Source organism: Lontra canadensis, unplaced genomic scaffold (assembly GCF_010015895.1).
Source record: "Lontra canadensis isolate GAN:19392208 unplaced genomic scaffold, GSC_riverotter_1.0 scaffold29, whole genome shotgun sequence".
NCBI lineage: Eukaryota > Metazoa > Chordata > Mammalia > Carnivora > Mustelidae > Lontra > Lontra canadensis.
This window is the reverse complement of record NW_022631023.1, coordinates 11,899,643-12,043,821: the sequence shown is the minus strand read 5'-3', so window position 1 is coordinate 12,043,821 and position 144,179 is coordinate 11,899,643. Positions and strand designations below refer to the sequence as shown.

Sequence of the window (144,179 nt, the reverse complement as noted above, 5' to 3'; positions counted from 1 at the left end):
GAACACAGGGATTGGCGGAATGGATGTGAGAATGTCCAGGGGTCCCTGATGAACGGTTTCTTTTTTGGCCATTTAACCGATATATGAACCCATCCCCAACAGTGAGGTTGGGACATCGTTTTAGGCATGTTTGGACTTTACTCTTCTCCTAACCGTGTAGACCTTGATCATTCTAGAATCTAGATCATGGGTTTGAAGAAGCCCATAGAAAAATTCTGAAATTAGAGAAACAGAAAGGTGTGTGTGTGTGTGTGTGTGTGTGTGTGTGTGTTGGAGGTTTTAAGAAAGCAGTTTATTAGCTGGCTTAGCCATTGGGCCCCAGCAGACTGTGCCCAAGGAGCCTCATCTAGACAACCTTGCTCAGAAGCTGACTCTCGCTTCACCTAACTAGTATTTCCCCAACATCTGCTTGTGAGTACCACACATCTGCTGACAGGCATGCCTTTGGTGCCCTAATATTTTCATCACTTGCCTCTACTTCTGTCTTCAGCCCTCTGGAAGAGCTTGCTGTGGTCTGTCCGGGGCACAGGGTATCAGAGGTAACTGGGGTAGCTGGGGTCACGTGTCAGGAAGCAGAGCTTCTCCTGAGATATGGAGGCATCATTGTTCTCTACGAAAGGAATCCTAGGCGACCAGACGAACCCACACTGAAATAGAAGGATACTAACACATTCCAAAGTCAGAGTTACATGATCCCTTCAGGGAGGACAACTGGAAATCAGCACCACCTTGTCACATAGGTGTGGATTCTGCTGTGTTCCCACGGTCTCTAATCTTTGGTTCTGTCGGAAAGTTATTATTGCACCCATAAGTGCTGTCGGACCAGGGCCCGGTCTCCTTTGTGCTTTCACCCAACAGCAGCAAGGCCCCAGGTGGTGGAACCCTGGCCCTGGCCTCTTGGTGTCTTATTTGGATCCAGTAAGCTGGAGCTGGAGCTTGTGCTGGCTCTAGACCAGAGATCTGAGGGTCAGGGGGCCTTAAAGGCCTTAGGCCACCATGGAGAGACTCTTGTGGGCTTTTGTGCTAAAAGGCAGAGCAGAATTGTTGCCACACACACTGTATGGCCCACAGAGCCCAAGGCACTCTGTACCTGGCCCTTTCCAGAGAAAGTCTGCCAGCTCCTGTTTTATATTTTGAGGGAGTTTGCTGGATTATTATTTCCCAAAGAGGGAATGTTAACCCCTCAAGGGTACATAACTAAAAAACGGGGAGAGTGATAGTCCTTTCTATGTAGGGTTAATGTAAGGATTAAACCAATTAAAGATTTAGACAAGAATATGTAGTACAAATTAGCATCATTTTTATTTATATTATTATAATCCTACGATCATTTGGATATTGGAAAATCTACCAGAACTTTTATTCATATTTAGTTTTTAATCTGAAGAAATTAAGTTTTGTTAACATCTACTGTTATTAGTACTTACATTTGTATGTGCATATATATTTTTATATATGTTAATTTTTCATAATTTACTCCCAATAGTAAACAGCTTTATTGAGCATTTACTATGTGTCAGCGAAAGTTCCAAGAGCATTACTGGAATTAACTGTATAGCAGGAAGGTGCTACCAGCCCCATTTTACAGGGGGGAAACTGGAGCACAGAGGGGTTATGTAACTTGCCAAAAATCACATGGCTAATGAGTAGCAGATCAGAGTTTGCACTCAGGGGTCCAGCTTCTGAGTCTCCCTGCTATGTGTCCTCTCATGTGCATACCTATATTAACTATATATGCTCAAAACCTTTTTTTTTCCTTAACCAAGGAGAGCACAGGATCAGTTAGGTGAGGATGGTCTCCAAGATCCCGTCTGGCACTGGCATTCTGCATTAGCTGCCAGTTTGGGCAGACATCTGCTTCTGTGGGACTTTGGATTGGTGAAGACTGACAGCTCTTCCTGGGTCCTGACTTGTCCTTTCCCCCACAGCCCACCCAGAGAGAGCTGCGCTGCTGTTCGTGTCCAGCATCTGCATCGGTCTGGCACTCACATTGTGTGCCTTGGTCGTCAAAGTGTCCTGCACCAAGGACTTCAGGGAGCTGCAGCTGGCGAGGGAGCATCTGGTGCCGGAAAGTGACAAGGCTGAGGAAGACAGCGAGGATGAGGACAGGGAGGAGGACTCCTCTGACTCCGATTTTCCAGGAGAACGGTCTGGGTTCTGTAGGACTTCGTATCCTGTCTACAGTTCCATAGAGGCTGCAGAGCTGGCAGAAAGGATTGAGCGCAGGGAACAAATCATCCAGGAAATATGGATGAACAGTGGTTTGGACACGTCGCTCCCAAGAAACATGGGCCAGTTCTACTGAGAAAGAGACACGTCTTCATGTGACCACACTTTCTGAAGAGGGAAGGATCCAAAATGCCCCTCCAGTTCTGTTTCACTTGTACCTTCTATGAAGGAGTATTTGTCATGTCATCCAATACTGGTGAAGCCAGAAGCCATTAAAGGGACATTTCAAACAGTTTACAGCACATTTCAAAATAAAATAGGAGGGAAGTCTCTGTTTTCTGTATTTATTTAAATTCATCTTTATACATTAACATACAGTGCACATCTACTGAGTGCTTAAAATGCCACAGGCTGCTCTAGCTGCTTTTTCGTGTATTAAGTTATTTAATCCCCACAACAGCTTCATGAGATAGCGCTGTCATCCCCATTTTACAGATGAGTAAACAGGAGGTCCCCTACACCCATAAAAAAATGTGTACTGACATACAGAACAGCAAGCCTGAGTCTGGTGGTGGATTTTAACCACTCACATTATTTGTTTAGAACAGGGGTCAGCAAAGTTTTTCTTTAGGGGCAAGATAATATTTTAGGCATTGTGGTTCATGCCGTGACTGCTCGACTCTGCCACTGCAGCTCACAGGTCGCCATCCATAGCTAATCCATCATGAACGAACGGAGCTGTGTTTCAATAAAGCTTTATTGATAGACACCAGAATTTTGAATTTGAATTTCATTTTCATGTGGCGCATATTATTCTTTGTTTTTTATCCATCACTTTAAAATATAAAAACCTTTCTTGGCTCACAAAAACGGGGAGCAGGCATTTGCCTGATTTTGTAAATAATGTATGGTCCACAAGGCCTAAAATACTTACTCTCTTGCCCTTTAGAGAAAAAGTTTGCCAACTCCTGATTTAGAATTGAAAGCTGCAGAGCTTCTAGTGGTAAAAGTGATGAACCAGATCACCCAGCAATCCTTTGATCCAATGGAGTTACTTTCCTTTCAAACCACTGCAGGGGAGAAGGAAAAGAAAAAAAAAAGGTAAGGAAACAGATTCCTAATGGGAAGACTGGTGAGGGGGTCCTTTGGACAGCTCCCCCTGGTGGACAGGAGGCTTATAGCTGTGGAGTGGAATAAGATTTTTTTCTTTTTCGTCCCAGTCGGACTCAGAGCATAAAAATGATGGTGTTATATCCATCTCATATGTCCGCTGTGAACAAACTCTTTGCCTTCTCTTATTTCTCCTGAAGGCCCCATCTCTAAGCACCATCCCATTAGGCATTAGGGTTTGACATACAGGATTGGGAGAATACAAACATTAAGCATATAGCAGAGTTGAAATTCCCATAAAGTAAAACTAACCATCTCAAAGTGTACCATACAATGACATACGGCATATTCACCATGCTGTGCAACCACAGATTCTAGTTCCAAACAGTTTCAGCTCCTGAAAATAAAAGTCCCTACCCTAAGGTGTCACTCCTCATCCTTCCCTCCCTCCAGCACCCCCCAGCAAATACCAATATGCATTTTGTCTGGATTTACCTATTCTGGAAAGTACATATAAATGGAATCACATACTATGTAGCCTTTCGTGGCTGGCTTCTTTCACTTAGCATCATGTCTTCAAGATTTGTGCACGTTGTACCGTGTATCAGGACTCCATGACTTCTCATGGCGGAGTAATACTCCATTGTATGAAGAGACCACATTCTGTTCATTCATGCATCTGGGTTATGTCCACTCTTGGCTGTTGTGGCTATGCAGCTATAAACATCCGTGTGCCATATTTTATTTTATTTTATTTAAAGATTTTATTTGTTTATTTGACAGACAGAGATCACAAGCAGGCAGAGAGGCAGGCAGAGAGATGGGGGGGGACGCAGGCTCACTGCCGAGCAGAGAACCCACTGTGGGGCTCAATCCCAGGGCCCTGGGATCATGACCTGAGCTGAAGGCAGAGGCTTTAACCCACTGAGCCACCCAGGCACCCCAGTGTGCTGTATTTTAACTGCAGTGAGTCTGCAAACAAATTGACCACCACAAACTTGTCAAGAAATCCCATAGTTTCCACCCAACAGAGGGAAGGGAGGGGGAGGGGAGTCAGAGTGACATCCCCTCTCTTACCCCGTACTTCTGCTGATTTCAAAATGAACCTCCCTGGGCCACCTGGGTGGCTCATGGGTTAAGCCTCTGCCTTCGGCTCAGGTCATGATCCCAGGGTCCTGGGGTTCAGCCCCGCATTGGGCTCTCTGCTCAGCAAGAAGCCTGCTTTCTTATCTCTTTCTCTGCCTGCCTCTCTGCCTACTTGTGATCTCTGTCAAATAAATAAATAAATAAAATCTTTAAAAAAAAAAAAAGGGAGGTCCCACAGCTGACCTCCCTTACACTGACCCCCAAGAAGGTGGGAGAGTAGGGATTTCGGTCAAGAGAGGTATCTATATACAGGCTGGGATGGTTTGGGCAGAGGCTGAAACTCCTCAGGATTTCCAGGTAACTGAGTCTTCTGTAATGTAGTGTCCTGGGAGAGGTTGACAGGGCTGGGAATGACATGTCTTAAATCTGTCATTAGAGAGAAATCTCTTCTAGGTCATGGCGGAGAATGAAATGAACACACGGCCTCATTGTCTAACTTTTTCACGAGGATTTTGTTCTGATCAGAGAGAACCCTTGTCCTTTCATTTCGCTGAGCCCAGCAAGGAGCACTTTGGTATTGTCCCAGCTCTTGGAGCAGCCTGTCCCCATTATCTCCGTATCTAGCTTTCAAGCAACACATCTTCTCTGGCTCCCTGAATGTAAACACTGTCCCTCTGATGATGGTCTTCTTGGGACTGTAGAGAAATGGCCACTGATGGTTTTCACTTTGCAGTTGGCGAAAGAGTTTTGCCCACATGGACCTCAGTCGTAAAGCTTGTGTTGAATGTCACAGTGGGTTTTCCCTTATCTGAGTCTTCCCCAACTCCCAGCCCCCACACATGTGCACACTCCTCCCAGGACCCCTGAGGAGGCATTAGAGGTCAGGCCCACAAAGGCGAGGGCCAGTCTTTGGCCTGTACAAATGTGGTGAGCTGTTTATTTGAATTTTCTGAGCCTCACAGAAGAATGCCATGTTCTTCTCATGGACAGAGCCTGAAGGATCCTGCTGAGAAAGTGTTTGGATGGGCACTGAGCCCAGGAGGAAGAGGACCAGACCAGATTTGGATGAAGGGTTGCTGATGGAGCATGGTGGCAGAGAAAGCTCCAGATTGGAAGTCCACCCAGTGAGTGTGGGACGCACACGGCTGCCCGTCCTCGGCTTTGTGCATCTCTGGGCAACAGACATTCCTCTGTTTCCAAGCTGTGGGGTCCCGGAAGTCCCATGACAAGAAGCCAGCCCTCTGTGGGAGGTTTGCCCACGTCACTACCTCAGTTACTTGCTGCAAACACCGACTCTCCAGACATGAGCTGCCTGCTGGAAAATTTGGCCCTCCTGGATTCAGGGAGCTTGTTAGCAGGACTGCTGGTACTTTGTAGGTGCCAAGCATTTGGGGACGCTTCGGGGAGAAGCAGCACACACCCTGGCCCCAAGCAAGTACAGGGAAGCCCCGAAATCTGTCCCACAGCCGAGTCCACAAATGTGCGGTGCACAACGCTGTGCCTACCCAGATCCCTGCACCAGGCAGCCCACAGTCGCCCTTTTCTGCAGAGAACTGGCCCTCATCATTTTTGTCTTAGTCCACTCAGGCTGCTATAACAAAATGCCAGAAGTGGGCAGCATAGAAACAACAGAAATTTCTTTCTCACAGTGCTGGAGGCTGGAGGTCCAGGCTCTGGGAGCCAGCATGGTTGGGTGGGGCCCCCTTCCTGGCTCAGGGCCAGCATCTTCTCACACGGGGGAAGGTCCAGGGGAACTCTCTGGAGCCCCTTTCATAAGGGCACAGATCCCATTTTTGAGAGCTGTATCCTCATGGCCTAATCACCACCCAAAGGCCTCCCCTCCTAATTCCACTATATCTGGGGGTTAGGATTTCTGCATATGAATTATGGTTGTGGGGGAGACACATTCATTCTGGACGGAGTGATTTCTTACAAGAATTTCTCCTGAGAGCACGCCTTTAACAAATCACTCACGCAAGTATCTCCATCTCAGGAAACTGAGCCCACCGCCCAGGGGTGCGTGGGGTACATGGGGCTCCTGTCGGCCCACACCAGGGGCACAGCATCACCTGCAGTGTCAGTGGGAGCCAGCCCCAAAGGAGCATCAGGAACCCTTCCCACAATCAGGTGGTGCCAGGAAAAGAGCCAGCATCATATCTGGTAAGTCTTGGAAGGGGATGCCCACGGGAGCTCCTTCTCACTCTGCCCCTGGCCTTCTCTGTGGGCCCCAGAGACCAGCTTTGGCTCCAGGTTACCTGGGGAACCAAGGCCTGAGGCCGAGTCCTCCCTGGAGGGTGGGGGAGTGGAATGAGTGCTCTTGCCCACACTACTCACTGGGGACCTCCTGGAAAGCTCAGCGGCCCTGATGCTTTCCCCCTACTCCCTGCCCTCACCTGGACACCGAAATACAGAGGCCAACCATAGTGGGCATGACTCTGTCCCAGACTCAGGGGTCCCCTCCTGCCCTCTTGCCTCCCAGTTTCTACTTTGATTTGGTCCTAGTTTGATCTCGGGTGCCTCAGTTTCTTTATCCATAAAATGGCCATAATAACAACACCTCCTTCCTAGTGGTGTTGAGGGCAATCATGCTTCACATCCAGTAAGAAGAACCGTGAAGCTAAGTTTTTATCGTCAATTACTCTTCCTCCTGAGCGGCAGCATCCAGTCCAGCCAAGGCCGTGTTACTTAGCACATAGGGGATCTGAGAGAATTCAAGGGCAAAGTAAGATCAAGCTGCTGAGGGAGAGGACCAGGCAGCCCCCTTCAACCCTGCTACCGAGAAGACTTTCTAGAGGAGGAACAACTATCTGCAGGATTTGGAGGAAAGTGTCCAGGCCAGAGCTTCCTTGGGTTCTTTGCCCAAGCCCATGGTGAAGGCTCCCACGCATGGACTTAAAAGGCCATGTCTGGTTCTGGCAGGGTAGTTATGAACCCGGAACTATGGTCATTGGGTTTTAAGAAGCCCATTGTAAGCCTGACCACCAGTGCAGAGTTGGCCAAACTCCATCCCAAGACTGGACGGTAGCCCAGGAGATTAAATCCTAAATAAATATTCCAACTAAATGCCTTGCTGACTGGAAGCCATACTGGTGTATAGTTAGAAATAAGGCAAGAAAGATCCATGATAACATCAACCACACAAGGGAGAATTCAGGAAGCCCACTAATAACCTGAGGTCACCACATCCTTTTTAGAAATTTCAAATCATCAGGCACCTCCTGGGAAAGGGAGTGAACGAGCTGGTGTCTAATTGCATCGCAGGTGTGGACCATCCAAGGCAATGCTGTCCTGTATGGAGCCACTGGCCACACGTGGTTACATAAGTTTAAATTTGAACCAGTTGATGAAATATAAAAGTCAGCTTTTCAGTTACGCCAGTCACATTCTCAAGTGCTCAGGAGCCACGTGGCCCGTGGCTACTGTCTTGGACAGTGTGGACAGTTCTGTCGGGCGATGCTGAACTAGTAGGTCATTCAGACACAGACACGAGCCCAACTCACCGCAAGGAATGGAAAATGTGTTTCCCTGAGCCTCACTGACCACGGGTGTCATCAGATCAAAATCCCAAGCACAGACTTGTGGGATCCGGGGACCACTTACCGCACCCCTGCTCACCTTCTGGAGATGACCCTACACGTCCCTGGTCTCCAGGCCTGAAACCTCTGTTGCCCTGGTGTGCCTTAATGCACAAGCCCACAGCTGGAGCTCCAGCCCAACCTTTGTGAGCTCCCACCACTGCAGAGCCACAGCCTCAGGCACACTGGCCACCTCCCCTGCCCTGGCCACTTATTCTGTGACAGCTGCTGCCACCAGCACTTCCTTTGGGAACCATGGCTGCTACTAATTCCCCTTCCTTTGTCCCTTGGAAAGAATGGGGCTTACCTAGCAGAGTGGCCACCCCCGCCCCCATCCAGCAACCTATCAGCACCGCCTAGTAACAGTCCAGAGAAATGTCAGGCCAGGCCTTTTGAACCCTGGGAGCCCTGTCCCCACGCCCCAGACATCCCTGCTGGGCCACCATGACTGAGCCACCTTCTGTCCCTCCTCTTCCTCTTGCCTCAGCATCTCACACCTCCACTGAACCCAGGAACAGAGCCGGCTCTTTCCTTTATCCTTCGGACATCCTGGCTTCTCAAGACAGGGAGTAAGAAGGACAGTAAGGGATCAAAACATGAGGGGTGGGAGCAAAGAGAGGACGGCGGAGGTGCTCAGCCTGGTCCTTAAGGAAGGAGCAGAATTTTGAAAGGTGAGTCAAGGTGGGGAGGAACAGAGATGAACAGCAGTGATTGGGCCAGGAGGTGGGATCCAGAAGGGCATGTTTGGGAAAGAAGAATAACCAGAGAAGGGAGGTGCCGTGGGAAAACAGGCTAAAGATGCAGGACACCAGGGGCTGGGTCTGTGCTCCAGACCATGGGACTTGTTTGACACCTGGCGGTAAGGATGGCATCACCTTCTCTGGGCAGCACCCTTCCCTCCCACCTCCCAGTGCAGAGAAGGGACTTGTCTCTTCAGCCCACCCTCAGCCAGTGGGGCTTGGCCTCAAACCTTGGCCTTCTGACTTTGGGAATTGCAATTGCTCCTGATTTTACCGACCACTATTCAGTTACTTATAATATCATGGAAAATACAAACAGCAGCTTAATTCTCTTGGAGAAATGAAAACCAACACACTTAGAAAGCTAGCCTAGTGACTGACTCACATGGGTGCTTTAAGATGTAATTAGTATCAGGGGCCCCACAGATTATTCTAGCGGAGCCCCTTTTCGAAAGGTTCCCAATCTTTGCTCGAAGACTGCTCACAGCCTAATTGCATTTCAGCGTGGTCCAACAGAAAATCCAACTGGGAATTTATCTTGAGGTGAACAGGCCACCTTCCTGCCTTTAAGCAAACTCTCTGGGATATCATGAGCTCAGCCCACAGGACTCAGCAGAACAAAGAGAGGAAAGTTGGTCACTTCCTATTGGGGGTACATATTCATTCCCCGTACTTTCTCTGTTCCAACTCATGACTCCATGGATTGAGTCCTTTCAAGAAAAGAAAAATAGACCTTGTCATTTCCTATTGTTTCAAAGACAGAATCCAGCCTGGGAAAGATTAAGGCAAGAGGAAGGGGGACTCATGTCCAGATGACTAAACACCAATCTGACCTGGAAAATGCTCGATTAGTTTCTGAGGAAGGGAGGGAGCTGCAATTAGAGGCTTGTGTAAAATTGTGACGTTACTTCAGTAAAAGAGAAAAAGGAAAGCGCTCCCAACTCGCTCACAGTGAACTAGCAAGAGAATGTGTTACTAATCTATGAGGAATGTGCAGATCCAGTGAGTTGCCTCCCAGGTCTGAGCTCCCAAACTTCCTTCCTTAGAACTTGACCTCTGACTGGAAACCTTCTGGACCCTGGGAGCGTAGGTGTGTGCCGTCAGTGGAGGGAGAGTCACGGGAACAAGCCAGGCTTGTCTCCGTGGAGGTTCCTGTTACATCCGTCTTGCCTACATCACGTGCACAGGAGCAAAGCTTCTTTTCTTATTGAAGATGTCTTGGGAAGAATTCCAGCTGTTCTGGGGAAAAAAATAATAAAGATGCTTTGTATTGTGTGTTCAAACGAAGTGGATAGATCTCTATGTACTGACACAAAAAATACTTGAAGTCATATTATTAAGTGAAAAGGGCAAATTGTAAACAACAAAATAAAAAACATACATCATGATTCCATTTACGTAAAAGACTCAAAATAAGACTGGTTTTTCTATGTATGTGTAGAAATCAGTAGGTCTGTCCCTAACATTTGCAGGGTCTGAGAGAAGAAATCACGTACCATAAAGCCAAATATTAAAATCAAGACAAAGAAGAAAAGTTACATAAAATATGTAACTTCTTGGGGCGCCTGGGTGGCTCAGTGGGTTAAGCCTCTGCCTTCAGCTCAGGTCATGATGTCAGGATCCTGGGATCGAGTCCCACATCAGGCTCTCTGCTCAGCGGGGAACCTGCTTTCCTTCCTCTCTCTCTGCCTGCCTCTCTACCTACTTGTGATCTCTCTCTGTCAAATAAATAAATAAAATCTTTTTTAAAAATATGCAACTTTTCCTACTTTGACAAATATACCTTTATAAGAACTTTGAAGACCAGATTCGAACTTAAAGTACTCAAACTCTTCAATGTTTGGCGTAGACAGGTGGCCACACAGCGTCGGGTCGGGGGAGGTAAAGGGAAGCTCAGCCTTTGGCCCCTGGCCCAGCTTTCTCTTCACACCCCACCCCGTTCCTCTCTGTGAAGGGCCTCACACACTTACATGTGCATCCACCCATCCCCCCAAATAGCCACCACCCCTTGACATGGCATGGGACCAGTGACATGCACACCAGCATCAAGGACAGACTCTGAGAGATAGCTTTGTGGGCCCTGGAAGCAATGTTTTGTCCTGGATAGGGGGATAATTGCCTTTCCTGTCCAGCATCAAAGCAATTTTTAAATAATCTTAAATCGTTGGAGTACCTAGGTGGCTCAGTTAAGCGTCTGCCTTTGGCTGAGGTCATGATCCCAGGGTCCTCGGATCATGTCCCATATCAGGCTCCTTGCTCAGCGGGGAGTCTGCTTCTCCCTCTGCCTGCTGCTTCCTTGCTTGTGCTCTCTCCCTCTCTCTGACAAATAAATAAATAAAATATTTTTAAAAAACGCAATTTTTAATATTCTTAAATTGTTGGGGTGCCTAGGTGGCTTAGTCAGTTAAGCATCTGCCATCAGCTCAGGTCATGATCTTGGGGTCCTGGGATCAAGCCCTGTGTCAGGCTCCCTGCTTGGCAGGGAGTCTGCTTCTCCCTCTCCCTCTGCCCTTCTGCCCTGCTCATACTCTCTCTCTCTCCCTTTCAAATAAATAAACATTATTTTCTCTCTACCTCTCTTGGAGCATTAGCCAGGCACCAAGCTGGGCAGTTGGAATATAAAGAATAAGACAGATTCCTTCCCTTGGGAAGCTCACAATACAGCAAGAGATGGTAGGCAAGTGTAACATAACATTTGAAAAATATGTGATAGAAAAATAATAATGATATAGGATGACCTTTCTTGGGTACTTACTCTGTACCAGGCACTGAGCTCAGCATTAAACAGTGTTGTTCACCATTGAACCCTTCTGGGCTTGGGATTTTTTTTTTAAGATTTTATTTATTTATTTGATAGAGATTACAAGTAGGCAGAGAGGCAGGCAGAGAGAGAGGAAGGAAAGCAGGTTCCCCGCTGAGCAGAGAGCCCGCTGCGGGACTCGATCCCAGGACCCTGAGATCATGACCTGAGCAGAAGGCAGAGGCTTTAACCCACTGAGCCACCCAGGCGCCCCTGGGCTTGAGCTTTTTGTGGAATTCTTAAATTACTAACTCAATGTCTTTACCCAAAATCTATTCAGATTTTCTATTTCTTTTTGAGTCAGTTTTAGTAGTTTGTGTCTTCGTTCATTTCACCTAAGTTACCTAATTTGTTATGGTTTTGTTTTGCATGGTATATCTTTTTTCATCTCTTACTTTTAATCTTTGTATCACTAAATAAAAAGTGTCTCCTGCAGACGGTATATAATTAGATCATAGATTTTTTTTTCCAGTCTGTCAGTCTCTGCCTTTTGGTTAAATTGTTTAATCCGTTCCCATTTAATGTTATTAATATGGTTGGATGTCTGCCATTCTGCTTTCCTTTACATTTTCTCTGTAGCTTCTACTTTGTCCCTCTATTCCTCCTTCATACCTCTTGTCTTAAGTGGATATTTTCTACTGTACAGCTTTCATTTCCTTAATGAATTTAACTTTTGTTTTTGTTTTCTAAGTCCATTCCATGCCCGGGATGGAGCCCAATGTGGGCCTTGAACTCATGACCTGAGATCAAGACTTGAGCTGAGATCAAGTGCCAGAGGATTAACTGACTGAGCCATCCAGCTGCCCCGTGCTTTCCCTAATGTTTTACCTGTGTATTTCTCACAATACTCATCTTAACTTACCACAATCCACCTCATATTTACACTGACTTAATTCCACAAAGTTACAGAAAATTAATTCCATTCCCTACTCTCTTTCTGTGCTATCATTGTTACCCATATCATGTCTATATACACCCAACTATATACTGTTAAGTGTAATGTTATAAACCCAACTATACAATATTATGGTCATTGCTTTATATACAATTAAGTCTTTTAAAAGACTAACAGAAAAGGGGCGCCTGGATGGCTCAGTGGGTTGGGCCTCTGCCTTCGGCTCAGGTCGTGATCTCAGACTCCTAGGGTCAAGTCCCGCATCGGGCTTTCTGCTCAGCCGGGAGCCTGCTTCCTCCTCTCTCTCTCTCTTTGCCTGCCTCTCTGCCTACTTGTGATCTCTCTGTCAAATAAATAAATAAAATCTTAAAAAAAAAAAGACTAACGGAATAAAGAATACAAATGCATTCACCAAGTTTTCTTAAGTGTTAACCTTCTTAATTACCATTTTTGATTGTCTTTATTTCTTCCTGTGGATTCAAGTTACAAACTGAGGTCACTTCCTTATTCCAAATATAGCTTCACTCCCACCTCCCTCTTTTATGTTTCTATTTACTTCTTTGCCCAGCATTTGGCCATCAAGGGGCTGAAAACTTGAAGGGCTCTAACCCCACCATGATGAGCTCAAAGACTTAGTAGCTCTTCCCCAGATTTCTACTGGTCTAAGTCAAGACTCAGGTGGAACTCAGCAACTCACCATGTCCAGTCAGCTTAATGGCTGGCACTAGAGGAAAGGAGGAAAGAAAATGGAAATGTCTCTACTCTCTTGCAAAGAGATTTAGAAATCACCAGCCCACTGAATTTTTTTCAGCCCATCATATGCAACATTTATAAGTATGAACTTCCTCTTCGCTCTCTCTCCTCCTCTGCTCAGCCCGTAGCACTTAATTCCAGAAGCGCGTGTCTGTATTTACATTCTATGTTTCTAACATCGTGAGTCCTGAGGAACCTAGCAAGGAGAGAGACCAAAAAGAATGTTGCTGCTTTATTGTAAGAGAGTTGTTGTCCATGGATGACCTGGAGTTATTTCCAGAGAGTTAAATGGAAATCATACAGGGACCCACCATCTGGCTATAATGGTTAATGAAAATATCAAGTTACTTTGCTTTAGGCTAGAATTATCTCAACCTAATGATCTCATACTGATAAGAAAGGCAATCAAAGAGTTACAGATGGCTTTAGTTAATAAAAAACGTGCAAATAGGTAGATTACTCCTAACATTGTTTGTCGAACTAACACTTTCAAAGTGTGGGGTCTATGGACAGGAGGGGAAATTAATAAGAAGGGTCCTAGTGATGAAGAAGTTGGGCACCCCTGACTGGTTTGGGTAAATCCTACCCCTGCACCCCACTTCTCTATCCCTCCATGACTACCTTTCACCTCTAGGCTCTGGGATCAAAGCTTACCTCCATGTTAATTTAAACTGACAAAAGATTTTGTCATGACCAATTTTGGATCAGGAAGCACCTGCCATTCCCAGATTGTATGAAAGCCTCATAGCTCTGCAAAAGGTACTAGGCCCCCTGCTCTCCCAGACCCATGACAGGGTGGCCTCTTTCTCATTCCTTCTTCCTTTGCCTGAGGCTGTGTCCACCCACCCTTCTGTCAGTTCCTTCTTGGTTCATTCATTCTACAAATGTCCTGTACTTGGCGCAGGGCACTGTGGAAAGCCCTGGAAACACAGTGGTGAACAAAGTGTGGTGTCTGCCTTCGGGGAGTCCACGTTCTAGTCAGGGAGACAGACATTACACAAACAGATGCCATAAAAAAAATACAACTCCCAACTGTGAAGAGAAGACACACTAGAAGAGGGTAGTAGGGAGATGGCTCCCCCCCAGGGAAAGCATCCTGAAGAGAACATTTGAACCGGGCTCAATTCCAACCCCTACCCATCCACATGACTCGGTTAAGGGAGTCTGGCCCACCACCAGCTCAGAGAGGAAAGTCACCCTCTGCTCTGAACCTCAGCTCTCCATAGGAGGGAAGGCACAGCTCATGTGGAGGTCAGAGTCTGATCCTGGGGTCCTGGTCTTGGAAGCAGATTCCCTCCTGAAGAGTTGCAGAGTCTACAGCCCCAGCCCAGCACGACAGCACTGATTAACTGATTAATCATTCCAGATCCTCACTGGGAGACCATACACGTGCAGGCTGTGGAGGGGCCCCGCAGTGGGATATAAGCTGGAGACTCAACTGCAACCAGGGAAGGTGGCCCGGGGAGTGAGGTTTAGACCTGGTCTGCTCAGCCTGGGCTCCTTTCAAGCTGGGGCCTCAGGACGTCATGGGCGTGGTGGTGGGGGGACCAGAGCTGTTCCCCTCGCCTGCAGCACGTGGCTCTTCTGTTTCACATCAGATTGACTTAGGAAGGTTGGCGCTGTCCTTCTGGGCCCGTCGGTCATGTTCATCTGTCAGGCCTGGTACCTGCTCCCATTGTTAAAGCCCAGGCAATGCCCTATGCCCTGGGGTCCCCTCCCTCCTTCACACTCCTCTGTAAAGAGGCTCTCCTGAAGGGTTCCAAAGTGAATGTGCCTTCTGCTTCCTGTCGGGGCCCTGTTGTCCCAGTACCTGGGGGTTCATCCTTGTCCCGTGCCCACTTCCCAGTACTGGGATTGTGCTGGGCTCCTCCCTCACGGCCAGGGGGTTTCCCCAGAGAGGAAGGGAACATGTCCTTAAGTTCTGCACCCTAGGTGCCTCTCTTGTCTTCCCTTAGCCTTAGCCTTGTTTTCCCTCCCTGTCCCACCTGCCCGGGGTCCTGTCCCGAGTCCCTGCTGGCCGACAGTCTCCCCTGTGTGATGCCCGGATCTCCCAGCCTCGTCCCTTGCTGCCCCGTCCTGTGCACCAGTGCTTCCAGCCCTTGTGCGTCCATTGTGGCTGGGTGTTTGCGCCGTCAGCCTGATGAAATGTGCTCCTTTCCTGGACTTCTAATCCTGGGGTTTGTGAACTCTTGGGAAAACCATGATGCTCTTCCAGAGGTCCACAAATCCCCTGAAAGTCCAAACAAAGGTTTGTGGATCTGAGAGTGTGCCTCTTTCTGGCTTTCTCCAGGACTGAAATAGGCATCGAAGGAGATCATAGAAATGGCATCTTTGACCGTTGACAATGGCCATGCCGCCTGCTAAGTGCTCCACAAGGACGAGTTATCATCATCACAGCAGGTTGGGAGAAGTTAAAGTGTGTCTCTCTGTGTGAACAGTGTTTGGGAAACTCTTCTTGGGGTGAGCCACGAGGTGGGTCTGGCATGTGTGTGGGCACTGAGCCAGGGCTATAGTCGTTAGAATAAGGGGGGACTCTAGCTTCTGGGAGGTCAAAGGGAACAGGCCATCCTTAGAGGCGTGAGTCTGGTTAGAGAATGGTGTAGTTTCTGGAAGAGAGAGTGTACATGGGTGCAGCCGGGGGAAAAAAAGGAGAGACCCCCAAGGTTGATGATGTGAATATAAGAGAATATTTGCTCTTATCCAGAAAGTAACCATAAAAGCAAAATAGAAACATTTGAAGTGAGGGGCCTTTTTGTTCATTGGTCATGACTGGCGTCAAGCTGTCTTTGAGACTTTTCTTCTCCACATGAGAGGGACAGCACTGCCTGTGGTTCCTACTGTAGGGATTTGGTGGTGGGTTAAACAGTGTCCGTTCGGGGTTCCTGGGTGGCTCTGTCGGTTAAGCATCTGCTTTTGGCTCGGGTCATGATCCCAGGGTCCTGGGATTGAGCCCCATGTCAGGGTCCCTGCTAGGCAGGGAGCCTGCTTCTCCCTCTCCATCTTCTTCTACCATTGCCCCTCCACCTTGTGCTCTCTGGCTTGCTCTGTCTCTGCCAAATAAATAAAAATAAAGTCTTTGAAAAATAAAAATAAACAGTGTCCCTTTCTTCCACTCCTGACCACCTGGAACCTCAGAATGTGACCTTATTTGGAAACAGGGTCTTTGTGGATACAATTAGTTAAGATGAGGTCATACTGGATTACGGTGGGTTCTAGGGTTGGGATGCCAGTGAGTGGGGTCTTTCTGAGAAAAGAAGAAGATGTAGGGAAGTACACAGGGGAAGGAAGGCCATGTGAAGGCAGAGACAGGCCCTGGAGTGCTGTACTTATAAACCAAGAAATGCCAAGGATCGCCGGGAGCCAAGAAGCAAGGAAGGGTTCTCCCCGTCAACCTTTGGAGGGATTTGGCCTGCCAGCACCTTGATTGCAGACTTCTGGCTCCTAGAACAGTGAGAGAATGGATTTGTTGTTTTAAGCCATCCAGTTTGTGTTAATTTGTTACAGCGGCCACTGGAGGCTAATACGGATTGATTCCACAGCAGCTCAAGGGGAACTAACGTAGACCAAGCATGACTAGTCACTGGCAGGAAGCAGATGGGACGTTCAAGCTGGGATAACTCCAGGAAGTTTACTTACAAAGGGTGAGCAGCTGAGCCCTGTTCTGTGCCAGGCACCATGCTGGGCTGGGGTGCACAACCAGGAATCAGGTAGAAAAAGTCCTGATTTGTAGCATTTGTCGATGTCCATGGTATAAATACTCCCTCTATGGCCAACACAAGCTGCTGGTGTGGGATCACTGGCAGAGTGGGGAAGAGAGGCCCCACAGCACCCCGCCATCCTGCTTTCTCCTCCCAGACACAGCAGGGATAAATAACGTCAAGAGTATGGATAATGATAAAGTAAGGTGAAACGATTAGGAAGTGATACATTTTAAGAAGTTACCACCTTTGCATCTAACCTAATCTATTTAACAGTTAGCTGACATGATTTAATCTTTAATAGTGGCTGTGTTTAACAACGAGCTTGCAACATTGCTGAAATGTTTAACGGTTAGCTCTCACAAGCAGGTGTCTGCACGCAGCTGGCTGGAGGGAGTCCAGCTGTGGAAGACACACTCAGTGAACATAACCGCCCCATCGTGGGGCTTGCCATGAGGCAACCTGGCCCCGTTGGACTCGGGAAGATCCTCTTGGAACATCTCCAGCTCTGGTGGCCGCAAAGTGGCCTGAAGGAAGAGAGATAACAGAGTACTCTTGGGATTCAGTTCCAAACTAGACCAGGGTAGCAGGGTCAGTGAAGGATGGTATGTCAGTGACACCCAGCCACACTAGCTTGTGTCTGGGAGCTCTCTGGACACCTGCTGATCCTCGGGTGCCTGGGGCTGGCACAGGAGGCAGGAGAAGGTAAGGGTTGGACAGTCTCCAAAATAACTGTCCAGGAGACACCAGCCAGGACTTACGCATAGAAAAAAGACTGGGGGCGGGGGTTGGGGGTGGAGGGATGAGGAAACACTCTAGGGTGACCACTAGTGGCAGTCAGCATTTACCTGCCCCAAGCTTAGCACTGGGGAAGATTGGGGGGATTGTGGAGGCTGGTTGCACTGGGCCCCAGCCTTGCCTCCTGACATCAGTCTCTCATTCTCCCCCATGCAGGCATACACATGCTCCTCTTCGTGCTTTTGCCATGACAGTTCTGTCCAGTGCAAGAGCCACTGATTCACTGGGTCATTGGGTCAGGAAGGAGGCCATCACTAGTTGAGGTCATTAGTCAGGAAGGAGGCCATCACTAGGAATATTAACATGACGAAGGCAGAGTCCCTGCCGTCCAGCTGCCTATCCTTGTCTAGCATGAGGCCTGCATCCTCTGTCTATTTCTGGGACTCACTGAAGCCTTTGTTGTCACACAGCTCTGCCCTGGTCCCCATTCACTGCTCTATCTGTCCTGAAGGCGACAGGTGATTCTCAGTTAGCTAGAACCAGGCTGGGACATAAGGCCTTATCTCTTGAGGCTTCTAAAATCCCTGCACTTGGCATTGCATACAGTTCTTGATGTCAATGTTGCCTCTTGATACGGGGCATGATGTTATTGAATGGACAGGGACACTGGGTCATCTGGGCTGGGTTGAGTGGGGTTGTATGAGCACTTCTCTTATCTGTAGTAATCTCAACTCGGGGGGACCAAACACCCCGGTTCCTTGCTGGGGATGGAGGGGTTTCTGCAACACAGGACTCTCAGTGCTAAAACCAGGGTTCAGGCTGGCAACCGGGATGGGGGTCACCTGCCTTTGCCCCCCTTCTGACTGTGCGGGGTTGAATCCCGAGGCCAGCAAGGATAGAAATCTCGGATCACAATAAGCAGCCACCGGGTTCTAAATCTCACTTTCCCTAAATCCGTGTCCCTGAGAAATATTAGAGCATTTTATAAGAGATGTTGAAAAATAGCCATTCATTTCTAAATCCTTCTTTTCAGTCACTTTTAATATTCTTTTTTTAAAGAAAGAAAGAGAAAAGGCTTTGGGGGACTAAAACTTCATCTACTTGGATGAAACCCAAAGGTGAATAGTTATTTCAGCAAAATTCATTCAGGGTCTTGAAAGTCAAGTGTGTGAATATAAAATACACCTTTTGAGTCTCAAATAATGCCCTTTTCTGCTCTTGGATGGTTGAACTGCCAAAATGTCAGGTTGACATATTCAGTGCTCCCAGGAATGTGACTCTGGGCGGTGGAGCGGGGGGAGCGTGGTGGTTATAGAGCCAACAGGCTCCTCGGGGTCTGGTCAGCCAAATGGGGGTTCCAAGAGGGTTCAGTCCATTGGCCTCACCTTGTTGAGGCTCCCATATTTTTCCATGGGGCTCTTCCCACTCATGGGGGTCTGCTGAAACTCTCCTGCCCAGGCATGGTTACCCTTGGAGCCTGCCCTGATCCTAACAGGGGGACCTTACAAGGTGCTTCCATGGGGTGGGAGTGGAGGTAGGGAGGGTCTATCAACACCTTCAAATACTGGCCCTGTCAATGCTCAACCAGAGCACCGTGTCCTCCCTCCCACAGATGTTATCCTGCCCAGAGCTGCAGAAACCATGCTGGGGAGTGAGTGAGGGGAAGAGGAGAGCTGGGGAACCAGCCCTGAGCTTCCCGACATTTCCAGATGGGATGGCCAAGCCCAGCAAGGCAGGATCTTGTGCAGGTGACTGACCCCAACGCGGGGCCTCTCTCCTACACTGTGGACAAGAGCCCCACCAGAGCAGGTTCAAGCGAAAACGGGAGGGACGGCCGGTGTGGACAACTCTTTACAGCAGTAAAGGATGGCACTGAAGGGAGGCAATAGTTAGAGAAGGATGGCAAGTCAAGAAAGGATTTCTTAATGCGACATGTATTTATTTATTATGTAAATGAGATCATATTTACATATTTTTGGCAAGCAACTTTCTTTGGGCAATCAAATGCTGCAACTGTCTTCCCATGTTATTTACCATACTACTACAACTGAGTTTTAAACTTTTTTCCTTCTTTTAAAACACACATGGCAGGGAAATTTGCCATTTTAACCATTTTCTAGTGTACAGTTCGGTGGCATAAAGTATATTCCCATTGTTGTGCAAACATCACCACCATCCATCTCCAGGACTCTTTTCATCTTGCAAAACTGAAATTCCGTCCACATCAAACAGTCTCCCTTCCTCAGTCCCTGACAACGACCATCCTGCTTTCTGTCTCTGATTTCAACTACTATAAATACCTCATATGAGTGGAATTGTACAATGTTTGTCCTTCTGTGACTGGCTTATTTCACTGAGCATGATGTGGTTAGGGTCCGTCTGTGTAAATAGCAAGTGTCCAAGTTTCCCCCCTTCCAAGACTGAGCAACATTCCATTGTCTGCATAGACCACATTTTGTTTACCCAGTCATCTGTCAGAGGCCATTTCTGTTGCCTGCCACCTTTTGGCTACATTGTGAATCATGGGTGTATGTGTATCACTGTGTATCATCTGGTTCTGTGTTTTAGGAAGAGGGGACTTCAAAAGGTACAAGAGAGCCTGCAGGGAAAGCAGGACTCCATCTCACCCTGCCTCCCTCTAGTTTGAACCACATGTGGCCACTATTAACAGTGTCTAGTGAACCTTCCACAAACGCTCTTTGATATATAAGCATATGTGTAATTCTTTCTTTTGAAATAAGCAGAAGAGTACAGACACTCTGTTTTATACCTGAGCTTTTCTCTGAGTTGGTAAATAGATTGTGGTCTTTCTCCTCTTAACGGTTGCAGGGAATCTCACTGTGCAAATGGACGGTAGTTCATTCATCCAGTCTTTTTTGATGGACATTCAAGATGTCACCAGTGTCTCATCATTACAGCGTTGCCCAGCATGGCAGATGGAGTGGTGGCCACCCAGGTGTCAAAGAGATCCTGTTTCCTGGAACCTGAGAATATTACACGATATGGTGAAAAGTTCTTGTGGGTGTAATTAGATTGGGCTTCTTGAGACTGGGAGAGAGTGCTGGTTTCTCTGGGTGTGATCACAAATGTACTTAGAAGGACACATACAGAAGAGAAAGCACACACATGGAGAAGGGGATATGGAGATGGAGGCAAGGGCTGGAATGCCAGCAGCCCCCAGAGGCTACAAGAGGTGCAGAAAGATTCCCTCCAGAGCCTTCACATGGCCCTGCCGACCTCTTGCAGCAGGCCCACCGATGCTAATTTTGGACTTCTGGCCTCCAGAACTGTGAGAGAATAAATTTCTGTCGTCAAAGTCAGCAGGTTTGTGGTCATTTGAATCCACAGCCAGGGGAAGTCAATATATGAGATATGTCCTTAAAGTTGTAAATACACGTATTTGTGAATATAACCGTAGTGAAAATTGCTAGAAGTGAGGTTATGAGGTCAAAGGGTACGCAATCTTGTTAAATGGAATAGATTGTTAGTAGGATGTCCGAGATCCCGTTGTCCTACTTCTTGCTCCCGCTGCTACAAACAAGATTGCCTGCCCCTGTTTCCTCCTCTGTGGGGCTGCTGCCCATTCCCCTCCTGGGCTCACATGCATCCTGCAGACAAGTGAAGTCCCAAGTCTAGCTCAGGCCTACAGAATGTGAACAGAAGTGAGGTGTGTCACATTCAGAGTAATTAAGTAAAGGGTGTGTACTTTTTTTTTTTTCCAGCTGGAAGCCAGTTTCAAGGTCCCAGGGAACTCCAGAGACCACAAGAGGGAGGGAAGCTAAGCCCCTGAATCACCAAAAGAAGCAATACTGTCCCCCCACCAGAAACATCCATATAGGATTGTTACACAAGGCAGAAATATCTTCCTACTGTAATAAACCTCTGAAATGTTGGTGTTTGTTACATTACCCTAACTCATACACCAAGATACCATTTTTTACATAAAACACCAGATCTGTTTTTCCTGAGGACACACTTGGCAAGTGTTGCTCACAGACCTCAGACTTGAGTATGACATTAGCTGCTCTTTATTCCTTATCATGCTGAGAAAGTATCCTTCATTTCATGGGTTACCAAGAGCTATTTTTGTTTCTTTTATCAAGAATGGGTATCGATTTATCAAATTCTCTTGTAGTGTTTGTGGAATTAATAAGCTTTTTCCCCTTTGACCTATTAAAACACTATATCCCATTACTATTTCCTAAGGTTGAAATAGCCACACGTTCCTAAAAGCCATGGATATGGCTACGGAAATACCATGGATATGGTAGTTTTTACAGGCTGCTGAATGCAGGAGAATCATCAGAATAAAACAATAGATTGGCGAATTCTTTAAACGTGATTTGTAAATTTGTAAATTTTAAATTTCAGTTGAGGGAGCCAAAAAACAGAGGAGAACTTCTGACAGTCAATTTCATTACGTGAAGCAAGAGGATTTGTTTGAAGAGGGGACGATTACCCCATGTTTATTTATGAATGGGACGATGCTGTGGGAGAGGAAGCTGGAAGCAGTGTGTCCTTGCAGGGGACAGAACTACACGAACAAGGCCCAAGGTGGCCTTGGCTGGAGCCTGGGCAGCTTGTCCCTGAAATGGGGGACAGATGCCCAGTGGTGGGGGGACCACATGCAGCGTCTCTGAGACTGGCCGGTCTCCTGTTTGCTCGGTGAGTCAGGAAGCAAGGGAGCATGGGGGGAGGACTGGAGATCTGGTGACAGTTGGCTTGATGCTGGTGTTGAAGAGAAAAGCTCCAGGACCAGGGGTGTCTGGCCCTCTCCCCATGACCTTGATTGTGGGGTTCTGTCCACCATGCTAAGCTGAAGTGTTGTTCTAACGATGGTTGGGGTTTTGCCAAACACATCTGCCAAACACAATGCAGTGTGAGAGCTGACTGGGCCCATGGGTGGTTTAGAGGTACTCCGAGGTCGATAAGGCAGGATGCAGAAAAGGGGGACAGCAAAAAACTTCACTTCTTGTGAAGTTCCTTATTCGACAACTTTCTACTGAAATTTAACCTTGTGGCAGGAATGCTGAGACCCCAGCCAGACCCAGGTTTCAAGATCGAGGCCATGATATGCCTAGTCCGTCATCTCCCTACATTCAGGAAAGCTTAGCTGTCACTTGGCTTCTGAAGGGTTTGACTATCTTCAAAGGAGGTCTCCGTAAGCTGTGAATAGTAACAGGAATGTTCGGAACTCTTTCTCTGCGCCGCGCTAAATGTTTTTTTAAGATTATTTATTTATTTATTTATTTGACAGACAGAGATCACAAGTAGGCAGAGAGGCAGGCAGAGGGAGAGGGAGAAGCAGTTTCCCCACTGAGCAGAAAGCCTGATGCGGGGCTCAATCCCAGGACCCTGAGATCATGACCAGAGCCAAAGGCAGAGGCTTTAACCCACTGAGCCACCCAGGCGCCCCTACTAAATGCTTTTATAAGGGGTATTTCATTTCGTCTACATAACAACCTCATGAAGGTAAGTACTATCATCATTCCCATTTACAGATGAGGAAACTCAGGCCGACAAAGTTAAATTAACTTTGTTAATTAACTGGCTCAGATCTCACAGCTGTCAGGTGGTTGCATCAGGATTTGAACACGAGTCTATAGTCCACAGTCTTCATCCAAAGCACCAAAAATGCCTAAACTGACTCAGGTTTGGTGCATAAGGGGGGCTGTTCAAGGCCCCAACTCCAGAGCTTAAAAGACTTTTTCTTTGATTCAGGAATTCCTTCCTAACCTCCCCACAGAGGAAGCATTCGGCCATCAGCTCCTCATCGTTTGCTCCTCTCTCAGGGCTAAAGGGTTGGCTGATGCTAGCAGTGACAACGGATCATTTCAAGACTGCCAGCAGAAAATACTCAGTAGAGGAAAAAGAGAAGGTTGCCAGATGAGATGTTGATTCGGGAACAGTAAGTGATTCCCACATTTGTCAATCTGACAGTCTGGCACCATAGCCTCTGGCTCATTTCTCCTTTAAAGAGTGGAACTCAGGAAGACACTCGGAAGTGTTCCCTGGTTTTTCTCTGGCAGGTGGGGGCTCTTCAGGCTGTTGACATCCCTGCTCAAGGCATGGGCTCAGTCCCTCAATCCCCTGTGGATTGTCCACAGCCCGAGGCAACTTTATCAACTCTGGTTTTGCTTTTTCTTCTTTACACTGTTAGGCATTGCAGAAATGGGGCATAATTGCCCTGAGAGAACGTGAGTATCACCACACCAATTACACTGGGTTCATCTCTAAGTAACCCAGGCCCGAAATAGTATCTTAACCAGTAGAATAACATACACAGGCAGTCCTGAGTCGTATGGGGGCCCATGAGCTCACGGACCCAGACTCCTTCTTTTTCTTTTCTTTTCTTTTTTTTTTTTTTTAGATTTATTTATTTATTTTAGCAAGGAGGGGCAGAGGGAGAGGGAGAAAGAGTCTCAGGCAGACTCTGCACTGAGCATGAAGTCCAAGGCAGGGCTCAATCTCACGACCCTGAGATCATGACCTGAACCAAAACCAAGAGCAGGATGCTTAACTGACTGCCCCATCCAGGTGCCCCGACCCAGGCTCCTTCTATCTTGTTGCTCTGCCACATGTAGCTTTCTTTTACAAGGTCATCTCATAGTCCAACATGACTGCTGGAGTCCAGCCATTACATATGCCTTCCAGGTGTCAGAAAGGAGAAAAGAGAAGAGGAAGAAGTCACTTTAAAAGAGATGTCCCAGGGGCGCCTGGGTGACTCAGTTAGTTAAGCGTCTGACTCTTGATTTCAGCACAGGTCATAATCTCAGGGTTGTAAGATTGAGCCCTCTGTCAAGCTCCACACTGGGCTCTGCTCCTTCACTCCCCCTCCAACAGACAGATGGATAGATAGATAGATAGATAGATAGATAGACAGATAACAGAGATGTCCCAGAGTTACTCTCCTCCTTTCACTTTAATGTCCTTGTCTAGGGTTTGATCCTGTGGCTCCCCCTAGCTGTAATAAATGCTAGGAATATGGTGTTTTAGTTAGTAGCCCTGTGTTCAGCTTTTCAACTTAATTAGTGCTCTTTCACTCAGGGAAAGGAAAGAATCACTATTTGGAGGCAGGTAGATGGCTTTGTTATTGTTATTCTGCTGAATTGTAACAAAGAAAGTCCAGAAGCCTCAGGAGTGACGGCCACAGGGAGGACGGGAAGTTCCACGGGGTACAGGAAGGGAAGGATGGAGTTCCCCATGTCACCGAGGTGCGGCACCGAGTAATGGTTAACTGGCCCAGGTCACTCAGCGGATGGGTTTCGAGCACCTGCTGTGACCCAGGTCTGGCCTTTCCCACCAGATGAGGAGCTTGAACCGAACTGTCAAGTCAAGGGAAGCCCGAGAGGTGCCCCCAATGCGTGGGGCTCACGGCGGGATGTAGACAGAACTGCAGTGGAGAGAAATGATGGCAGCTGTCCACTTTGGAGACCACAACATACAATAAGACCCAAGTCGTTCTCGATCACCCAAAACAAATGATATTTAGTACAGTTTTCAGTGACTGATGTGCTTTATTACAATTCTTTAAACATTGGCATTTTAATGACAGCAGATCCAGAGTGAGCATAATATTTGATTACAGGAGCCCTTTGAGGGGTGCCTGGATATCCCAGGTGGTTGAGCATCTGACTCTTGATTTTGGCTCAGGTCATGATCTCAGGATCGTGGGATCAAGCCCCATGTCAGGCTCCGTGCTGGGCGTGGAGCCTGCTTAAGATTCTCTCTCTCCCTCTCCCTCTGTCCTCAGGCACCTGTTTGGGGAATGTCTTTGATTGGGATCCCTAGAAGTAGAACCTCAGAAAACCCCCCGCCTCCGTCCCTCTCCCTCTCTTAAAAAAAGGAGGGGCCCCTTGAGACTTCTACACTTCTACTTCTGGCCCCCTGCCTTGATGCAGCAGAGGGAGGGACACCCAGGGGAGCCCAGCAGATAAGCCGGTGTGAGATGGAAGCCCCGCCTCTGACCCCGGTTTGATCACTTCTGGGAGAGCTACTCCTCTGGAGTAGGTGGTTCTCCAAATCCAAGGACCCCCGGGCTGGCCCAGAACAGGCTTCTGTCCCCTCCGACGTCGCTCAGCTCACACATATTCTTGAGAGTCGGCTGGCCTCCAGGAATCGAATGTCTGTCACTGAGACAAAATCCTGAGATACTGCGTAATGGGGCTGCGTTGGTATCCAAGGAAGTGCTACATTTCCCACAGCTTTATATAAACTTCCTCTCATTAAAACAGCCCAGAACACATCTGCGTTCACAGGCTGTGAGCGCTGCTTTGAGATTCTAAACTTAGCAGCGTCTTTTCTCCTTGGTTCCCCAAATATGGGTTCAGACAGAGGCTGTGCTCTGGGAGGCAGAATGTCTAGTCACGGCACGCCAGCCGCCCCCACCCCCCAGCAATGTGACCAGGAGGGGGTGGGTGTGGGCCAAACCATGGAGCAGGGCTCAGGTCCCGATGTGGGGAATGGCATCCAAGAAGCGCCCCTCAGCCCCACACCGGGGGAGAGACAGGTGTGCAGGCATCCCCCACGCATCCTGTCCTGAGGGAGAGGATGTGCCCTTCAGCACTGGGCAGAGACGGGGAGCAGATTTGAGGCCCAAGATCTCTGCGGGACCCCCCAGAGCGCCACTGTTCTCCAGCGGCCTGCGCCTTTCTATACTTTTCTTCCATCCTCTTGCCTTAAAAGGTAGGCTTTAAGACGACGAGGGGCAGTGAGGCCATTGGATCAGGAGACAACGACCACTGAGGAGCTTGTGACAGGGGCTGGGCAGGAGGCAGAGGAAGTCAGGGGAAAGGCGGGCAAGAGCTTTCACCATGGTTTAGCAGGAAGGTATGGGGGCAAGGGAGGCAAGCAGTCTGCGGGCTGGTTTGGGGAACTTGAGCAGGTACCAGCATATAGGGCTGTCCCTGGGTATGGTTAGGACAGGGGACAAGTGGCCTGGAGTGTCAGAACCCAGTAAAGGAGGCAGTTGGGGCGTGGGCTCTGGACTGGCTGGTTTGCCTAGAAAAGGTGGGCTCCCAGCTGTGTTGTTGGCTATCTCTGGGAATCGGCTCCTCCGGGCAGGGCCCCTCCCTCTGTGGTGGGCAAGGCCCAGATGTCAAAGTGTCAGAAACGCAGGGAGGTGCCAAATTTCCATTTTGGCCAGGTCAGATCTGGATCCAGTGCTCCTTCCATCCACTGATGCAGCCATCACGGTTTCTCACACCTGCTGTCCGTGGACCTCGGGTGTTGGATAAATGACCGTGTTTCATGCTATCACTGCCCCTACTTGTTTGTCTTGCTTCAAGCAAATTATCCCAGCACCCTCGGCGGCCTGGAGGTAGGGGACGGCAAGCGTTAGGATGTCTGATGTCTGTGCTCCCTTTCCTCCTTACCAGCAGAACTCCAGTTTCGTCCAAGGTGGAGATTTTCCCGGCTGAAACACTGACCCCCTCCCTCCACCCTCCTTTGCAGCTGACGTGCATGAAGCAATCAGTCCCCGCCAATGAGACACTAAGGAAAGTCACCCAGGGGTGTGGTAGGAGGGACACACACAAGGGGCGTCCATGCTGTGGCCTCTTGCCTTTTGTCTCTCCTCCGTCCTTCTGCCTGATACACAAATGCGGTCCTTAGAGGCACAACAGCCATTTGCAACACGAAGGAGACAGCTGCAGGCCGATGATGGCGGCGATGGCACGGGAAAGCCAGGAGGAGCCTGAGTGTGCGGTGGCTCACGCTGTCCTAGTGGACAAGGTGGGCAATGCCGTTAGTCCCATTGCACAGAGCAGCAAACTGAGGCTCGTCGAGTTAATAAACTACCCAAGGTCTTGCAGATCTTAGATGACAGAGCTTGCTATGGGCTGAACTGTGCCCTCTCCGAATTCATACATGGAAGCCCTTACCCTTCTAGTACCTTTGACTGTGAGAGCATTTGGAAATAAGATCAAATGAGATCGCTGTGGTGTGCCGGTCTCCTCAGCCCATCAGTAACCCGTGCTGTGGTTGGACAAGCCCTCGTGGCTCAGACTACGATCGCAAGATGTCCTTCGGCAGCACTCATCGGGAAACTTGGAAATAAAGGTTTATTGCTTACAGGACCTGGAATTATCACATCGCACCTGGGGACCACGCAGAGAGGTCTCAGGGATCGAGCAAACAAGCGAGGACGAGCACAGGCCTGGGAATCTGCTTTTAGCAGGGGTGAGGGGAGAGGCTGGGGTTTTGAGAGTTCATTCTCTACTGGTGATTATAAGAGCGGGAATTTAAATATATACATGTATTATATAAATATATATTATGTAAATATATAATATATAAAAATATATTTACATAGAGTATAAATATAAATATAAAATGCAAGAGTGGGAATTTAAAGGGTGGGAAGAGAAAAAAACCAAGAGGTGCAAATGGTCAGTCATCTAAATCAACCCAGATCTCTAAAACAAAGGAGGCCAGCGGGTGGGGAGGGGGCTCTGGAGCTCATCCCGCGGCCCCCCTGTGTGTACGGAGAGGCCCCTTGGAAGTAGGCACCTCCATAACCAAAATGTAAGTCCGGCATTTGCGTTGCAAACTGGAGAAAGCCCTGGTGCTGAGGGTGGGGCTCTAACCCAATGGACCGCGTCCTTGTCAGAACAGGAAGAGACACCAGGGATGTGTTAACACGGAGGGAAGGTGGCCGGGGGCGAGCCAATGACAGAGGCCGCAGAGGGAACCCATCTGCTGACACCTGGATCTCTGACCCTGGGCCTCCAGAACCGTGAGAACATAAATGTTTAAGCCCCTGCATCTGTGCCACTTTGTTATGGAGCCGGTGACTCTGGCATCCCAAATCACGCTCTGATCTGAAGCCGTGCTCAGGTGGTCCCTGCCACCACCCGGCTTCTTGCGTTTCCTGCCATCTGTGTCCAAGGCTCCTCTGCACGCCCCTGGTTGGTGGTGGGAGGGGAGCTGCCCCCTTCCCCGCACCCCTCTGTGGCCATTGGGTGGGGTGGAAACCACCTTGGTCTTTCCTCAAGAGATCTGTGGCGTTTTGACTCCCCTTGAGCTACTCAAGTGAGGCCCCCCCTGCTTCCTTGTCTGAACTTAACTCCTCAACCTCATCCTCCAAATCCAACCTTGCCAAGAATAGAACCGTCCCAGTGGTGTTTCTGGAAGCATATCTAAGAAGCCAGAGAAACGTGGCAGGATGCAAATCCTCTGGATATGGGGGTTTGTGGTTTACAGTGAGCATCAATAGGGAGTTGAATTTTGTCAAATGTCTTCTTAGAGTTTGTGGCCATGATCATGTGATTTCTCTCCCAGTTTCCCATGTCCGGAAATAAAACCCATTTGGCCACGATCTTTGACGTGCTCAGGGATTCTCTTGGCTTCTTTTTTAATCAAAAATGTTTGCATCAGTATTTATGGGTGACAGGGGACTGTCTTTGTCAGTTCTGCTATCATATTATATTAGCTCCACAGAAGTAACTCAGAAGCTCTCCTTCTTTTTCTGTGTTCTGTGGTGGTCCATGCAGTTTTGTGATTCACTGGTCTTTAAAGTTTTCCTAGAGTCCCTGGGTGATTTCTGTGTATGCAGATTTTGAGTTTTCTGTCTTTGCTCTATGAAAGTTCTCTGCATATACATTCTATCTCGGCTTGGGTTGATTTTGGTACACTTTACTTTCCTAGAAGTGTATCCATCCCATCCAAGTTTTTAGATTTATTTGCTTAAACTAGTGCAAAATACTATCTTTTTTGGAGGGAGGGGTACATTCAAAGCAACCTCAATCAGTCCCCTGACTCCATGTGCAAAGCCAAGCACATGCCCCACAGGCGGTGCCCCTTTGCACACCGGATAACTCCTGGCCTCGAGCTCTGGCTCAACCACTCACAAGGCTTCAGTCTAAAGTTTGAGCCTTGACCATTGCGACAAGGGGAGATGCTCGGGGCCCAGGGGCGGGAAATGTGAAGATAAAAGGAAATGTTGTCAGGTCAACATCCAACAGAAGAAACATCCCACAGCCAGGCCTGAACTAGCAGCAAGGGAACCGCCGTGAACACGGAAGCAGGCAGAAGTGACCAGTCATCTCATTTTAAAAAATTCTTCTGTTTCTTTTTCTCTTGTCACTTTCTTACTTTGTGTATGGGAGGGGGGGGTTGTTTTAATTTTTTTTATTTATTTATTTTTATAATGTCAGCTAATAGTTTTCTAGTTTTTTTTTTATTTTTTTAAATTATCAGTTTTAATGTATTAAACATTCTTTTTCAACTCATTACATTTCTGCTTTGACCTCCATTAATTCCTGCCTTCTGCTTTCTTTGTTTACTTTGTTGATCTTCTGGTAGTTCTTTATTTAGATGTTTAATTGATTGAATTTTATGTTTTTGGTTTCTGATATTTAGTGCTAGACATTCTTCTAGATCCTGTTGTAGCACAGTCACAGAAGGTCTCTTCTGTTTCTCTTTCATATCATTATTTTCTAGAAACTGTACAGCTTTGGAATATCTCTTTTCTCCCAAGAGAGTATCTTAATGTATGTGTTTGATTTCCAGAAAGAAGGGCCTATCTGTGGGTGGGATGTTAGTGTGAATTTCTGGTTTGTTTGCACTATGATCAGAGAATATTGTTCGTAGTATTTATATTTTGGGTATTTTTTGATGTTTTGTGATTCTTCTATGTGCAAAGCTGCTAACTTTTTTTAAAAGATTTTATTTATTGATTTGAGAGAGACAGTGCATGAGCAGGGGCAGGAGCAAACAGATTTTGCTGTTTGCAGAGGGAGAGGGACAAACAGACTTTGCACTGAGCACGGAGCCTGACATGGGGCTCAACCCCATGACCCTGAGATCATGACCTGAGCAGAAATCAAGAGTCGGATGCTTAACCAACTGAGCCACCTAGGTGGCCCTGCTAAAACTTTTTTTGATTAAAAAAAAAAAAGTTACAGATGAAGTGAAGGGATGACTGGGAATTTCTTTAGAAGACTTCAGTGTGGGCCACTGGGAGGAGAGAGTGCAAAGCACTGATTAGCAAAGCTCTGAAAGTTTTCAGAGTTGAGTGGGGGGTACTTGATAGTTCACTGTGTTTTTTTTTTTTTTTTTAAAGATTTTATTTATTTATTTGACAGAGAAAGACAGGGCGAGAGAGGGAACACAAGTGGGGGCAGGGAGAGGAAGAAGCAGGCTCTGCGCCAAGCCAGGAGCCTGATGTGGGGCTCGATCCCAAGACCCCGGGATCATGACCCGAGCCAGAGGCAGACGCTTAACCGACTGAGCCATCCAGGCACCCTACACCGTGGGTTTGTTTGTTTATTTGTTTTTGTTTTTTTGTACTTTCCCAATAAATTTCAATTTTCATGATAAAAAAATAAAATATCCTCTCCCTGGAGGATGGTTTTTTTGTAAAGACTTTATTTATTTATTTATTTATTTAGTTGACAGAGAGAGACACATCGAGAGAGGGAACACAAGCAGGGGGAGGGGCAGAGGGAGAAGCAGGCTTCCTGCCAAGCAGGTGCTCAATGTGGGCCTTGATCCCAGGACCCTGAGATCATGACCTAAGCCGAAGGCAGAGGCTTAACCAACTGAGCCACCCAGGAGCCCTGGAGGATGGTATTTTGTTGTGTTTTGTTTTTAAGATTTTATTTTTTTATGTAATCTCTACACCCAACATGGGGCTCGAACTCATGACCCTGAGATCAAGAGTGACATGCTGTATTGGACTGAGTCAGTGAGGTGCTCCTGGAGGACGATAGGACGATATTTGAATTATTTTTAATTTCTTTAATTAGTCTCCCCCCATTTTCTAATTTGAGTCCATATTATTTTTATTGCTGAAAGCCCCCCTCTAAATAGGCATTTTTAAAAGGAATGAAGAACAAACCTGATCATCCGGTTCTGACCCAAAACCCAGCCTGGGCTCCCCGGGGTGCTGGCAGGAGGGAAGGGCTGTGGGGTCTAACAGGCGACTATGCCCAGATGCACGGCTGGCCGGTGAGGGGCCTTAGGAAGACAGGACCAGAACTCAGCAGGAGGGAGGGAAGGTCTAAAGGCACAATTATCATGCAGCACGTTGAGCGTTGCAGGGTCCAAAGGGGGCTCCAGGACCCCAGACTTTCTCAGGGGGAGGGTGCCCCACCCCGCAGTTGGGAGATACATTCCTGGGGTGGGGGTGGGGTGGGGGGCTACACACCCAGCTCCAGACGCCCCACCAGAAGCTTCCCAGGGACACTTCTCTTTTCCTTTTTCCTTTACCTGCCACGTTTGTACAAAGGCTGCTAGCTCTTCTATTGTAGAATTTCTGTGGCCCTTTTGAGACCCACAAAACCGTGTAGAAGCCTCCAAGAACAGGAAGAATGTGCATGCCACACCGGGAGCCGTGGTGGGTAGCGCCGATTCAGTATGATGCTGCTTGTCCTCTTAGAAACTTAGATGATCTCTTAGGGTGTGCTCTGTGTCGGAGCAGAATTTCCCGGATTCTGCCCACGGTTCCCCTCCTAACATGAACTTCGGATCGTGTGACTGCTTCCCCAGTCAAGAAGCCTTTGAGAGTGGCCTTCTCTGAGGAAGTCCTCAGGCCCCAAGTCAGGTTGTAACAGTGGCACACACACCGGGCCGTAAACCAGCCCTCCGTGAGGCCCAGAGCCTGACCCCGATCTCCATCCTGCACCGGGAAATCCCACGTGCAGCCAGAGCGTGTGGAAGCAGGTGCACCCCTCAGGCGAAACCAGCCCCCAACCGGTGCTGACTGTAGAGCCTTGTTGCTGACCGGGAGGCACAAACGTGTGAAGAACTAGCATCCCCGTCCCCTGACTCCCGGCCCAGTGCTCCCTTTATCCATGAGGGTAAAGGCAAAGCAGCGCTCAGATGAAGAGAGAAGGCACTGTCCCTCCGTGTGTCCTCATCGACATCGTCTTTAGGAAGTGTTGCAATACTTGCTTCTGGGGGGTGGGGGGAGGACTAAAATCAGACTAAAACAGTGCCCTGCCTCCCAAGCTCCTGCCCATTCATATAAACAGACTGTGATGAGTAGGAGTCCAAGGGGGGATGGTGTGTCCCGGGCAGAGACATCCGGGAGTAGAGACAGAAGCCATGTCTCAGCCTCACTTGGGCTGGGGAAGTGAGGGGACAATTGGAAAGTTGTGTTATGTAACTGATGCTTCAACTGAGAAAAATATGATACATTATACATATTTAAATCTATCATTTAAAAAAAATATATTTCTATACTGCCTTTGTTAACTGTAGTATGTGAGACATTTAAATTTTGGCTCCCGAGGGAAAACCCAGAGGCTGGCTGTCTGCCTCATGGACATTACCTTCTCAGGTTTCTGTGGGGGCACTGAGGGCCTGGGCTAAATGTGGGGTTCCCCGGAAGAGGTTTTGGTGACAATAACTTTCTTCTTTTGGAAAAAGAGCAGCCTCTCCTTTAAAGTAATGCCCCCTACCTGAAGATTTTTTAAGTAGGCTCCACACCCAATGTGGGACTCGAACTCACGACCCTCAGATCAAGCTTTGCATGTTCTATTGACTGAGCCAGCCAGGACCCCCGCCTTACTTGAAGAGTTTACTTTAAAAAGATATATATATATAAAATTTAAAGTTTTACAAATCCCGAACATGTTAGCATTCTAACAGAGTTTTTTGGTTTTATAAATTATATAAAATCAACCTGATTTAATATTTAAATTTATATTTTAACCATGGCAGTACGTTCTGAGGCATTCTCCGAAATGTAGTCCACTTTGAAAGAAAGAAAAGATGCCTGACACCTCAGTCTAGGTTTCTAAGTGTTTCTGCAGGGACGGGGATGCACACGCTCTGAAATGCTCTGTTTTTTCCAAACACGTTGCTGTAAGCGGGGTAGCTTTCCTATCCTTCTCTTCTATCTCAGCTCAGGGCGAATCTTCCAGTGTAGAGAGCTTAGGTGAAATTTTCACAGGCCAAATCAGCTTTGTTAATTGTCAATTCGTGACATTGCTTTTCTACCTATGTTCGCCAATAGGGGACGGGGGCGTTCCTATAGCTTAAAGCTATTGATATCCTATATTCAATAATGTAAATCTTATTTGCTTCTCCAGGCAAAATCAAGAGCTATCCCACTCAGAAACTCTCATCAGTTCAATGTAAATTGCCTCTAGAAACGCCCAGGGTTTTCCAGCCTGGACACACTTGCCAGAAAAGGTGGACATCTGCTCCTGTGAGCTGAGTTCATTTTGTGAAGGTCTAGTAGTTAAACTCAAAGCAGCCCTCCGGTTTGCGGTTTTGCTTTGCATATCAATGCCTTTGATTGTTTTTATCTTCCTCTCTTTTATTTTACTACGTAAGTGATTTAGTCATACCACAGCATTTGGAGGGAAAGGAGCTGAGGGCATTCTGTATTCTGTAAATTTGTCGCTAAAACCCACAGTTGCTCTGAGCCTGTGGGATCCATTCCAGCACAATGCTAATGGGATGACAAGACATGAGAACCCACAAGAATAATGCCGCTATTGTGTCTGCCCACTGCGTGTGGGGGGCGCGGTGGGGGGTGTGGACGTGGCGGGGGCGCAGGCAGGCAGGGAGGGGGAAAGAGGCCCGTTGGGCGTGTGTCAGACCATAGTTCTGTCATCGGTGTCGCTCATACTTGGCTTGGCCTTATTTCTGAATAACCTTATAGACGAAGGGACAGAAGGAAGGGTCCTGGGGTGTCCTCATGTTCATCAGCCTTGCGATGGTGGCTGCCAGGGTGCCCGGAGTCTGGGGACCTCTCCGTGAGCCAAGGGAAAACAGTAGGACGCGTTAGGGACCGTGGGCTGCTGTGCCATGAGTACTCAGGGAAGGTGTAAGGGGAAAACAGTGCCCCAGCTGTGGGTTTGTGGCCGCCGAGCAGCATCACCACCCAGCGCAGCCAACTATGGGATCAGGGATTTGGGTTGGTTTTTTGGCTCTTTTACATGGTGCATTTCAGGATGATCCTGCCTCGTGGTGGAAACGGGAACACAAACGAGCCTGTTGTTTTCTTGGTCTGAATGTATAGCCTTTCAACTGTTCAAAACAAGGATAGGCCAGGACCCAGCCCGTGGGGCTCTGTTTATCCCCTGGCTTCTGAATCTGTCCGTGCTGCTGTGACCCAGCATCCTGTGCGCTGGCTTCCAGCCGGGGACACAACCCCAGGCTTTCCCTTTCATCGTGTGGGGCAGTGGTTTTCAGAGAGCAGTCAAGCTTCTGCTTTGCTGAAAGCATCTCTGGGGTGGGCTCGGGCACCTGTCCCCTTCAGCGGCAGGTGAACCAGAGCAGTCTCAGGACCCACAGGCCCCTAGCTGTTGTCTGAGGGCATGAAAATAATTGCAGGCTGCCCTGTGCCCGCTCTGGAGGGCACCTCAACGAGGCTTACTAGCCGGTGCTTGAGTAGCCACATCAGGTGTAAATGGACACCTGCCTCTAGAGCTAACGCAGACTCTGGGGCAAGCAGGTGGGGCTTCAGATGATTCATCTTGGGCAAATGAACCTTTCTGGGCCTCGGTTTCCTTATTTGTGAAACGACAACAATCCTAGTTTCTTCCCAACGGGGCTGTCGCGAGGTGTACATGAGAAAACATAAGGAAAGCGCTTAGCGTGGCCCTCTGGGAGATAGTAGGGCACCAAGGCGGGCCACCATCACTACGACATCTCGTGCTGAACTTCTCCTAGGAGTCCCACCGTCTCTCTCCTTGAACGTGGGCCAGGAGGGCGTTCCGCAACAAGGAGTGGCGACACCAGGTCTCGTGGCGGTCAGAGCAGGGAGGGCTGGTCTCTGAGGCTTCCCAGGAGAATTCCACGGTGGGCGGGGCCGCGGCGCTCCAAGCTCGTGGCTGTTCATTTCAGGCTTAATGGCACATTCTTTGCGGGGCAGTTGCCAAGGAACGAGGTAATCCGGTGACAGAAATACTGCCCGGGGTTTCAGTTTGCTAGTCCAAAGGGTTTTAGGTGGTGTCAAATTTTATTACTAGCATTCCTGGTCTCCATGAAATAACCACGTGAGAACACAGGTTCCGTGAAAGAACAAAACTACGGGCCCAGACTAGCGCCGCACAGACAATAGGCACTTCGTTTCCTTTTGATAGCGGTCCAAAGATGGGTTAAAAAAACAAGAAGGTAGCAGCAAGATCATGTTCATAGGCTGGTCTGTAACCTCCCATGGGCCCAGGTGCCTTGGCCATGAACGGATTCCAGAGCAAGTCGGGGGATGGCCCCTTGGCTCCACCCCTATGAGCGATGTGACCAAGGATGACTCAGGTCGCTGCCTCACACCCCCACCAGCCTCCTCAGTGAGTGATGCGCGGGGAGCTCAGCCACAGCCGCACGGTGGGCACAGCGCAGGCACCAGTGACCGCCAGCCCCCTTTCCTCAGGGGCGGCTGCAAAGAGGCAGCTTTGAGCAGAGAAAGCCTGGGGGTCCTGAAGCAGAAAAGGGCAGAGGACTGTTCTTTTTACGTGAGAATCCAGAACAGAGGTGGAGCGTGACGTAGAAATCTAGTGATTTTTCTAAGATTTTATTTTATTTTTTTAAAATTACTTATTTATTCGACAGAGAAAGAGAGAGAAGGAGAAGGAGAACAAGCAGGGAGAGCAGCAGAGGGAGGAGGAGAAGCAGGCTCTGTGCTGAGCAGGGAGCCCAGTGTGGGGCTCGATTCCAGGACCCCGGGATCATGACCCCAGCTGAAGGCAGATGCTTAACCGACTGAGCCACCCAGTTGTCCCAAATCTAGTGATTTCTATACCGAAAAGTGAGCGACCCTCTGGCTCCTAATTTCGGATTATGGAAAGCCACAGAGTAACTCTCATGGCCACTAAAGCATTTATACCCATGCAGTCAATAAGAGTTCCAAAGGAAACAGAAACAGTTGTTCTCAAAAAGCCCTTCTGCGACTGTGTGGCTGATAACACTGTTTGCAAGTCTTGCTCGGATGTGACGCACAGAAACTACGCATCGTCAAAGGCAGGACGCGCCTCGAATAAAATCATGGGATCGTATTGCAAACTTCACATCAAGCACAAACACTCTTCATGGAAACATTTAAAATTATAATCCAAAAGGAAAATAGATGCAGATTTGATTTTACAAAATCTGTCAATCAAGCAGAAGCGTAAGGGGCCCTCGAGGCTGTGGGGGGCCGCAGCCGGCTCTCGGGAACAGCAGGAAGCCAGGGAACCTGCTTGGGGGGGGGGGGGAGGGCAGCCGCTCCATAAAACTGGAGATGGTGGGAAGGAGAGGAGGCGAGGGGCGGAGGCTGAAGGTTTTGGGAGAAGAACCTGCGCGGAATGTTCGAGGTCCTTTCTGCACCGGAGAGGCCCGTCGCTGTCAAGGATGGAGTCCTGCCCTGGGGAAGGGCAGCATCTTGGCAAATCTTGCTGCTGGAGATGGGCAGAGCGGGCAGTGGCCGGCCCTGTGCCCCGGGAAGCCTGCCCCTTGGCCGGTAGAGCGCAGGCACCCCCTGCTTGCCGCCAGAGCGCCATCCCCCATCGCGGCTGCACGGGGAGGAAGAGGTGTGGGGGGCACTGGAGGGCCCGGGCGGGGCGAGCCCCACTCACTCGGCTCCACGTCAGGCCGGCACGCCGCAGGTCCTCCAGCGAGGGGGACGGCACTGCACAGACCAAAAGCCAAGCAGGGCAGGATTTCTAGGCCACGCTGGCTGCCCAGGCGGTCCGGGAGAGGAGCGGAGCTCAGGTGCCAGGGCCTGCGGGGGTGAGGGGACGGGGTTTCAAACCCAAGCTGTCCTAGAAGACCGGTCAGGATGACCGGTGGCCCCCAAGCCCGACGCCGTCGTCAGCCTGGGGGGCAGCCTAGCACCCGGAGAGCTGCAGGCTGAGCCCACAGGGGACAACCGCGTGCTACCAGCGCCTTCCTTCGTTTCCAGGAAGGGCCCAGAAATGACAGGACTGGTTCCCTGGCCAGGCTAGGCGGGCTTGCGCGCCGGCTTCCAACACGGGTGTGGCCTGCACGCCGAGAAAGCAAGGCGGGGCCGGCGTCGGCGCGGAGGCCGACTTTACCTGGGTGGCGGCGGTCACCGGCGCCGGGGAGGGATGGGTGCGCGCGGGGCTGCGGTTCCCCCGCCTCCCGAAGGGCGGTGAGCGGCCTCGAGCGGCCTCTAGCGGCCAAGCTGCGCGGCGCACGCAGGGCTCCCGGGGAGCAAGGGCACTTCCATTCCCTCTGGACCTCAGCCGCGGCCAGAACAGAAAACAAAGAAATCCGGAAGAAACAAATGTCTGTCATTCATTCCATCTTTAGTGCTCAGTCCAAGAAAAATTTCAGATACTAAATACCGTTTTGAAATAGAAATAATTTAGGCCGATTCTTCTGAGGATGTATTTATTAAGTTCTAAGACCCTGAATAATTTTTCTTTTAAACATTCAAACGGAAAGATAAACTAGGAAAACTAGAAATTCAACATCTTTCACAGAAGGCTGCAGGAACCCCTATATTACTATTAGTCTTTTAAATTTCTATTATTTGCGTACTGAAAGACGAGCTAGTACTTCCGACAGTGCTGGCGGCCGGCGAACTTCATCTTGGCCTCCACTTGATGTCTTTTACTCCGTGGAAATGTCTCTTCAAAGCAGTGTTATCTGCCCACGGAGAATTTAAGCAGGAGTCGTCATCATTTTCTTCCAATTTCTGGAAACAAACATGTTTTACTCAGGAAGGCATTTCTGGAAAGTGTTTTGCAACATCAAAAGACCAAAGAAAGAACCCATGTCCAAACTCCCACTCCCCGCCTCCCCAGGAGGATGCTTGCAGAGGCGGATGCAGGTGGACGCCCCGCAGGGTCCCCGCGGCCCAGGAGAGGTGGGAGCTCCAGCAAGACCCCCTCCCCACATCCTACAGAGCTCGCCATCCCCCAGAACTGCCCCATGCACTCGGGGGCCAGGAGGTGAACGCCCCTGGCCCAGCTCTGCGGAAAACCTTCCGTGGACCCGCTACCTTGAGCTCCTCTTGTCTTCTGTGATAGTATAGCATCAGCTGTTTCTGCTCCTCACTGCTGATCACTGGTTCCCGGGCTGGAGCGCCTTGTCCCCTCTGAAAGACGCGGGAGGAGCAGACTGTGGATGACAGCCTCCTTTGCCCACAGCTATGCAGGTGACCCATTCTGATCACCACAGGAAGGCCTGGACTCCAGCAGCCCCTCGCCCAGGGCCCCCACGGGGTCCCGAGACCAGAGGCCGGGCAGTGCCATCTGTCATGGCCGTTCCCCCATCAGCCACTGCAGGTCCAGTGGGGCAAGGGAGGGACACTGTTCCCCCAAATCACAGAGAAATGGCTGTGACAGAGCACGCGACCCAAGCACCTTATGGACATACAGCTCTACACTACCCATACCCGTATAGGCCTCTGACACATCCTCTTCGTTTAGAGTAGCAGTACTTGGAAAACTTGAAATCTGTGCTCTAGGCTGTATTTTTCATTTCAAGAAACATTTTTAGTTACTTGTAGCCCATTTCTAAAGTTGAAATCAACATGGCATATCCACCGCACCCTCCTCCTTAAAACAAACTCCAGATGGTGTCAATCAGTCCACAAACTCTCCCAGGTTTTGCTGGTGCATAAAGCGGACAGTTTTCCTTTAAGCCTGGACCACTGGCATTAAAGTATTGGCAGCAAGGATGTTAGGTCAGGTTTATTCTAAATTTTTATTGGTTGGAAAATAATTAACAAAAACTCGTGACATGTTAAAGCAAAAGTACTTACTTGCTGAATCTTGACGATGATTTTGGTTTTTTCATTTTTGCCCACGTAGTCAGAAAGCTTCTTTGTTCTTCTCAGCTCCTTGGCCGCCCACCACAGTTGTGCCTCTGATTCTGCGATGACACTCAGTCCTGCCTGGGGCCACGGTAAAACCAGCTCTAAGGTTTGCTGGGACACGACCCCCAGTGTGTGATCCCACCCGGGTGTGCGGAGCCTGGCAGGTGCCCATGCCCGCCCCCAACTGTGGGGCAGGTTCAGTGTGGGGCCACCCTCCATCTCCTCTCCCCGCAACAGGAGGAAACCAAACCCTCCAACAAGTCAAAGACCTTGCTCATTTTTTTTTTTTTTTTTTTTTAAGAAACAGAGAGAGAGAGAGGGAGAGAGAATCCCAAGCAGGCTCCATGTGGATCCTGACCTGGGGCTCGATCTGATGACACTGAGGATCGTGACCTGAGCCAAAATCAAGAGTCGGACACTTAACCAATAGCGTCAGCCAGGAGCTCCAGCCTGGCTAACTTGAATGCCTTCCCTGTTAGTTTCAATTCATACCCTGACTCAGTTAACCTCTTGCTCTGGGAAAGCAGAGAGCGTCTGATCTCATCTGCACCTTCTCTAGAAGGTCCTTCGCAGATGGAACTGCAGGACCCTGCCAGCAAAGAACACTGGAATCCTGCTGGGTTTTACATACAGGCATAATGAGGCTGTGTGTTTGCTTCCGCACAGCCCACCGGCTGAAGACGGCTCAGAGCCGTACATGCTGCCCAACAGGATAAGGAATCAGGGAGAAAAACAAGGGAAAATGGAACATAAAGGCAAGAAAATAACATGAAGCAAAAGGTAAAGCTAGAACGCAAAATGCCATGCAAAGGGACCAATACATTTTGGGTAGAAACAGAGACAAACTGGGTTTCTGGCTTCCCAGTGGCCAAAGAAAACGGGAACGTTTTCGGTTGCTCCTGATGGGCAGCCTCACACCCGTCCTGTCTGCCCTCACCCGGGAGCGCTACCTTTGGGGTCCCTCTCTCAGCTCAGGTCTCTGCCCTGAAGCTCGGGAAGCACAGGGCCAACCCACGTATGGAGCAAAATGCTAGGTCTAGAGGTGGAGGGTCAAATCCGACGTGACCCACCTTAAAGAATGCCCAGAGCTGCATACCTGGGTTCCAGACAAGTCTTCCTTATTTTCAAACTCCATCCGGATGGGATCATAGGGCGGCAGCCCCATGGGATAAACAATCATTACGGCCCCTCGAAGCTGGTCCAAGGCATCTTTCACCATCTCCGTGGTAACGCAGACTCCAGCTTCCACCTGTTTCTGAAAAGGCCAACGACAGGCATCACTATTTATAACGGGGCTAAGACTCTCGCCAGCTGCTGCCAGAGCAACAGAAAGGACCCGAACAGGGGCACCTGGTGGCTCTGGGGGGTTAAAGCCTCTGCCTTCGGCTCAGGTCATGATCTCAGGGTCCTGGGATCGAGCCCCGCATCGGGCTCTCTGCTCAGCGGGGAGCCTGTTTCCCCCTCTCTCTCTGCCTGCCTCTCTGCCTGTTTGTGATCTCTGTCTGTCAAATAAATAAAATTAAAAAAAAAAAAAAAAGGACCCGAACAGCGCTTGCTACCAAAGCCACGGTCTACTCCTGGGGCATCTGTGCATCGCCCCCCCCCCCCACGGAAGGCAGACCATGAGCGGGGCTGAGGACACTCGCCAGCACCCACCACGGGGATCAGAAAACACCTGGGGTGGGGGGTGGGAGGTGGCCCGGGTGGGTGAGTGACAGGGTGGAGACAGGGAGGAGCGCAGAGGGAGGAGTGATATTCGGAGGAATACATCTCTTTGTCCTGGTCCTGGCACAGCACTTCAAAATCCCCAGGAATTTCCTGAGCGGTAGGAATGTCTGTTGTTATTCATGAGCCCCTCTGGACTGCACCCGAGTTTATGCTAACGAGGTGACCCACGTGGGACCTCGTGTCCGTGTCCGGGGAGGGGCTGGCCACCCCAGGGAGACCAAACTGGGGTTAGAGGGTTGGAACTTCCAGACCACACTCCCATCGTCACCCCCAGGGCGAGGCAGGGGGCTGGAGAGGAGTTAAATCATGTGACCAATCATCTAATCATTCACGCTCAAGAAATTCTGGGTAGACGTCCGCTGTGGGGAAAGCAAACAGAAGCGGGGTCCTGAGAAACCCAGAGCACCTCGGCTTCGGGAAGGTTCCTGGGAGGGAAAGGCAGACGACAGGGTGCTGAGAGGGTGAAGCTGCAGAGAACTGATTTCCGGGGAAGGAAAGAGGCCTGAGGGCAGCAGCAGGGTGGACGCAGCCCATGGGAGGGGGAGAGACTGGACCACCACCCCCCCGCCCTTCTTGGGTTTCCAGAAGGGGGATCCAGACAAGCTGCGGTGGGGGTAGTAGCAGAAATGCGAGACAGACCGGGGGATGGGAGACGCTGGTCATTCCCAGTCTGCAGGGAAGGACGACCTGTAGGAGGGACTGAGAAGTGAGGGCTCCTGCCCCACAGCCCTGGGTCTCCGCCAGGCAGGAAGTGAAGCTACCCACTGAGAGGGAGGGGGCAGGAAACAGGCCGTTCGGAGCCTCAGAGCTCGGGGCCTGCCCGGGGCCCATGGAGAGCTGACAGGGGCCCAAGGAGGCGAGGAAAGTTGGGTTTGGGGGGCCCCATGGCAGGGCAGGACTAAAGGTCCTGCACTAAAGGGGGGGGACATTGAAGCTCACATCTGAGCTGGGACCGTTCTGGGTAAGAGCGTTACACTGTCACCGAATGGGAGATGAGTAAGATGGAAGGAGAAGATCCTTGCTTCTGAGAAAATCCAGGCGTCCTGTGGCGTGGACGCCCAGGTCCCAGAGAGGGGTGAGAAGGACAGGTGGGATGTGCGGCCTGAGGGAGGAAGGCGGACCGTCCGCCGGGCCCCAGACTGAAACTCTCGAAAGCTAGCTTCTCCTCTGTAAAACGGAGGGGACAGTCCTGCCTCACCTACTCCCTGGGCTCATGGATTGTTTCCTGACCCAAATCCCCATTAAACACATCAGGCCTTCCCATGAGAGACCTATGCCGGAGGAACGGTGAGGAGAGCTCTCAGATACGGGGTCCCGTGAGTGAAGGCTTCTGCTGGCAGCGTGTCACCGCGCCACCAATGCTAACTGGCGGGGTGCCAGAGTCATCTTCTGTAAAAGCGCCTCCGAAGGCCAAGGGCAGTGAACCCCGGCCAGGGAAAATGGAAGGTGACAGAGCAACTTCCATGTGACCAACCTCTTGCCATGGGACTCGAACCCTCCCCCGTGGCCCCGTGGTGTTTGGACCCACAGGGCTAACTGCTCCCACAGGGCAGGGTCTGGTGAGGAGACAGTGACGCGCACTGCAGGTCTGGCGGTGGCGTGGAAAGGGCCCTGGGCGAGAAGTTGGGCCTGCAGCTCGGGGCCTCTGCAACTGGGGCCAGTCGCTGCAGCAGAGGACCGGAAGCCTGCGGACGCGCTCGGTAAGCCTGGAGAGAACTACACAAACTCATGCACAGGCAGAGGGAAGAGGGGGAAAAAACGCCCAGAACACAGTGTGGGAAGGGAAGGGTGCAGGGACGGGCCCAGGCGACTGTTTTCCTAACTCGTCCTGATAGGTGCTAGTTTGACTAGGTGTTAATCGTTATTATCATTAGCAATATTTAAAAAAAAAAAAATTCTGGGGTCAAATGCATTTTGCAAACGTGGGACTGAACCAAAGCGTTCCTTGTAGGACTTCACAGAGCCTTGGCTCTATTAATAGGTACAGAAGGGTAGTCTTTCCTGAAACACTTAAAAAGGATGAGTTAGGGGTGCCTGGGTGGCTCAGTGAGTTAAGCCTCTGCCTTTGGCTCAGGTCACAATCCCGGGGTTCTGGAATTGAGCCCCGCATCGGACTCTCTGCTCAGTGGGGAGCCTGCTTCCCCCTCTCTCTCTGCCTGTCTCTCTGCCTACTTGTGATCTCTGTCTGTCAAATAAATAAATAAAATCTTTAAAAAAAAAAAAAAAGGATGAGTTAGGAGCTTGCAGAATCTGGGACACAGGAGTTCAGAAGCAGTGGTTTTGCCCAGGGACTCAAACCCCGACCCCCCAAACTGCGAACTTCAGCTGTGAAGGCCTGGGGGCGGGGTGGGGGGGACATGGGAGCCAGGACCACTGCCAATGCATGAATAGCACAACTGATCGAAAACCCAACTCTTCCAACAGCCTGAAGTCCTCCTCCTCCAGATTCGCGGTATCTGCCAACAGGAGGATGCCGGCTTCTCCGTCCAGGGAAGTTTTTGTATTGTCACGACCATCCACAGAAAAGTAACTCCTATCAGCACGTACTAGGTCAATCAAACATCCAGAGAGCTAACGCAGGGCCACAGCGTTTCCGTTTCTCTTTGCTAAGCTCCGGAAGCATCCCGCAGGCGCCGGCACCCGGTTGTCCTACACAGACCGCCCTTCACTCGGCGTCTGCCGTCTGCCCAGCGCCAAGCCGGAGGACACTGTCACCTTTACGGAAAGGAAAAGCGAGGGGCCACCCTCAGCCTGCTGCTCTCCCTTGACTCCGGGAGGCTAACAAAGAAGAAAAGGCCCGTCCGCCGAGAACCCTGGAAGCAGACGTGGAGCTGGTATTTCAAACAACAGGCTTTAGGGCCGCATTTCCAAAGCTAACCTTCGATATTATCGCTTTGGCCTCTTCTACGGTCTTCTTTAAAACTTGCTTCATTTTCTCGTTTGGAGCTACGAAAATAAAACAGGGAAGAGGGAGAGAGATGGCCATCTTTAAAACTGTTCTCCTACGTCCCAACCCCTTCCCTGGCTGAGTCAGGGAGCTGGGAGACGAGAGAAGGGCCCGCACGGAACTTGGGCCAGGGGCACCGGAGAGCTGGCTGTGAGAAGTCACGTAAGACTCTCTCACAGCTTAATTTCTTAACGAAGAAAAGTAGGGATTAGACGATGAAAATGCTAGGGGCGCCTGGGTGGCTCAGTGGGTTAAGCCTCTGCCTTCTGCTCGGGTCATGATCCCAGGGTCCTGGGATCGAGCCCCACATGGGGCTCTCTGCGCAGCAGGGAGCCTGCTTCTTCCTCTCTCTCAAAAAAAAAAAAAAAAAAATGCTAGATGCATAAAGCTGTGTCAGAACAGAAAGGGCTAATTTAAGACAATGCTGGTTGAAAGACCAATCATGAACCATGAACCGGTTCTTATGAGATACTATTATTTTTCTCATTGGTGTGGTTCCTTCTAAAAAGCAAAGAATCTCTCCAAACTGACAATGAGTCTATGTACGAAAAGATGTAGAAGACAGTCAGCCATTTTCCAGGCTAAAACTCAATGGAGATAATACTAAAAATTCCTATTATCTTCAGTATTTTTTTACAAAATTGTTTTGAGCCTGTAAAGTCCTCATAGAGAGGGGCGCCTAGGTGGCTCAGTGGGTTAAAGCCTCCGCTTTCAGCTCAGGTCATGATCCCAGGGTCCTGGGATTGAGCCCCGCATCGGGCTCTCTGCTCAGCTGGGAGCCTGCTTCCCTCTCCCCCCCACCCCGCTCTCTGCCTGCCTCTCTGCCTGCTTGTCATCTCTGTCAAATAAATAAATAAAATCTTAAAAAAAAAAAGTCCTCGTAGGGACACTTTTGTATTTCTTTTGCCCCTAACAGTGTTTCAGGGGCACAGTGATACTTAGCTGTTTGTTTAATTAGAGTCTTTTAAATGGAGCTTTCCCTGCAAGTTAACAGGGACAAGCTCTCCGAATGGGTTAGAATCTCTTCTCCTTGAAATTCCACCTGATTGCGCATTCGCTACAGGGGGACACTTTCCGAATGCTCTGACATGCTCTGAGCTGTGGGCTCTGCTCTACGCCACGGAGAGGCACGCCCTCCATGAGAACAGAGACCCGTGGACCGACACCGATTTCCTTCTTTCTCACGGAATCTCAGTACCTGCAAACCATAGCAGAACAGAACCTTCGATGCTTTGCAAAGATTCCCCTGCAAACGATGAGGCTGAACCACATGAAACTGCCAACTGTCCCCATCTGTTACCTACGGCAGCTTCAGGTGGCTCGGCTCCCAGATTTAAGAGCAGCAGCATGGTAGGCAGAAAGAGCAGCCAATGCATCCATCCGCTCGCTGCCCAGCTCACTCCGGATCTGCCCCGCAACGACTGAGGTGTACAATGCAGCATTTCATCGGCTTGTGCAGAAAGCTGAGGCCCGTGTTTTCACGGAAAGAGCCTCTTGCACACTTGCTGCTGTACTCAGGCGTGCACACAGAAGACACAAGCTGGATTACCTTGCCCGTTCCTTCGGCCAAGATCATCCTTTTTAAATACTGAGCCCCCACTGGGTACACACTTCTCGCCCCACTCGTCCCTCAGCTTCAGTTCTTCAATCTGGTCGTCGGTCAGTCCTTGCATATTGGGAGGGAGAAATATGCCATGTTCTGCTAATTCTTCCATTTCTTCAAGATAAGAGAGAGTTAGACAACATGCATCACGATCACCACTACAACGCTTTCTACCCACACTGAAATGTAAGCTCCCTAGAGCTTAGGGATCTTGCCCGTCGGGTCCCTATTTTATTCACCAAACACTTAGATGTCACTTGCTTTGTGCCAGGCCTGCCCTTCACCTTTGACAAATGGTCACGGACATGTCCTACGTCCACAGCAGCACGGAGAATTTAGGGGCTCACTGTGGTCACCGGCAGCAGCGCTGGACTTCCCTGCTCTGACCCTCGGCTGCGCTGTACTTCCTGGCCCTCAGGAGGCACAAATTCAAATTCACCGATACTCTGAACACATATCCACAGGGGGCGCTACAATTTCCAAGTGTGCTCACATGGATTATTTAATTTCACCTTGTGAGGTAGGTCAGAGAAGCAACATCCTCATCTTCCCTCATGTACAGCTAGCTCTAGCATCTGAGGCTTTCGTGGCCCTGCGATTTTAAATACACGCTTCATAAATAATTTAGGTAACGGATAGTGAGGAGGATGTGAGGCAATGCACACCCTTCCAAAGGGACAGAGATGGGAGGAGACTGGTTTTCTAGTATCAAGCTCACTATTCAAAAGCATGGCTTTATATATCTCCTATCCCACATATATTTACTCTGAATAATCCACATTTTAGCCTTGCAAAATTGCTTGCCCTTCCTTCCTTCCTCTAGAAAAGTACACAGATCTGGGTCTTCCCATAGCACTGCAGGAACAAACTAGACGGCCTGTAATAACACGATACTATAAAACAAAGGCTGTAACTTCATGGGGTCTTTGCTGCCTCTCTCCCCACGGGACCCAAAATATCTGGGGGCAGGGGCTGGTCTCAGTCATCCTTGTCTCTTGAAAGCATAGCACCTGGGCCTGCCTGGATCACAGTTCAGTGGGGGCTGGAGAACACACGAATGAGTCACTAACATGACTATTAACATCTGGCACCACGTTTTCAACTGATAATTTTATAGAAAATGAAACTGGGAGTCCCTTTTCTCCCCAAGTGCTTTAATTAAAAAAAAAAAAAAAGTAATATTGACCTTGTTTTAAAATTAATAAATTTTACTAAGAAACTTTACGTCTATCTCATAAAGGTAGAAACCATAACCCTTAAGGAGTTCTCCATGGCACAAAAATCACATATTATAGTTACAGAAACACTCAGTAACATTCTGGACCACATCTGGAGTACGCTCATGTCCTAACGGGGTAGCTACTAGCTGCACTTGACTCTTTACATTTAAATTAACATGAAACACAATTAGGGGCGCCTGGGTGGCTGGGTCGGTTGGGCATCTGCCTTCAGCTCAGGTCATGATCCCAGGAGCCTGGGATCAGGTCCCCATTGGGCTCCCTGCTGAGTGGGGAGTCTGCTTCTCCCTCTCCCTTTGCCCCTCCCTCTGCTCAGGCATGCGCTCTCTCTCCCTCTCTCAGATAAATAAATAAAATATTTTTTTAAATATATATGTAATTAGAAACACAGATCCTGGGTCGTGTTCCACTAGTGGGTGCCTTACTGGACACACAAATAGGGAACACGTCCCTCCCGGCAAAAAGTCCCCAGACAGTGCCGCTCTAGGTCACTGACATAAGTGACCAAACGCCGAAATATGAGAAGAAGGCTTGTGTTTCTTGGCGAAGGGCAGGAACACCAAGACCCTCAGCCGGTCTTCCCAACCCCGGGGCACCGTCGTTAAGTCAGGTGCTTACCCCCTTGAAATGAATTCACCTTTTATTTATTTTAAAGTAGGCTCCACGCCCAGCGTGGAGCCCAAGTGCGGGGCTTGAACTCAAAACCCTGAGATCAAGGCCTGAGCTGAGATCCAGTGGGATGCTGAACCGAGACACCCAGGCTCCCCCGAATTCCCCTTCTGAAAAGGGCCGGGGGCGTCCCGCCCCTCCCACCGCACAACTGCACTGCACCTGCTCCGCGGCCCAGAGTGGCGCGCCCGCGGGTCATCCCTTCTACCGGCCTATTTCACTCCCCGCCCCGCGGCGCCGCGCCCAGCACCCGGTCTCCCCCGCCCGCCGGGTGCCGGCGTCTGCGCCCGCTCCGCTGGCTCTTCAGGCATCTCCGGGGGACCCCGGTGGCCCCCTCCAAGCGCGCCAGCCGCACGCCTTTGCACATCTTAGCAAACCTGCCCCGCACCCCCAGTCCAGCCGGCCGGAGCAAGCGTCGCGGCTCCCGCCGCACTTTCCCATCGCAGAGGACCCGTTCCTCCTCCCCTCCCGGGCCCGCCCCGGCTCGGGCTCCACGGTCCGGGCCGCAGACTCGCGAGCCGCCGGGCCTCACCTGAGCAGACGCGCTGCACCTTGAGCCGCGCGTTGTAGACCCGGGCCACCCGCACCGTGAGCTCCTCCAGCTCCGTGCTCCCCGGCGCCTGGAGCAGGAACTGGCTCTCGTCGCCCCGTTTCACGTGCAGAAGAACCATGGCGGCCGCGGAGACCCCGCCGAGGCGGCGAGGAGACCCGGGAGGCCTTCAGCCGCAGGCGAGCGGCGACCACGCACTAACCGCTGCTAGGAGACGGAACACGCGGCTCGGGCTCCTGCGGTACAGGGACCGGGGTGGGGAGGGCACTCGCTCCCGGAAGTGGATGTTGCCGGGAGCAACAAAGAAACACACGGGCCTCCGGCTCCAGTCAGAAGCGTAAGGTAGTTAAGCCGCAGTGCGCGACTCCAGGCAATGTGTTCCCGGAAGCAGGTGCTGCGGGGCAACGATCCACGCAGTCGGAGAGGGCCGCGGTCCAGGCCGGCACCCCGCGGGCGGGGGCGGGGGAAGAGGGGGGCTAGCCGAGCCCCGCTCCCGGAAGTGCCTGTTGTCTGGGCGACCGCCCCCACACAACCCAAGCCGCCGGAGGGGGGCGCGGAACGCCCCGCGACTCGCCTGGGCCCGGGGTTCCACTCAGGGAGATGGGTGGTAGGAGGAGGCTGCTAGGTCGGGACTGGGTGGGGTGGTGGGCAGGTCCAGGACCGGAGCCGCGCAGCAGGGGCCCACGGCCGCTCCGAGTCTCAGCGGCGTTTCCGCCGCCCGCGGTCACCACCTCCGGAAGTCCTGCCCTGTGTTTCCGGTCTGGAGAAGTTCCGGGCGATGCGCGGGGGTTGCTGGGTGTGAGCGTCGCGGGGCGGGCGAGCGGGGCCGCGGTGCTGTGTGCGGGCTGATTCGGAGTCGGGTATCCGGGGAGGCTCAAGCGGCTGCCGCCGGGGCGACTGTCCCCATACTGTCCAGCGACCCACCCCCCAACAGATGCTTACTTCTGGGCGTCGGTGACGCCGCGGCAAGTCAGGGTCACTGCCGTCGTGGAGCTTACGTTCCAGCGAGAGGACAAAGAGACAAAATACGGGGACAAGACATACAAACAGAAGTCCTAAAGAGAACCAAATAGGGCGATTGGCTTTTTAGATTGGATGGCCAAGGAGTGCCCTGCGGGGAGGGTGACATTTGACCCAATAACAAGGTGCCACCGAAGCTGAGATAGTGCGAGGTCTCTACCCGTTCCCTCTCCTTCGGCCGTGGCCCGATACAAGTTAACTGAATGTTGCAAGCCCCTGCTACTTCGTATTCCTGAAACTTTGGCTCTCACCGTGGAAACTTCATCCCTGGGGTTCGAGGCCGAGCGCATGGTGTGTGACTGCAGGCCTGGAAATGCCCAAAGCCAGTGCAGGGCCTCATCACGAAGACGGTTGGACCGATCCCGGACAGACAGGGTGTGGAGCCCAGGGAGCAGATGTTTTTCATCTCTAGTAGCGGGGCGGGAGCACCCAGACCCTGGAATGGGCAGTACTGGTCAGAGCGGCACATGTCTCTCTCCCCAGAAGGGGAAGGGGGCTTCCTGCGTTCTCGGAGCCCCTCCCTGCTGGCCATAAGCTCATCGACCTCGTTTATCCTGAATACATTCTGTATTCATGGAGCCAACTACTGCTTAAAACTTGGTCAATGTTGCCTTGTGAGAACCATTTATCCAGAGACTCCTGTATTACAGGGTCTCTGGGTATAATTTTTAATATTAAAAGTGGGCAAAACTCATGTGCTGGCCATCCAGTTTTGTTTACATATGTAGTTTGTTAATCATTTGGTGGAAGATCTGCCAAATTTCCACAGATCAAGCCCTTGAAGTAACTTTAATCTTTGTCAGCACTAATTTTTGCCTTTGTAGTCCTGCTAAACTTTATTCTTTTATTATATTCCTTTCAGTGGTTTCTTGTTTTTGTTTTTTTGTTTGTTTGTTTTGTTTTTTTCTGCTCATATAGGCCATGTCTCACAATTTTGTGTGTAGCTTTTTCTCAGTGTGTTTCTGGTGGTCATAAATTGTTCCAAAATCTCGTCTGGCCACCACGGAAGTGGGTTCTGAATTTTCAGACAAAACGTGAGATCTGTGTGCTCTTGTGCAGTTTGGCAACTTTCCTCTGAATATTTTAGGTACTGTTGCCTTTCTAGGGTGAAGGGTATCTTGGACCATTTGTATCTAATGAAGCAATCCATTAATAATGACTGCTGAGGGCTAGATAATTAATAGGTCATTCATGAGTGCTGCTAGATACCAGGCAGCCAGGGAAGAAAAGAACACATTTTTAGTATATTGAAAAAAAGAATTTTTTTAAAAGCCCTAACACATTAAAAATACAGTTAAAGTTCCTACATATCACTCTCTGATTCCATTCTCTTCTTCCCCTTCTCTACAGGTAAATACGACCCTGAGTTTCTCATTCCCATTGGCTGTTTTTCTACCATCAACACATGTATGTCTTACTAAAGAAAAGAGGACGTTGTTTTGAGTTTTATACAAATGGTTCCTACTGTGTTATTTGATAACTTGCCATTGGTTCCATAATGATTTACTATTTTTTTATTCTAACTTCATTAGAGTTACTAATATTGCCTTCACTTGTTTTCACTGCTGTATAGTATTCCACTGCATGAATAGGTCACTCCATTCCCCTGCAGGTGTTTATTGTATTTCTGGTTTGTACCATTACAAACAATGGATGTCCTGCTCCACGTGTACTATAATTTCTCTACAAGTTAAATTTCTTTTTTTTCTTTTTTTTTTTTTCAAATATTTTATTTATTTATTTGTCAGAGACAGAGGGAGAGAGAGAGAGCGAGCACAGGCAGGCAGAGGCAGAGGGAGAAGCAGGCTCCCCGCCGAGCAAGGAGCCCGATGTGGGACTCGATCCCAGGACGCTGGGATCATGACCTGAGCCAAAGGCAGAGGCTTAACCCACTGAGCCACTCAGGCACCCCCCACGATCAGCTTTTAAGGAAACAAAGCCACAATGTTATATCCTCCACTAAAATGGCTAAAACAAAAAACCGCAAATGCTGGCAAGTACGCAGAGAAATTGGCTCACTCATACATTGCTGATGGGAATGTAAAATAGTCCTTTCTGGGAAACAGTTTGGCAGTTTTTTAAAGATACAAGCATGCAATTACACCATGATCCACCAGCTGTACTCCCGGGCATTATCCCAGAGAAGTGAAAACTTATGTTTACCCAAAAATCTGTACAGGAATATTTGTAGCAGCTTTATTTATAATAGCGCCCAACTGGGAACAACCCAGAAGTCTTTCGATGGGCGAGGGAATGGTTAAACCAGCCGTGGTACATCCATACCATGAAATGGCACTTGGTGATGAAAAGGAGTGGACTAGGGGCGCCTGGGTGGCTCCGTCAGCTAAGCGTCTGATGCTGGATTTCGGCTCGGGTCGTGATCTCAGGGTCCTGGGATCAAGCTCTGTGTTGGGCTCTGCCCTCAGCACAGAGTCGGCATGGAATTCTCTCTCTCTCCCTCTTCCTCTGCTCCTCCTCCCGCTCATGCTCTAACATAAATGCTCTCTCTCCAAAAGAAATGAAATCATTAAAAAAAGGACTATTGACACATGCAATTTAGATCAATCTCCAGAGAATTATGCAGAATAAAAAAAGTCAATCCCAAAAGGTCACATACTACTCTTGAAGTGGCAAAATTATAAAAATGGAGAATAGATTTGTTGTTGCAGGGAGTTAAGGACAAGTGAGGGGAGAGGGGATGGGAAGGCAGCGGGGAAAAGGGCAACACAAAGGATCTTCCCGGCGATGGAACTGTTTTGCATCAATGTTAAGGTCCTGGTGGTAGTATTACACTATGGTTTTATAAAATGTTACCACGCAGGGAATTGGGACTGCTTAAAGGGGACATGGGATCTCTCTGTATTATTTCTTACAACTGCATATATATATATATATATATATATATATATATATACACATCTCAATCATCAAAATCAAAAGTTTCTTTTTTAAAAGCTTATCATTCTCGGGGCACCTGTGTGGCTCAGTGGGTTAAAGCCTCTGCCTTCGGCTCAGGTCATGATCTCAGGGTCCTGGGATCGAGCCCCGAGTCGGGCTCTGCTGAGGAGGGAGCCTGCTTCCTCCTCTCACTCTGCCTGCCTCTCTGCCTAAATGTGATCTCTGTCAAATAAATAAATAAAATCTTAAAAAAATAAATAAAAGCCTATCATTCCCTATAACTTTTTAGAGGTTAATGAACATAATTCAGTGATTTAAGAATCAAGGTTAGGGGTGCCTGGGTAGCTCAGTTGGTTAAGCATACGACTCTTGGTTTTGGCTCAGGTCATGATCTCAGAGTTTGTCATCGAGTCCCCCAGTGGACTCTCCGTGCTCAACAGGGAACCTGCCTCACGTTCTCTCTCTCTCCCTCTGCCCCGCCCCCCATGCTCACACTCTCTCTCTTGCTCTAAAATAAATAAAATCTTTAAAAAAAATAAAGAGAATCAAGGCTACTGTCTTGAATAGCCATCATATAGTACTGAAAAAGTCAATACCCAGAAGAACCTTTGCACTTTTTTTGGCCTTGCACTTTGGGTCTTCTTAGGTCAGTCTCTTATGCCTGGCTGTCCTTGGGCCTATCTCCCTTCTCCCCCCCACTTGTTTCTTTTGCTGTGGTGAAAAAATCATCGTTCCTGCTTCAGTGTTATTTTCAAGCCAAGAAGACTTGGAATGAGGGCCTCTCTTACAGAGTAAGCGCATGGACTTCTTAATGATGACTTATAGTCTCAGAGTGTCTTCTTACTTCTAGAGTATTACATGGAGAAGTGAAACAGATGAAACAGGGTCTTGAATTAAAATAACCTGATTTGACAATGCGAGTTAATCCCCAATTGTCATTAAACTTGGATACGAAAAGTTCAAAGAAAGTGGCTGAGAAAAATTCTTCCCTCTTGAGCAAAGCAGTCAGCATGGTAAAGACACGTATATTTATTTCATATGACAGCACATTTCACAGGATATGTACAGAATGTTGGTATACCACTGACTTTAATACTGTATTTCTATAAAGTATATAGTTATAAATATTGTATGCCACATAAGCAATAAAATTCTTACATATAAACAGCAATCTACTATAGAGAACAAAGAATTCACGAAGAGATCCTTAGTGTCTAATGTCTGCTCTGCTTTTAACAGAACTGGTAAATATTTTAATAACACAGAATAATGGCTAGTTATTTGCAGCATACCTTTGACTTTCAGAACTCTGTGCCCTTTCAGCAACGTGCCAAAAATAGTTTTCCTGATAAAGGCTGAGCTGCTGCCTGATATGTATATTGTAGACAGTAGTTTATACTCAATAGGAAACATTGCTCACAGAACCGTGATCTGCACTAGTGAAGTAGATAATGAATTCTGCTAAGGGAGAGCAAATACCATATACACTAATCACATAGATGTTAAAGCCACAGTTTCAACAAGTTAATTCACATTCTGAAGCACACTGCTTATAGTAATACTGCTGTTTAAAATATACTACTGCTGAAATGATTAGAACCCTCAAAAAGCACAATATAAAACTCACAAGAGTTATTTCTAACAGCAAATCTGGGCTGTCAACAGAGGGAGGATTACTTCTATAAATATAGTATTTTGATAACATTTGAGCATTTAGAAAAGTGCTTTTTTCCTACTAGATTTGCTTTACGTATTTGAGTGCAATGCAGTTTGCTGTGCTTTTTCTCCATTTTACACAATCTTAGCCATGAATTCTATTTTCTGATATTCTCCCAATGCACCTCTCTGAAGGTTGAATGTGGACAATGGAATTTAGGTGGACATATACAACTCTTTATATAAAAGGAACGTTAACATAAGTCTTACTGGGTAAAGATGATTTTAACTTAAACAACAAAACAACTATTGTCCAAGGAGTTTTCTTTTTGGGATTACTGAATGGTATCAAAATACTACATTGTGTAAAAATTCTGTGAACCTCATAAAATTAATAAAAGCAGGATCAGTTGCATACTGGCAGTGCAGGAGACAAAACCCACAGCTGACTTGAGGGGTGGCCTCTCACGATGTGAAGCAGCATCATGGAGCCTCCCAAGGGGACAGAGCATACACTCCGATTCCCCAGTTCCAAGCATTCTGAGTAGATCCCCATGCAGGCGTTCTGAGGGCTGCTGCCTTCCTGCCAACAAAGTTCCAGAGCGAAAGCAGCAAAGATGAAGTGTGGGAGGGAAAAGGGCGACATATACCTTAGTGCAGAGAGAGGGGAGTGCGTTTAGCTCTAAAATTTCTCATGAAACTTGGAGGTATGTGCCTTCCTGACAGATAAGGCCACAGTGCTTTTTTGTAAGGGCCGAAATGTCCATCCACAAAATCGACTGCTTCCAGCTGCAAGAACCCCCTCCCAGAGAAAAGCATTTGGGGGTGCTGGAGTGCACAGTAACAAAGGTGTGTGTTCAGGGGAGCGGGATGGAATGGCAGGAAAATCTGGTAGTGAGATTCTAGGTTCGGAAAGAAAATCAATGAAATGTCCAAATTTCATTTATAGCCATCCTTTCAGTAATGAAATACTGAAAAGCGAACTCTGTTAGAACTTTTAGGTAAAATCTGGTCTGAGTTACAGCCTAGAATTTAAGTTATGAGTTTTATAATTATATAAAAGTGTATGTGTCTATATGTGTGTGTGTGTGTGTGTGTGTGTGTGTGTGTGTACACACGCTTTTTTTTAAAGCCACGCCTTTCAAAACTGTTTCAGTATAACTTTGATAGCTCTTTGGTGAATACTTGGAAACACCAATTGTTTCCAAGTACGAAAGAGCTGCCAGAAATGTCAGCTAGAAGTTTGGGGTTTTTGAGTTTCTTCAGAGAAGACTGACAAAGAATTTCTGAATAAGGACTACTTTTTTTCGAAAGTAGTTTTGAGCACTGTTTGTGGCTACTACTCTCTCTTACTTATCCGAACAGAAAACACACCAAAAGTCCAGGTATTAATGAGAAGGACTTTTTTTCCTTATTTCCAATATACACATATTCCAACTCTGTACACATTAAATAGTGGTATTTCATGACAACATCAGTGCACTTAACAATTACTTATTGCACATAATGAATAACTAATGCCCAATTCTTTTGGCTCTAACCTGCCCAAACTAAAAAAACAAAACAAAACAAAAAAACAATTGTTTTCTATTGCATAACCTTATCTTTCTGTAAAATCTAGTGTGGGTGATGCCTTAGATGCCAAGGTTGTGAAAGGAGCTCCAGAAGGGGTGGTGGCAGGTGGGAGCAGAGTGACAGGAGGTGGAGGTGGTCTTCTTGATGGCAACGCACAGAAAGGAACATTTGTATCTTTATTCCAGTCATCATCAAAGGTCGCGCTGGAGCCAGAAAGTGAACTTGGCTGATGATCCAGTAAGTCTGGACACGCTAACTTTGACTTCCCTTTCACACCAAAGTCTTCTTCTTCCTCGAAGGTTACCCATCCTTTTGGGTTGCTGATTTTTGCCGTAGACTGGCCCTGCAGATCAAAACTGTCCTTAAAACCATCCAGTGAAGATGCGGGCTTGCTACTGGTATGACCCAGAGGCTTCAGAGAAGGGAAAGGACTGTTAGCAACAGGCTCTTCTTTGGAGAGCCATGAAGTTGCCTCAGATTCTTGAGACTCGGCTCTAAATGGGTTTCCGGGAGTGGCGGTCCTGTCCGTAAAAGGATTTGTGCTGCTCAAGCTAGTAACAAATGGGTTTGGAGAACATCGCATATTTTCCTGGGATTTACTCCGGGCTGGAATTGGAGGCATGCAACTTACAGAACTCAAAGTAGTCACGTTACTTTGTGTTGCAGAAGGCAACTGAACCAACCCCTTTGGGTTTGGAGTTAGAACAGATGATGTTTGAACAGATAACTGAGGCTTGGATACAGCAAGCACATTAAATGACAGATCTTCAAACGGGTCACTCTTTAAGGGTGATTCCAGTCTGACAGCAGGGACTCCATTTGCTTTTACCTGAAAAGAGAGCACTCAATAATCAGGAAAAAAAAAAAAAAGGTAATATATAGTTTTTAACACCTCCCCTATGCTTCCTGTCTCTATTCTTCATTCTGGAGGGGCAAGTATACAAACTTGAAAGTAAAAACGGCTTTGTGTAGTTTGTTACTCTGGTGGTTTCAGTAAGATGAAACAACTAAAACCTTATTCTTTAAAAACTCTCTACTAAATAAACCCTTTTATTACACACATTTTTTAAACCCTGAAGAAATTAAAAAGAGACTATTCCATTCATGCAAGTCCTAATATGGTAAAATGGAGGTACAGAATTAGCAAATGACTTTTGCTCATGCCCTGTTCTATCAAATGTTAGCACAAACTTCAGAAACCCATATCCAGAACTTATGCTAAATCTATACATTAGACTTCCAACACCGATCTATGATGATGATGTGGTTTCATTGTTCTTTTAAATATATTTTCATTTAAAGTTGATGTTACTACGGAAACTCAACTTTACGAATGAAATGGATTTTATTAGTATATTTGTATTCATAAGCTAAAGACAACGCATCTTTTCCATTTGGAAAAAAGAATTTTCAGAGCATTCTTTGCCTTTTAAGTTCTCCTTCATAGACCGAACAATGTGACAATATTCCTCAGTTGACCCTCTTCATCTTATGATAAAATGTTCCAAAACAGACGTGCTTATTAATAATCATACCCAGTGACCGTTTAAAAGCAGGGGGTAAATCCCATTATCTATTTGGTGTACTCTAAAACCGAGATGAGTGCAACACAGTCCTTTCTACGTGACAGAGTTGGCTGTGAACTGGGAGGAGGAGTGTTCCGAATTACTTCATGGTCGTAGAAAGTGTGCACCCTGTGCCTAGCTCATAAAGAAACCAGTGGAAGTGGAGCGTGGCTATGGGCCTGAGCAAAGGCAACCTTTCTAATGGGAAGGAGAACCCTGGCCTTATCAGCAAATAAGCTCATCAGATGCTTCATTTTAATTTAAAAAAATAGCAACTGTGCATAATTATTGAAACTAAAGAGATGTCTTGGATATGAATGTTGAATTTAAAGAGAAGACAAACTTTAGGTTGGAAAGGACAGGGGAGGGAATTTTAGCTCAAGCCCTGCAAGTAACAAAATGGAGCACTACCCGAAATGAATTCAGATAGTTGTGAAGTCAAAATAACTGAATGTTCGTGAACTGTGTTGAAAAAAAGAACAGCAGTTCTTCCCCTGAAACATAATTGCATATTATGAAACAGTAACTTGCTACTTTAACCCCAGGGAAGGCTGTTCATTTGTACAAAGAAATGATGGATAATTTCATTAAGTGAGTAACTTTCAAGTATATAATTGTTTTATTCAATTGTCCTAGGACATACTTAATAATTGAATGAACAAGTATGTTATCTTCAACTTAATATGATAATAAATTTGTACAAAAGTAAACATTTAACAGATTCAAAACTGTATTCTAAGTGTATTAAAGGTAACCATATTTATATATGAAAATTTGCTTAAGAGAAATCTGTTAGAGACATAAAAAATTATAATTAACTCTACATTATCCATAATCTCTGGATTATTACGATTAATACAACAAAATGGGAGTACCCAATCGGGTCTGGGACCCAATTCTCCCATGGCGGATGAACAGTCCACAACACAGAAAGGAGAATTTTATGCTTTGCACAACTTAGAATAGCAGGCCCTTGGCAAATGAATGCTCTACATTTAAGTATCTTTATTTTCATATATAAAAAAATTTGTTTTCAAAATATATTAAGGGTAATTTGACAGAAGCAGGATGATTTTACCCAATCACACTTGAAATTATAATGAGAGCCACACCACCATTCACTGTATTAGAATTAAGTTATAATTTCAGCAGGATTTGTGAATTAACATTTTTAAAATGATGGTACCTTTACAGAGAAAGGTGTTGGAAGGACCTTAAAATAATCCCATTATAATATTAACTTTTATCTTTCTAAATCATCAGTTCTTCCTTACCAAAAATAATCCTGTTAGTAAAATTCTTTGCAAAAAAAAAAAAATTCCCAAAAGAAACCTAAGAAAAAAGGTTGAATTTTCTATTTATGTACTTATGCCATTATTAAAACCAAGACCCAGTTTGGTCTTGCCAAACAGACTTTCCAATACCTAAAGCTTACCTTCTTGGAGTTATACTTTTTAGTTTTGTTAATTTTCATTAAAAAAAAAAAGCAAAAAAAATGGTAAAGCATTAACAAGAACTAAAATGGTTCTTAAAATTTTGAAATACTAAGAAAAAAAAAGCAGGTTTATGGTATGATAATAGAATTTATTAATGTGGACAGGTGGTTTTAAAAATGGGTGAGACTTTAGATGTATGAAGCAAAAGATTCATACATCTAATGTGCTAAGACAGATGAAAAGCACAGATAAGATTGAGAAAGAGTCCAATACCTGTTACCCTGATGCTTGCTCCTGCTTTGAGAAAGGGAACACAGACATCAAAGGAGAGCGTTAGGAGGACAATCTGAGACCAACCGGCAACCCTAACAATTCAGTCTTCAAAATGCTTTTATGTCTGTATTACACACAGAACCTGAGGGCGGCAAAATGTGCAGGTCACAGCATGCGTTCAAGAGACGACTCTAATTTCTTTTATAATTTTGAATTTTAAAAATGTATAATTAAATTAGGGCTCAAACTTCAGTTCTGTCAGAGGCGGATGACTAGCCACTTCCAAATTTTGTTCCTACAAAAGTAATATTCCAAATAGGTTTTGGGATCTCTAAGAAAAGCAGTCTAATGTCCCCCTGCCTCTGCCAAGTCTTACGGTGAAGCCCTAACTCTCAGTGGGATGGTGTTTGGAGGTGGGGCCTCTGGGGGGGTGACTGGGGTTAGATGAGGCCAGGAGGGTGGGGACTCATGAGGGATCTCTGTGCCCTCATGAAAGGACAAGTCAGAGAGCTGGCTCTCTCCCCCTCTGGAAGGCCCAAGGAAGGGTCACATGAGCACACAGGGAGAAGCAGTCTGCAAGCTGGGAAACGAATCCTCACCAGAACCCAGCTGTGTTGATATTCTGATCTCAGACTTCAAGCCTCCAGAGCTCTAAGAACACACATTTCTGTGGTTTAAGCCACCTCGTTTTTGTTATGGCAGCTCAGGAAGAGGACAACAGCCACAAGATAGCCCATGGGGTTATCATCATGAGAGAAAATGTATAAAATGGCACCACTTTGCAAAGGTACTACCCTATTGAAAAATCAGTATTTATTTTAACAAAATGACCAGGATCCAGGCATATTCTATATTAAGCAAATTTTTAGAAGGATGGTAACACTATCATTAATTCACCTCAGAATTTATTAGTGGTAAGGTACAACAAAATAAAAAACCGGAGCCTATTTTTGTTGTTTAAAAATGAAATCATCTTTCCATAACACAGCAGTATTTTTTTAAATACAGTAGTCTCAAAAACAGTTTTGAGCAAATCTTCCCCAATATCTAAAGCTTACCTTATTTTAAAATATCAAAACTCATTTTTACAATTGAGGAAGTCACCACTCTGAAGTATATTAAATGTGAACAGAGTTTCCTGATTACTAAACACGAAGACTCCTGAATTTAAACAAGTACTTTTTCGATGATGTCAGGGCTACGTGTCTTGGCTTTGGCACTGAGAGAAGAAGGTAGGAGGTATTGAATAGATCCAGAATGCTGAGATCTCCTACATGGTCTCTTACGTGGTCTCTTCCCTCCCTGTCAACTCTCATGACAACAGTATAGCTGCGAGGCTGTTCCTTTATCTCTGGTTGAATTTCCTAACTTCCAGTTCTTAGATGACAATCAGATGACTAAGATGCCAGATGTAAGGCAGAGAAGGAAGGCATGTCTACATTTTGTACATGTTATATAGTCATCTGCATTGGACAAATCTTCTCTGTAGAAAATTATAGAGTCAAAGACCATTTAAATAATAATAAAAAGGAAAGCTGGGCCATGTATGTTTTTATGTTTTAAATACCTTGTAGATTTGGGGCAGAATTAATAACAACGACTTGTAAAAATTACCAAGTGTTCAATTCTTTTTTTTTTTTTTTTAAGATTTTATTTATTTATTTGACAGAGAGAGATCACAAGTAGACAAAGAGGCAGGCAGAGAGAGAGAGAGAGAGGGAAGCAGGCTCCCTGCTGAGCAGAGAGCCCAATGTGGGACTCGATCCCAGGACCCTGAGATCATGACCTGAGCTGAAGGCAGCGGCTTAACCCACTGAGCCACCCAGGCGCCCCAAGTGTTCAATTCTAAGACGATTTCACATATCACCAAAATATCAGATATGTCATATTTTAAATTCTTATCATTTTCAACCTCTAGCTCTGGGAGATTTTTTAATTTTAAGCATTTATTGTTTTTTGAATAGGCATTATTTTTATGGTTCAAAATCCAAGAGGTACGAGAAGGTAAAATGCTTCCCTTCCTTCCATCCCCCCAGCACTCTCCTCTCCTTGGAGGAAATTCTTAACCAACTCTGTGATCCTTTCCAAAGACAAGTCTGCACACAAACAAGACCCTCTGCTCCCCCAAGAGAGAAAAGTGTGTGTGTGTAATGAATGTTTGGAGGAATCTGGTATTAATGACTAAAGTAAAAAGAATATTTAGAATTTAAAACAAACATCTTTGGTAGTTTCAAAGAAGTGGATAATACAAGATTCGAGGAGAATGTTCTCTACCAGGCCACACAGGAAACACATGCTGTCTGCCACCAAATCACCCACCCATTCCAATGAAAAACAGAAATCAAAACAACAGAAAATGACCTAAGAAAATGTTAATGCAGTAGTCATGGGAATATTCGCCCTATGGTACATCCATGTTATTTTCTACTGAAAACTGAAATATTACTGAACAGTTGGCTCTTTCTCAAGTTTTCCAGAGTACTGTATCTATGTTCATACTGGTCTAAGAATACTTAAACCGTTACAGACTTAGGAATTAAGGTTCACTTTTACTGTAAAATAGAGGCTCACTTCCTCCCTTAAAAAAGTAGTAGAAAGCTCTAAGATGGCTAGTTTGAAACTTTTTTGCCCTCCAATTACATCTAAAAAAATTTTATTCAACATTCCTTTGGGTATTCGAATAAAGTTAAAAAAATTGTTCTTTAAGATTTACTTATTTGAGAGAGAAAGACAGGGTGCGTGTGCGCACATGGGGAAGGGGCTGAGGGAGAGGGAGAGAACCTCAAGCAGCCTCCCCATGAGTGCAGAGCCCAACATGGGGCTGGATCTCAAGAACCTGAGGTCATGATCTAAGCCAAAAGCAAGAGTCGGGCACCCAACCGACTGAGTCACCCAGGCACCCTGCCCTCCAATTGCATAAAAACAAAACAAAACAAAAAAGCCAAGAGTACACATTACAAGAAAATGAGAAGAAAAATTCAGAACGCACTAAAAGGGGATTGGCAGAGAGAAAGGAATAGTGGATATTTGTGGTTTGAAGGATTTCTACAGTGTTTTATGTATCACAGACATCCTCAATTTTCTGAACTAAAAATGTAGAATACTTTATGCTATTGATCAGCTTAAGAGAACATTTTATTTCTCTCAATTATATATACTTCTTCAGTTTTTACAAAGGTGACCAATTGTCTGGGAAAGAGGTGAGTGCTAACAATAGTCATTTTAAGACTCATGTTTACTTTAATATCTGTTTTTCACCACATAGAAGCCCAAGAAGCTGTTGACTTCTGCCTACTAGCTGACATCTCCAGATATCTGTAAAAATAGATACAAACTATTATTTATAAATGTGCCTAAGGGGCATTTGCCAATGTGTACTATTTGTGTATTTTAGGTCTTCACATAGTTTAAAAGCAGACTTCTAAAGCTTTACCCATTTCTTTGGTCTTGATGGCATTTTCAAGTTAAAACTTTGGGATAAAATAAATTGTAAGGCTGGACAACAAAAAGTGTTCTTACTAAGCATGAATTTTAACGATTTTACTAGAATGTATATAACAAAGTAAAATCGCATCCAATAAAGTAGAACAATTTAACTTGCATGACAATCCCTGTATAAAAATAACTGTATGTACACACCACAAGTCTGTCCAGTGTGAGGTCAGGCCGGCAGAGCAAAAGTCCTTGTGGTCCTCTGATTTTCACCCACGAAGGCAATGGCAATGCTTTCTGAGCAACACCAATGAGGTGACCTCATTCTCTGGGAGGTTTCTACGTGGTCAAAACATCTAAACTGCTCCAATGACTGACCCGGAAAGACCTGAGGACCCCAGGGCCAGCTCCACCACAGAGAAGGACTACCACTTGCTGCCGGGGGAACGAGAGGATTATTCTCTGCTTGCTGGAAATTCACCACACTGCCAAATGGTAAGGCATCTCTCTCCAGAAAGTGAAAGCCAAAACTAATATATTCGCCGTGAACAACAAGAAAAATACACTCCTGTTGGTCCTAATATATTAACTATCTAAAGTAAAATGTGCATTTAAAAAAATGAAAAAGTCACAAACACTGTAAATGTAACAATATTAAACAGCCCGGGAAACACTTGGAAACGCCCTCAAGACCCCGATTTCAAGCTTGCTCTCTGAGAACCCCCCGTCTCGGCGAAGACTACGCCAGAGGCTTTTTAGGGCGATCTTGTTCATCCGCGGAACTTACTTGTGGTTGTGACGAAGGCTCGGAAGGCAAGCTGTGGGACGACCTGCTGCGAGGGGGTGGCTGAGGCGGCGTTTCCAAGTTGGGCTGGGCGGCAGACTGAGGCGAAGGGGCTGCGACAGGGACAAGAGGCTCCTGCAGCTTCTGAACAGGCGGGGGCGGAGAAGGCTGCACAGGAAGGGCAGCCTGAGGCTTCAGCGGTTCAGGAAGAAGAACGGACCCTACACAATGAATTTTCAGATGTTAGGTATTTTCTAGAAAACCGCATTCTGTTCTTCCTTCTGTGAGGTGTCGGGGTGTTCTAGTCCCCCGCTCCCTCACCGAGCAGCCTCATTTCTTGCTGCAGGGAGAAGGAAGGGTATCCCTACTTGAGTACGTTGTCGAAGGTGAGAGGAGGGGAAAGGACATGTGAAAAAACTCAGAATGAAGCTAGAAGTTCTAATATAGGGTCTACCTTTCGCCACTTCTGGTGGTTTGCTTTGGCCTTCAGGGGTCAGTCTGCCAGCAGATGCCCGAGCATGGCTCTGCGGGGCACTGATCACTCCAGCACGGGGCGGAATAGTCTAAAAATGGGAAAAAAAAACATTTGAGACATTTACTCAACCCAGCCCCCCCCCCCACAGACACTTTAATGCGGGGTGTAATATTATATGCGGTAAAGGACTTTTAGGGTGGGTGTTAACTAGACAGCTACAACAGGAAAGACAAAGTTTTCTGTCTCAGAAATGCTCTGTCCATTTCTTACTAGGAATTAGAAGCGGTTTCATCAGAAGCAGCCCCTGCTCTTCTCCAGAGAGTACCAGCTCCAGGGTCCCACTCCTAAGCAAGGGCTCCCATCCAGTGCAGGCACCACTGGACAAGCCACTGGTTCTGGTTTCCGTCTTCTTTTATTACTTACTTGTTAGATCCCAGAGAAGATGTTCATTTGGGTAAATATTACAGTAATTTCATGTGTACGAGGACAAAGGCTAAACACAGAAAACCCCAGATTTACAGGGAAGGGAAAAGCCCTGTGGCACTATCCACGCCCCTACTCTTCCTACCTTCAGAACCAGTTAGTACATGGACTCCTATCATAAATGTTCTCCCTGCGATCCGGTTATAAAATTCTTCCTCTTGAAGGATGACTTTCTATCCTCATTAATTACTCAGGTAATACCTTAAAAAGCTGCCCAAACACACTGCCATCTCATAAACTTTGAGATTCTAAGTTATTTAGGGACCATAATTACTGAAGGACATCACTTTTGTTCAAATAATAAAGTGTGTGTGTGTGTGTGTGTATTTTTTTTAGGGAAGGAAAATTCTTATGAAACTTTATTCACCATGAATTTTTCTACATTTCTAAAGACTTTTCTGTAAAACACAAAGCTTTGGTTTAGTGTCAGTTAATACTATGGCAATAAAACACATCACCTACTATCCTTGACGGCTACAGTCTTAGTTTCAGAGAATCATTTGCTCTACCTTGTACCTAGCATCTCACTTTTTTTTTAATTAACATATAATGTAATATTTGTTTCAGGGATACAGGTCTGTGAATCATCAGTCTTACACAACTCACAGCACTCACCATAGCTCATACCCTCCCCATTTGTCCATCACCCAGTCACTCCATCCCTCCCCCTCCACCCCCCAGCAACCTTCAGTTTGTTTCCTGAGATTAAGAGTCACTTATGCTTTGTTTCCCTCCGATTCCATCTTATTTCATTTTCCCCTCCCTTCCCCCAACGATCGCCCCACCCTGCCTCTAAAATTTATATCAGAGAGATCATGTGATAATTGTCTTTCTCTGATTGACTTATTTTGCTTAGCATGATACCCTCTAGTTCCAAACACATTGTTGCAAATGGCAAGATTTTTTGCTTTTTGATGGCTGCATAGTATTCCTGTGTGTGTGTGTGTGTGTGTGTGTGTGTGTGTGTGTGTGTGCGCGCGCGCGCGCGCACCACATCTTCTTTATCCATTCATCTGTTGATGGACATCTCGGCTCTTTCCATGGTTTGGCTATTATGACACTGCTGCTCTAAAAACTGGGGTGCACATGCCCCTTCGGATTACTACATTTGTATCTTCTGGGTAAATAGTAGTAGTGCGATTGCTGGGTCATAGGGTAGCTCTATTTTCAACTTTCTGAAGAACCTCCATACTGTTTTCCAGAGTGGCTGCACCAGCTTGCATTCCCACCAACAGTGTAGGAGGGTTCCCCTTCTCTGTATCCTCACCAACTTCTGTCTTTTCTGACTTGTTAATTTTAGCCATTCTGACTGGTGTGAGGTGGTACCTCACTGTGGTTTTGATTTCTATTTCCCTGAGGCCGAGTGATGTTGAGCACTTTTCATGTGTCTGTTGGCCATTCAGATGTCTTCTTTGCAGAAATGTCTGTTCATGGCTTCTGCCCATTTCTTGATTGATTATTTGTTCTTTGGGTGTTTGTTATCTTTGAAGAGTTAATGTTATCCTTAAAGGGTACCCTGGAGGTCATCAAGTGCCATTCCCTTATTTTAGAGTTGAGGAAACTAGGCCTTGACATGTGATTTTCCGAGATAACACACCTGACTGACAGCAAACCGGGACCCAGACCCTAAACCCATGGGCCCCCAGGCTAGGTGTTGCCTACCGGTCTGGCTGCACTGTATCCAGCAGGTCCTGGGCCTGTGAGTCCTGCCTGAGGAGAAGGCTGATTCCGTCCTGAAAAAAAGACATCACACCATGTACTTAAGTTTTGTTTTTGTTTTTTTTTTAAAGAAAGAAATAACCCATGTACTTCTATCCCAAGTGTCTACGTGGTCCAGTTTTAAGGTTAAGTAGCTAAATTCAAGTGTTTTTACCTATATTATCTTTCCGTGTTGTTCCAGGGCTTTTGGGTGCTTTGAAGCAGGAAGGGGAAAAGAAACGAGTCATAAGTAAGCAATCAAGCAACACTGCGTAAAACATCAGTTGGCTGTTCTGTTTCATTACCAGCACAGATGGGGGCATGAGATGGGAACCAAAGGTACACTGCTTTGGATAATGATGAAGGCTACTATCTGTCCTGAAGGAAATGCCCCAAAAGAGAAAAAAATTAGAATACTCAGAGTGACATTCATGCGAGACAACTTAGCCCTCAATCTGATCTCTCACGCACAGGGTGACTTCTAAGGTGACCTTCCCAACAGAGTTCTCTCCTGTGAACCCTGAAAACATAAGGTCAGCTTGTGTGAATGGTGACAAGATGTGACCTTACTACCTCTGCTCCCCAGCATACGGAGCATTTTCCAGGTTATATCAGGGGCTCCTAACAACCCTGTTTTAGAGCTTCGTGCTGTAGCTATCACTATGGATAAAGGAATCTTATGATGAGGAATTTTAGAGTTCTACAACAAAATCCTCTGATTAAAGTAGAAGGCAGGCACATCTCACAACTAAGTATTTGCCTTATGGAAGACAGTGTTAATATGCAGTTCAAATTCACTAGAAAGATACTAGACCTAGACAAACAAAATGAAATAAATCACTCTGGGGGCCAAAAGGAGCATGGGGGACTATAATGGGTGGCATTTCAAATTTAATATTTTTTAAAGGAAATTCAAGTGCAATTGTCATATTAAATACATCAGCCCTTTATAACTATAATCTTAATGAATGGCTTTTAGTCTTAATGGTCTTTTAAGCAAATTTAGTTCAGCATCATTATACATAAAAAATTTATGTTATTTGAAATCACCCACGAAATACTTATTCTTGGACCTGAATTAATAGGGTTTCATGATAATTATTAATTTTTAAAACTGCAGAGTTGGTATAGTACATTTCTAAATGTTTGACTTACTCTGAAAATAATTTTGAAAGGCATTTTTCTTAAAATAACACTGTACAGTAATTCCACATCCTAAGTAGATATGAAATATATACAAAACAGAGTGCAATACAACACAAGAATCACAGGGTAATTAAATGGGTAGCCCGTTAGAAACTATCCACAACACGGAATGAGAAGAGAGAAAGTACGAGGTTACACGGTGTACATGGAAGAAGGGGAAGTTTACGGGCAGACTAAGGACAGATTTAGTGTACTTTTAACACACTGGGGGGGGCTGACATTTAGCAGTGAGATGAGAGGTCCGTTTCTATGATGCAGAAGTCTTGTTACCTTCCATCTCTCGCCTAGCTGCCCCAGGACTGGGAGGGGCTCCAACACCTTTTCAGAGAAAGAACAGAAGCTGTATATTGTTCAGGGCCCACAGCACAGAATGAAAGGCAGGCACACAAAACAATTCCCGCATCCAACTGACTTTTGCTAAAAGGTTCTTTCACTGCTTTAACATCTTCAAAGATACTAATACAAACCAAAGTGACTTCAGAAGCCTAGCCGAAACCCCAGTCCTCCCCTTCCTCAAACAGGATAGAAAGGCTATGACAATTTTTTTTTTACATCAGGTTACGAGCTCTAGGGAATTTTAAAATCTCTTAATGAAAGCCTTGGCTTTATGATCATCTCATTATATTCACAGTTAAATCACTAATAAAAGCTCTAATATTTGACAGTTAAAAAGGAAAAAGAAATCACAGATCAATTTCATTTTAAATTTCTATGGGACTATATTAGTTTCTTAGAAGTTAGTTTTTGATGCATTATTTTAAGAAAACTCTAAAGGTACTGTAATGACTTTCTCTAAGTTACTGCCTTAAAGGAGTTATTAGTTTATAGGTTTCAAAAAGTAAGGTGCAAACATTGCCTACAAAAGAATTATGAAAAGAAGCCATTTTTAAAAACTAAGATTTTAAGTTAAGTTTGATATAACTTTTCACAAATTCATTTAAAAATTTATTTATTTTCTGCCGGTTGCTTTCCTAATTGAAGGAAGAGGATAATTAGGTGTTATCATAAAAATATAAATAAAAGTAGGAGTTTAAAACGGGAAAAATTAAAGTTTTTTTTGTAAGTCGATGGAAAAGTTATCGTCCAGCAGCATTCTGCAGAAGCTGTCAGGCTGAAATAATTGAGCTGTACTTTTTATACAAAGTCCTTAAGATCTGCATATAAGCAGAGACAACCTGGGATAACATGTGAATCGGTCAGCAACGGCATTAGGCAGCCAGAGTGGAAACAGAATGACCACACACGTATAGGGAGTAAGCCTTAACAGTAGTAACAGTGGATCTTTAAAGGCTCTTCTATGGAACTATGATCACTTGGCTCATCCTCTCCTGAGAACTAGATTAAATGAACTTATCAAATACACACATTTAACTGACTTTTGTGAGAAATTTTCATGTAAACCAAAGTACACTTTTTTACAAAAGACCCATTTGTTAATAAAAATTTCCTTATTGAAAAAAATAAAATCATTCTCATGTTAAAAAAAAGTGAAGCATGAGTTTTATGACAAGTTATGATAAAGCCATGCAAAATGAAAGATATATTTCAGAAAATTATAGCCTCAATTTGCATTGCTAGGAAATTTTGCTAATCACTAGATTTGCTAAATTCCTAGAAAAGGAAAGTACTAGAGCATCACTAAGCAAATACTTGGAAAATGTTCTATATTTACTATACCTGAATTCCTTTTGAAATTAAGGTGATTTGGGGGAATTAAATCTGTATAACCAACCTAACTATATTTATTAAGAAAAAGCATTATCAGTCTTTGATTGGTAATTTAACTATGTCCACCTGGAGAATGGAAGCCTGTATCAGCTTGGCTCATTAGTAAAATTAAACTCTGATCTTTTACTTAACAGAAAAATAATGGAAGTTTGGAGCTATTTTTTAACTTGAAGTATAAATATCATTCACTTTGGCTTTTATCAAACAAATCTAAAATGTCTTTCCATTACAGGGATCAAACTCTAAAAGATGAATAAACCAAGATGCATATATTATAACAAATATAAACGGTTACCTCCGAATTCTTTTCTAGCAGGTGCAGGACTCCTAGCCCCTTATAGTTCATAAGAAAATATGCAGCAGAAAGGAAAGGACATTAAATAAAGAAATGAAATGTCAAAGATTTACTACAGTATTCATGATGTTAAATATCACGTAGGATCTACATACTAGTATCTTGGTACTATAAAAAAGCTATTATTTAAGGCAAATACTTTTAATAACTTAAGTAATGGCACTATAGTCACTTAAAAAGAATATTTAAGCAAATATATAAAACTTGATTATAAGTAAGTATATGTATGTTCTTCAGTTCTAATTATATATTTTACAGAAATTCGTACAACTACATCAAATTAGCAAAAGCAAAACAAACATTTTATGCACACCGGTAAGAGGGCAGCTAGAAAAACCCATTACAGAAATCTAGTCGGGAGACACTCTTTCTACCTGTGCCATTGCTCCTACATGTTCCTCAGAGAAAGGCTCAGGCAGTAGCAATAATGATAGGAAAACAGTAAAATCCAGAAGCTCGAAGTCTGAAGACATGCAAAACATTTTAAAATAGAATGGAGGAAGATTTTCAATCTAGCAGAAGTGGAACTTGATTTGTTACCTGAAGGAGGAGGTGGTCTCTGGGGGGGAGCAGGGCGCGCAGGAGGGGCAACCGGGCGGGGAGGAGGAGGCCTCTTGGGCTCTAGGGGCTGAGAATCTCTTTGCTGCTGCTGGGCTGCTGGTAGAGTGTCAAGAGGAGAACCTAAAAAAGTACACGAGGTAAGATCAGGTTCCATGTGGGTGTGAGCACAAGGTATGGTACTTCCCAACACATATGATGAATTCTCGATTTTGCTCATTTTCTCCCTTTGTACTGTTGTGTACTGACAAGCATTTTTATTATCAATAACGTAAGCAGTTCTGCCATTAAATTCCCCTCTGGTATCACGGAAGCAACAGTGCTCGCTCTGCATGAATGCCTTACCTAGACCCCAAGTGCTGGGAGCTGATTTACTGAGTGGCCCGATCAAGAGGGCACAAAGCGTTGGTTGAATAAGGTCATCTGTAGTCTACTGGGCCATACAGAGAAGAAAAAAGGAGTCTCTTCTTTTCTTTACACCTTAGCTTATCTTGAACTAATCTAATGAAGCCAGTCCTCTAAGAGTTGTATGGGAGAACTGGAGAAATTTACGAAATGGAGGACAGCTTCTGGAGATATTGGTAAGCACAGAACAGTGATTTAGTCATGCCGCATAACAACTTCCAGGACGAATCTTCCAATTTTGAAGGATTAATGACTCTTAAATTTGAATTCAAGAAATTTTTTTGTCTCTTTTTGCTTCATACCATAATACAGGTTATGTCTAGGTTATATATAGATATAGCCCAGATGGTTTTGAGTGCTTACTCTAATAGAAAAACAACAATTTTAAGAGCTGGATCGACCTGAACTCATAGAAAAAAAGGTTTAATGAAAACCTCATCTAATGAAAGTGATGATGAGTTTCCTTTCCACCTAGGGCTTACCATCTACAGGTTTCCTCTTTTGTGTGCACAGAAAAAACGGTACAGATCCAAAGGCATCAGAGATTTGACCATCTAAAATCAAACAGATCAGCTAGGGCAAGTCACAGAAAACTTGAAAGAAAATACATACCTTGTGAAGTTGGGTGTCCCGGAGTTCTCGATGGTGCTCGACTTGGTCTTACGGGAAGGGACGGTGCGGGGCCCTCCGATATGGTTGGTGACTGGCAGGGACTGGTCCGGGGCGAAGAGCTCGGTGAAGTGCCAAGGCCAGAACTTGAAGACAGCTGGAGGTGCTGGGGAAGAATTTCCTCAACTTCAGCACTGTAGTCATCGACATCACCTAAGGAAATTAGGTTATTAAAATTAGCACCATTTTCACTTTCTCAGAGGTTTGTTTTCACCAATCTCAGAAGCTCATTTTCAAGGGGTGCATTATAACACTGCAAACACGTAGAGGTTAAGCATGGAGACATGGATAAAACATTTATATGTACAGAACTAGAATTAGTGCAAACACCCTTATAGATCATGTAACTAAAGAGAGCGGCTCCCTCAGAGCACCAGGATGCCAGTGGAGACTAACACCTGGAGTGGCGCTGACACAACAGCTTCCAGTGTTCCAAGGAGCAGTGATCTCAGCATTGGCTGACTCAAAAGTTTACTGCTCTCCTTCCAAACCTTCCTACTTTCTCCATGGACCTGCTCCCTCTCCACTGCCCTCAACTCAGCTCCAGCCCTTACAGCAGACAGGCTCTCGGACAGCTCCATACCCTTCCCCAAGAGTCTCTTCATGCTCCTTCCCCTGTGCTCTCCTGGGGCCGCCCCATGCCCCTCCTTCTCAAGGTTGGAAAGTAGAGTAAGGGTTCCCTCACAACCTGATTCCAATTTCAGAACATTAAACCTCCAATCCTGACCACTAAGGGCTACTTCTTTGAGGCTATGCCTGCAGGAATTTATGTTACTGCTCCCCACACCCCCTTGCTTGCTGCCGCAATCTCCAGCCTCCCTCTGGCGGTGACTTGAAAGCACTCATCGAGGACTAAGCAGAGAGCAGGATGATAGTCGCGTCCTACCATTTCTCTGGGTGACCTCAAAATCCATGTAGAAGACACATCAACACCTGAAAACCCTTGGTCTTGTCTTTACACTCTCTTCCACTCAAACACACACAGCCCTCCCAGGTGCACTAGCTCTGACATATTACTCCAACCCTAGCTCCCAGCCTTTCAGTTCTCTCCCGCAGTGACTCTTCCCTCTCGAGACTTTATCAGGATCCAGGCCTTTGATCCCTCTCCTTTTAGCCCCTGTGCCATTCTGCTTCTCGGAATCTGTCTTCGGCTTCAGTGGCGCTTCAGCTGGGCCACCCCCATGGCACATTCTTCTGTCCCACCCGCATCAGTTCCGTCACGGCACCAGAGCTGCCACTGGAGAGAATCCCATGGTGCTGGCCATTGTGGTCGCATTAAATTTGCAATTTTCAGCCTCCTCTGGGACCCCAAAGCTGCCTGGGAATTTCATGACTGGCTCTCTGCCGCTCCCCCCCACCCCCCAACTCCTTCTAAGGAGCTTTATCTGGAAACTTCTCAACTCTCCTGACGCTGTGGGTTGCCCTACTCCTGCAGATAACCTCAACTTTGAACACGTCTCAAAGGAAAGAGAAGTCTTAAGATGGGACCCCCGTCCCCCCTGCAACAACCTGCAGCCAAGCCGGAGTCTAACCCCACAGCTGCACTCAGGTCTTTGTGGCTCAGCCCACCCTGTTTTCTCAGGGACCTGCTCTATCACCACTTCTGCCCAGCTGGTCCCCAACATCGTCAGCCCTTCCCATGGCACGAAGCACTCCCAAGCCTTTCTCATTTCGAGAACAACGCGGCGCAACCCCCCCCCCCCCCCCCCCAGCCCCAAGCTTAGCTTTTTTAAAGAGTCTGTAGACACTCTCCACTTCTGCACCTTCTAGCCACACCTCAATTTACCACCATCTGGCTTCCTCGCTGCACCGCAAGTCCTCTCATGAGTGTGACCAACAGCCTCCGTCACTGTTATTACACCCAAAGGGCAAGTTGTCCCCATGTCTCCTCATCCGTCTGAGACACAGGACTCCGCTCACTGTGCCTTCCTTGTTACCATTTCTTTCTTTGGTTTTTTAGGCCCACCTCTTGCCTCTTGGACAGTGCTAGTTGTTTCTTTTCAATTTCCTTTTGTGAGCAGCTGCCTTCTGCCTGTCTTTAAAATCTGGGTTTCTCTGTTCATTCCCAGGACCAGTTTTCTCCCATCCCTATACAGTGCTTCTGGCCAAGCCAGTGCAAACCCGTGACTTGAACTGGCATTAGAGCTGTCCTGTGGGCCCAGAGCACTCTGCAGAGTACCCGCCTCACGCACCCGCAGCCTACATGTGAGCCCGGGGGCTCCAAAGATACCTCAGCTAGACATGAGCCAAACCAAATTCATCTTCTACCCCACACGGCTCCCCTGCTTGATTTCTTTCCTCTCTTTTACTCCCTCATGGGCATGCTTACAGAAGAGGTCGGAGCCTTTTCCCTCTTCGGTCCCTGCACCTTCCTTCTTCCTGGCTCACCCTCTCCACCATCCCTTATCTGATTTGCACCCAGCCACTTCAGACTCTCAGTTCAAATTTCAAGTTCTCTGGGAAACTTGCCCTACTTCCCAAATCCGAGGTAGGCCACCGTCCCGTCCCGTGAACTACTGCAGTGCCATTCATAACTGTATCTCTGTCACCTGTCACTGCCAGCTCACTGGTAACACTGCCAAGCTAGGAATTCTGGAAAGACAAGTCAGACATCTGTTGCATTTTCGGCACCCAGTGCGCACCTGGCACATACAAGGTAGGACAGAAATGTATGGACTAAGTCAAGGAATGAACAGAGAAACATGAAAGATGGAGATGTCCTGTAAGACGCTCAACTCTTAAATGTGTTCTGTGGAATGTGCATGGCCTCACAGTATGATATATGCTCATTTTATAAGCTAAGGGATGCACTGTCATGGGAAATATGCCTGAGTAACACAGCACACGGCATAAGAAAGTGCCGGCATGTCTTGATGACATTTAAGGAAATTATTATCCAGATAACTAGGAACTAAATGCGAAATCTGAAATGGCCACATTTATATGGGTCCATTCAAATACATGTGTTCCTAGTGTCCTCGAGAATCTTTTTAAAATTGCTTTGAAATGTATCTTCTTTTGTAGTAAAAACTCTGAATGCCATTCTGTTGTTAGAACACCTACTTTGAACTTCTACTTTTCTACCTTAACCACAACTAGTGGGACCAAACTACACACCAGAATTATCAATTCATGCTCTGAGCACAGAGGGACATAAACTCACACTTGTAAAGCTCTGACTTTAAATGGAAGAATGGCAAACACATTTGCTACCTGAAGTCTAGGTACAGGCAAAACAGACAATGTAATGCAAAACAAAATCTAATTAATTCTGCTCTGTGTGTTACAAGAACACAGAGATGGAAAAACCTGGAGACTAAGGGCTGATGGGAAAGGACATTTATCTAGAAGCACAGAAGTACATGTGTTCCATAAACAAACCTTCCATATCGAAATCTGCTGTGACCTCCGCATCTTCCCCAAGCAGGGTGGAGCTTGTCGATGATGGCAAGGCAACATTTATTTTCTCTAAACTCATTTCTTCCTCCAAATTTTTGATCCAGTCTGGACTTTTTAAGGTAATAGTTATAGTCCGACCCAATAACTAGTTGATTAAAAGAGATGGAAAATAAAAATTCATTAGCATGAAAATTATCTTGGAATGAAGAGACTGCTATGTTACACTATGTTAGTTACACTATGCAATAAGTTTAGGCTTAATTCAGCTAGACTCGATTCAACACGTACTGCCTCACACATACTGAATTTTTAAGTAGCTTAAACATTGCTGATTTTCCCTTTAAAAGCCCATGTTGCTCAGTCTAAGGTCTTCTCTTCTGGAGTGCACACAGATCTCTTCTCTCTTGCTGTAGCCAGTGTCTTTCCCTGGCCAGGTGTAAATTCACTGAAAACTGTGCCACATAATTTGATACTTCCTTTGATTCTGATCCACAGATTAAGTAATTGGCCCTACAAGGAACAATTACAGAAGAGATGACTTGGCATTCTGCCTTTCCTATAAATGTGAGCAGCTTTTAGACCAAAGTATAATCTACAACAGCCAAACACATTATAATTAAGTCACACTGTCCTGTTGACATATTCAAAAAATAGTTTCAAAAAACTTGCAGACAGCCACAAGACTCCTTGGTCAGAGACTGTGCACTAGAAAGACAGTGTCTTTTAAAATCCACGCCATGTAACAAACTTGCTTTCTAAAACCTAAGCTCTCTCCTACACAGTTTCAACTTCCTTCCTTTAAAAAGCTTCTGGAGTATATAAAATAAGTGAACTTTTCTGGTATTTCCAAAGGAGCTGTGTGGCTGTACCCAACATGCTGTGAAGACAGCTGGCCCCTTTGTGGGTACAGATCTTGCTCGGCTCAATGTGCTATCGACATGAGAATTCCTTGAAGGCACGGGATGGATACACTGAAAGCTGCTGGCCAGAACGGTAGAGTCTTTTTTTTTTTTTTTTTTTCAAGATTTTATTTATTTGACATAGAGAGACACAGTGAGAGAGGGAACATAAGCAGGCAGAGTGGAAGAGGCAGAAGCAGGCTTTCCGCTGAGCAGGGAGCCGGATGCAGGCTCAATCCTAGGACCCTGGGATCATGACCTGAGTTGAAGGCAGACGCTTAAGGACTGAGCCACCCAGCAGCCCCAGTACAGTCATTTTTTTTTTTTTTAAGATTTATTTGACAGAGAGAAAGAGATCACAAGCAAGCAGAGAAGCAGGCAGAGAGAGGGGGGGAAGCAGGCTCCCTGCTGAGCAGAGACCAACATGGGGCTCGATCTCAGGACCCTGAGACCATGACCAGAGTTGAAGGCAGAGGTTTAACCCACTGAGGCAACCAGGCGCCCTTACAGTCATTTAGTACCCATGCTGAGCTTTGAAGTCAGTGTCCTAAGACACTAATAATCCTTTGCTTGCTTATCAGACCAAATCAATTCCATTTCAGAACTTGGCAACAGGCTTCATGGGTCTTTAAAGAACACGCTCAAGGGGCGTCTGGGTGGCTCCATCGTTAAATGTCTGCCTTGGCTCAGGTCATGATCCCATGCTCCTGGGATTAAGCCCCACATCGAGAACGATATCAAGCCCCTCATCAAGCCCCACATCGAGCCCCCTGCTCTACGGGAAGCCTGCTTCTCCCTCCCCCACTTCCCCTGCTTGTGTTCTCTCTCTTGAATAAATAAATAATATCTTTAAAAAAAAAAAAAAAAAGAACATGCTCAAGAAGGTCATCCTTTAGGTTTGCCCCACTTCAGCTATCTGCTTTCCCCAGCTCCTTCCCTGGAATGCAAGAGCTCTTAAGGATCTACATCCTAGAAGATTTGGGGCTGAAATAATATTATTAACAAAGGCAACAGAATAGAGGTTTGGAAATGTCTAGCTTTGAGAAGGACAAATTACACATATTATATACTTTCCATAAACATAATTTTTATAGCATTTTCAAAATATTTTTGGGGTGCTAAGAGTGGGTATTTTCTAAGAGCGTAATACAGATAACTAGACTTGAGGGTGAGGGACAAGGCTGAAAAGGAGGGGAAAAACTGTAAACAAGGAAAATTAAACTATCAGAGAAAGACAAAAGAAATTCTCAGCAAGGGCGTAAGCTACTGCCAAGTTGAGAGTTGCTCTTAAATATTTATATCCTCATGGGATGAAGACATGCTTTAAAGAAACTAAAGCTAAAATTAAATTTAAAAATCAGCAATTTCCATACAGTTAAGATACAACGAAGTCACAAGATCGACAGGTAGGAATATCTGCAGCCCAAATGCAAAGGGACTGAACTTCACACCAAGGCTGCTTCAGAAGATGAGTAAATACCCCGGGAAAAATAGGCTGAGGGCATATGCAGCTAATTTAGAAAGTACCAATGACCAATACATTAAGATAACCAGCAATGAAAATCCTAAGGGAAATGACATACCACTTCCGGTTTTTCAGGTTGTCCAAGCTACAAATTACCCAATATCGATTAGGATATCGACATTAGGTAATCTAAGGCATAATACAATTAGACCCATACTTTCTGAAGAGCACTTAGGCAACAAGCATCAAACTGTAATATGCCTACATTCTCTCACACAGCAAATTGACATCTAGGAATTTATCCTAAGGTCAGGAATAAACAGGACAAGCACACAAAATTAGAGCATATAGAGGACTTTCCTGGAATGTTGGTTTTAATAATTAAATTTGGAAGCAATCTAGTTATTAATAAGGGTTTGTTAAATACATTTACGTATCTATCCATGTAATGAAATTCATGCAGACCTTAAAAACATACTTCCTCATACAGAAAAATGTCCATGATACCATCTCAAGTGAAGAGGTAGTGAGAAAATAGCATTTACGACACAATCTTATTTGCATCTGTGCATGTGCATATGTATACATGTATATCCTGCTTGCGTTACTATGTACACAACTGTGTGTATAATCCTATTGGTTTTAATACACATGCATCTATGAAGGTTAAGAGAAATTATTTTGTGATGTTGGATTATTATTATTATATAGTATTATATATTATTATTATTATATAGTATTATTCATTATTTTTCTTTATACTTTTCTGTATTGCAGGATTTGCTTTTACTTGAGTGTATTACTATTTCATTCAGGGAAAACAAGCATATAAAACCTACTTCAAAAGCAATGTATGGGGACGCCTGGGTGGCTCAGTTGGTTGGGCGGCTGCCTTCGTCTCAGGTCATGATCCCGGCGTCCTGGGATCGAGTCCCACATCGGGCTCCTTGCTCGGCAGGGAGCCTGCTTCTCCCTCTGCCTCTGCCTGCCTCTCTGTCTGCCTGTGCTCGCTCGCTCTCCCTCTCTCTCTCTGACAAATAAATAAATAAAATCTTTAAAAAAAAAAAAAAAAAGCAATGTATGTGTGGCAACTGTCCTTTTACTCCAAGGAAACTGAAGTAATGTGACAGAAAAAGCAATCTCAGGGAAGACCTTATGAGGCGCCCACTGTTGGAGAAATTAGGTCTGGATTTTGGTCCTTCCTTCTAGTGACCATACACTTAGAAATTTAGGATCAGTCCAAAGCATTCAGAAAAAAATAGACAGACATAGCACTTTATAGAAGTAAAACTATTCTAGGCCGTTTATGTAAATTTCCTCCATCAATAACGTTGTAAGTCACAGGTTAGGAATACCTCCACTAACTAAAACTTTCTAAAATATTTCAGTGGGATGAATTTGTTATCTTTGGGAATTATTTTATCTATGCCTGAAAGAAGTTTCTGGGTACCATGATCCAAGCCAATAAAAGCAGTTCCTAAGAATAAAGAGTATCTTGCTCCCTTGTTTAGTTGTAAATAAAGCATTTTCTTCCTCTGATATAAATCTCTCCTACCACGAAGGACCCACAATATCTATCCCAATTAATTAAGTTTCCATGTAATAAAAATCTAGTTAGGTGATAAACATGTTTTCTTCTTAGTCTGTTACCAATGGTTAGTATCTTTAGGGAGGACCAAAATAATTCCTAGCTGGTTAGAAACCTAGTCTAAATAATAAATAATAAAGCATACCATATAGTCCTGCACTGGAAATACATTTAGATAATCTTGCAGCCTGTCTATAACAACATAATCTTTGGATACCTTATTTCAAAATGGTTTCGAATCTATAAATGCTGCCTTACCTCTTTACCATTTAGGTTCAGAACACTCAAGGCAGAGCTTCCCTCCAAAAATGTAACCCACATTTTATCTTCTACAAACCTTCAAGAAAGAGGAAAATAAAACATAAAAATTAGTCAATATCTTATATATAACTAGCCCAACGACTAGCCCAATGACTATTAACAAGGGCCTATAGAGGCCAGGAAGTAAAAAACAAAACAAAACAAAACAAAACAAAACAAAACAAAACAAAAAAAACAGGGAGAGCAGTAGGGCCACTGGTGACCTGGAGAGGGCACTCTTCCTCAGAAAGCTTCAAATTCAAATTTCTTTCAAATACTATGCTAAAAAAGCAGTCAGACCTGTGGACCTCCATTTGTGATCCCTGCTAATCTAATCCTTCATTTCACAGACAAGGGAAAAAAGGGCCAGAGGTTGTAAGTGGCTTGTTCAAAGTGACCTTCTAAGGATAATGAGTTTCAGGGCTAGAATCCAAGTTTCCAGGCCCTGCAGTCCAGAACTATGTATTTTCATGGTCTCAAAGACTTCCCTGAAGCAAATTTTCTTTGACCAAGAAATAAGATAGGGAGTTTTCATTAGAATATATATATCTGGTTGGCCCCAAGGTACTTTACTTTATACTTTATTTTCTTTATTACTAACAGCCATCTACTCTCTTGCGACTTCAGTGATTCTAAGTTTGTAATTTTGAAATAAGAAACCCCAAAAGGAAAAAAATTAAAAGGACTTTAGAACAAGTTCTGAATAAGATGATCACTGATACGTAATATTGTTATCATTAAAAAAAGAGGAAAACAAAAACATTACCTGTCTTACTTACAGAACAATTTTACACATTGAACTACTTCCAATTATATAAATCAAGATCAGAAATCCTTGCACATTTTTCAAAGGGGAAAACATGTACATGTACACACACACACACACACACACATTTAACCTAGGATTCAAAAGCATGGCTTATGGATATCAAGAGGAAGAGGCTGTATTCTCTTCCTATCTTTGCCCACTAGGGCAAAAGCTTCTAGATTTTTCCCCTAACTAACAGAAGTATCTATGTTTGTTCCGTTTACATTTCCAGGGAATCTCTTATTTACAAATAAAGTCTACAATTTTTATTTAATAAATGAATTTCATTAATAATAATTTTATAAATCTCTTATTTACAAATAAAGTCTACAAATAGACTTCAGTCACTCCTTAACAGTTATATTATTCTAGACCAAAAGACAGTGGTCAGTTTAGCTTCGCTGGTGACAGCAGTCCTCTCTTTGTTTACTTCCATTGTCTGTCTATTCTAACCTGGCTGTCTGCAGGTATAACAACTAGAATATTCCACGTATGGAGACAACCCGTAGTTTTATAATGTTAGAATAATACCTTGGTTTGTTACCAATACTTTCTTTCTTTTTTTTTTTTTTAAGATTTTATTTATTTGAGAAAGAGAAAGTGAGAGAGAGAGAGACAGCGCACACAAGAGCGGGGTGAGGGGCAGGGGAGAAGCAGATTCCTTGCTGAGCAAAGAGCCTGATATGGGACCTGATCTGAGCCAAAGGCTGTCGCCCAAGCGACTAAGCTACCCAGGCACCTACCAATACTTTTTCAAACGATGTCAAGCAATGTGGGGAACGTTTTTGGCTCCCATTTAATACCAAATTTCTTCAAGACCGGGTCATAAAGATAGGTTGTCTTCCTGTATCAGAGACTTTCATCCCTAATGTACGCTTTGGATTCTCTCTAGTCCAGTGTCATAATCTACATTTGCTCATGAGGACACTTGTCTGCCACTATGCTGCCCACACTGTGCTCCTGGTAGTTTGGCTTTCTGTACTTGGCAAAGCTTACTGTCATCTGTAAACCTGGAGATTTCACTATGTACTTTCTAGTGCCTTAGGAGTTTAGAAATGTTTTATTTGAAAGCTTTGGGGTGGATCTTTGTTAAAAGATTTGAGGGATATATAAATGTAATTTCTTCTCTGGTTGCTCATTTGCTTTCTGAAAGGACTCTAGGTTTCTTGGGCCTGCTTCTCACTCTACAGAGAGCGCACCATCTTCAGTCTGTGGTGTACTGTTTAGGATCTAGGGAAGCCATTACACAATTCTCATCTTCCCAACTAGATGATAAGTAGGAATCGAGTCTTCAATTTTCCTCTGCTCTACCACAGCATCTAGTACAGAGATCTATCTACCAAACAGCTATAAAACGTACCTAAATGAGATGAAAAGCACCGAAAGGAATCAAACCTCTTCCCTATGAAATTCAAACACATACATGTCATTCAGTCTCTCAAAACTGCTGTACACTTGGAAGAGAACATTTTTTTTTTAAACAAGGAAAGAAGCATCTGCTTTTGCAAAAGGCAGATGGTTAAGTCAATGACAAAAACCAAGATTGAAATGGATGACTCCTGGCTGTTCATCTGGTGGTGCTGCTTCTCCATTAGTTGGAAAATTAAATGTACTTAAAACTATTTAAAACATGAAATTTCTTAAACTGAGGGAGGAAAAGTCACTCTAGTCTACTCCGAGCTCTCCTTATAAAAATGAAACAGTGATCGCAGCTTCATTTTGCCATGGGGCTTTGTTATATAGTAGACTGTATGGGAAGTTTAAGTACCACATCTAAATGTGCATGTATCTCTGTCATCAATTGTTCACATAAAGTTTTATTATTCATCTTCAAACTTTCTAACGAGAATTCAGTTTCAAAACCTATGACCTCTTTGAATAACATTTCTATAGTACGATCTTCCTATAGTTTGGCAATAAAACTACAGTTGACCCTTGAACAACACAGATTTGAACTGCAGGTGTCCGCTTACGTGGATTTTTTCCCAATACAGTACGTACATGTCTCTTCTCTTCCTTACAATTTCAGTAACATTTTTTTTCTTCTAGCTTATTTTAAGTACATGAGACATATGATATATTAAATCTGTTAATTGACTGTTGACATCATTGGTAAAGCGTCCAGTCCACAGCAGGCTATTAGTAGTTTTGGGGGAGTCAAAACTTCTAAGTGGATTTTCGACTGTAGGGGATGATCAGTGTCCCTAACTCCCCCATTATTCAAGCACCAACTGTATTCATACGCTATTCAAACAATAACAAGGTAATTTCTAATATAGAAAATATTCAGGAGTCATGAGCTGCTTTTGGACGTGAAATACTCTACTCACCTTATCAGTATAACTTCTCCAAAATTTGTAAACTGTTGCAGAAGCTCATCAATCAAAGCATCATCGAAAAAATTATTTTCTGGGACAGAACTTTTGATTGAGACCAATACTGTACCATCTGGTGGACCCTGAACTGCAATTACTTCTTTATAAATGTTTTGCCTCTCTTCAGCTTCAACTTCAAATATATCTATATCAATCAGGGCAACGACAGGCCTTAAGGCATAAAGGAAGATGGATGTGTTAGAAATGTTTAAGAAGGGGTGTATTTCAAATAAATTTCAAGCACCATTAGAAATACCAAGACTGTTAAAACCTATGGTCAGAGGTCTTCAGCTCGGCTCTTCCGTAGTGCAGCAAAGTGCCCGGAGTCCACGTGTAGAGGATTTTGCTTCCATCTTGAAAACTAGCATTGAGAAGATCTAGATCTTCAGCTGTAGTCAGAATAAAACACACACACACACACACACACACACACACACACAAAGAGAATCCACATGAGCATGACAGATCATGGGCAGCCAGGGGCAAGCTTCTCTGCTTTACTGGCTTCATCTGCCTGAGGCTGGGATGTTGCTACACCTGTACAGCAGCAGGAAGCCTAAATGCCTTTAAGTTAGCGGGGAATTTTGGTTAAATTATCATTTCATGCTTTACTTAGTCAAAATTAAGGCTTTACTTCTGAGGTTACTGAAAGACCTGTGACTACATAGTGTTTCATAAGTATTTCAATGGACAAGTAGCCATTCATAGTATTTCCAAGCCAGATTAGTTATTCAAATTAAAAACCTTCATCAGCACTCCACCTATTTTAACCACTGAAATTCTCATAAAAATTTCATAAAAATGTTTCCTTGCTTCTCTCTATGTGAAATTATGTCACTGAAAGAAAATAGACTAAAAAATTAAATTATTGTAAGCAAATCTGAGAATATTTTTTAAATTGTTTTTTTATTTCTTCTATTCTAGAAAACCTGGGTTGAAAAAAGCAGCCCTCCTCCCTTGATATTTACATCATTCTCTTCTTCCTCATAAAATTTGCATTAGCTCATTTAAATGAAGAAGTCCATGTCCCAACCTGATCTATCAAAAGGCCACTTCCTTCTTCTCCAGAGGACACGGTCTGTCCAGGCAGGGGTGCGGCACTTTTCACTGGTGTCATAGTCATCCGAAAACAAGTCATATTTGTATGTCGGAGCAAAGGTTACTTTTCCTTCTAAAAATCCTCTAAAAATCTAAAACAAACATATATAAAATCAGTTATTCGGAAAAAAAAGAGAAGGTTCTGTTTTCATTCAGACAAGCCATTCATTAAATGTCTACGATATGCTGGAGATTCACACAAAATTTGTGTCCATCAAATGAATACTTTCTACTGAATGGCACAAAGGTTGAGAAAAAATAACCGAGGACTGTTCATGCCGCTTGTTTGACCTTTGACGATACAAAGTGAAAAACATGAAGAAGGGAATTCTGCCAGACCTTTGAGCTTTAAAAGACACTTACAACTATAATGGATTTTAGAAATCCTATAGTCTGACATCTAATTCTCAAATGAGGAAGTAAGACCTAAGTCAGATGATCATGAAGGCAGCATATCAAGCGTCCTCAGTTACCTCTTACTTAAAAAAAAAAAAAAATTTATTTTAACCTTCCAAAATTTTGTGGTTGTAAGTTTTAAAAAGTAAGTTTTAGAAAGGCAGATGATATAAGAAACAAAAGAATAAATAAAGCAGATTACCACAGGGTCTTAAAGCCAAAAAACAGGGGCTCTGAAGACTAAGATTCCAAATTCACTATTTTTGAAAAAGAAAGAACCAAAAATGTATACTCTTTACTTGAAAGTGAATCTTACAGAGAGACCTTAATATATTTTTCCTCCTGGGAATTATTACAAGTCTTCTTTTTCTTTTTTTTTTTTTAATTTTTTTTTAAGAAAAGGTAATTCTGTATATGTTAGAGACATGTATTTTAAGTATAAAGAGACTCCAAGAGCCTGGGTGGCTCAGTTGGTTAAGCACCTGACTCTTGATTTTGGCTCAGGTTATGATCTCAGGGTCGTGAGATCAAGCCCTGCCATAATGCTCCATACTGGGTATGGAGCCTGCTTGGGATTTTCTCTCTCCCTTTCCCTCTGTTCTCCGACCCCCCTCCCCTGCCCCAGCCTTCTGTCCCCATCTCAAAAAAAAAAGAAAGAAAGAAAGAAAGAAAGAAAGAAAGAAAGAAAGAGAGAGACAGACACTCCAAGAGATTCAAGAAAAGAAAAAAAGGAAAGCAGGTCTCATAACAAAAGATTCCCCTTCTCCTCAATGCAAGTATCTTCTTAAATATGTATATACCTGACCAGCATTTTTTTGATTGATAAGCTGATCTCCTGCTATCAGAGAATCCCAATTTTGCTGTCTTATCAGCTCTTTAACTTCTTCATTAGGCAGATCAATGCGGTAGTTGAAATCACCACACCAAAATACGTAGTCATGGGAAAACAGCATCCTTCCCTGAAGGCAAGGAGAAGGGATTTTAGATTCTCAACAGTCAATCTGAAAAATGTTTTACAACTATTTCTTTGCCTCAGATATGCTCACCTTCCCCTGGCCAGGCCCTATTTATGTGACCCAAGACTAATAACACATGAAACTTCAATTTAGGTGAACACTGGTGATGTTCCTAGGAACTACCGTATGTTTTCAAAAACTGACAGAGAATTTGGGGTAAATTAAAGTACACATTTCAAAGCTTCATCTTCAAGGACAAGCAGTAAGAGCTTACCATCGGAAAACTCAACTTCCGTGCTATTTCTACAAAATCTTCGTTTCTTTCTTTGACTTGTGATTGTCCTGCAGCAAAGTGGCTACAGACGAAGCAGAGGCTTGTCGTATGGAATAGCATTCGTATCGCAACTGCTCCCTTATTTCCAGTGGCACCTCCCATTCCAGTCTTCACAGTATCGACTGCGACATCCCTTCAAAACAGAAGACTCTAAATCAAAGAGGGGAGCTATGAAGAGTTCTGTGCATGTCAGAAATTAGGAATGTCTATGACAGAAAGATAAAACTAGTTTGAGGACAAGGCTATGCAACAGTATGGTAAAACTCTTAGTGACTCTTTATCAAAAACACATTGGAAACCAAGATGCAGGAGTAAGTGTTTTCTCTGAAGCAACGAACATGCCAGGTCTTTTCCTTGTCACACGGTAATCGGAAGGAGCCTCTGGAGATGCTGTTTACTGACCTGATGAAAGGAGCATGTTGTGGTCTGATAAAAACAAACAGGCAGACGCCCACCAACTGCTCCGAGGCCAGCAGCACATACTTGTTGTCTCTGCTGATGGTCTTCTGCAGCTCCACGGCCCACAGCTTCTGGTTTGTTGTGCTGGCAGAAAATATGACAAAGGGAATCTTCTAAAAGACATTGACAATACAGCCTACTTTACAAGGCAATTGTCAATGACATCTTTCTATACCCAAATTTCGTAAGACTACCAAACAGTCATGAAATCCACACTGACGGAAATCTTGCTGTAGAGGCTGGTTTTCTGTTGCTTTTAAAAAGAAAACCCTGGGGTGCCTGGGTAGTTCAGTGGGTTAAGCTTCTGCCTTCGGCTTGGGTCATGATCTCAGGGTGCCGGGATCGAGCCTCACATTGGGCTCTCTGCTCAGTGGGGAGCCTGCTTCCCCCCACTTCTCTGCCTGCCTCTCTGCCTACTTGTGATCTCTCTCTCTCTGTCAAATAAATAAATAAAATCTTAAAAAAAAATTTTTGGCCAAAAGAATACCATACTTCAAAGTGCAGAACTCCTTTACGGAGGAAACCTGAGCGTCCTGACTAAACGAGTACCCACCATCTGAGTGAGCTCCAGTTATACTTTAGTACTCATTAGAACAGAGGAGTACGTGCTTCCAGACACTTGTCCCCTCTCTTATTTTTCTGTACCATAATGAATGTCTTTTAAAAACTTCCCATGGAAAATTTTAAACATGCACAAAAAAGAGAGAACCCTAAGAGAAAGCACCATAAACCTATTACCTAAGGTAGCTTCAACAGTTATCAACATTTTGCCAATCTTTTTTCTTTCATCTCTCCTCATTTATGTGTGTGTGTATGAATATATTAAACCAAATATAAAACAAATGCCATTCGCTCATATGTACTTTAGAATGCATCATCTAACGCAATAGACAGTTTTATTTTTATATAATCACAATGCCCTTATCACACAATTCCTTAATACCATCTAATACTCAGTTCACATTTAAATTTTCCTAATTATCTAAAAAATGTCTTCTCACAGTTTTGTTTTGTTTTTTAATTTATTTACTTGACAGAGAGATAGAGAGAGCACAAGTAGGCAGAGGGAGAAGGAGAAGCAGGTTCCCCGCTGAGTAAGGAGTCTGATACAAGGCTCAATCCCAGGACTCTGGGACTGTGACCCAAGCCAAAGGCAGAAGCTTAACGACTGAGCCACCCAGGCGCCCCTCAGAGTTGGTTTCTTTTTTCTTAAGATTTTTATTTATTTATTTGACAGACCGAGATCACAAGTAGGCAGAGAAGCAGGCAGAGAGAGAGGAGGAAGCAGGCTCCCTGCCGAGCAGAGAGCCCAATGCGGGGCTCGATCCCAGGACCCTGGGATCATGACCTGAGCTGAAGGCAGAGGCTTTAACCCACCGAGCCACCTAGGTGCCCCCACAGTTGGTTTCTTTAAAATAAGGTCCCCTGGGTGGCTTAGTTGGTTAAGCAAATGACTCTTGGTTTTGGCTCGGGTCATGATCTCGAGCCCCACATCAGGCTCTATGCTCAGTGTGGAGTCTGCTTGAGATTCTCCGCGCCACCCTCTGCCCCTTTCCCTGCTTGCTCACTCACTCACTCTCAAATCAATAAAATCCAAAAAAGACTAAAATAAAACAGGGTCCAAATAGGGTCCACACACTGCATTTGCTTGTTACAGCTCTTGAATCTTTAATATTCTCTCAACCCTTGCCACTCCATCCCCTTTCTAATGCTATTTTATTTTTTAAGAAGTTGGGCCATTTGTCAGTAAAATGTTTGACAGCCTGGATTTGACTGATGTGTCTTCACAGGATTTTGACTTGTCCCTCTAACTCTTGCATTTGCTTTAAACTGGTTAACGTAGAAGCTTAAGAAACCCATTCAAATTTATTTATTTGTTTTGGCAAAAATAACCTCATGGCTAGTGCGGTCCCCCTTGCATCAAAGCAGGCAGCACCGAACCTCTGTGCTGTTATAGCAGATCTGCTGTGCACACTCTGACAATCAGATCAACTCTTTACAATGAAAAGGTCCCCGTTAATCCCGCTAGAGTCTTCATATCTATTGGCCACTGCCATTACTTCATGAGGGGCTGCACGGCTTTGATTTTGTAACTACAGCATTCCACAGGCACTGTCCTAAGTTAGAACTCTTCTCTAAAGAACTTTTCTCAACTATTCCATTAGTCTGAAACACAGTTCATATAAAGAAGGTAGCATAAATGCCTGGGTCTTTATAGATTTTCAGATTAATAAGCTTGAACCTCCAACGCACCCCCAAGAACCTCTAAAGGGAGCCAAAAAGTGTGTTCTCAGAGTTCCAGGCCACACATGATAAGCGGAAAGCCAGAATATGACCTCACGCCCATTTATCTAATCTAACACCACCATACCACCTCCAAAACACATACCAGCACATGGATTCTCTTCTACTACCTACCATAATCCTACCACTACAACTTGCGTTCTGAGAAAAGAATGACGGCTTTCATCTCTTTATCCAGGTCGCTTCTCAGGCCCAGTGAACCCTACCTGATCATTCTATTTAAACTGCATCCCCCCCAACTCCACGTGCCCAAGCCCCTTTACCTGTCTTTATTTTCCATTCCACTTCTACTACGCTACACAAGCACACCTTGCCTTACTGTGACTTGCTTTATTGTGCTTCCCAGCTATTGTGTTTTCTACAAATTGAAGGTCTGCGGCAACCCTGTGTCAAGCAGGCCCATCAGTGCCATTTTTCCAACAGCGTTTGCTTACTTCCTGTCTCTGTGTCACATTTTGATAATTCTCACAAAATTTCAAACTTTTTCATTTTTATTGTATTTGTTATGGTGCCCTGTGGTCAAAGATTAAGACTAGCGGAAAGCTCAGATGATGATAAGCATTTTTTAGCAAAGTATTTTTTAATTCAGGTGTGTATGTTGTTGGTTACACATAATGCCATCGCACACTTAGAAGAGTACAGTATAGTGTAAACTTAAATGCATCGGGAAGCCAAAAAATTCATTTGACTATGTTTACTGCAGTATTTGCTTTAGTGCAGGTTGAGAACTGAGCCTGCAATATCACTTTAGCTGAGAAAAAAATTGCCTATTTTTATTCTGAAAATCTTAAAAAAAAAAAAAAAAAGTCAGTTTTTAAAAGATTTGCAAGGGGGCACCTGGGTGGCACAGTTGGTTAAGCGATGCCTCTCAGTTTTGGCCCAGGTCATGATCTCAGGGTCGCGAGATGGAGCTCCACATCTGGCTCCGTGCTCAGTGCAGAGTCTGTTTAAGATTCTCTCTCCGTTTCCCTCTGCCCCTCCCTGCCCCTTAAATAAATAAATAAATCTTTTAAAAAACAAACAAACAAAAAAACAACCTTTAGATATATTACCCCAATCTATCTTTGTAAGAACTACTTAGTTATCTGCCTTCCATGTCCCTCAACTAGACAATTACCTCATTGACTTACCTTGCATTCACAATGTTTCCAGCATTCAACTCAACCATTTCTTCAAAACCAATTGCAAATATATCAGTTGGCTTACTTCTTTTATCTACAATTAAGCAACCAAAACGAACTTTTAAAAGGTAGCCTTAATCAAATGGCACCCCCCCAAAAAACCCAGCACAACTAAGACCACGAAACCTCATAAAATTCCATTTTTTGTGCTTTACGTGTAACCAAATTCCAATTAGAGGCAAAAACAACGAATGGGACAAAATTACTTAAAATTTATCTTCTATTCAGGCTTCCTAAGTTTGCTTTTTTAAGACTGTTATTCTTAAAGATCCTTAAATCCTTCCAGAAATCATTTTGAAAGAATATTTGCTAAAATCTGCACTATGGGCACCATAGTATTTCTCTAAACAAGCCACTTCTCAAAGGCTGAAGTGAACAACAAATGGGGAAGTAAAGGGATTCTTCAGAAAAGGCACAAAGAGGCTGAGAAATCAGCTCAAATTAGAGATAATAGGAGGGATTTTCACAATCAAATATGAAAACTAGAGGCTTGATCTTTTTACTATTTCCTTGGTAGAAGAATCCAAGAAAATTAATGGTGATCCGGCTGTTAAGATGCACCCCCTCTGTTTCAGCCATTAGCGCTCTCCCAACAGACAAGGAAGACGAGAGAACAGGAGCTACCTGAGATAAGCAGCCCAGGGGTACTTGGGTGGCCCAAATATTCAGAAATGGAGGTAAGTAGCTAGAAAGGGCCTATAAATAGTATGAACTGGGAAAGGAAACAAATAAAACTCTTCATTGACTGCTATTATGTGCAAGGATTATACATGCCTCATCTCATTTACCACATACTTTATAAGACAAGATTATTTTTGTCCTTTAGTTGCAGACAAGATCCTGAGGCTGTGGAGAACCTAAACAACTTGCCCCAAAATTTACATAAACTGCGGGGCGGCACAATGACGCCAGAACCAAATCTCCAGAATTCAAATTCTGGTTTTGCCATTAGTAACCACACCCTTGGGCAGGTCACCTCCCCTGCTGTGTCTTGGTTTCTTCATCCGTGAAATTAGAATAATAATAGTGTCTATGCAGTAGGTCTGTTACGGGGAATAATGTACAGTACTTACAGAATTGTGGTGTTAGCTGTTATTTTATTATTATTACTATGACGGCAACTACAATGTCAAATTAGTTTCAGTGTAAGTGAAAAGGGCATTTTAATAGATGTCCGGGGGGAAAACCTCAGGGTTTGAGATGTAACTGATTGCAGATAACTACAAACAGGAAAAACTGTATCTCACATTTCTTCCTATGCACCTCGCCTTATACATATTACTTGCTGGCTGTGTACCATTTGAAAAAGGAATTCGAAGTGACTTTTAAAAAAAGAAGGCAGCCTCAAATTCACGATTCTAATAAAAAATCTAAAAAAGCATCCTCAGCTCAGTGTTTGGTTTGGGCTATTAATGACAACCAAGTTTTTCCAAGGATAAAATCAGTACTGTTAAGTTATAAAGTGCCAACAAATGTCACAACCAGTTTTGTAAGATTTTTCATAATCTACCCCAAATACTTACCTTAGTAACTAAACAGCTAACTAGATTTGAAAAAATGGAACATACTAGGCTTAAAAAATCATCAATTACAAATAAGCTTGCTTTGTGTCAGTTTAAAACATTAAGAACCAGTTTTTCTTATGTGCGTGGTTACCCTTAAAGGTTTGGCCTTCACACTTAAAAATCCAAGTTTCTTTTATAGAGTAACGCATATTATGATGCGTTACATTTGTTTTATAGATTAATAAATCACAGTGAGGATTTAGTAAGTGAATCCATATTATAAAAAGCGGACCTTGAAACTCCTGGATGCCAGCTAACTTGGGTGCATCAAGAAGCCAGTCGGTGAGTGTCTGATTCTTAAAAGCTATGCTACGAAACTGCTTCCCACCATTCACGTTCCAGGTTCCGACACACACTCGGATCTTCTTGGGCTTTGAATACTTGTAGAAATTCTCACACATGCTCTTGAGTACTTTGGAAGATGCTAATCAAAAAGAACACATAACAGAATCTTAGCTGCATTAAACCACTTTTAGAAATTGATTTTTCTATCTGAGAAAAGATGGATGGGAAGTACAATTATCATCATAAGCACGAACAAGCATAAGACACATGCAGAGCCCAGCACGATGCCAGTAACCGACACGATTTTTTTTTTTAATTTGACATTTACTACAATAGTCACAGTAAAAATGCTATTACAGGTTTATTGCAACAATGTAAAACATGCAGAAAAGTTCTGTTTCAATGAAGTAGTAGATTGTTTTACAGTGTATGAAACTAGAGACTCTACATTTTTAGGAATATAGCCATTGATTTTCATATATCTTTCATTGAAAGGCTGGTAAAAATATAAATCTTATTTCTTATTTCCAAACAAAAACATCTAAGAACATTTACATTTAAGATTCTAGCTACTGACAGGTGGCTTGATGAAAAATGGCTCCCTGACAAAAACACAAATTATGTATACTAATGAGACTTCAGAGACTGAAGTCACTACAAAATTCTTCCCATCTCACTGGGAGTAGTAGCCAAAGTCCTTAACAATGGCCTACAAGGCCCTAAACAACCCGCATTGCCATCCTGCCCTCATTGGCTACCTCTTCCCTATTGGCTCCCTGCTCAGCCACTGACTCCCGGCTGTTTCAATAAGAGGCCAGCTTGCTTCTACCATAAGGCCTCTGCACTTGACTGTTTCCACCGCCTGCAACATTCTTCCCCTTGACTCCTTTGGGTCTCTAAGTTCCAGTGAGGCTTTTCCTGACCATCTTATTAGAATTTGCATTCTGTCCCTAACCTTCCGTATCCCTTCCTTGTTTTATTTCTCTCTATAGCATTAATCACATTTACAAACTGAGTTTTATTTATTTACGCTGTAACTATCTGTCTCCCCTATCAAGAGTGGAAGTTCCACGAGGGCAGAAAGGTTGGTCTGTTTCATTTACTGTAGTATCTCCAGTCACTAGAAGAGTGCCATAGAAAGTGCTCAGTAAATCATTGTTAAATGAATGTTCAATACAGTTGGATTCTCAATCTCGTTCCTGCATATTTTTTGACTACCATCTCTCTTCCTTCTAAATCACACTTCAGTTTGACCAAATTAAATTCTCAGCATTTAAAGTAGCTAGAACCTTAACAGACCTCAATCTAAAAACAGAGAATGAACACTTAATTGGCAATTGTTAAGAGGAAAAGGAAATAACAATGATTCTCACCTTTTACCACATGATTTTATTTTATTATTATAATTAATTATTTTATGATACTAAGATACAGCAGACTCCTGAGAGAATGAATGACAGTGAAAAAGGCAAATAACATCTTAGCGTTATAATGAAAACAGTTTGACCAGTGACTCTCCCGAGGGAGCTGCTGTAGATATAAGCCCAGCCCCCCTGTTCCCAGGGATAGAAGTGCAGATTTCTAGCCCTCTTGCTATTTGACCTGATTACTTGTAGAGGGTGTTGGGTGGTAATGGAAGCAGATGATTTGTTCCAGTCTGTTGGTGTGGTCCACTGAAATCTGGCCCTACCTAGAGAATCATTCTCTATTCCATGGTCTTTATCATTACCATTGTTGTTGTTATTATGAAGACTGCCTCTGTGATCTGTTCTATATCAAAACACAAGTTCTGTAATGATTCAGCAGCTTAAGATACTCAGCAAGACAAATAATGAATTGTGTGAAAACATGTTGCCATGTTGTGTGAACTAATAAAGTCAAATCAGTTTATCCATGGAATAAAACATTTTAAAAATTTTCTAGTTTATTCTTAACTGGTTGGCACCTTAATGTGCAGAAAGAAATGAGTCTGTGTTCAAACAGATATCCATTCCTAAATGCCATATCATTTCAGAAAATGGATTTCATTACATAACTCAAAAATATATTCAAGTGCTCTCTTCTTCCATTCTTCTCACAAAAATAACCAATAATTTCTCAAAACATTCTGAATAGTAACTAAGCAAAACAAATTTTCAGTGGTACCAAATCTTAAGTGAAGGGAAGAAACGATGTCTTTTTCTGCTAAATTTCTGGCAAGTGTTTAGCCTTTCTTGTTCCTTCTGCCACAGATTCATGTTTAAGGACAAGTTCATAAACCTTGTCCAGAAAAGGCAGGCATGAGATTGATAGGAACAGGAAACGGTCCTAATCACTTAATTCCTCTAACTTTGGTAGCAATCTTCATGCTTTTTAAAAGAATTCAGATCACATTTTAGTGCAGGTCTTCTGGTTACAGAAAATATTTCCTCCACGGTATGAGAAAATAAGCCTATGCTTTTTTCAATTATTATATATGAGAAACGCTGCAAAGTAGTCATCAATATCACAGACAGTACTCTGAAATTAACCCCAAATAGTCTCATCTGGAGTTTTCCCATTAGCTTATTAACAGTATAAGGAAGAATGTTTGTTCAATGAAATATAAAAGTGAAATTAAAACTAGATGAGCTACATTTAATTTAAGCATTTGCTACAGGAAGACATATTTCCTTCTAAACGAGGTACTTGGTTTTCTCGACCTTGAAATTTTTCTTCTCAGATTAAAACAAGATATCAATTTATCCTGTTAGAATCTGAGGGCAAAATAAGAGGAAATTCCCATTTATATGGCTTTATTTATTTACAGTATCAACTTCAGAAAAATAAAGAAAAATTTGCTTTTATTTACAGATTGGTTTTCTATACTGTACCTGACTGTAATGTCTGTTCAGAAACTATGGATGCATCAAGAAGAAAACAAAGAATCATTAGTAAAACAACAAGTTACAATTAAAATCTAGAGTGTTACGACAATACATTCTACGATGGCCTCACTTTTTTCTTTTAATTCGATTTGATGACTTTATTTTTTCTGATGGCTACAGGACACCAAAGATTAAAAGATTAAAAAAAATGACAATATCTGAGGCAAACCCTTAGCATCTAAGAAAAATCCTACAGCGACTCAGCGATGTCCAGAGTTTCATAATCAGGAGGTCCTCGGCCTGCTTTTCAGACTGCTCCCGTGTGTGTGGCTTTGTGTGTGTGCATGCGCACACGGGGAGATTGTGGGTCTGAAAGCCTGAGGAGCTAGAGGATATCAAACACATGAAAGATACTACCCTAATATATACCTTTTAGTATTCTTTCTCAGACTCAGCTGATAAGTACAACCAGTTCAATTATAACAAAACACATAAATTCCCCCAAAAATCAGCATGCGGTGCAAAACTGTACAAATTCCCACAGCCACAGAGCTTAGGGGGAAAATGAGCTTAGGGCACAACTCAAAACCTTCAACAGTGAGTGACATGCCAAAAAAGATGGAAACCTATTAATATCAGTAGTATAGTTTTATATCATTAAATAGCTTGAAAGGTATGAATACTCCTTAAATATGGCATTTCATGTTGACAAAGACCTAAAGTTTGCTTGTCAACGGTGACAGGAGGGTTGCAGCTTGTGAGTAAGGTGACCCTTGAACACACGGGTCTGAACTGCACTGGTCCACTCAACATGGGAATTTTTTTCATTAAATACAGTACCATAAATGTATGTTCTCTTCCTTGTGATTTTCTTAATATTTTCTTTTTCCCAGCTTACTTTGTTGTAAGAATACAGTATGTAAGACATACAACATACAAAAAAAAATGTGTTAATCAACTGTTTATGTTATCAGTAAGGCTTACAGTCCACAGTAGGTAATTAGTAGTAAGTTTTGAGGAATGGATTGGCAATTCTAGGGGGTGGTTTGGCAACTCCAGGGTTCCATACCTGGGGAACTGAGGTAGAGAGAGGTTTGAAGTGTATGCCTAAGTGTATGTTTTGTGTATTTCTTTCTACCTGTCTACGTTCTGCTGGGTGAAAGCACGCGTAAACTAATGGAGAACAGACATTATGTCCAATATGTTCCCTCATAGAGAACCCATGTTGGAACAAATTCCCATTCTCAGAACACGCATTATCGCAGAACCGACTGTACATCTTTTTAGGCTTATTCGACACAGAAGAAAATGTGCAGGGAAATAAAAAAAGTGATAATCAAGTTTGGGAATTCTTAGCTACCTCACTTCTTTCCTTCAACTGCTTACTTTCAGCTGTTGCTTAGTAATGCCTCCATATCAAAGTAGGCACAGGGGGAAAGAAGTGGTAAGATGCAAATCAGCCAAGTCTCCACCACTGGGAGCCAGGAAGAAAGCCTGAAGTTAAAAGCAGTAGCTAAGATCAGACTTTGTTTTCTAGAACCTTAGTAGGGTCTCAGCTCCCCAGCCTAGTTAACATATCTCTGAGGGGCTAACGGTAATCAACTACCCCCAGCGCCTACACAGAATTCTGAAAGAATCCATGATGACCTATTAGACCAAGTAATTATCCAAGAGTGCATTATTTAATGAGAAACAATTTCTCTTACATACACAGGGAAAACTGAAAGGTTTGGTGTGGGGATAACAGAAGAAGTAAAAATGTTCAGAGTTTTAAAAGTTAAGATGAAAAAAAAAAACCATGGAATTAAGGAAGTTAATTCATTAAGTTCTATAATGAATATTGGGTTTTTCCATGATACTAAATACATATTCAATGACATGAGCTCGAATTCTTTTGATTTTAATAAGACTCAGTAAAAGATAAAAAGCTACCCTGAAAACCATATATTTATGTCAAATATTAAAGTGTCCTATAATAAGCAGTATTTTAAATTATTATGATTTAATGTTTGTTCAAACAATAGTAAGACCAAGTTATAGAAATCTGGGGTTAGTAATTAGCAAAATAACCAATAAAGGTACTTTTTTTCCTCAATTAATCATTTGTTTTTTTATATAATTAGGTTACTTAACATTCTATTAAAGGTAGTAGCTGAATATTCTATGAAATCCTGCCTTATACAAAGTTAGCGACACTTAAACCATTTATCCCCTCAATCATATCTATAAAAGAAAACATGCATGAGCCTCATTTCAGAGCTCAGTAATACCACTGATGATAAAAAACATTCCAAAAGAGCTCAGCCTCTTTAGAGAAGGCAATTTTTAAAAACTACTTGGATAGAAATTTTCCCCAAAACTATTGTAGTCAACTCAATCTAAAAAATATTCATGTAAATAAATTAACATTTATTTCTTGGACTTCTGGAAGGGATATAAATAACATAAAGTAATCAAAATATAAAGTAAGTATGCATACCACGCAAACTTCCTGTAGTTAAAAGTGCTCGAGCTTTGTCAGCTAAATCACTATTAAGAGTATTTCCCAGCAGTAAAACATCTATGGCCTCTTGCTTGGAGCTGTCAAAGAAGTTATTCTGAATCGTTCTAGTAACAGAACGAGCACCATCTTTTAACTTTCCAGCCTGTTGGGAAAAAAACAGCATGGATTTTTGTTCCAAAGAGTGTTAAATGAACTCAGTAGGCACTTTGAAACTTTAAATCAGTTTTATATGACTTTACTGCAATAGAAAGGGCCTAATCATTCCATTTTGAATATCAAATCGTCATAATAAAATGGCTCAACATTTCATCGTTTCTCTTCCTTTTGGATAACAGCTCTCCGCAAAAAGAAGGAAAAATCTCAATACCACAACCTCACCCACTAATGCTATCGAGAGCGGTAAATGCTTAAAATTGTTTACTATAAAGGAAATAAAGTGAAGTGTACCTATTTAAAACAAGAAAATTAAGTCTTACCCTATAACTCTTAGAACTGGGGATGGGATGGGGGTGAAGGAGATCAAGGATATTGAGCACTGATATGCTCTGACACTTCAAAGTATGTTAATGGTAGAAAAATAAAATTGGAATTGCTCCTAAATAACTTTAATATTAGTCAAAACTAAGACTGAACATAAGAATGAAGGACTGGTCTAAAAAGAAATTTATAATTCCAGTTCATAAATATTAAATGCAAACTACAATTTGTCATTTTATTGGTCTTAGATCATTTTATTGCCTATGTAAATATAAATAATAAAAATGATAAACTGAGGCCAATTCCTCTAGTGGAAGAGCTGATTATAACTTCTTTTTTGAGTACAGTTGAGACACAATGTTACATTAGTTTCAGGTATTTAGCACAGTGATTAGGTAACTCTCGATGTTACACTAGGCACACTGCCAGCGTAGATACCATCTGTCACCATGAAACGTTATGACAATACCATGGACTATATTCCCTATGCTATGCCTTTCATTCCTGTGATGTTTCATTCCATAACTGGAAGGCTGTATTTCCTGATTATAACTTTTAATGAACACATATTTTACTTAAGCATGTTAGTTACCATAAAGATTTCTTTTGATCTTAAGGATTTTGATGTCTTAAAACAAACAAATAAACAAAAACAAACCCAAACTCTTGCCTTTTAGAAAACCGCTTCAGTTTGTAATATGTAATTTTCGTTCCTTACAGAAATATCAGTAATTTGAGAATTAAAACATTATTTCCTTCCACATGGTAACACATATAAATGACATTATTTGAAAAGACACTCACCATTCATATTATCAGGCAATTAATCAAAAGGAACCCAGAGAAAGGAAAAGAAAGAGCAGTTCAGATGTTAGAGTTTAGTTTAATTCAGACTCGTATATTTAATATGTGAAATTTCATTTCTATTATGTTAGAGACAAAAGACCACTGAAAATATATGTAACCTGTATATATATATTGTCACAGTTACTGCAGAAACAAAAAGGCAGAAGAACATAGAAGAATATTTTAAGCAACAATTGTAGATAATTAAGTTTTAGCAGTAAGAATGATATTATCTATTTTAAAAGGGTAATAAAGGAGGTTTAACAATTTCAGGTTTTCAAAAATAGGGCCCATTTAAGAAGTAAATACTTGTAAATGTCAATAAAATCAATTCTGTGAATTGAACAAAAGCAGCTTTGCAGGTAAGGCCAGTACCTCTGAACAGAGAGAGGCATGGCATTTTATGAGACATAGAAGAGGAAGAAGACTTAGAAATTAAGAGACTTAGAGATGATGAATGGCCTTCAAAGAATTCCAGGGGCTGTACTGAGGGGGCTGCAGAACTATAAAAATGGTAAATATCCTTATTTCTATACTTGAGGTAATTTGAAGAACTGTAAAAATTTAAAATGTTAATAAAGTCCAATGGAGAACAGGAGGCTTAAAAGGCAGTGTTTAAGTATATAGAATAAGTCCCTTAATAAGTGCCAAATACTAGAGGAGAAAGTGGCCTGTAGATAAGGCCAGCAACATAAAGCAATGATGAGGCACAGAATTATAAGTAAGCCCATCTCTCACACTTCTTTTGTATATTTTGATAGCCTCCTTTTCAAGGTAAGATAAATTAAAGAACAGAAACTTAATAATCAAGCCCTAAAGGTGTTGGGCTCATAGGAAGTATTGCATAAATTGTCCAATGATTTGTTCATCCATCCACCATTTGTGACAATTCTATTAAACAGTAGGCACTACAAGTGCTGGAAACACAAAGCCAAATGTGACAGGACCCTTCATTAGGATGACTACGGTTTAAAAAAATCACCTTTATAATCAAAATAAACAACACAATAAGTAAAACAGGTAGGTAAGGGAAAATCATGAAAAAAAAAACGTGAGCAATACATACATAGGCCTACTGGATTATATCACTAAACAACTAAATACGTCATATTAATACCCCCCAAACCTAGGGAAATAACTCTCTTCCATCCAACCACTAGTATCTCCTACAAAAGGAAGTGTTAAAGAGGACATAATGGCATAATAAAACAGAATTCTGAAACAGATACCTAAAAAAACCCCAACATTCATTCATTCCTTTAGTCATTCATTCATTCATTCATTCCTTCACACATTCATTCATAAATGACAGCAAGTGGAGGGGAGGGGTAGGGTAGTGGGAGAGAATCCCAAGCAATCTCAGTCCCATTGAGAGTGGAGCCTGGAAGGGCGGGGGGTGGTGCTCAATCTTCGGACCCATGAGATTATGACCTGAGCTGAAACCAAGAGTCGGTCACTTAATCAACTGAGCCACCCAGATGCCCCCAACTATTAATTTTAAAAGAGATGATTTAATAGCTTATTAGAAGGAAAATGAGGATCTTTTGTAACATTATGATAAATCTAGATCTACCTTAGCCTTTCCTTCAAGAGCTCCAGTCCCTGCGTATATCTTACTGATTGAATCACCATTCACGGACCACATCGACCTAAAAACTTCTTGAAAGCGAGTCACCAACTGAGGCTTTTCAGCTAAGCCAAGAGCTTCCAGCTGTTTTGCTAGCATCTAAAATGGCAAAAGAGAAACTTTTATAAGCATGTTGATTGATACATTGTGATGTGACTTTTTAAGAACTACAAGAATCAAAAATTCACAGTTTATAGGACTATGTGGCACTGGATTCTGAAAACTTACCGGTTTACTAGGCTGTATTCTATCCCACCATTTCAATTTTTAAGGTAAATACCACAACAGTGAAGCTTGAAAGTACCTTAATATTCCCATGTAGCAATATCCTTTCTGGTTAAATGGTAAAATTAACCTTATTAAAATATCTCTATATATCAAACTGGTTTAAAACTTAAAGAACTAACTATTCAACAGCATGCATTGGAGCACATAAAAATAACTGCATAGGTTATTTAAATAGATATAGAAATAACTAATTTTCTCTAATTTTTGGATTGGGTGTTACACACTTGGGTGATTAAAATCAGGAGATTATGAAAAAGTAGAGTTGTTTTTGAACTATCACAAAAATAAATAAATTAGTCTTATTTCTGAATAAAGTCATAACAGTTTAATGTATAAAACCTCTATTGGTAATGTCTATAAGGGGAGCTGGCGGGAATACATCGTGAATACATCGTGCAAGAATGCAAGGTCTTCAGGCCACCACAATTCCTTCATCACAGGTAACAATAAACATGTTTAGAAGTCATTCGCCTTTGGAACTTTGGCCTTTAAATCTGTCAGTCAAAGCAATGCATAATCTATACTCAGTCCATTTGTCTTATTTGAAATCCAATCGTGTTTTATGCCTTGCATTTTTACTTAACTCCTTCCTGTTTATGTTTCTTTTTATCTGTATCATGATTATCCATACTTACAAAAAGATCAAAAACTAAAATAATATTTTAAAAAACACTAAACTAGGTTCATTTGTTACCTATGGACTTATACCAGAGCTGTTCTTCGTTAGCATGAAAAATAAAACAAAACTGGGCTCCAGCACCATCTCTATCATTTATAGCTCCCTCTCTTCAAGGAATTTGGGAAAACTAGTCTTAGCTTCTAGTTTGGCTCGGCCTACTCTAGCAGTAAATTTTGTAACCAGTCAACCAATTGCTATATACGAGGGAGTACTCTCTCACCTAATTACCAACAGTGGATACCGGCTAAGTCAGATTCTGAGAACTAATATTTGTTACACTTTTAATGAAGACTTTCAAGTATTTCAGTAAGTTTACTCTCAGAATCTAAGTAAACATATTCAGCCACTTAAAAACACAACTCAAAACAAACCCAAGCCATGTGATAAATGCCATTCAAATGACCAGACCCCTGCTTTTACTTTTCTCGTCTCCGTCATACTTTCTACATAAATTATAATAAGACTCAATGACAGAGTGTTTAATAAAAAGGCACAACAGTAAAAATTATTTAGCTACTGTGAAGAATACATTTCTGTAGCAGAGAAATCTACACACTGTGCTTTCATTTTTGAGACAGAAAGAACCTCAGTTGCAAAGTAACTAATTAACCAATGTCCTGGCCAAATTTAAGATCATTAACTGGAAGAAATAAGAACATGTTATTTCCTATTCTTGTTTTCATAGTATTTGAGAGCTATGCTAAGTTTCTATGTAATTAAATGAAGACCCATCACAGCCTTATGACCCCTACAGTTGCATAACAGGAAAGACTTAGAAAGCTCAGCATTGCTAGTGTGTCACAGAGTTGAGACTATGTCTATATTAGACTGAATTCACGGATACATAGTGAAGGAAAAAAAAAACTTTTAAACAAAGACTTTGTTACAGAAGCTCAATCTAATTCACTCTCATTCTCACTAATAACTGCATTTTCATCGATCCTGTTTTTGTAGCTACTGATTTGAAAACACCATATAAATTGCACTGGGTTACAGACTGTCAAAAATATAACCCTATAGACCTGAAAAAGGATCCTCCCCAATTCTGAAGAAACTACACAAAGAACAAAGGCCAATATGTATACATACATTATGTATGTGTGTGTGTGTGTGTGTGTGTGTGTGTATATATATTTTTTTTTTCTTCCAGAAGACAAAAGAAGTACTTGTTGGAATAGTATAAATAGCAGTTTTTAAAGGGAAAGTTAAGGAACAACACAGTGAAACATCAGCTATCTAAAAAGAGTATTTGAAACAGGTAAAGGGAACATTTAAATGAAAAGGAATTTTGAGGGAGGAAAAACCCATAAGAGAAGAAATGCCTTTAATGAAGCATAATTTCATTTTATGAAAAGTAATGAGAAACATAAATATTACAAAAACATTAAAAGAGGCATTTGATACAAGTCACATACATACATTTCACCATTTTTTTTTTTTTTTTTACCTCTAAGCCGAGGAATGCCTGCACGCTATTTGTTCTATCAAGACAATCCAAGCAGTTTGTTCGAACCGTACCACTCTGGCATCTGCAACAAATTCAGTAAAGTTTAACAGCTAGTTTGAAACACAAATAATAAAGCTAAAACAAAATGAGGAACAATTAAGGTGATTAAAATATAATATCCACTTTTTTTTAAGCATCCACTTTTTACTCCCAACTTTTTATTACTACAATTTTCAAACACACACACACACACACACCACAAATGAAAGAATTTACAGCAAACATCCATATACCCACCATCTAGATTCCACAACTGTTAACATTCTGTCGTATACTCCTTATCACATATCTACTTATCTATACCCACTTATTTTTAATTAGGCCAGTAGTCAGGAGCTAAATATGCATTCAAAGTTATGACCCCAGAGCTCTTTGCACATAAAAGATAATCAAATATTTATGGAAGAAATTTTAGGTTTTTAACCTAAGATGTTATCTCTACTGACCTATATGAATTTCTATGGCATTGAAACTAAATATTGCACAAACTGATAAAGCTAAAAGTTTGAGCTTTGTTCACTGAAGTCTACCTCATCCCATACTCTGACTTTAATTTCTTCAGTACATACTTTCCTCCTCTACCTCATAATCAAAAACTGAAGATTTAAATTATACTAAAGCAGATAATAAACTATGTCTTTTACTTCTATTTGCAGTTAATAGTCCTTACTGAAGTCAAGATATATTAAAATATTAGTTTTAAGGGAGAAGTGAGATAGTTTCACAGATAATAGCATGAGGTCTGCAAGCAGATAAATCCTAGCTCTAACACTTTTTAGCTATGTGATTTGGGGCAAATTATAGTCTATGCCTCAATCTCCTCAAATGTTAATGGGGATAATAACTGAACTGATCCCTTCAACTGTTGTTACAGGTACATGTAAAGACTACATACACTGCCTGGCTCAAAATATGTGCCCAATAATATAAGCTCTTGTTAATACTACTTGTTCAATTCTAAAGAAAGAAAAACAAGCCTAAAATCAAGTATCATAAAGATATTTTATTTTATGATAAACTTTGGTATAAAAAAAGGAAATTGAAGAGCTCAATGTTAAGAATAATTTTTACAATATAGCAAAGTCCCAACTCAAAGAGAAGAGAAACAGAGAAGTCAAACCTTTGAACTTCACTTCCATTGAAATAAAAAAATCCATAATCTACAAACTTTTGGACTTGAGGTTTAAGAACACTGTGCAATTTTTCTGCCTTTCCTCCTTTAACCATTTGATGATAGTCAAAATTCACCATCTGGATATCAGCAGCATGTTCAGAAGCTTTCAAATGACTCTGAAAGTAAAAAGGCAAATACTCATCTAAATGTTAACTAAATACGACCTTATCAAGTAATGTTAAAATGGAACCTTACATTTTAAATTTAAACCTTGGCACGGTCCCTTGAAATCTCACTGATCTCACACAAAGCTTGCATCGATGCTGGCAGTAAAATGGAAAATTACTTTCTAATATCCAGTAACATCTTTTTTTGTAAAACCTCACATATGGTCCCCAAGAGATTAGGTGACATAATTAACATCAGAGAAGTTAAATAATATTCTCATCTGATTTAGAAAATTAAACCACCAGCACTTCAATTTTATAAATTTAGTATCTGTATCTGTTATAGAATCTCAAAATAAAGTAACTGATTTAAGACAAAACCTATCAAAGACTAAAAAATTCATTTTTGATACTTTCATTCAAGTGTTTTAAAAGTCATTTTCTAAAGTATAATCTAATAGCATTTATTTCACAAGCTTAAAAACAAAATAGTCAAATAATTAAGTCACTTCCAGACTTCATGAGACTAAACTTCAGAAAATGTTCTCTAACCATTCTATTTGATTTGTGCTTACAATCTTATGGAACACCATAATTTATATTAATTATCGATTCAGTAAGTGTTTATGAGGAATATTTTTTCTTCAGAGGTTGAACATATCTTTGGGTTCTTTTTTACTTAAAATTCTCAAACTTTCATCAGTACAAGAAGGTACAGCTTTGCATGTGTACAAATGAGTTATTCACCATTTCATAGGTTTAAAACAATGACTGTGGTTTCTAGGAAATAGGCAAGACGATGAACAGATGAAGGAGGAAACTGCCTGGTATCTTTTTACCAGTGACAGATGAACATTTTTTAGAGAGGAGGATATTCTTCTGCTTCTCCACGGCCTAAATAAGTACACTTCAGAAAACAGCATCAATTCCTTTGAAAGCTTTCCATAATCCCAATTTCAGCAACATTATGTAAAACTGGTTCTTAGTAGCCTGAAGAGTTAATGGTTCCAACAAGTACCCAGCCTTTTTCTAGGAAGTAATTTCATTATTGTATCATATTATTTTTTAATATCTTCTACACGTCCATGGGCCAGAACAGAAGAAAAAATGATCATGCCTACCTGGAAAGCCTTACTTAGCATATGTTCACCTTCCTTAGATCCAAGCAAATTTACTATTATTTGTTTACCATATAAATTCTTAAGTGTTCTAAAATGCCTATTAAAGAAAAAAAGAGGAAATAAACATATGTCAGGTGATAAGTGATAAACTAATTTCTTCTTCAACAAACAGAAATCCATTAAATAGAACCTATAAGACGGTTTCCTAAATTTCTAGAATTGGCAAAACTGGATACAAATTCATTGACCAATTCATTCCTCTCAAAACTCTGAATTTACCAAAAATTCAGTTAATGCCTCTGACCCATCAATGCTGAGACTCCCACCTGTGCTGGAGCTGCTGGACCCACCCAGCCCCTCTTCGCTCTGTGAGGCTGGTGCCACCTAAGCACGGAGAACATGAGCCATCCAGCTTGGGGTGGCAGCTATGGCAGAGGGCTGCACCTCATATGTGAGGACGTCACATATTCCGTGAGTATCCAGGACCTCCTTAACAGTTCTAATCTTATGAAAAATAGGCCACCCACCCATCTCCCCTCCAAGGAACCCTCCGCTTGTTTCCTAGAGTTAAGAGTCTCTTATGGTTTTCCCCCCTCTCAGTTTTCATCTTATTTTATTTTTCCTTCCCTTTCCCAATGTTCATTGGTTTTGTTTCTTAGATTCCACATAAGAGTGAAATCATATGGTATTTGTCTTTCTCAGACTGGCTTATTTTGCTTAGCATAATACACTCTAGTTCTATCAACATCATTGCAAATGGCAAGGTTTCATTGTTCTTGATGGCCGAGTAATAGCCCATTGTATATATACCACCTTTTTTTTACCCATTCATCAGTTGATGGATATCTGGGTTCTTTCCATAGTTTGACTATTGTGGACGTTGCTACTATAAACACTGGGGTGCATGTGCCCCTTCGAATCATTATGTTTGTATCCTTTGGATAAATACCTAGTAGTCAATTGCTGGGTCATAGGGTAGTTCTATTTTTAACTTTCTGAGGAACCTCTATATTGTTTTCCAGAGTAGCTGTATCTGTTTGCATTCCTGCCAACAATGTAAGCAGGTTCCCCTTTCTCTGCATCCCCACCAATACCTGTTGTCTCCTGACTTGATAATTTTAGCCATTCTGACTGTGAGTGGTATCTCATTGTGGTTTTGATTTGTATTTCTCCAATACCAAGTGATGTTGAGCATTTTTTCATGTGTCTGTTGGCCCTCTGGATGTCTTCTTTGGAGAAATGTCTGTTCATGTCTTCTGCCCATTTCTTAACTGGATTTTTTGTTTTTGGAGTGCTGAGTTTGGTAAGTTCTTTACAGATTTTAGACACTAGCCCTTTATCTGATAAATCATTTACAAATATCTTCTCTCACTCATAGGCTGCCGTTTAGTTTTGTTGACTGTTTCCTTTGCTATGCAAAAGCTTTTTTCCTCATCAAGTCCCAACAGAACTCATTCCCACTTGTTTCCCTTGCTTTTGGAGGCGTGTCTAGCAAGAAACTGCTGTGTGCTAAGTCTTTGAAATCTAGTGTGCGTTTATTTAACACTTACAGTACATCTCAATTTGGACTAACCATATTTCAAGTACTCAGTAACCAAATGCGACTAGTGGTTACCCTATTAGCATATATTCAAAGACGTGGTTTTGAGGCCAAGAGATCAAGACCCACAACCCAATGCCACCAACCGCAGAAGTCATAATATTGGGTATCACTTTCTTCTGGTTAAATTAGGAGTCAGAAGAAATTTTACTTAGAGCCAAAACAAGCCGAAATGAATCAGTAATATATAATAACTAGTTTTGTTGCTTAACAATATCAAAACTTATAGCATTATATAAAAATAATTAGTTTTACCTGTCAAAAGCAGGGGCATTGGCTTCAAATCCCCTTGACATACGAACACGATGAGATCCCACCTACAAGAGAAACACATTTAATCATACCAAAAACCAACATGTAGACAATACGTAGTAATTCATTTGTTGAACAAAAAAATAGTACATTGAATAATTGATTTTCATTCATATGATTATTTTTTAAAAAGTCAAGTTCAATCTTTCCTTTATTTTTAAAAACATGACCTCATTAAAAAGAAAAAACAAACAAACAAACAAAACCTAGAGGGGCGTCTGGGTGACTCAGTCGTTAAACTTCGGCTCAGGTCATGATATCAGGGTCCTGGGATGATCCCCACATGCCTGTAGGGCTCCCTGCTCAGTGGGAAGCCTGCTTCTTCCTCTCCCACTCCCCTGCTTGTGTGTTCCCTCTCTCCACTGTGTCTCTCTCTGTCAAATAAATAAATAAATAATCTAAAAAAAAAAAAAAAACCAAACTAGAAGTCATGAAACATTCATAAACTAATAACAATTTTTACTTACAAAAGATTTTTTTTTAAAGATTTCATTTATTTATTTGCCAGACAGAGATCACAAGTAGGCAGAGAGGCAGGCAGAGAGAGAGAGAGAAGGGGAAGCAGGCTCCCCTTGGAGCCAAGAGTCTGATATGGATCCCAGGACCCTGAGATCATGACTTGAGCCAAAGGCAGAGGCTTCAACCCACTGAGCCATATTTTTAAGAGCTCTTTTGCATACATTACCTTGTTTTAAGCTCAAACTACATGCCTGTGTAAGTTAACATATTACTACCATCTGGGTAATAAAAAAATTGAAATGCAGACAAGTAAAATAACTTGTCCTCTCAGATCAAGAGAACTAATTAAAAAAAAAAAAAAAAGATTCACACAAGAATTCAGGTCTCCTGAACTAAATTTCTACTCTTCCAAGCTGCCTACAAATGCAATGTCTACATATTTTTCTTTGTTATGCTAAATGCTCTATTACTTCTCCTTCATCCAAAGATTCAACAAATTAAAAAACAGTGTTCCTGGGGCGCCTGGGTGGCTCAGTTGGTTAAGCGACTGCCTTCAGCTCAGGTCATGATCCTGGAGTCTCTGATCTGAGAGATCTGAGAGGGATCTCTCCTCTCATGCTCTCTCTCTTTCTCAAATAAATAAATAAAATTAAAAAAAAAAATCACTGTTCCTGGAAAAACAGGCTTTCCAAGTCAGTCTCACAGTCATACACAAACAATCAGAAAATATGGGTTAAGAAAATTAAACAAGATGGAAAATATCTGCCTTCCTGTTTTGTTATAGTTTTTCTTTTCTCACATAGGAGAGTAGCAGAAAGATGACACAAAGTTAAGAAATATATAAGAGATGCCAAGAAGAAATATAAAAGTGACAGCAGGGGCTGTCTGGGTGGCTCAGTGGGTTAAAGCCTCTGCCTTCAGCTCAGGTCATGATCCCAGGGTCCTGGGATGGAGCCCCGCATCGGGCTCTCTGCTCCGAGGGGAGCCTGCTTCCTCCTCTCTCTCTCTCTGCCTGCCTCTCTGCCTACTTGTGATCTCTGTCTGTCAAGTAAATAAATAAAACCTTTAAAAAAAAAATCTATCCTTTAAAAAAAATAAAAATAAAAATAAAAGTGACAGCAGATTATTTCCCTGAACTTCACTTTTAAACATTTCCCTCGGAAGCTCTGGTATCAAAGTACCCCAGAATTCATTCTCCCCAGTTTGAACAAAGTGACTTTGAAAGGGCATGGGAAGAGGGCTACCAAACCAGTCACACAGTTTAACAAGTAAAATCAGAAAATAAGCTCTAACATGCTCATCCAATTTGAAATTTGAATTAACGGTATTACCCATTCATCACACATCCTTCTCTCCTGAAAGTGAGACAATCTAGTGACTCTCCTGATAACCAGTATTTTCTCTTTGATGTTTTTCTTTTCAATAAGAAGTGATTTGCCTAATGTCACACCTATATTCAAGTTCATTTTATGGTGCTTAATAGTCTTTATAAAATTTTAAAATTTGAAAGATGTGCACCCCAAGACATGAAGCATTTTAGACTGAAGAAAACTCAGCAGAAGTCGATACCTTTTCTTTGGAGTACTCTCAGGTAATTGCCTACAACTCTAAAAAGGTCCAAGCCTCAGCATTTTTCTACTGATTAATATTTATCTTGAACAGTACTGCCAACTGCCAAAAAGGTAAAAAAAAAATACAAGTACTGTTTTTCAGGCAATGGCTGTGACTGTTCCCCATCACTCTGGTCTTTGACACACAACTAGCTATACATCATAACTCTTAGTAACATATTGGTTAAACTAGACTGGTTTTATTACTCAATTAGGTTTTAGGACAACTGCCTAAAAAAAATTCTATAATAAAAGAGATCTTATATTAATGGCGATAAAAGTAGTACTCCCGAAAGTTGTAAGGTTTTAAATAACCATAAACTTATCTAATTTTTTAAAAAGTTGTACCAAAAATATCTTTTAAAAACCATTTAATTGGGTGATATGGAACATCATTTTCCATTAATACTACCGCTTCATGTTTACGTATTTCTCTAACTTTAATTAGACCCGAAGTTGAGTGTGTAGCACTATACGAAACAGCTCTGATGAGGCTTTCCATCCTTTAAGGCTAATATAGCTATAATATAATGTCAGAGTAACAGTTTAAATTGTAAATGTTAAAGAACTTCTGAGAAAGGAAGTCATAAGTAAAATCCATGAGTGTGCCACCACTTAAAGTATCATTCTTATCTGTGTAGCACCTTAGGACACTCCTAGTAATACCTCAAACTAATTTATATTGACATTTGCCTGTTCCGTAAAAGGCCTAACCACCCCAAACAGATAAGCTCTCTCTGAAGCATCAGTGTAGTCTTTGAATCTGTCATAGTATACAATATGCACCCAGCATAAAATAATATACATTGGAGGAACTTAAGTATTTAATGAAGAGATCAGTGTGGAGGAGGGACTGAATCCATTTAAGGAGATCTGAGTGCACTCTACCGAAGGATGGCAAACTTTAATTTGGGGAGAGAGGATACTTGTTAGAAGACGCAAGGCGTGAAGTTGGTTGGACAGCCAGAGGAAAGCAGATTGTGAAGAAAAGGGCGCCTCACAGAGCTGATGAGCCTAATATAACAAAAGCGGGAAGCACTGCCGGAGAGCTGGGAGGAGACAGTCAGGAAACTGGGAGTCTTCCAGGCAAGAAGAAATGAGGAAGAGCCAAACTGGGATGACAGAGTGGGAAGTGAAAGCAAGGGAGAGTCCCAGGGCCTAGGAGGATGCTGGGTCAAGTATCACAGGGCTACCTATGCTGGTTCAGGACTGGCTGTGAGAGCAGACAGGGCTGGCGATGCTTCAAGGTCAACAGAGTAACATCAGGTACACAGAAGTTCTCGAATGTGAATGGTAGGAAACTTGGTTAAAAATACAGATTTCTGGTCACATTTCAAGAGATTCTGTTTCAGCTGATGTGAAGTTGAGACCATGAATCTTTATTTTAAAATCACCTTCAAAATCTCACAATTAAAAAAACCTCAGAGGAATTATCTGTGGGGATAAGAGGCAAGTGAAGGGACAAGTCCCAAGGAATCTCTGTCTGTGCCTCTCGCGAGGTAACACAAACGTCAAGGAACCCTAAAATTAATTCCAGTCCTGAGAATACAAAGGATACCTAACAATCATTTTCAACCACTCTCTATCAAAAGCTCTTGTTTGTTTTCTAAGGGGAAATAAATTTGGGGACTTCGTATTTTATATTTTTAAAAATGAATATCTATTTTTCAGTTTTTAAAAAGTGATGAAATATTTTCATTCCTTTCTCACCTATTCTTAGAATGATGGGGGAAATGTTTTTCTGTAAAAGATACTTATGAAACTAATCTACTTCTGTTCAAAAAAAGGCTGACTTTAAAAACTACTAAGCTAAATAATTGATAACTGGGACAAAAGGCCAGCTCTATGACAATTTAGCAGAATTGTTGCATTGCCTTGTCTTAAAAATTACTATCTTTATCAAGAAATGCGTGATTTTAAAATCTGTAGCTTTCAGCCTTTAAACAGTATGACATGGGCAAGACAGACTATGTGGGCCAGCCACAGAACACAGCAGGAGGGAGGAAGACAGCCTCACCCCAGGTGGATCACACAATGTAACTATTCAAGATCCAACCATACTGAATAATCAAACACTATAATTCTGAGCTTCTAATAAAATATCACAGAGAGCAGCTAACAGAGGGCCCGTAAATAGGTTATCGCCATTTCTTACACTGCCCTGTCTCTAAGCAAAAGAATTCACCGTTCCTCAAAAGAAGGCTTTAGGAATGTTCTTAAAGCAACCATTCCAAACACACTTCTCTGATCACAGAGGCTTAGGAGAAGTGGACAAGGGTTGGGATTCTTTCCCTCGAGAGACTTGGGGAGAGATAGACCTACTTAAGTTACCCCTAAATGCCAAAGAGAGAACCTGCATAAGTCAAAATTTTTGACAAGAACTCAGGAATTGTAACTGCTTTCAATTCCTGTTAATTCGTGGCCTGTCTTACATAAATTGCAGTATTGCAAAGGTTCAAGTGGTCTGCAATCTTTCTCCACTGCAGCCATCCTAAATGTAAGAGATCTAGCTGTGAACTAAAAGGAGGCAAGATTTTTTTCTGTCCATTTTCTCAGTATTATAGGCTAAAGCATAAAACTTGCTAGACAATACATACTAGAAGTCTAAAATGAAAATAATATACACTTTAGGGATTAAAGATTTTTGAATAAAAATAAAATGTAATGGGATCAGGAAGGAGACAAACCATAAGAGACTCTTAATCTCACAAAACAAACTGAGGGTTGCTGGGGGGAGGGGGGAGGGAGAAGGTGGTGGGGTTATGGACTTGGGGATGATATGTGCTATGGTGAGTGCTGTGAAGTGTGTAAACCTGGCGATTCACAGACCTGTACCCCTGGGGCTAAAAATACATTATATGTTTATAAAAAAATTAAATTTTTTTTAAAAACCTACAAAAAAATAAAATGTGAAATCACACTATTATGGGCCATCTAATAAGTATGAACTTACAAGAAAAAAAAATCTTATATTTTAAAGATTACATGTTTACATCAACAAAGTTAAAAAAAATCAGAAAGCAAATCAGAGAACATATTAAAGATAACAGGTTACTACAAATTATAAAGTAAATTTCAATAGCAGATGTATTATTGATAACAATAGCTAACCCTCACACAGTGCTGCCTGTGGGTACCATGCATTGGTCTTAGTACTTTTCATTTTATCCTTACAACCCTATGAACAGGAACTACTAATTTTATTATTTTTCCTGTTTTATAGCTAAACAAACTGAGACACAGAGGCGTTAAACCACTTGCCCCAAATCATAGCTAGTAGAGTAGGTATCCAAACTGAGAAATCCGGTTTCAGAAGCCTTTTTTTTTTAAACTACATTCTTCTACCTAAAGAGGCTAAATTATTATTTATTAAGATACTGAAATAGTAAATAAGAAACAATGAATATCAACTGCTATGGAAACATTACAATTTTCATAATAAATACAGCAGTTAATTTCTATGGACATTTGAAAGAACATTAAATCAAAAATATCTAAGACAATTCCACGAACTCTTATATTTAGACCCTCGTTTGTCAATCTATCTAATATTACCTAACTGAATAACAGAACTATCCAATGAACTGTCCTGAAAGTTTAGAAAACATGGAAAATATTCAAGAGAAAAACACAAGATAAAACAATGTTACACAGATACCTGCAACCCTGGTTGCTCCCAGAACAATGGAACAGATCCCCGGATTTGTATGAAAGAAGAAACAGAGTCATCTAAGTACACAACCTACAGAGAAAAATCAGATATAAAATATTTCCACAAAGTTATTTCCTCTACATGACAAAGACAAATTTACTAACATCTGTTGCCTGCTAGTTTTGTCTTATGACCAGTCTCTCGCATATAATTGTCCAAACAAAATATCCAGAAGAGGCAACTAAATAAGTTTGACTTTCTTTTAATTAGTGATAGTTTTGCTGTATATTATCCAAAAAAGAGTAAAAACATAAGCATATGTATCATAACTTTTAAAAAGGAATGCCTTCTAACTCTCAATATTTTACACACTTACCTTTATATTTTTTTTTTTAGGTTTTTTTTTTATATTTTTCAAAAACTAATTTGAAGAACTGAGTTGGGCTGGGGGTGTGGCCTGAATTTCAATTCTATAGTTTCAGAGCCAAAAATGTCGTAATTTTTAAAAAATTCAACAACTCTACACATTTCTCAGTGCTCAACAAGGTAAGTGTTCTCTTAACCCCCTTTATCGATTTCCCCCAGCCACCTCCCCCCTCTGGCAACCCCCCGTTTGTTCTCTGTATTTACGAATCTTTTTTTGTTTTGTTTTGTCTCTTTTTTCTTCGTTCGTTTTATTTCTTAAATTCCACATATGAGTGAAAACATATGGTATCTGTCTATCTCTGACTGCAAATGCCATAACTTAATTTTAGATGGTATATATATCTACCTTTAAGAGCTGGGTTTGATTTAATTTCACAAAAAAAGTTGTCTTTTTATTAAGACATTTTTATTAAGTTGTCATGCTCTATAATTGAAGATTTTAAAAATTCAATACCAAAATGTACAGCATTGACAACAGCATGCTAATTAGTAAAATTCTTGTTACTCATTTGAAGAGCCATATCTAAGTTTGTTTATAAATACGTTTGTCTCAGAGAAGCCTTCCTTAAGGCCAGTAAGTAGCCAAGAACAACCACAAGATGACATTACAGATGTGAAGAGGAGTTCTGAATCAAATGGAAATCTCTGGTTTCATTATTTTCTGGACCTCTCATCTAATTCATGAATTAAGCAATAGAAAACACTATATACCTGTTCTGTTTCTACAAAATTAGCGACGTGACCGTCATCATTTGTTCCCCGGACGTTAAACCTGGTCCCAGCTCGTTCACAGCTGAGTCTGGAAATGAGGCAAGCCTTTGCCTGCTTATGAGCAGCATAAATTGTTCTGATTTCTACTCCCCCACACATGAGGCGTAATAGCCAGTCATCACAATTCACACCATAGTGCTTGAGATGCAAGTGCAAAGACTGATTCCTAACAGAAAAAAAATAACTCATTAGCTTACTGAGTACCAGATAACATAGCATAAGTATTAAAACAATGCTCCTGAAACATTAATTTAATGCTATTCAATTTAAAGGGCCTACAAATAAATCAATTCATTTACATTTACTATACTAGGAATCAGAAGAGAAGGCTAGATAATACGATCCTTTGGCATATGACCTATAGGTCTACAGAAAAGAAGCCTATCTTTTTATATGTTTTTAGTATCTGTGCCCCATTCTGTTGTCTTCTTATATAATATATATATAACCTAACTTTTCAAAAAAATGGATTTCATACACATATCCCCACCCCACTTTATAAAGCTCTACTCTTAATGCTCCACTTTAACAAAGCTATTTAATTTTAATTTAAATAGCCAATTGAACTAGCAGCTTCCATATCAATACGTGTCTAGAGTTTTCCATTACTCCAAATAGTTTAGCATTCTAGGTAACAGAGGGGGCCGTGTTTCCAAACCTTTCTGGAGCAGAAAGTTTTACCCAAACACAAGGAAGCTCAGTGATTAGGAAACACATCAAAGCAGAGTCAGTATGGCTAAAGCAGGGACAGGGGCTGGAGTCCTGCTGGGCTGGCCACCTTCTCATCCTGCTGCCCGCCTCTTCTGGGCTCTCGACAGGAACCTTAGTCCTCCAAAAAAAGCACATGGAATTTCTCAACCAACTGATCACCAAGGAAACTATACTATACAGGAAAGCTTTCTGGTTGGTCTCTTCCGATAACAAAGTGTTATAAAAGTCAATTTTCTATAATATTGAAGCTTGGTTCTTTGAGTTTTAAAACTCTTCTGTTTTATGCAGAAATTTTTTCTTCAGTACTCTGCGCTATCTTGCTGTCTTAGTCATTAATACACAGCACTACTGCTAGACCAGCCGTTGCCCAGCCCTTTTCCAAAGGGCACAGGCTGCAGGACAAGTAAAACAGAGAGTGGCCATGCGCAGTTCTGGTAAACCATCCACGCAAGAAAGCGTAATGTAACTGAGTGGTGAGATTACTGCTGGACTAACACTGAATCCAATGGCCATTATGTATTTTCAAAATACGACTTCAGTTTTCGTACTCTACTATTACCTCTGTTGATCTGAGGCGAAGTTCAAACTTGGCCAGTGTATCCAGACACCACAGCGAGTCCCATGTCATGGCAGAGATACAGGCAACGTACTTGTCCCCATTTAAAAACAAGTGGGATCCTATACATTTGTGCAGGTAGAGTTTCTCCCTCTGCCATCAGCTGTCATTTTTCTTTCCTGTCAATGTGTTGCTGTTTTATTTCTATTTAAATTCACAAACAACTCTCAACTGGCAGCAGCTTCAAATCTCCTGTGGAATGACGTGACTTGGGTTTTGAGATAGGTGTTTGTGACGACAAAACTGACGTGGCCATATCCCGGGAAATAGTTCTACTAAGCCATGAGAGTAGGTACAGTAAATGCATAAAGCTTTCATTTTTCTATGCCAAGTGAAGCTCAAGAATGTCAATCCTTAGCAAAATTGTGAAAATGGTAAAAATCCAAACTAATTTTTGGTGACTCCTACCTGTCTCCTGCTAGATGAACTCCCTCAGTCTGTGACCTAAACTTGTTGCCACCTCCGTCCTTAATTGAACTAAATAAATAATTCCTACTGGTTAAACTTTGCAAATGTGCTTAATTGCTGATCATTGAGCCAATGCATCCACTCCTGCTTAAACTTCTAATTATGGCAGGAAAACTTTTATCTCTTAATCTAAGGAATTTGGGTGAGGAATGAGCAGGGTGGAGGAGGGACAAAAAGTGAGGCCAGCTGCCTGGCCCAGCTGTATCACCTTAAATTTTCAGGGATTTCAATGCCTCCGCCATCAGGAAAAGTGTGGGGCTGACATGAGCAGCCAGAGCTCTATGCCCACTCAGCTGCCCTCAACCCTTCCTTCCCCAGGCCACCGCCATCATCTCCTTCTTTGTGGGGCTCCAAGTCTCTGACTACAGTGCACTAGAGTCTTTTTTCATTCTGCCCTTGTTTCTCCTCCACGCTACTATACCAGGCCAAAAAAGTTCCACACTAGCTACAAAGTTTCTGCTAAAATTAGTTTCTTGTCCTCACATTGTTGTTGGTTTTGAGCCCTCAGACAGACAGCCAGGGTGGATGGGTCCGACTCGATGTGCTACTCAAGTACCATGGGTAGATGGCGCAAGGGAGAGAGAAAGAAAATATACAGGAGGAACACCTTGAATCTGACCTACTAAGGGAGACCCAAGAGCTGAGAGTCCTGGACTTTGGCCTTACTACATGGAAACAGAAAGAAATATAATTGCTACGTGATGTCAAGGAAAAAAATCAACAGTAATGCTGGCTGTGAACAAGAGAAGCACTATTCTAGAAATCTGGTCAGCTGCAATAAAGCAGTACTGATTAGAGTCACATATGCCTACCCTTCATGGTACTTATAGTACAGCACATTTACACATGACGATGAAATACATTTGTTACCTACTTAAGCCTTCCTTTATTATAGTACACAACTTTATCCTAGTATGCCACTTCTTCATAGTCTATCGCGCTTAAATCAAGTTTATCTACCTATAACCTTTAAAACTAAAAATAAGGCAATGTTGTCTTGGAGAAACAGTCTTGTCTCTGCAGGAGACAAGATCTCAAAACTAAGAAGAGTAAATATGGGTAATGCAATTTGATTATATCTAATTCATTCTTAGTTTTAACGTAAGTATCTTAAATATATTTCAGAAATATATTTAAGTCCGTCTAGATCAAGGACAGCAAATGGGTCTCATGTCCCATGAGAACTTCAGTAAGCTGACACTGGATGTGTTACCCTCTCTACTGGATTCTGGAGCAGGAAAGAACGGTGTGCTCAACCAGCTATGCCCATCGCTGCTGTCTCTGGAAATAACTGATGAACCCGCTATGCCCCAAATCAAACTATTGCCCAGCAAGCGCATGACTACAAAGGGAAAAAAAATGTTTAACACAAACTCACCAGAAAAATCTGTTATCAGTTGTGTGTTCTTGCATGCTACGATGTGCATTAAGACTCAGATCTAAACTGATTCCAGAGGCAGACCATGCAAAATAAAAGTTTCCTGAATTCAAAACTTTTCGCACTTCTGAAATGCGATCCTCATCTGAAGAATCAACTCGTAGCGATATAAATTCAGTGGAAGTAACTCGGAAAACTTCAGATTCTTGAATTTTTCCAACAGACATACACCCGGTGACTAAGACCAGGTAATGTAACATGGTATCACCTGCAAAAACCAAAGAATTAATTGGATTAAAAAGTCCCAATATTTTTCAGATTATTCAGTGTCTCCCAAGTTTCTTGTCATGTCTCCAACTTTTTAAATCTGACAGCATGGTTATTTTAAACTGCCATGGACATGTTTATATTTACAACTGGATTTTGGCAGAAGATGAAAAAAAATCCTTGCTTAAACACATTTAGTATAACGCAGCATTTAAACATTAACAGAGTATCTCACATTGATGAAATTATTCCTCTACTAAATCTGGGGATATTCAAAATTTATCCAGTAAAAAACTATACATATACATATATGTTATCTTCCCCATCTTTCTTTTATGATTGCCAGGAAATTCAGATAAGGCAATAAATGTGGGAATTCTTTGTAAATAGCACAGTGAAAAAAAAAATGGAAAAAATATCAGTGTGAGCTGCCGCTGCTGACACATGAACAGAAAGCCCCTGCTAACAACTTATAAAACAATTTGGTTTACGAAAACTTTCACAGAGATTTTTCACTCATTTTGACAAAAATCCTATGAAATTAGCATGAAGGCGAAATTCAGCAGTGGTGTACTCTGACAATGGGCTCGGAGCAGGCAACGTGGCCCTGAATCTTGGCTCCACCACTCATTATCTAGACCAAGTTCAGTGTCTTAACATAACCAACCTGAGATATTCTCCTTCATAAACCAGGATTAAAATAAACCTCGCTGGACTGTGAGGGTATACCTGAGACAGTATTAGTTAAACATCTAGGGACAGTGCTTTTTACATTCGAGAAATTCATAACAAATGACAAATCTCCACTTTACACACCAGCGCTCCTCAAAGTATGGCACATGAGCTGTCACAGTGAGAAGGGTGCTTGTTCCAGAATGGAAACCAACTACCTCACTGTTTAGTTCGGCTGACTTTTTTTTTTTTTTTCCTAGTAAGACTTTATCAGTGATGGAAGCCACGTGTTGGTTTGCATGATGGCGCAAGCTCCTTATCTCATCACAGACCAATAACAAAATTGTTCACGGATTGGTACCAGCCTTGGGCCACACCTGCAGCCCTGCTATACAGACAAACTGGTAATCACAAAGGTTACTCTGCAGCCCACGGTGACATTAAGTGGCAGAGAGAGACTCAAGCTGAGACCTTTTAAATACAAAGCAGATGTCCTTTCCACTATAAACCAGAGCAATCAGTGTGGTTCTCACTAGGACATCTTTTCCTAAAACACTGCACCAAAACCAAACAAAAAAGGGCAATACCCTGATTTTCTCTTTTGACAGCAGATACCGATCTTAAAATGTTTAAATAGGACAATGTCTCTGGAACTTAAAATCACAAGAGCCTGAGTATGTAGCATGCCTCTGCAACCAACAAACATTTTCCCAAGATTAGCGTAATTAGGGTTTAAAAGATGTTACTGTGCTTTTAGCTCAAATACAGAGTATGAAATTATATATAAGCAGTCTCTCAAATCCTTAGAATTAAAAATAGGGAAAAAGATGAATTATACTGAATAATGAACTTACCAAGATTTAATCGTAAAACACCTAAGAGTCCATATGCATCCAGTACTTTGGAGTATGTACCCTTGATTGCCTCTTTTTCTGCAGATGCTACAAAAAAAATTTTTCAGGGTAAGAAAAATGGCCTGAAACATCAGATTCTATTTAGCTATAAAGCCAGAGTCTCAAACAAAAGCTGCTAAATCGAAATCTGATTTTTTTTTTTTTAAGTAAGCTGCACACCCAGTATGGAGGCCAATGCAGGTCTTAGAATTCACAACCCTAAGATCAAGACGTGAGTTGAGATCAAGAGTTTGACAGTCAACTAACTGAGCCATCCAGATGCCCCTGAATCTGATACTTAACCTAAATGTATCACATAAACTATTTTCTCAACTAGTAACTCAATTGTCTTACTTGAAGAGTCAACAACTTGTCCCAGCACCATTGATGAATTAATCCAGCTTCTCCCAATGATCTGAAGTACTGCCCTGAATAATACTTGCATGTTTTGGAGGTTGTTTTTGAATCTTCTTCTTTGTCCCACTGATATGTTTGCCCATGTTTTCTACCACCACTACCCTAGGTTATCATACCCCTAGTGAACATTATCCAACTCTTTCACCTACAATCTTTCAGAATCTGGCCTCAAACTCCTCTTACTGCTTCTGCTTCATTTATCATTACTCCCTTCTCCCTCCCACGACCTGTGTTCTATGCTCTCATCACATTAAACTGCCCGTAATTAACCAAATGCGCTCTTTTACACCCCAGCACCTTTGCACAACTCTAACTTTCCTCCTGCAAGGCTCCACTTAACCTTCACCTTATATAAACTTCACCCAAGGTCACTCTCTGGAAACCTCTCTTTACCTCTACAGGCACAGTTCTTTCACAGAACTCCCTCTCCATGTTGCCGAAACGTTTCCTATAGACCCATCACTTGTCTTTCCCATTAACCAGCCTGATCCTAGAAGGCGGGAGGGAACACTGTCCTAAGCATCCTGTCATCCCTGACATTTAGAATCAGGCTTGAAACACAGATGACAAATGTTGAAATGATAAAAGCTAATGGCAACATTGACCACAGAGTTTAGTGTAGGAATGCAGATCTTCAGTTTGGCCTTTGTCTTGATTCATTTCTTCATAACATTGATGTTATCTAGCTGTTGAATATACCCCACAGAATCATATCCCTAGGTCAGGCTGTTGTGGTTGCTCTATTGAAAAACAAAAACAAATCCTGAAACTTTAAAGGAAAACTCTTCCTAGAGCAAACATACTTATTAAAAATTTGACCACAAAACTCCAAAGAAATATAAGCCACAGCGAGCATCTCAAAGGACAATTCCAAATAATTCTAAAGTCCACCAAATCCAGAAAGGAGGTATGATCCTCTTTCTCACTCTCTCCTTTCTCTATTTCGTTCCCCCTCTACTGTTCTCCCTTTCCACTCTCTATCCCACACTGCCAACTCACCTCCTGGCTGACTAGTTCACTCCTTATTTACCCTCATCTCTTGCCCCGTACCCCCTTTTCCTTTCCTCATTCATCTCCTATACAGAATTACAGTACATTTCAGTAATAGTATGTGTTCCACATTAGAAAAGCATGTTATGGGGCCTCTGGGTGGCTCAGTAGGTTAAGCGTCTGCCTTTGGCTCAGGTGAGGATCTCAGGGTCCTGAGATCGATCCCTGAGTGGAGCTCCATTGAGCAACCTGCTCAATGAGGAGTCTGCTTCTCCTCCTCCCTTTGCCCCTCCCCCCCCAGCTAGTGTCCGCTCTTTCTCAAATAAATACATAAAATCTTAAAAAAGAAAAGAAAGCATATTATTAGATCCTTATGACCTTCCCACTTCCTGTCAATCTTTATGGCCAAAATATATGGCCATATATGATATGGCTATCTTCTCTGCCTACTGCTTTGCCGAATACTCCTGAGTTCTTTGCATTAGAGAGCTTTTCCTTTCCCCCCAGAGCTCTTCTCCAGGGTTCTACAGACCATCTCATCTTCCCTGCCTCCTTCGCCTCTTTTCAGACCGTCTACTCATAAGCCTTCTTCCTAGTTAACCCATTTCTGTCTTAGAGTGAGTTGTGTTCTGCTAGCTGGCAGAACACGCTAAAACTAATTATTCAATTAATCACTCAATTAGCAGATACTGTCATAATTCTCTAGCATGATCATTATTAAGTGTGGGCCTTTACCTTTATCAAAGCACCCCGAAGGAAATTAGGGAGTAAGATTTCCCTAGGCCATTAAAGTTATGGGGATTTGTATTTCATTCTGCATTCGTAGAGTTCTTTTTATGATTACACCATATGCTTAAATAACAGTTACTCCTAACATTAAATGACAAGCGACACATATACAAAATGTCACACTAATTTTAATTATATTTTGTAAAGTAAATCAGGATTGCCCATCCCTAAACACTCCCTCATTAAGAGTACTGTATACATTAAGGCAAACATTAGGGGCGCCTGGATGGCTCAGTTGTTAAATGTCTGCCTTTGGCTCGGGTCATGATCCTAGAGTCGTGGGATCGAGCTCCACATCGGGCTCCCTGCTCCATGGGAAGCCTGCTTCTCTCTCTCCCACTCCCCCTACTTCTGTTCCCTCTCTGGCTGTGTCTCTCTCTGTCAAATAAATAAATGAAATCTTTTTTTAAAAAATGAAGCAAATATTAGAGACTTGTTATATCTCTGATGACAGAGGGCACGGCTTCCAGGGCAAATTATTAGAGTTTTAGAGGTTACATGCTCTATGTATTTAACATCACTAATATAGTAAAATATAGATATTACTAGATGTATCCGTTTCAGCACCTAAGTCATTATTTAGGTTCAAATACCAGCAAGTAAGATTAAAAAGAAAATGAATTTTAATATTAAGCCATTACCCTCCCTTAAAAACAACAAAAAAGTCATTTTATAACTTAAATTACCATGCAACAAAATGGTCTCGTTTCTAATAATATATAATAATGATCTTTTCATTAACTGTGAAATATATGAATATGTCATGTCTCTCAGGCCCCATGAAGACCCATCTATGAAACTGTCATCTGATTCAAACACGACAACAAGTGTCATGCTGCTTATTTACACTTTTATATTATATTCTAAGACTCAGGAAACAGGCCTACACACAAGCATACAATTTAAACTGAAGTGCTTATTCTTAGGTAAAAGTATGCTAAAGGAAAGGAGAAATAATTTGAAGAATAGATATCACTTTTCTTCCAAGGAATTTTTTGCTTTCTCCTCAAACTATTAAATGAAATTTTAGAGTGATGAATGATGTTTCAGCTGAGCTATCTGTATATTGCTTCTGTGATGATTATGACAGTAACTAACACACATTATTCAATTTTCACAACTCCCCCAGGGGCAAATTACAACTATTTCCCTCTGACATGAGGAAACAGGCTTAGAGACATTATCAATTTGTTACTAACTTGCCTAAGCTTCAACAGCCCGAGTCAGAGAATGCAGCTTCAGGAGGGAAGGGATTTTGCCTAGTTCACTGCTCTATCCCTAGGGGCCTCGCTCAGTGCCTGGTGCTCAGCAGGAGTTCAAAAATTTTATGTTCAATGAATTTGTCAATGAAATTTCAGAGCCATATGCAATTCTAACTCCAGACACTTCCAATTCCCTAAGAGAAAACAGTGTTTTCTTCCTAAACATTTTTTATGTAAAAGACTGTAGATGTTTTCCTGCTCATCCGTACATGCTTCACAGGCTTGGGGTGGAACTGAGGGAGGTCTTTTGCAGGCTGACAGAGCCCAATCAGAGTGAGAACAATGGCCCCGTGCATGGATTTGAAGAAGAGGCAGGAAGAGAGGGCATCCACTTGAGGGAGGGATAGCCTGGGATAAGTCTGAGCGGGGTGAGGAGGATGGTGTCCACCAGGGATGTTGGGAGTTGCCTGGTATGGTAGGTTGAAGCTTGGGCAGGGGAGGGAGGGCAGGGTGCCCTGCAGGGAAGCCCAAGGCAGGGTGCTGGAGCCCATGGGCCGAGGAGGGCACCCGTATGTTGGAGGAGGCTACAGAGGCAACAGAAGAGTGGTTGGTCATAGAGGGGAAGGATCAGGATAATGGGAACCAGGTTCCTCACTGTCAGAGAATGAGAGTGCAGTACGGGAAGAGAGAAAACTAGAATGGGCACTCCGGCCTTGACTGAAATTAGAATTACCAGTGTGAACTCATAGTTTTCCAGATGGACTGAAAACATGGATATAAGTGGGTATATATAACCATTTATACATATTCACACATAATTACATCTTCTCCTTAGCTTTGTCCATCGACAGGGCCTGAGATCAGCAGTACTCCGATGGCAATAACCAGAGCCAGCACCCAGATCTTGCTTTCTAATACCATTCTCCACTGTTAAGGACTCCTTGGAGAAATGGCTGGTAACAGGGCAAAGGCAGGCACAAGATGAGCCTGGAATATATTCTTGTGCCAAAAAGAAAGTACTCGAAGAATAATGGAGACGTGCCATCAAAATACAGAAGCCAGCTTAAAGGGGCTTCTACTCAAGAAATCTGGAACAATTTGAGCTTTAAAACAAATTATAATAGGAACTGGATTACAGCACACCGAAGAAGGCCATAACCAGAAGAGTGATGAGTAATGGGGACGTTTATAGGCTCTCAAAGTACCTGACATCAAAACACTTTTTATACGAGAGAAAGGCGTCTTCCAGGGACCACCTTAACCAAAGAATCAGAGTGAACACCCAACGGTAATAGGACAAGACAAAATCGTGTGCCCCCCGACAGGATACCATGGAAAGGACACAGCACCACTTTGGTAATATTCCTGCTGATACAGAACCTCAACCTGAGCACGAGGAGCCATGAGACAAACTCACAGTGATGTACACTCTGCAAAACAACTGGCCTTCATCTCCAGAAGTTTTAAGGTCATAAACATCAAAGATTGAAGAACTTTTCCAGATTTAAAGGGAATAAAGCAGCATGACAATTAATAAAATGACAAATCTGAACTGTATCTTTTTGCTATTATGACTCACTGGGACAACTGGTGAACTTGAATGGAGTCTGAGATTAGACAGAAGTACAATGTAAACTTTTTTGATGGTTATATTGTAGTTATGAAGGAGCAGTTCTTTCTAGGAAATAAGTAACAGTATTTGTGGGTGATGGGACATCATGTCAGCAAGGTATTCTGAAATAATCCAGAAAATAGTTCTTTGCACTGAACTTTAGCTCTTCTGTACCTTTGACAGTGTTTCCAAATTTTTAAAGAATTGAATGTAATCATCAAAAATAAATTTTAAAAATACACATGCACTTTCCTAAATTAAGAAGCTTTTATCTCTACATAGTACTAAGATAAACTCTTACAGTACTATGTTATCCCTCCCCATACATTTTTTTTTAAGATTTGATTTATTTATTTGACAGGCAGAGAGGCAGGTGGAGAGAAAGGAAGACGCGGGCTCCCTGCCGAGCAGAGAGCCTGATGCGGAACTCGATTCCAGGACCCTGAGATCATGACCTGACCCAAAGGCAGAGGCTTTAACCCACTGATTTTTAATTCTAGAAAATAACCTGGGAATCTTCCACTATGTAGAGATTATTTAAAATAAAAAAGCCATACTACTTTAAAATAATGTGTATAACTTTTAGATAAAACACAGAATGTACAGATCGTTCACTCACTCATCCCCATCTTTCCTTTTCCCTAATACTTTCCCCTTGCATCCTACACTACAGCCAAAATGAATAAAAAAGGAATGATGGGTGGCTCCTTCTGTGCACCCTACATTGTTTTCCCTCTCCCTTTGTTCACAGTGTTCTTTCCATCTGGAACACCCTTTAGTCATCTTTGTGTTTCCAAATATCACCCATCCTTCAATACCTAACTAAAATGCCTCTTCCTTCCTGAAGTTTTTCCCTGATCGTGCTGGAAGTAGATCTTTCTTCTCATTGTTTTATACCTCATTCACTTTAATAAGAATAGCAACAGAAATTGTCTCATTTTTTTTAAAGATTTATTTATTTATTTGAGAGAGCGTGTGCACGCACATGCGTGGATGTGTGCACACAAACTGGGGTGGAAAGAGCAGAGGGAAAGAGAAAAGGAGAGAGAGAATCTCAAGCAGATTCCCTACTGATGGGGGAGCCCAACCTACAGCTCCATCTCACCACCCTGAGACCATGACCTGAGCCAAAATCAAGAGTTAGACACTTAACTGACCCACCCAGGTGCCCCTCATTTCTTTTTATCTCAATGCAATACCAACCTAACCACAGATGCTGAACACCAAGACTATTAAGTATTCATCTAATAGACAAAAAAATCTGGGAGGCTATAGCACGAAAAGGAATGTTTTGTAAGTTTTAAAATAATACTTAAAAAGATAAACATTTAACTTTACTACCAGCATCCGAATGCCCTAAGTTTAACAATTCCTCACAGTGACATCTGGAAATTTTCAAATGTGATTATCTATGGCGGTACCTCTAGTGGCGTGAGGGTGGGAATGGGAAGGTGGGGGTAGGGAAGATAGGCCTTGTTAAACGATTTCTAATCAGGGCTTAAACTAGTGGAGTTTATGCAATGGTAGGATGTGTCGAGAGCCCCGAGGAAAACAGAGTGAAAGAACAAGAGGACACCAGAGTTCAGGGGATATGGTGATACGAAGTTCAGGTTACTCCTTGCCAGGGCTGTCTTTCAAGGTATCTACTGGGCTTTCAATGAGGGCAACAGCCTGCTCTGCTTTTTTTTTTTTTTTTTTCTCCTGTTCATGTTCATGTTGTTTAGTAAATAAGATGCTAGGAAAAACAAACTTTTCTTTTTTTACAAGTTACTGATTTCTAACCACCATCCAGACCTTGAGCAGCCCAGCTCAGGTAAGGAGGCCTGTACCTCTTGAGCTCACCTGTTCAACATGGAAAGTAAGGAAGAGCCCAACTCCCAGAGTTACTGCCCTAACACTGCAGGGAAGAAGACTACCTAACTCCCTCAAGGGCTTATTTTAAGGAGAAAAGCTCTTCTCTCTTCTCTTATCATGCCCAACACTACTATTCACTAGGCCTTTAATTTCTTCTTAACTTTCCATCTAATGTGAACATGTAGTTCCTGAGACATAAAGCTACCTTTTGCATAAATCTATAACGACATTTTTCAACGCATCCGTAGAACTGCTAATCTGAAGGTCCTCTGATTCCAATCCTAGTGAATATGTGAATATGAATAAGGTCACAGAACAGAATTTAAAGCAAAATAAAATATGTGCCATAAACACTTATTCTCATAAAAAATATTTATGGATGAAATTACATGATATCTGGAACTTACTTTAAAATAAGTGGGGAGGGGGAACTAGTGGACAGGGATATAGATAAACACAAGGGTCCAGGAGTTGATAATCATTGAGGCTGGGTGACAGATATATGGAGTCAGTGAAACTACTCTCCCTTCTTTGATAAATGTTTGATACTTCCCAAAATCAAATGATAAATTTATTCTGACAACATTCTTTGGCATGCTGGGTAAGTTCAGAAAGAAGAGAAAACGAGATAACTCAGGACAGGCAGTGAGAGCGGAGGCTACTGGAACTCTAAGCAATCTGAGAGGTGCTTTCCTGCAATTACTCCAGACCACAAGTATACTCGTCAAAAGCTCAATGGGCATCCGGACTTTCATGATTTGAAAGGAAGCAGTAAGTCCTACTGCCTGTAGAATGACCCCATAGGGCATGCCTGGGTGGCGGTGAAGTATACAACTCTTGATTTTGGCTCAGGTCATGGGATTGAGCCCTGTGTCTGCACTGTGCTCGGTGTGGAGTCTGCTTGAGATTCTCTCTCTCCTCTTCCCTCTGCCCTTCCCCCTACTTGCATATGCATGCACGTGCTCTCTCTCTCTCCCTCTGTCCAATAAATAAAATCTTAAAAAAAGAAAAAAAGGATGACCCCATAGCCCACTCTAAGGCCATCATATAATCATCAAATGATAAGTACATAATAAATTGGGAAGGAAGACTCTGCAGTTCCAGAATGGAGACCCCAGGAAAGGGAAATACTGCTGAGTATAAATGTTTTCCTTACATTCATCCTAAATCACTTAGCTTTAGTATCCTCCTCTGTTGAAAACAGCCTTGGAGAATAACAAGCTGGCCCTGGCTCATCACAGAAGAGGTTGAGGAATACTGAAAACTACACTAAGCCATGCAGTGGTCATATCCAACACCTTGATTCAGACGACTTAACTCACTCAGTATTTTAGCTCTGTGCTGCTTTCAAAGTTCTTATAACAGAACAAATTATGACTGAACATAGGCCTAACCTACGTTTCCTACCAAAGCGACAGGAAAGGAATGAAGAGAGAAGCTACAGACATGATCTATTTAGAGACATGATCTATTATACTCAAGAGTATAAATATATCAATTGGCCTTTATCAAAACTTAATATGCGGGGCGCCTGAGTGGCTCAGTGGGTTAAAGACTCTGCCTTCAGCTCAGGTCATGATCCCAGGGTCCTGGGATCGAGCCCCGCATCGGGCTCTCTGCTCAGCGGGGAGCTTGCTTCCTCCTCTCTCTGTCTCTGCCTGCCTCTTTGCCTACTTGTCTGTCAAATAAATAAATAAAATCTTTAAAAAAAAACAAAAACAAAAACAAAAAAAAACCTTAATATGCTAGCTGTCCTCTAGCATGTTACCCAGCAACCTCCTTTGCTGGAGTGACTTGCTTTTATAGCACTGTATCATATGACATAATCGGTATTATTCAGCATTATTGGTATCACATTCTCTTCTCAAATTAGAATATCAGGCAAAAAAATGAAGCATAAGCTCATCTCTGGAAAGTCAGATGAAAACACAAGCATATACCTATTTCTTGGTTCTCAGACTGTGACTCTAAAACAGAGGTTTATTAAACACAGGATAACTGGTGATCGGACCTGCACAGCCAACTCTACCACCTGAACAGAAAGAAACAAAATTCACTTATTATCTAGGATCCCCAGGTGATTACAAAGTCATCTGTTTTAAACTTCAGTGGTACTGAGGATTAAGTTTAAATGTAAATTTCTCTAACTTCTGACAATTACAATAATTCAAACTAAACAGGGGCGCCTGGGTGGCTCAGTGAGTTAAGTGGCTGCCTTCCCTCAGGTCATGATTCCAAGGTGCTGGGATCGAGCCCATCGGGCTCCCTGCTTGGCAGGGAGCCTGCTTCTCCCTCTCACTTGTGCTCTCTCCCACTCTCTCTCAAATAAATAAATAAGATCCTAAAATAACAATAATAATAATTCAAACTAAACAATGAAGCTACCTAATGAAGGTCCTGCTAACGCAATGTTGGCTGTGGCTCCAACCTTCCAGACGGGCAGCAAACTGTCTTTTTTTTTTTTTTTTTAAGATTTTATTCATCTATTTGACACACAGAGAAAGATCACAAGCAAGCAGAGAGGCAGGCAGACAGAGAGGGGGAAGCAAGCTCCCTGCTGAGCAGAGAGCCCGATGCAGGACTCGATCCCAGGACTCTGAGATCATGACCTGAGCCGAAGGCAGAGGCTTAACCCACTGAGCCACCCAGGCGCCTTGCAAACTGTCTTTTTTCAGCTGATACTCCAGACCAAACTAGAGAAAGTCATTAAGAATGTGAAAGCAAGATTACACATTAGTATGCTCTTCCTAGAATCACAATTTGCCTGTGGTTGCGAGCTCTGCAGTTTGTGGTCGGCTTATTTGCATACAGGTATCACTTTGGGGTAGTACCAGAGAGCCTCTTGTCAGAGGATCCTAGAGACGGTGCAAAACAGGCCACTCATTTTCAAAAGAAAAAACTAAGAATTTAGGTGATTCATCCAAGATTGTGTAACTACCTGGCAGTAAAGCCACTTTCCATTTTATCATACATAAAAAGAAAAATTGTTTTAAAAGGAAAAGGTTCTCTTTGTAGAATTAAAAACTTAAAATTCCAGTTGAAAGACATTAAACTCTCCAAATTGATGTTCTGTATAAACAGCAAATCCCAATGCAGGCAACATTTCAAAATAATTCACTCATTATGTAACAAGTATTTATTGACTGCTTACCATGTACCAGGACACTGGCAAAGTTCTACAAAGAAAAAAAGCCAGTGCTCTGACACCTTCTAATAGGAAGATAGCTATTATGTAAGTAACATATGCAAAATCATAAATGATAGTAAGTACTATGATGGAGTTACGACAGAGTACAACAGGAAGACCTAATTTAAAATTATTGGGGGGACAGCAATGGATAGGCCTGCCTGCAGATGTGCCCTTTAAGTTGAAATCTGAAGAATAAACAGGAAGTTAGCCAAATGAAGAGTGGAGGGAAAAACATTCCATGCAACATACAAATACTTTATGACCCAGCAATCCCATTCCTAAAAATACATCCAACAGAAATGTGTACGTATGTGCACCAAAAGACATTTATAAGCATGTGCATACTAGTATCATTCATAAAAGAAAGAATTAGAAGCAAATGTCAACAGAACCAATACTGGAATATATATACCATGGAATACCACATAACAATGAAAACTATTGCCACCTGCTACAACACAGATGATCTCCCAGACAGAACACTGAGAGAAAGAAGCTGGCCCCAAAAGAATACATACTGAATGATTCCATTTACGTTAAGTTAAAAACTGGATAAAACTAATCTATGATGTAAGAAGTCAGGCAGTGATCATCTCTGCAAATCATGGCAGAGAGAATAACTGGGGAGGAATGCGAGGGAATCTTCTGGAAAGCGAGTAATAATGTTTACTTCTCAACCCGGCAATGGTAACATGGATGCGCTCATTCTAATAATTCATCGCATTCTACATTTATGATTTATGTATTTTTCTAAATGCAGGAACACATTTTTAAATAAATACTGAGCAGAAGAAACAGCATATGTGAAGGCTCTGAGATCAGAAATAATTTGGTACATTCAGAACTAGAAGGCCAAAGTGGCTGGAACACAGAAACCAAGAGGCAAAATAGTCTTAAGACTGAAGAGGGAGGCAGAGACTCAATGATTTAATGAAGATCATCTTAAAGAGCTTGTATTTTAAGTTCCAAGTGGTCAACCATGAAAGGGGCTTAAACAGGGAAACAATATGATCTAAATTATGTTTTTAAACAGACTGGAGAGTGGGAAAGGGGAGTGGAAACAAGGAGATCAGTTAAGGAGGCTATACTAATGATCCATGAAAGGCACTACAGTGGCCAGACAGTAGCAGAACCAGCTAAAATGGTGACTTGCATGGATTCTCAATGAAATTAGAAGGTTGGGCACACTGGACATGGTAATTGAGTGAATGTGTGAAGCTGGAGAGGAGGAGGTATAGAAGATGACTCTTAACTTCTGGTTTAAACAACAAGGTGGATGGATTGCAATCCACTATGATAAGGAAGACCGAAGGAAGAACAGGTCTGAAGGAGAGCAGAGATCAATGCGACTATTAACCCAGTATCTGTTCCAACCTTTCCATACTGTGTAGTCACCATTCAGGTTGGGGTATCATGGAAACCCAGGCAATGATAGTAATTTCTACCTTATTTTGCTAATCAACAGCCCAATGCAAATTACTTATGATATTTCTACAACCACAGCAATTCAATAAGGAAAGGACACAAAACTCAGTTTGATCCAGTGCAAGGGGAAGTGCATGTTCCTTTTGTGGGTTCCAATCCATTCTCTCTGATGGAAAAAGCTGGATTTCAACTGTGTCATCCAAAATAAGTAATTATTCTACCCAGCTCTGTATCAGTCCCACACAGCTTTGCAACATCTACAAATCTGGTAAATATACTTTCCATCCATTCCCCAAGAGAATGATGAAATCATTCAACAAGATAAGCAAAAGACATGGGCCCAGTGTTGACCAAGGACAGACCACTAATGAGCATGGATACAAAATTAGCTAGGAATTTACTTAATTATAAGATTCATTCTTCCTATACTTCACACAAGGTTCTTAGGATTACAAAACTTTATTTACCTACATTTCAGTAAGGTACTCAACAGACTACACCATCCTATGGTCTACTAGTGAACAGAATATGAAACTATATAAAATGAGGTTCAGGAGGTTGTCAGAGAAGGCCAGATAGGGAGATGGGACTTTCATCCCTAATGGCCAGTAATAAGATACCACCCACCTTAGTGTTAGTGGAGATACAACTCAAAATAAATATTGGTAAGAGTTAGTTTATGTAAGTAAATATACTTTATATTTAAAATTCTATAAGAAAACTATAAAATGGAAGTGAATATTTTAATAAGCATAACATTCAATATATAGAAGTATCTTATGTTTAAGATACTTAAATTCAATCAGAAATATTTCCTTCCTTTTTTTTCCTTTCCTTTCCTTCCCTTCCCTTCCTTTCTCTCTCTTTCTTTCCTTAGTTATCTCAATATCATCCAGGAATTTAAAGAACCTAAGTTTCAACCTAAATGAAGAGAGTAATTAAATAGTGTCCAATTGGCCAACAAGTTACTCCATCTCTCCAAATGCCATATATACTCACAATAATGCAACTAGTTCAGTGGCTGTGAAATGCACTCCAGTGTGAACACATGCTTATGTAACATAAAAATGGCTTATCTTTGCAAACTCTATTTTAGTAGAAAACGATAAAACACAAATTCTTATTTTCAACCATTAAAAAACCCAAGCAGATTTAAATTGTCACCAATAAAAGTATAATATTCAATTTTTAAAGCTGTACCTCCTTTGGGCACGCTAATTACAAGGCTCACACCAAATGCACTAGGCTACCCTATTTCGTTTCTTTCAAAAGCACAGTTTATTTTTTTAAATTTTGTTTAATTACTTTCAAAAACACAGTTTAAATGTAACTAAGTGATAAAATTTCACTGATTTAGACTATACCACCTCAGAATTGTTGAAAATGTTGGTACTAGATGCAAAGAAAAGCTGTACTATTTAAACTGCTACCCATTATACTTGGCTTATATTTTTTTCAGCTTTTGGGTATCTGAAAAAGTCTTTACGTCATTTTAATTGTGGTTGGGCACAGAATCCTAGGTGTACGGTTTGTTTTCTTCGTCTTTCAGTGCTTTCAAGATGTTGTTCTATATCCACTGGCTTGGATTGTTTCTGAAGAAAAGTTTATCATTATTCCTATGTCTTCTTTCTTCAGTCTTTTCTATTATGTCTTTTCATATTCAGTCAATATGTGTTTTTTCTTTATCTGTTTTTAAGATTTCTCTCCATATCACTGGTTTTAAGCAATTTGATAATGTAGTTTGCTTCATGCTTCTACTGCTTGGGGTTCATTTAGCTTCTTGGATCTGTGGATTTATAGTTTTTATCAAATTTGGAAAACTGTCAGCTGTTATTTCTTCAAACTTTTTTTTTGCTTCAACCCCCTCCTTCTAGGATTCCAATTACCATATATATTGGCCATATGTTGTTTTCCAGCCCATTGATGGCTCTGTTTATCGATTTTAGTCTTTTCTCTGTGTTTCATTTTGAGTAGTTTCTATTATTATGTCTTCATATTCACTAATTGTTTATTATGCAGTGTCTAATCTATTAATCCCTATCAGCGTATTTTTTTTCATTTCAGAGAAGTTATTTCTATTTCCATTTGATTTAGGTCTTTCATATTTTTCAGGTTTCTTTTTTTAAGATTTAAGATTTATTGTATTAATTAATTAATGATTAGAGAGAGAACACAGAGGAAGAGGGAGAAGCAGACTCCCTCCTGAGTACAGAACTTGACACGGGGCCCGATCCCAGGAGCCCCGAGATCACCACCTGAGCAGAAGGTAGATGCCCAACCAACTGAGTCACCTAGGGCTCCCCACCATGTCTCTTCGTAATGTGTTTATTCTTTCCTCTACTCCTTGGACTTATGGAGTATATTTACCATAGCTGTTATGATGTCCTTGTTTATTCATTTGTTTTTTGAGAGAGAGCATGTGGGTGAGCCGGTGGGAGGGACAGAGGGAGAGGGATAGAGAATTTTAAACAGATTCCACGTTCAGGGCAGAGCCCAGTGTGGGGCTAAATCTCATGACCCTGAGATCATGACCTGAGCTGAAATCGAGCCAGATGCTTAACTGACTGAGCCACCTAAGAGCCCCTCCTTGTTTATTAATTTTAACATCTCTTTCTACAGATTGACTTTTCTCCTCATTATGGGGTGTGTTTTCCTGTTTCTTTGCACGTATGGCAATTTTTAATTGAATGCCAGACATTGTGATTTTGTTACAGAGTTGAATGCTGGCTGTATGGATATATACTTTGTGTACCTGTATTCTTAAACTTGTTCCAAGATACAGTGAAGTTTTTTGGACACAGTCTGATCCCTTTGGGTCTTGCTTTTAAGCTTTGTCAGATAGGACCACAGAAGCCTTTAGTCTAGGGCTACTCTGCCCCATTACTGAAGCAGTATACCCTTCTGAGTATTCAACCCAATTCCCAGAGTACCATAATATTTCTCCATTCTGGCTACTGACAACTTAAATACTCCCAGCCCTGGGTGAGGTTCAGGAATTTTTCTTCCTGCTGCTTTTGGTGGTACTTTCCCTGCCTTGGGTAGTTTCCTTCCACACCAGCAGTTACCAGTACTCAGCTGAAATCTCACACGGAACCCTCTGCACATTTCTGAAACTCTCTGTGTAGCTACCTCCTCTTTGGTTCTAGTCCTGAGAATTCTCATTGCCTTGGCTTCCACAAATTCCCTACTCTGTCTCCTCAACTCAGGGAGACTGCCGGGCTTTCTCTGGGTGTATCTCCCTGTTACTGAAGCCCGGAAGCACTCCAGGTAATAAGCAGAGTGATAGCTAAAGCAATCGTAAGGCTCACGCCTTTGTTTCCCTTCCCTCAAGGATCAGTGCCTCCTGCCACCTGTTGTTCAATGTCTGAAAACTGTTTCTTTATTTTTATCTTTATTTTATTCTTTGTTATGTAAAGTGAGAGGGTCCCTATTATACCATCATGGTCAGAAGCAAAAAAATCCTATTATAGTCTTGTACTAGTTATATTTTATAAGACAAGTTAGAACACCTGGTAGACCTGAAATTATATAATAAAGTCACATAATGGGATTTTATTGTTCAATGAGAGACACACTGTGCTTCCCCTTTTATTTTCTCATAGCAAAGTTAAGTGCTTTGTTAGCACTTAGGAACTAATTTGGCTCTACGTTAACAAGCAAATTCTGCTAGCTGGCCCAGGAGTGAAATGTTAATTTTTTTTTTAAAGCATAGAGATTTAAGTTGCTGTTTACTTTCTTTTCTATCAAATAGAACATTCCAAAAATTACTTACAAAAGGAAAACGAATTTTTGCAAACTTAACACAAAGTAATATGTAACAAGTCTAAATCTCATCATTCTGTGCAGAAAAAGTCAACTATAAAAAGTCACTTCCCTCAACTTGAATTTTTTTTTCTTAAAAAGAGACAAGATACTGCAACTTAATCTAAAGGGCAATCATGCTGACTGCCAGCATTTGGCAATTAAAAAAAAAAAAACCAAAAAAAACCAAAAACCAACTATACACACTGCTTGTCATCACCACCTACTACACTTGTTATCCAAAATTTTAGAATCTGACATTTAACTTGGCTCAGCAAAGCAACTTTATATTTTTAATAACCTAACTCTAAATCAAATCATGTTCCCTCTCTAATATATTAATAGTTGGTAGGCAAAAACAAAGCAAGTTTAATACTTCCCTCATTAGAAAATACTACCAATTTCACTCTTAACTTTAAAGCCGCTAGTGGTAGTCCCTTGTTTTTGCTCTTCATTCCCTGACCCCCAGAATAACAACCACCACCCTCACAGCAACACAATCATTAAAGAAAAAAATCAAATGGTAGACTAGGTCATCAGAGCAGTTATTTTCTCTCTCAAGCCGCAGTTTGTACATCTGTGAAATGGAGATGAAAACACAACCCACAGAATTAAATGGAATCAAGGGTGCCCAATACCACATCTCCCTCAACTGTAGGCTGAGACGCTCCAGGACACTTCAACAACCTCCCATAAGAGCTGCAGGAGATTTTTAATTTAAAATACTCAACCGATGTTGCACTGCCCAAACTATTGGCTTGAGGTAGTTCAGAGTTTTCACATTAGACTGCAACACATTCCCTTGATGATACCATATCTTTGTAAAGCTGGGTTTTCAGTAGTTGCTGTGATAAAAAGCAAATACCACTCTAAAATCAATGTGGAACAGGAAATGAGGGCGGAGCTGTCCAGTCTGATTCTAAGGCTTAAAAAGCTGTTCAATGCTCAACGGGTACATACATATCCCATTAGTAAGTAACTGGTTATTTATGAAGGAAATAAGTTATTTTCCATTTACTTGCATTATTTATTTTTTTAAATAGCTACTAGAGTTGTTAAGGCAGACGTATTTAAGTTTGGACCTAATTATTTAACAAGCGGAACTGTGGCCTGGGGGTGCTGTGAAAAACTTAATGAGACACCATGAAACAATAAGGTTAGGAACTTCTGGCTTAATGTTGTGACTGGCAGAGGAAGCTTTCAGGAAATGGCAACGATTATTTCACTATTATTACTTCCTTACAGTGTGCAGTTTCATAGAAAAGTCAGTGTAATCCACATTCTGTAACAAAGATCTCCAGAATGTTGTCCTACAGTTTTATGGCTCATATTTCCATAAAGAAAAAATTAGGTGAATGAAGAAACTCAGATGAACAACGTGGGGTAAAACTAGGTCCAGAGTATAGTGATACGGCCTTGCCGTCTAGGAAGTACATGATTTGGGTCCTGGCTGAGTTGGAAAGCTTGAAAATAATCTTTCCACTAGACAGAAGCAATTAATTCTTACTTCCATAGTAGCATATATTGAAAAGCTCTAATATTAAGAGTTAGGAATTTATATCAGCATCTTCCATCTCATCTTTAAGACGGGTGATCCATAATTTCTGTTTCTAGAATCATCCTTCATTTCCCATATTGACCTTCTCTTCCCTTCATTTTCTACTCAGGATACAATTATGAAGTAAATTATTTACTTCTGCTGAAGCATGAGATGGGTTGAAAAATAATGGGCCAGCTCGTGAGCTTAATGCATGTTTGGTCAGACTGGCTATTTGCCCTTCCTGTTGTCGTCTTTTTGTGTGTGTAACTATAGAAAGAGGATGAAAACTGAACCTGACACAAAACTGGTAGATGTCTTTTTAAATCTCCTATTTGTTTCCAATGAAAAACAACCTGTAGTGTTACAACTTGCTGACCATCACACTTGCTGCTTACACTGGTCCAGACACAGTAGACTAGTTTACACAGAGAACACACTTGCTACACTGCACATCTACATGTCCACAGACATCAAATTTCAGTTTAATTAAACAGTTTTCTGGACTGATCATTTTTAATGCCTTTTATAGCAGCAGTTCAGTCAAATAGCAATTCTTTAAAAGATTAAAAAAATAAGTTTTATTAAAAAGAACTGGAATTTTGAACATAGAATACTGTATTTTTGTAAACTTTGTAAGCTAGTTTAGGTTAATCTTCCTCCCCAACTACTCCCCCCGCCCACCCAGGGCACTAATTTAGCCATTTATTCCCTCAGTGAGCAAAACACTGTACTAAGCACTAGACGTACAGAGATTACTACAACATGGGTCTTTTCCTCAAAGAGCTCAAAGAGTACAGCGCCCAGACACAGAAGCACCCAGACACAGAAGTTTCACAGAACCTGAAAGCACTGTATCAAAAGTGCTATGGGACCATTAGCACTTGGTTCAGGCTGAGGTTTCAAGAAAACTAGTCATTAGCCCAATAACAGTCAATAATAGCATTAAAATTCATGGAACACGGTTACTTTGGATAAAATTTGTAAGCTAAGAATGTTATCCCATAATCTATCCTAGAAAGGCCTATATAAATTATGCTCAGAATGATCATCCCAACATAATTACATCAGAATCTCTAGGGAGCTGGAGCCCAGGCAGCCGCATTTATAACCCCCCACCCAGTGATTATGATGCGCATCCAAGGCTGAAAACCACTGGCTCACTAATTGATTAAGTCACTGTATCATGACTGATTTAAGTTTAGAAGCCTGGCAACATACAGACAGATTCCTAAGGCTAGATTTGTAGAAGAGATTAGTAGATGCTCTGGCTCTACAAAGATCCATGATCTGAAATTCTTTTTACTGTGTTTTGACTTGCACCTTATTTTTTGATATGTGCTAGTCATACAAAATAGAAGGTTTTATGTTGGGTATCTCTTGCACTTCTGGCATAAACCAAGAAAAATAAGTGACTGTCAGTCCCCAATGATATGTACTACCTAAGATGTCTGATTTTGTCAACTTTAAAGCCAGAACAAGTGGGGTCTGTAGAAATCATAACTTTTTGGTGCATGACTGAGTCCTGCAAGGGTCACCTTTACCATCTACTTCCAAAAAGAACACCTGCACATAACCATGTAGAAAACCAAAAGCCAGCACTTAAAAAGGATTTATCCTGGGATATGGACTGAGTTCTAGACAAATGAAGAAAAGGAAGAAATAAGAGTGAGATTGGAGTGGGCGGTGGGGCAGGTCCTCAGGAAGAAGACTTGAGAGAGAATACAGGCTTGGATTGGAAAGATAGAGAAAAGCATTCTAGCAGTCACGAAGGAAGAGAGTGTTAACAGGAACAGCATGATGAAGAGAGGAAAAAAAACCCGGTACCCTGGGAAAGCACTAAGGAGACACAAGAATCTCCTTAAAGGAGACCAACATCCACGCTGGACAAACAGGGTAGGGCCACGTTATGGAAGACCTACATGGGCAGGTTGAGGATTTTAAACTTAACCTTACTGAAAAATGGGGTTCTACTTTGGTTTAATGTCGTACATGATTTGAGAAGATTCTTCTTGCTGATTAATAAGCATAATGTATTGAGATTAAAAGGGCTGGGATTATTGAATAGAAAAAGAACACCTCAGTACCTTCCAAACACTGCTCCCTGAATACAACAGGCATTTAAGAAATGTGAGATTTTTAAAAATGAACTCTACAGCACAATATGCACCTTGATACTGCTCCCAAATGAATGTCAAATTAATTTTATAAGTCAAACGATTTATAAAAAGGTTTGCTAGCTCTTAATATTCATATTTTAAGTTATTACCATAAAGTTTATTATAGGAAAGCTAACAACATACCCACAAAATTATATATCCATTTGTGCTTTTACCGAAAAAGGCAATATTTAACTTTTTCTCTTGACAGAACTGCTTATGCAGTCTAAACCTAATGAAAATAAATATAATCAGTAAATGTTAAGACAGTATTTTTAGTATTTTTTCCTTAAAATAAATGATAATGCCAAAATGGACGGTTTAGGGAGTTTGCCTTCTTAACCATTATTTGGCATAAAAGAGAGCTGCTGGACATTTGGAAGTATGATTATCCTTAGGTTTCCTAAGAGTAAAATATAACAATAATCCTAATAACTATGGGTAATGCATACTGTGTAAACATGTGACTCTCTATTATTACCAGTAACCACAGCTGAAGAAACATTTAAAATCTAGACAAATTAGAAAATCAGGTAATATCACCAAAAAAACCCACAAGCAGCTAAAAAATATTTCACAACTAAACCAAACCATTGTCCCCCAGATATTTTTAATTAAGAATTCATCAGTATAAGAATTATATTTGTAGCATGAAAAAATAGACTATGCAAACTAATATTATAGCAAGATTATATTTCAGTTTATTTAAATACAAAAAACAGTTTGAATTAAGTCCATACTAAGTATAACCCATCTTATTAATACTTGTTTCTTAGAACACAAATAGCTCTTCCTGCTCACTCAAACCATGTTACTATATGTACCAAAACCATATACATTTCTTATACATTACACTCTGCTTAAGCTTTTCCATTATGTCACTACCCTTTTTTCCTAGTCAGGATAAAATTTTATTATTTTTAGAATATTAAGATCAGGTTAACATTTTAATAGGTTAATATTCTGTATGCAAAAGTTAGGGTCTTATGTACTCTTCACTTACTGAATCTGAAGAAAGTTTAACAGTTTAAAATATCTAGAGCCTTATATTTGTAAGTATGACTTTTTTTTTTAAGAGGCTTATTTATTTGAGAGAGAGAGAGAGAGAGCCCACACACAAGCAGGAGTGGGAGAGGGAGACAGAATCTTGAGCAGACTCCCTGCTGAGCACAGAGTCCAACGCAGGGCTCAGTCTGGACCACCCTGAGACCATGACCTGAGCCAACATCAAGAGCTGAATGCTTTGCTTAACCGACTGCGCCACCCAGGCACACCTGTAAGTATGACTTTCAAATGCTATTTTTAATTTATAAAATATGACCAGTAGCTAAACTAATGCTAACAAGGCAAAAACATGGCAAAAAACAAGTAGCTATTACTAAAAAGCCCTTAAAAACACAATCACATTTCAAATAACTCCAAGCTGGAGTTATCTGCCAAAATCTTAAATCAAGAAAGAAAATTAATATTCAAATTAATATATTTAACTTCATCCATCTGTCCAGAAAAATATCCTAAACCATTCTAATCCACTATTTTGCTTGCGGTGCAGCAGACCTTTTCTTCAGATTATCAAGGATAATTTTTTAAATGATGTGAGATCAATCATATTATCTCAAGAAATTTTAGAAGTTTACAATTCTCTTAATAAAAATGGAAGGGCCTCACCATAAGATACTCCCAAAAATATCAGATAAATAAGTACTCTTATAGTTCATTACTGTAACTGATATATAAGAAATCCCGTTCATTACAGTAAAAATGTCAAGCAAGCCTTTATGGGTTTATGTGACATGATATAAACTGTTAACAGTAATTCTTTGGAAAGCAAGATCTTCTTTTAGAAAGAGCCAAAGAACCCAAGAAAGCAAAAACCTGTAACCCAACGCGCATTTCCCCTGAACCCCCAAAAGAAACCTGCAGCAGGGGACAGAAAAGAAAATGGAAGTTTAAAATAAGGTTTGATGAAAAGAAAATAAAAACATCATCTGCTTCAGGAAATACAGTGAAGGGGTTGTCGGGGTCTTCTCTAGAGAATGGTTGAATCGGATTGTTTCAAATCAACACAGAGACCCAATCAGTTGGGCTAGGACAGATGACTTACAAAGCACAGCTACAGCCCCAGACTCGAACATGAGACATTCCTCCTTATGCCTAGTTTCCACTATGAGACTGAAAGGTGGGGGATCCAATTTGTGATAGATCCGAAATCCTTTGCTGAACGCCATTCTCCTTTCTTCAGAGGAGCCCTGCGAAAACCAAGCAAAGCAAATGAAGCTAACGTTTCCTTCTGCAGCAAGGACTGCAAGGCATCCAGAAGTCCCTCCCTGCCAGGTTTGGGTGGGGGGTGGGGTGGAAAAAAAAAAAGGGAGAGCTCAGGGACAGAATGGTTTATTCCAAAAGATAAGCCGTCACTTAATTTTACCAAAAGCCAGAGGAAAAGCTACCAATTCTCACCCCAAGGGAACCTAAGGTTTAATCACTCTTAAGTCCACCAACGGTTTGGCTAAGATGAGTTTCCCGTTTACTTCATGTTTACGAAAAACGAAAGATTTTTGAGCGTATTTCGTTCGGACTTGTTTATCAGCTTCCTGCTTCTGGATTTGTCACTACGCGGAAAGGGAACAGATTCGGAAACTTCAAGCCGTTCCCTGGCCGGGGAAGGAGAGGAGGTGGGAGGGAAGGTGGACGAGGCTGCTTCAAAGCTCCTTAAGGGGCAGGAGGGAAAGGATTACCCGACACGAACGGCTCTCCCGGGGGCGAGAGAGAAGGGCAAGGGAAGCGGCACAGGTTAACGCTGCCTCCCGCCCAGCCGCAGGCCACCGCCGGCTGCGGGGACGGCAGGCGGGAGCCCGTAAATATGAATGGCCACCCGGGAAGACTCACGACACGGACCCGACCGGGGCTCCTCGGGGGTCCCGGACAGCCGACCCCCGGGAAAGCGGCTTCTTCCCAGGGGGACGAAGCAGCCCGGCCGCCCAATCCCTCCATTATGCGCCAGAGGCGATGACCCGGCGCCCAGACCGACTTGGTTCCTCTCCCGCGGACAGCCTTGACAGCCGCTGTCACCACAGCCCCCCGCCCGACGCAGCGCCCCGCACGACCCGTAGTCTCCTCACAACCCCGCCCGCCCTCCCCAGCCAGGGCTGCCCTCGGTCACCCCTCACCGTTCCCGCCTAGGCTGCGGCGGGGAGGCTGCTCAGGAAGCGTCCGCCCGCGCGCCGGGCTGCCGGTGGGTCTGGCCGCGGCCGCTCCCCGCCCCCCGCCGGCTTGCTCACCTCTTCCTCGGGCTCCTCCTCCTCCTTCTCCCGCAGCCGCCACCGCCACAGCCGCCGGAAACGTCACTTCCGCTCCAGAGGGCCCATCTCTTCCGCATTGCGCCGCGGCCGGGGGCGGAAGGACCGCCCCTCGGGGGAAAAGGCGGGGCGCCAGGAGGCAGGCCCCGCCCACTCCGAGCCTCCCTGCGGGTCCGAAACGGTAGGCTGTTTGCCGGCCTCTCAGCGCAGCAACCTTCGCCTCAGGCGGCGGGTCGGCCAGGTCGCAGCTACGGTCGGACCTCTGGGGAGCCGGGGACGAGGAGATCGGCCTCCCTGGCCCCCGCGCGTGGGCTTTTCAGAGCTTACCAGCCCTCCCCGTGGGCGCCAGGGAGGGGCTCTGGGGAAAAGCTTTGGGGACCGGGTACTGATATGTGCCCGAGATGGGTGTCAGGGTCACCCCCTGCCGCCCCCAGCGACCTGAGGGCGCGGGGGTAAGGCTCGGGACAGCAGTGAGCACGCCCGGTCTACGGGGCGGCGCCCGAAGAGCTGTCCATGGTGTCTCCCCGCAAACAGCACCGGGTCCTGTTCCGAGCATCTGGGTAGGTAGCACGAGAAAAACGAAGGCCCGCTTTGGAGCAGCTCCCTCGGCTGCCTTTTCTTCTGGGGTGTTCCAGAGCTCTCAGGAACGCTACAGGAAGGAGTGCTCAGCTGTACATACGGTGGAGGATCGGAAGTCACAAACCGGACCTCAAGGCCGAGCTGAAACATGGCTGTACGGAGGCGGCTGTGGCGGGCCCTGCATGGCGAATAGCTTTCGTCAGCGTGGAATTTAGCCTAAAGGCGTCTGAGCCTCTCATCTCCTCATTTTTCAACCAGTCATGCTACGAGGCTAATACTCGTGTGTCCCACGGCCTTCTCATTCTCTTTCCACTTCATAGACCTAAATACGAGAATGAAGTCAAAGCCAAGAGGGCCACAAGGAATTGAAATCCTGGAGAAACTGTTTCTGCTTGCCTTCGTTTTTTCTTTACCTCTTCCTCTTCTTGCTTTTATTTTAGCAGCGAAAGCAGAATTTAAATTTGTTGTATTGCACAAACTCATTTCCCCCTCCGGGCCCTGTCGTGTGGCTTGATATAACATTTCTTCACCCATTTTAGAGAAGCTGGACCCACCCCGGTTTCAGGACTACTAAAGCAGCTATAGTTCACTAGAAGAGGAACCTTTTCTTTTCTAGAAGGAGATATGCAAAGACACATCGAGTTCTGAGAACTGGAGAGGGTTTCCCATTTAGTGCTATTTACTTAGAAAAAGGTTTTGCTCTTAGTAGTGGTTACTGACAGGAGCCTCAGAATTAAACTTATATTAAGAGTCTCTGCTGGACTGTGGTTGCTCCCCCCCAGCCCCCCCACCCCCCACAAAAAATCCATTTCAATTAGAGATTGCATTCAACAGAGGAAGCAAATGGGAGTGGGTGGGAATGGAAATTTTCTTATTTGCCTATTCAGTTATAAAGCCTCTCCAGCCCTGAAGGAATGCCAGATGTATGGACCAGAAAAACATATGGAAGGATATTGCTGCAGGAGTGATGTTGATATTATTGAGTACTTTGCTTGGGAGTTGTTTTTTATGTCAGCTGAGACCCAGGAAAGAGAAGTTGTTAAAAATTCTCAGTTTCAAGTGGAATTGGAACCTGAAACCAAACATGCCCACCCCTAACCTAAGATCACTTCCACCATGCCTGTCTGAGGCCACACAGGAAACCCCTCCTTCTCAGAGGGTCAGTTATGCATGTTGGGCTCTTCTAGAAGCGGGTGCTCTCCCTGTTTCTGCTTTCCTTTGATTTTGAACTAAGGAGATTAAAGTGAAGGTTTCTTGGTTCTGGGTTTGAATTGCTGTTTCTTCCTTCAGAATAAACTGGAGGGGGAAGGGGTTTTGGTAAGCAGGACTCATTCCTAGAGCTGTTTGAAGGCCAGGACTTTTCCAAATCCTTTCAAAATAGATCATTTTAGTCATGAAATAAGCACATGGCCTGGGGTTGAAAAATAATTCAGATACAAGGATTCATTTTACTAGTGACTCTTATAAAATGTTATTCCTTATTTTTCTTGTCCCTCTTTACTGATTATACTTGTTACGGCATATGAAAGTAGCTGGACATATTTTCATCAGATTTGAAGAGTGTGGGGAGGGGTGGTGGCTGACTTAAAATACATTATTTTTTTTTAAAGATTTTATTTATTTATTTAACAGAGAGCGATCACAAGTAGGCAGAGAGAGGGGGAAGCAGGCTCCCCGCTGAGCAGAGAGCCTGATGCAGGTCTCGACCCCAGGACCCTGAGATCACAACCTGAGCTGAAGGCAGAGGCTTAACCCACTGAGCCACCCAGGTGCCCCTGACTTAAAATACATGTTAAATGGCACAAACTTCTGAGGTCTTAAGGGCCCACAGAGATGAGGTGACACCTTCTTGACCCTTGAAAATGAGCAATGAATGGGGCACCTGGGTGGCTCAGTGGGTTAAAGCCTCTGCCTTCAGCTCAGGTCATGATCCCCGGGTCCTGGGATCGAGCCCTACATCGGGCTCCCTGCTCCTCGGGGAGCCTGCTTCCTCCTCTCTCTCTCTGCCTGCCTCTCTGCCTACTTGTGATCTCTGTCTGTCAAATAAATAAATAAAATCTTAAAAAAAAAAAAAAAGCCCTAGAAGTGAAATTTAAAAAAAAAAAAAGAAAGAAAATGAGCAATGAGGCCCGTGGTTGGCTGAAAAAATAGTACATGTTAATCCCTAGACCATGTGAATGTTAATTGATAGGAAAACAAGTCTTTGCTGATGAGACTGAGTTAAGGGTTTTTGAGATTATTTTGCACTACCTGGGTAGGCCCTAAATGCAATCACAACTGTCCTTATAGGGTAGCAGAGAGAAATTAGATACACACACACACACACACACACACACACACACACACAGGCAATGTGAAGACAGGAGAGACTAAAGCAGTCTAGCCACCAGCCAAAGGATGTCAGCACCCGCCTCTAGAAGCCACGGAGCAGGAAGGATTCTTCCCTAGGGCTTCTGGAGGAACATGGCCTTGCCAGCACCTTGATTTTGAACTTCTGGATTCCACAACTGTGAGAGAATTTCTATTGTTCGAAATTATCCAGTTTATGATAATTTTTTATAACAGCCACAATCAATACAAGTCTATGTGTCTTCCCATCAGGAGAGAAGCAGAGATTAGCAAAAATCCCAGATAGAGGATTCAGATACAAGCTTCATTCGCTTCAACGAATTGAAGGCAAACACCCGGAGTCTCAGATGCTGATTTTTGACCAAATTTTTTCTCCTCCTCGCAATTCTCTGTGTGTTAAAATATGCACTCACCTTTTCTGTAAGTTAAAAATACTCATATAGGGGGGCGCCTGGGTGGCTCAGTGGGTTAAGCCACTGCCTTCAGCTCAGGTCATGATCTCAGGGTCCTGGGATTGAAGCCTGCATGGGGTTCTCTGCTCAGCAGGGAGCCTGCTTCCCCCTCTCTCTCTGCCTGCCTCTCTGCTTACTTGTGATCTCTGTCAAATAAATAAATGAAATCTTTTAAAAATATATATAGGGAATATAAATGACTCAATCTAATAGCATGTCCCCAGTATACTATAGGGTTTACATAGAAATGACTGATTATCCCAATAACATTTTTTAAAACTATACCATCGTTATATGACTAGGAATTTTGAGATGTCTAAAATGTGAATTAGTGGTACGGTCCACATTTCCTTATAGCCTGAATTTTATCAAAAATACTAGAAAATGTTTGGCAAACTTGGGGAACACTAACAGCCCGATCAAGTTACCTTTAACAGGCTCTTGTTCAGTTACATAGACTAGAGCTACATCAGGATCTGCAGAGAGCTATTAGTATATAGAAAGGGATGGTTTTTGAGAGGCAACATAACAGTAGGTTCCAAAATAGCATTAGCTGTTTGCTTTGAATACGTTTGTAGTAATCAGTGAAGAATAAGGTTTTAAACTAGAAAAAATGGAAACCTTTTAAGTAGAAAATATAGTCAGCTTGAGAGCAGAACCACTGTGAAAATAAAATCAAACAAAAACTTCAAAGACTGAGGAAACTGCTCACACATACCATAGGTAAGGACGTTACCCCTGTGATGATCAGGGAAATTAACAGACCAGCTCAAGGGATCTCAAGTGAAGGGGGCTGTTTTAATGCCACCCAAGGATTCTCATGGAAACCAGAAGACCTAAGCAATAGCAGGGCTCAGCCTCACTATGAGATGTGGAGGGTGTTCACCCGTCAACCTAGCTCTTTGTCCCTAAGCAGCAGATGTCTCTGGAATTTCCACACCTAAGGCTAAATGGGAAAAAGGTAAGTTTCATGGGCAAATTGGTTTTGCAAAGCATCTTAAAATGGCTTCTACAGGATTTGTCAAAACTTTCACCTTTCCCCATGTGTTTTGAATCATCAAGTGCAGGATATAAAATCTGTGTTTCTGAAGATTTTTTAAGTAAAAGCTCCCAAACTAAGGACCACAGTATATCTTCCGAGAAATGCTGTGCTAGGCCTTCTCGTTGAGCTGGATGATTGTAACATCCAAGCCCCTGCTGAAGTCAGGTCTGCCAGGGCTAGAGGAAAGCCAGTATAAATTACTGGGGCCTGGAGGTCCGGAAGCAGGCCAGGGACCAGTCAACATTGCACATCAAAACCAATTTCATAGAACAATTTTTAGCTCGTCTGCCTTTGCCAGTAGTCTGAAGCCACGTTCAACAACTGTGAACCCACTATCCGTACACTTTGGAGGGCAGTCTCCAAAGTATCTTGGACAATAACAGCCTTATCAAAGCATAAGGCCTCCCAAACATGCAGAGACTTTACATAGTTCTCGCTACACGCAGAAGTTCTGGTGTTTTAACTATTCTCATTTTCGTTTACTTGAAATGACAGACCAAAATCTTGTTATAATTGGTGAATGGTGAGTCCCTTTACTCTATGGACATTACCATGCTAGAGATGGATTCTTGTAACAATACAGAACCACTACAATGTAGCAGCCTACAACATTGCATTTTGCAGCTCTGCATCTTACCAGTTTTAGAAGGCTTTCATGGCTTCAAGGGAAATTAGCATTTTAAATATTTAAATTCAATTAATTAGCATATCGTGTATTATTAGTTTCAGAGGTAGAGTTCAGTGATTCATGAGTTGTATACAACACCCAGTGCTCATTACATCACGTGCCCTCTTTAATGGCCAATCACCCTGTTACCACATCCCCCGCC

The 144,179-nt window shown here is 42.9% G+C and overlaps 3 protein-coding genes across 6 annotated transcripts in view; 1 reads left to right on the top strand and 2 right to left on the bottom strand.

The window, feature by feature from the left end:
• EVA1C (eva-1 homolog C) overlaps positions 1–2,501 on the top strand; it is a 69,052-nt gene extending 66,551 nt beyond the window's left edge. For all 4 annotated transcript variants that reach the window (XM_032865432.1, XM_032865431.1, XM_032865430.1 and 1 more), the window contains one exon: positions 1,929–2,501. In XM_032865432.1, the coding sequence (XP_032721323.1) occupies positions 1,929–2,305 (377 nt within the window). In that variant the 3' untranslated portion in view covers positions 2,306–2,501. The remainder of the gene's footprint in view (positions 1–1,928) is intronic.
• A 35,332-nt stretch (positions 2,502–37,833) lies between these two features.
• LOC116872288 (cilia- and flagella-associated protein 298) lies at positions 37,834–48,449 on the bottom strand. The gene is made up of 7 exons (XM_032865429.1): positions 48,000–48,449; positions 45,507–45,674; positions 43,889–43,956; positions 40,379–40,537; positions 39,229–39,360; positions 38,464–38,559; positions 37,834–38,157 (listed from the first exon to the last, which is right to left on the bottom strand). The coding sequence occupies exons 1-7, from the start codon at positions 48,136–48,138 to the stop codon at positions 38,047–38,049; spliced, it is 873 nt and encodes a 290-aa protein (XP_032721320.1). The 5' UTR covers positions 48,139–48,449; the 3' UTR covers positions 37,834–38,046.
• Positions 48,450–54,979: 6,530 nt separating this feature from the next.
• SYNJ1 (synaptojanin 1) lies at positions 54,980–139,022 on the bottom strand. Its single transcript, XM_032865424.1, has 33 exons — positions 138,910–139,022; positions 138,171–138,282; positions 137,736–137,880; positions 116,617–116,703; positions 114,824–115,091; positions 111,591–111,816; positions 110,460–110,543; positions 104,676–104,737; positions 102,821–102,917; positions 101,539–101,708; positions 100,359–100,440; positions 97,891–98,043; positions 94,971–95,136; positions 92,498–92,521; positions 89,593–89,784; positions 87,745–87,829; positions 84,254–84,394; positions 83,792–83,984; positions 83,362–83,520; positions 82,101–82,257; positions 81,339–81,456; positions 81,023–81,238; positions 77,843–77,921; positions 73,615–73,777; positions 70,177–70,386; positions 69,142–69,282; positions 68,542–68,580; positions 66,789–66,836; positions 65,488–65,526; positions 65,277–65,347; positions 63,111–63,219; positions 62,660–62,877; positions 54,980–55,995 (listed from the first exon to the last, which is right to left on the bottom strand). Exons 1-33 carry the CDS (start codon positions 139,005–139,007, stop codon positions 55,192–55,194), a joined length of 4,956 nt encoding a protein of 1,651 aa, XP_032721315.1. The 5' UTR covers positions 139,008–139,022; the 3' UTR covers positions 54,980–55,191.
• Between the last annotated feature and the right edge of the window lie 5,157 nt (positions 139,023–144,179).

Excerpts from the sequence above, each read along its gene's own strand:
- LOC116872288 (XM_032865429.1), bottom strand. The coding sequence starts at position 48,138 with ATGGTTCTTCTGCACGTGAAACGGGGCGACGAGAGCCAGTTCCTGCTC. Across the intron at positions 43,957-45,506 it reads TGGCCGAAGGAACGGGCAAG|CTCCAAACGAGAAAATGAAG; the intron begins GTAATCCAGCTT and ends TTATTTTCGTAG. Across the intron at positions 39,361-40,378 it reads AAGACTTGTCTGGAACCCAG|GCAGGACTGAGTGTCATCGC; the intron begins GTATGCAGCTCT and ends CCGTGGCCCCAG.
- SYNJ1 (XM_032865424.1), bottom strand. The coding sequence starts at position 139,007 with ATGCGGAAGAGATGGGCCCTCTGGAGCGGAAGTGACGTTTCCGGCGGC. Across the intron at positions 95,137-97,890 it reads CTCTTGAAGGAAAGGCTAAG|GCTGGAAAGTTAAAAGATGG; the intron begins GTAGATCTAGAT and ends TTTTCCCAACAG. Across the intron at positions 65,527-66,788 it reads AGCTAGGCGAGAGATGGAAG|CACCCAAAAGCCCTGGAACA; the intron begins GTAACAAGACTT and ends CCTGCTTCAAAG.